Raw genomic sequence first — 144,179 nt, forward strand, 5'->3', positions numbered from 1 at the left:
AGGGTTTTTTATTCTTTTCAGCTGAGAAAAAGAGCGTTCTGCAGAGCAGTTAGTAATCATCAGTGTTAGAAAAATATGGAGTGCGATCTCTCCATTTGGAAATACACATTGTATTCCGTCTTTCAATATTGTGTTATGAAGATCAATGTGACTGAATTTCATTTTTCCTGTTTCATTAAACTTTGCGTGCACATAACAGTGGAACTGCCATACTTCTCTACAGAGATTCATGTGCAAGTCAACAGGGTATGAGTCAACTAGCTTTTGGGAACCTTGTGAATATTGTTCGTCAGATAAGTCCATATCGTTTAGAAAAGAAAATCTAATTGATACTTCTTTGTACACTTAACCTCTCCTCTTCATATGAGCTTCAAGTGTATCAATTATAGCGTAGTAAGTAGAAACGTGAAATTTGTCTCTAGGATTCAATGCGGTTTCTGTTGCACTGCTATCATTTGCTTGTTTTTTCCTGATTCGCTTGCGGGACTGGGCTTCTTTGTAGTTAGTATCAGGCAAGATATCTTTTGATATGTCTTCGAATTTTTCAAAATCATTCCTCAAAATGTGTAAGTGGTCTGCTAATGATTGACAGAGGTCTGCACATGTTTTCAAATCCAATTCTTTTTCTTGGAGAGCTTGACTTGTGTGGTAAAAAGTGTTGTAAAATTTCATTCCACATGGTCAACATGAATACAAACTCTAGTTCTTGCATCTTGTTTGCAATATTTTCTGCCACTCGTATATATCAATAATAAAACATAAATTTATTGCAATACATGACAGGATCTGATCCTCGCATTATTTCAATCTACGTTAGTAGGATGCCCCCCTGGTTTAGGTGGGGATAAATAAGAAAAAGAGAACAGAAAAATGAGGGAAGAGTGTTTAGTGGAGTGTAAGGAAGTCTTAACGAAGTTCTGATTTTCCCCATGATGACTACTTCCATGCATTTTTTGAAAGATCAATATCAACTTTTTTCCAAAAAAAACCTCTTTTTTTTTTTATGCCTCCTGCTTTGCTGGTGCCCTAAGCATGTGCTTAGTCTGCCTATTGGGTAATCTGGCCGTGCTTCAGTTCCTGTATGTACTTTAACAACTTCTGTTCTCTGTTGTTGATTAGGATATAAAGCATCCCCTTTTAATACATCCTCCCCCAAGGGATACGTTTGTCTGAACCATGTGCTGCTCAGCTTTCCCCAGCCCTTGGTTTAAAAACTCCACTGACCTTAATTTTGCATGCCAGCAATTTGGTTTAGGTGGAGCCCATCCTTCCTGTAGAGGCTCCTCTTTTCCCAATAGGTTCCCTTGTTTGTAATAAACTTAAATCCTCTCATCCATACATTGAGACTTTCATCCTCCTGCAGTTCTGCCTGTCTCACTCGCCCTGCACACAGAACTGGAAGCACTTCAGAGAATGCCATCATGGAGGTCCTGGGCTTTAATCTTTCCTAACAGTCTAAATTTGGGCTAGGACCTGTCTCCTACCTTTCATTGGTAGCTAAAATGTACCACAACCACTAGCTCCCACCCAGCACTGCACATATCTTTACAGATGTCTTCAGAGGTCTGCAACCTGTAAAGCTAGCAACCAGGAGCAGCAAACAGGTGAGTTTTGTGAAGAAGTTGAGAAGGCCAGATACTCCCACTACACAAAACATTCTCTAAACTTGGGCCAATAGCCAATCCTCCCTCCTCCCCTAAAAAAATGAACTCCCACATATGCATGCATGCACCAAGAGTAAAGAGAATGCAGGCAGAAGTCCAGCAGCAGAGTGGGGGCTATCCAGTTTATTGCACTGACTGCAGAGGATGATTACCTGCCTTGTGGGCAGGTGTCATGTGTGTGCAAGCAGCTCGTGGCCCTCAGAGACCAAGGACGGGCTCTTGAGGCCAGAGCGCCTGAACTGGAGGAACTAAGGGAGACAGAGGTACGTAGAAGAGACTTTCCAGTACACAGTAAAGTCCCAAACCCACTCTGGCAGCCTCTGTGCTGATGAGGAGGATGAAAGTCTGAGAAGAACATCAAGTTGGAGCAGAAGGAAATGATTCCCTAGTTGGGACCCTCCTTCCAGATGATGTCATGGTATCCTCACACTGAGGATACTCCTCCAGGGGAGGGGACCCCTGTAATTGGGACAGGACAATAAAATGGGGAGTGTGATGACTGGGAGAACCCCGCCCCTCCATTGGATACAAAGGTTGCAGTTACCACTGTGGCTTTTAAATCCTAACTCTTCCATCACCTAAAGCTTGATGACTAACTGTGGTGCTTTAGTGCAATTCTAATTTTCATCTCAAAAAGATATTTAAGAAATAAGTGCAAGTGCTTTTTTAAAGATGAAAATACAACATGGCTTTTTAAATGGCCTCAAATACTTAGCCACAAAAGAACTCCAACCCCCTGAATCTTTATGGCTTAAAGCTTTATTCATAGATTCCAAGGCCAGAAGAGACTGTTGGGACCATCTACTCTGACCTCCTGTATAAAACAGGCCCTAGAATGTCCCCAAAATAATTCCTAGAGCAGATCTCTGAGAAAATTGTCAGATGGCGAATCCACCACAACCTTTGGTAACCTGCTCAATGTAATTTATGACACTATAAAGGTCTAAACTGTCTTGAATCCTCTAGATAGCAATCTTTTAGGCCGTATAAGTGCTTAAACGACCAACATTGCTAAGTTTGTAAATTCTACAGAATTGGTCACTTTGAATCCTGAAGGCCAACAAGTGTTTTAAACTGTGCGTAACAATGAATATGACCTTTGTTGTAGGAGCAGCACTGATCGGTATGCTATGTATAACCTGTATGCTCCAAAGGTCTGTTACACAGTCCCCACCCTCTTGTCTCCTCTCCCTCTCTGAATACCTGTGGAGTGGCTTTCCCCCTCCCTCTCCCTCCTGGAATGTTTGTGGGATGAATGGGCTGCTTGAGCAGCTGGAAGATCAGAATAGCTCCCAGGTAGACAAGGTGTCTGGGACAGCGATCACACGCCCAATGCATGGCCACTGCATGGCCCCTGCCCGAGTTTGACCAACCAGATGTGGCCAAGTCATCTCTAGTTGTAGGCCATGAGGAGCAGGTCCTTAAAAGGGGAGGGGACCACGTGCTTGGCAGTGCACTCACAAGATTGTATCTCCCGTAAAGGCCTTCACCCGGACCTCCTGGCCAGTGGTTCACCACGTTGCACTTCATCGTGCCTCAGGAAGACTTTCCTTCATCGCACCGTCCATCACTGCGCTGTGGGACACTTACCTTGAAGGATCCTGACATCTCCAGTGCCATGGGAGTGTGAGTATGTGAATGTGAGTGTGACCCCCCCCCGCCCCTTCTTTTGAGCTTAGCTATCAGTATAATAAATGTAATACTTTCTGCCAAACTCTGGTGGGTCATTAGTCCTCCCTAAGCTTATTAACTGGCCCAATTTCAGGTAACATTACTGGTGGAGAATGCAGGCAGCTTAGTGGAGGATTTGACCCAAGAGTAGGGTCCCCCAGAGCTGATGAGAGGGCTGGGAAGCCAGTACAAATTACCGGGGCCAGGCGGTCTGGAAGGTGGCCTGGCTTCCCCGGCTTCGTTGGCTCTGTTTAGCCGGTCCGCCCTTGCTGGGGGGCCTGAAAAAAACATTTTCACCAGGCTCGAACCCACTCTCGGCAGCCCTACCCCTGGTGCCCCCCAGTTGGTCTCTTGAGCAGATCCGGCTCAAGCCTGCGTGAAAAAGTGGTAGACTAGCAACCCACTGCAGGGAGAAACGGACGCCACTGCTAAATATGCCACTGTGGGGTAAGGGGAAAAAAAGGCGAAGCAGACGGAGTGAGAAGACACCCTCACTTGGGGAGCGGTGACGCCGCCCAGGGTGTTGTTAGAATGGCTCCAAAAGAAAAGAGCAGACCCCTGGATGCCAGGGGTGGTTCCACCTGGGAGTACAATTCCTGAGCAAAAGCTCATGTTGGATAAATATGTACTTATATACGGTCCCGATGAATTGATTCTAGTCAACTGTATAATCCAGCCAATTTCTAATAAATGACCATGGACCTAGTCCTCATTGAACAGCATGTCCTTCTACATGCCAGCTTGGTTCTTAATACTTTTCTTTCAAATTGAGGGAGTCAACTGGCTGAAAGTTCTCCTTTGAGCAAAATCCTTTCTCTTTGCACAGAGACCAAGCATTGGGGAAACCTCAATCTACAATACTTTTTCCTTTTAAAGAAAGCTGTAAGCATATGAAAATGGGGTGAAACTGTCTTTTTTGGCAACTTTCCTACAGCATTTGTACTAGGTGACCCCTTATATTGCCACATGGGACTTATGTAGCCCTGTACAAACCCTTCCTCTTTTACACATCTCTGCAGTGGCTGAAGCTGCGACTGTACGCTTGTAATTAATGTCAGTGTTAAGATCTCAAAGTCTGCAGTTATGTGCATAATGCTCTTCACACAATAACTAACGCTTCAGGTCTGTAACTCAGTCACTTGTCTGACTGGCTAGAGTGATCTCGTGGCTGAAGAATGGCACACAGCATAAAGGATCCTCCATACTACTTGTAACTATACCCCTGACTTGATAGATGGCCTTGGCCAAGCCACAGCTTCTTTAGTTCCTGCTTCCTGACCCTCATAAAGGGATCGCTGTCCCTATCTTTATATGTGTTATGAATTTAATGTCTATGAGCCTCGGATTAAAGGTTCTATATCCTAAAAGCTTATTAAAATGCCATGACCTAGTAACACCAGACTAGCAGGGGAAAATAAGTTTGCACAAGTAACAGTTGTTGGTGCTGGAGAGCGCATGTCTTCACAGTACATACACGAGCCCATGTGGGAGAAGTGGACTTTGCTTCCCTGTCAGGAGCTCTTCATGCATTAATGACAAGGCTTTTGCTCAAGTACTCGGTTAAATGAGAAGTGGTGTCTTTCCGGTTCAACATTGGTCCACATAATTACACTGCCTGATTGCTTGGTTTTAGCCTAGGTTTAAAAGAATGAGGACTAGAATTGTTGGGGTGTGATGCCTCAGGCCTGACCTGCAATGGCATAGCGGCGAGTATGGATAGGGAAAACCAGCATAACATCTACCCTAACGTACATCTGACTCCTGCCAGTGCTGCAGATCTGGAAGGTGTGGCTTGCTTACTCTAAAAGTGAGCCACAAACTGTGGCACCATTGAAAAGGTGCCAGGAGATAATTACAGGAAGCTAAAACAATGACAAGATTGTGGAGACTGTCTCACTCTTTCCTTCTCCAATCCAGAAGGAGTGTATTTCTGTCCCTATTGGCCAAGCTGGAGTCCAGATGGGCAATGCTTGTTGGGAACGGTACTGTCTAGAGCATGGGATTCAGCCAGATGGCAGCATTCCTAGTAATAAAGCAACTGAACAACCTGACTCTTCCTTTGGGACCTTCTTCAGTGAGACTGGATCTGGAAAGCACGTGCCTAGGGCAGTGTTCATAGACCTGGGACCACCAGCCATTGGTAAGAAAATTGCCTCTATAGAAACTCTGCCAGGATAGTTTGATCCTCTTTATGACAGGCTGGGGGCAGGGCAGAATTGCCCTTTCTGTTCTGCCACATGTAAACAGGGTCATTCATCAGTTGGAACCACTTCTCCAGGTACAAAACAAGCTTTATAGACTCGTCACATGGCTCAAAACAGGGGCACTCAACCTCTTCCGAAGTGTGGTCCATGCGTTGGCCGAGGTTCTGATGGCTCCTGTAGTGGAGTGGTCACCTGCTTCTGTCATAAAGGGCTTAAAACAGCCCAGGAGAGGGCTGTGGCTGGAGGGAAGCAGCCTCAGCTGTGGCCATGCCCCAATCAGGGGCCAGCTGGCTCTTATAAGAGGACAGTGGGCTAGGAGCAGACAGTCACTCTCTTGCCTTTGGAGAGGGAGGGACCTGGCTGCTGGGGAGTGTACCAAGGTACCTGAGGTGGAGAAGGGCTGGGGGAAGGCCAGAGGGGCTGGGGAGCTCCGGTTTGAACCCCCCCCCCAGCTGCCAGCCTAGTCTAAGGCCAAATAGATACTGGAGTTGCAGGGGGCAGCCCAAGGTTAAGCAGAGGCAGCAGGTCCAAACCCCCCTGGCCTGTGATGAGTGGCTTATATACTGCAGTTTGCCCCAGTGAACGGGGGCTAGATGGGGACTGGGCAGTAGCCATATACTGAGGTGAAGTGGGAATAGGGGGTGGGGGTTCCCCTGGAAGCGGGGAGACCCAGAGACTGTGGGGTTACTGCCAGGGGGCAGCACCCCAGTGGAAAGGGGCACCAGGGTCTGGGAGGGACATGGGGGGCCCAGTAGTAGTGAGACACTGACCGACAGAGGGCGCTCCAGAGGCTGGAAGCTAATTCTCCGAGACACCAGCAGGAGGCGCTGCTGCGGTGAGTCCCACACCATCACACTCCCTTCCCTATTGCAACTGAGTGGACTACTTACTCTCCCACCTAGTGTAAGGCAGGTTCTTCGTGACCGTTACAGCAACTAGTTACATGGAAAACTCATAGGACAGTATCTTAAACCACAAAATCTAATGTCATAACCATGATCCGTTTAAAACACACCAAGTGTGCGGGGAGAAATGGAGTTAAGAGCAGTCTGCTTAATCCTCTTTCCCATGGCCAGCTGGTCCCATCCCACTCCTTTCTGGTTGTCTTCTCCCACTGAACATGCTTCTCTGCTGTGTTTGGTTTCTTCTCCCCAGGATGTGCTACATGGGTCCTAACTTTTTCCTCCTGACCCTGACCTGGGTAGCAATTTCCTTCTGCTGCGAGAGTTGGCAATTTCCCAGGGAAAAAAACTAGTTTAGGACAGGGGGCTAGCGAATACTGGTATAAGCCAGGAAACTGGGGAAAATAACTGCATCAGTATCCAGCAAGTATAGAACAAATCTCTTTAAACTTGGATATCTCCATTCAAAGCTGAGGAATAGGCTCTGTCTATCCAGTTGGTCTTCTGCTACAGACTGCTACAGGACCAAGTGGACCTGGACTGGTAGTCTGCAACTCTGATTACTTCTGATTTGCTTAATGCTTCACGCCTACAGTTCTGCAGTATTGGCACTTCCATACATAGGCGCCGACTTTGTGGGTGCTCTAGGGCTGGAGCACCCACAGGAAAAAAAAGTGGGTGCTCAATTCCCACTCACAGCCCTGCAGATCAGCTCCTTCCCTTCCTCCCCCAGGCTGCCAGTGAGCCCTGCTGATCAGCTCCTCCCCACCCACAGTGTCTCCAGCCCTCTGCAATCAGCTGTTCAGCGGCATGCAGGAAGTGCTGGAGGGGAGGGAGAGGAGTGGAGGTGGGAAGGGGCGGAGTGGGGGCAGGAAGGGGGAGGGGGAGGGGGAGGGATGGGAAGGAGTGGAGTGGGGGCAGGGTCTGGGGCAGAGTGGGGGTCGAGCACCCTCCGGGAAAAAAGGAAGTCAGTAGCTATGCTTTCATAAATCAAATGCTTTTGAGTTTTGTTTACGTAATGTTGAAAACTGAAATGAGTCATCATGACATGTATAACTTCCTTTAGAAAATACCTAACCAAAATGTGTAGTCATTCTGTTGTTCGATATTATAACTGCATAATATGCCCACTGCAGGTTTCCTTTTTGTTTGTACAGTCCTAAATCTAAAGATCTACTGCCTTACGTAACCACATCTTGAATATGTAACTGAAACTAATGAATGTAGCATACATTCACGAAACCGTTTTTAAAATAGAAAATGTCTTCAAGTGGGACTACCTAGCTTTTCCTAAGGCAGTAAAAACCAAGATTTTTGCCTGGTAAAAAAATACCCCTAGCAAATACCATGCCATCCCTGGCTGCTGTTGGCTGATAGGATCTAACCTCAGGGACTGCTACTAGCTGTTCTGCACAGAGGCAGCCAGGGTTCCCTTGTAAATGCTTCTATAGGCTTCCAGGCTCTTATCCAAGTTTTTCACTGCTGCAGATACCTCTGGGTAATGGCTGACAGTAAGCAGAGCCCTGCACTGTGTCCATGGGCCACAGTTCAGGATCTCTGGGTTAGAATAATTAAATTGCCTTTACAGCTTTGCAGAAGAGATTTGATCCGAGATCTATTGCTCACTGTTCCACCCTGAGCAGTTCATCATTTGCAAGGAGGATGCTGCCAACAACTATGGGAGGGACCACTCCACCATTGGGAAGGAAATCCTCCATCCCGTTAGTGAGAGCACACATAAAATGGCAAGTGGAGAACCTGATTTCTTCTACAAGTGAAGGGGGCAGGAGGAGCTGCAGTATTTCTCTCCTATCAGTCTATTATAGGGTAGTATGCCAAAGTACTATATGTTTTCCAAAGATACATGAAGTCTTTCCCTGCCTCATGGGCGGCGGGTATCAAAGGCCTGTAGGGTTGCCAACTTTGTAATCACACAAAACCGAAACCCCCTGCCCCAAGGTCCCGTCCCATCCCACCCCTTTTCCAAGGCCCCTCCCCGGATCGCTCCATTTTCTCCCCCTCCTCTCCCATTGCTCATTCTTCCCCACCCTCAGTCACTTTCACAGGGCTGAGGCAGGGTGCTGAGGCACGGAGGGTGAGGGCTCTGGCGGGAGGTGAAGGCTCTGGGCTGGGGCAGGGGGTTGAGATGCGGGGGGGTATGAACTGTGGGTGTAGGCTCTGGGTGGGGCCAGAAATGAGGGATTCAGGGTGCGGGAGAGGGTTCTGGGCTGGGACAGAGGGTTGAGGTACAGGAGGGGGTGTGGGCTCCAGCTGGGGATGTGAGCTCAGGGGTGGGGCCTGGGATGAGGGATTTGGGGTGCAGGAGGGGCCTCCCTGGCTGGGGCAGAGGGGTGGGGTGCAAGAGGCGGTGTGGGATCCTGGCGGTGCTTACCATGGTTCCCAGGAAGCAGCTGCCAGGTCCCTGCAGCCCCTAGATGCATGGGCGGCCAAGGAGACTCCACGCGCTGCCCTCGCAGCTCCCATCGGTCATGGTTCTCAGCCAATGGAGCTGCGGAGCCAGTTCTTGGGGGGAGAACCTCCCTGGCCACCAATGCGGCTAGGGGCTGCAGGGACCTGGAAGCCGCTTCCGGGAGCCACACGGAGCTAGGGCAGGCAGGGAGCTTAGCTCCGGGCCCCTACTCCACTGCCGACCGGACTTTTAAAGGCCCAGTCGGCAGTGCCAACTGGAGCCGCTAGCGTCCCCTTTCAACTGGGTGTTCCAGTTGAAAACTGGACAGCTGGCAACCTAAAGGCCAGGGCAGGCTAAGCCTCCCCTGACCCAGGCTGTGGCCCCACCCATGTTCCCTCAGGAGGCCCCACCCTCCCACTCCCTCTGCCCTGTATCCAGCTGGGGTTCAGCTCCAGCCCATGGCCAGGAGCTGGGACCCACTGCCGGCCAGGGCCACAGTCCAGCCCTGGGCATGGGGGTAGTTGGGCTGGTGGCCTGGCATGGGGGCAGTTGGGGTCTTGGGTGGAGGCACTGGGACAGCCCCTTCCCTGAAGAGCATACAGCTTAAATGCAAAAACAGATGGAAGGGATGGTGGAGGAATGAAGGTATAACTGGCACTTAAGTTTTCTTCATAAACTGTAAGCCCAGGCTTCCCTTCCTGCTCTCCTTCCATAATTCAGCCTATTTTTCCCCTTAACCTCAGAAAATCCTGGTGTCCTTATGCTCCTCCCTCCAACCCTTCCTCTACAGAGATGAGCTGTGTAATCAGAAATTAAGTAATCAAGAGGCCTATGTCATTTTAGCTTTCTGTGGATATTGTGAAATGGCTGCGTAAAACAGTGGTGGGCTTACAATTCAATTTATGTTTGGTTATGAAGCTTTCGTTTGCCCTTGGAGCGTTGTTAGTTTTAATTGGATGTTGATGTGGTGACTGGAGTGGACTATTGCAATGCCCTAAAGTACTCCAGACTCTCAGGGCTTGTCTACATCAGAAAGTTGCAGCGCTGGTGAGGGAGTTACAGCGCTGCAACTTTGAAGGTGTACACATCTGCAGGGCATCACCAGCGCTGCAACTCCCTGTTTGCAGCACTGGCCGTACTCCCGTTTTGTCTCGGGTGTAGAGGATCCAGCGCTGGTGATCCAGCGCTGGTAATCCAATGTAGACACTTACCAGCGCTTTTCTTGACCTCTGTGGAAGGAGGAAGCCTCTGGTAATCAAGCTGGTCTCCTTCCCCGGCTTGCTCTCGCGTTCCCGGAACCCCGAGCAAGCAGGTTTCCTTCCCTGCGGTTTGCAGGGTGGTTCGGGGAACGCGAGAGCAAACCGCGGCGAAGCTGGTCTCCTTTCCCGGTTTGCTCTCTCGTTCCCAGAACCCCGAGCAAGCAGGTCTCCTTCCCTGCGGTTTGCAGGGTGGTTCGGGGAACGCGAGAGCAAACCGCGGCGAAGCTGGTCTCCTTTCCCGGTTTGCTCTCTTGTTCCCGGAACCCCGAGCAAGCGGGTCTCCTTCCCTGCGGTTTGCAGGGTGGTTCGGGGAACGCGAGAGCAAACCGCGGCGAAGCTGGTCTCCTTTCCCGGTTTGCTCTCTCGTTCCCGGAACCCCGAGCAAGCAGGTCTCCTTCCCTGCGGTTTGCAGGGTGGTTCGGGGAACGCGAGAGCAAACCGCGGCGAAGCTGGTCTCCTTTCCCGGTTTGCTCTCGCGTTCCCCGAACCTCCCTTGAAGCCGCCCAACAGCGCTGCAGTGTGGCCACATCTAACACCACTTGCAGCGCTGGTTGCTGTAAGTGTGGCCACTCTGCAGCGCTGGCCCTATACAGCTGTACTAATACAGCTGTAACAACCAGCGCTGCAAAATTTTAGATGTAGACATGGCCTCAGGCCTGGTCTACACTACGCTGTTAAACCGATTTTAACAGCGTTAAATCGATTTAACGCTGCACCCGTCCACACTATACTGCTCTTTATATCGATTTAAAGGGCTCTTTAAATCGATTTCTGTACTCCTACAAGACGAGAGGAGTAACGCTAAAATCGATATTACTATATCGGATTAGGGTTAGTGTGGACGCAAATTGACATTATTGGCCTCATTATTTTACAGTAGCTACCCACAGTGCACCGCTCCAGAAATCGACGCTAGCCTCGGACCATGAATGCACACCACCAAATTAATGTGCCTAGTGTGGACGCGCACAATTGACTTTATAATATCTGTTTTATAAAATCGGTTTAAGCTAATTCGAATTTATCCTGTAGTGTAGACGTAGCCTCAGAAGTTTTACACAAACATTAGCTAGTGTGTAAATGACTGAATCTCATTTTAGCTGGTCACTGGCATAGCTATTGTGTAGCTGTCCTTGATTCAATAGGCGAGACAAACATGTCAGTGACAAAGGTGCAGGGACCACTGCATCGTGATGTTCTGCAGTCCAACTTGACTAGACTGAATCAGGCAGCAGAACAGAAACTGAGTAGCACTGGAGCTGCCGCGATGGAAAGCAAACAGAATGGAGTTGCCAAGGATAGTGACAGACTGAGGATGCTTCCCACACTGAAAGATAACAGCTGCTCAAAACTTCTCAGTAATGGCAGAAGGGAGCCCGGTGGAGAAATAAGGCATAGGGTGCAAAAGGGAATGGGTAGAAACAAGTCTGAGACATCCATACAGATATGTTGGTCTGAGCAGGGAGAGGTGGAGCTGTGAACTTCAGTACATAATTCATGGGAGTAGGTGAGAGCCCCTAGGATCTGATTGCAAAGAAGAAACAAAAGGATTTGTGGATCCCTTTGAAACACCTTCAGGCAGAAAGAGGCTCGTCAAAGGCAAAATCTTGGAATTCAGCAAAGCAGAAGACGTTGTTCACCATAATCACAGTTCCCCTCAGCTAATGGCTCATGGGGCTGACAGTTTAGGCACATCAGTTTCATAGCCAACTGCACACAAGAGAGTGGTGTGGCCAGCATCACGTCCAACTGCATTTGACTGCCCTAACCTGATGGATCAGGTACCCATCTTGCAGCTGGGTGAACTGGAGATGGTCCCTCAGAGTGCCTTAACCATGCAGCCACGGCTATTGCGGGAGCCTGGGCCCAGCTGGATCACAGGTTTGAACTGATGTACGTGAAATGGGCCTTTGTGCATTGTATGTTGGGGAAGGGGGGAGGAGGGGGAGTTCTCTGAAGCCAGGGAGGAAATGGCTGCTCTTGAGAAGGACTATGAGGAAGTTGGGTTGGATTCTGCAGATGGGGAGGAAGTAGATGATGATGAATGTTAATCCTTAACTATAAAGAAAAGGGAGAATATCAAATGTTGGCTGTATGAATGCAACCTACCGACCAACAATTAAAGTGGGAACAAAAGGCTAGATACTCCACAACCCTGCAACTTGTCATACGACAAGTCAGCACCTCAATAAAATAAGCAAAGCTGATTCTATTCCGAATCTGTCTGATCTTTTCAAACCACATCAAGACTCAAAATCTGACTATGCGGGTTTTGCAGGACACTTTCATGCTGACAATAAATCTGATCTATCTAATACGTTCTTCCTGCCTACCCTTCATTCCACCTCTGGCAGTAGCAGATGTCCGAATGACATACCATCTGGCCTTTCTGTACCCCTTGAACTTTTGCCTAGATACTCATAAAGTTATGTTTGCTTAGCCCTACGGTGAACTCTAACAAAGAAATCCTCGTACCCCATTCTTTTGCAACATAACATTTAACTTCATTCTGAAAACAGCTGCACATCTGTGGTGTGCTCTCTAGCAGCCTCTGAATAGCCTTGTCACTTACCAAAAGAACCCATGCAGTAACTTATAGCACTGAGATGCATACTGTATGTGTACCTTTCCTGGGTATCAAAGTATTGTTGAACAATTCCCAAATGGAAGTGGTGACTGTCTTACAGCAGACCACATTCATCTAGGTCTTCTAAGAGACTCTTCCATCATAGCACTGGTGAGAGCCAGAAAGCTAGTGGTGTTAAGGCTGTCAATCTTAGATGGAATTAACTTGCAATCCAGTCTTTATAATTTGTTAAACTTTTCTTTACTAATCCCAGAGTGCCCCTGTCCTCAGCTGTCCCTCTGAGGAAGGTAGTGACTGTCTCTTATCTTCTGGTTTTTTTTGCTGGCATGAAGACCAGCCCAAATAGAAGCAACTGTCCCTGCAGGGGAAATGGTGAAAGTGACAGACTAAGGGCTGTCATGCCAAGACCATAACAGGCTTCAAAATAGAACTAGATAAATTCATGGAGGATAGGTCCATCAATGGCTATTAGCCAGGATGGGCAGGGAGGGTGTCCCTAGCTCTGTTTGCCAGAAGCTGGGAATTAGCGACAGGGGATGGATCACTTGATGATTACCTGTTCTGTTCATTCCATCTGGGGCACCTGGCACTGGCCACTGTTGGAAGACAGGATACTGGGCTAGATGGACCCTTGGTCGGACTCAGTAGGGCCATTCTTATGTTCTTATGTTATTTCTTATGCACAAACTGAAAAAGTAAATTGCTTCTTTCAACCAAAATAGCAGGTGTTTGGAATAAGAGGTGACAGTGTAAGGAAGAAACATATTAAAGTCTTCTACTTAGATCATATAAAGCACTTGCTGGTACCAGAAGAATGCGAGAAAACCATGGCAGACCTGCACAGATGGCCAAACTTGACTTCTGTTGTGAGAACTGGCTAACAACAACTCTTCATCACTAACACAGAATAAACATCCATTGTCCTCATGCCCTATCTGGGGAAGCTCAGGGCAGGTCTAAAAAGCTTAAAACCCTTAAAAAGCTGCAGCGGCGCAGCTGTGCCACTCTAGCACTTTAGTGAAGATGCTACTGCACCGACAGGAGAGCTTCTCCCATCAGTGTAGTAATTAATCCATCATAGCTCTGCCATCAGCATAGCATTATCTATACCAGGAGTTAGGCTGGTATAACTGTGTTGCTCAGAACTGTGGATTTTTCAGGGCTGGTCTACACTAGGGGAGGGGATCGATCTAAGATACGCAACTTCAGCTACGTGAATAACGTGAATAACGTAGCTGAGGTCAAAGTATCTTAGATCGAATTACCTACCGTCCTCATGGCACGGGATCGACGTCCGCGGCTCCCCGTCGACTCCGCTACCGCCGTTCACATTGGTGGAGTTCTGGAGTCGACAGGAGCGCGTTTGGGGATCGATATATCGCATCTAGATGAGACGCAATATATCGATCCCTGAGAAATCGATTTCTACCCGCTGATACGGCGGGTACTGAAGACGTAGCCTCACACTGCTGAATAATGTAGTTATACAGATATACGTTTGTAGTTTAGACAGGGCTTCAGTATCCTGTAAAACTGGGTGTCAACTAATGTAGTTTATTTTAGTGACTTTGGGCATGTTTTGACTACAAAATTAAGTCAACCTGCTTTATGTCGGCATACTGCCATCACAGTATTTACATCGCTTGTGCATGTCTACAGCTTGCTCTTTGTTGGCAATGTGCATCCTCACTAGGAATGCTTGTATTGATTGTATTCTGAGTGGGGCATAGTGGAATGGCTTCTGAAAGCCAGTAACAGTCAATATAAGCATAGTGTCAAGTATCAGGGGGTAGCCGTGTTAGTCTGTATCCACAAAAACATCTGAAGAAGTGAGGTTTTTTACACACCAAAGTTTATGCCCAAATAAATCTGTTAGTCTTTAAGGCGCCACTGGACTCCTTGTTGACATAAGCATAATACAATGACACTGCGTCAACCTAAATACATTGACAGTGACTCTATGCCTCTTGTGGAGGTGGAGTTAAGTCCACGTAGCAGGGCTGTTACAGAGGAGACAGCAAAATTTTAGTGTAGACACTTCCACAGCTAGGCCGACTTAAGCCTCCTTTGTCAACCTAACTCGATAGTGTTGACCAGACTTTAGTGGATTGAATTTCACCACGATCTTTTATATTATGCTAGAAGTCCATGAAATGGTACAGATAGCCATCAGATCCCATAATATCATTGCAAAACTTTCATTTGCCTTCTAGTTGCTGTTTTTTTATTGTTTTCCCATTTCTTCCTGTTTACAGTTTTTAAGTTTCTAAGTTGCACGCTAAAAGTTTTCAGTGCTAGACGGTGTGACGTTATTGATATAGTCTGGGCCCATATAGAACATAGTTGCAACCAAGGTCCTGTAGTGGCACCAAATCTTATGTAAAGGGGGTCATATAAGGTGTCTAAAGCCTTGGCTACACTGGTGCTTTACAGTGCTGCAACTTTCTCGCTCAGGGGTGTGAAAAAAACACCCCCCTGAGCGCTGCAAGATACAGCGCTGTAAAGTGCCAGTGTAAACAGTGCCGCAGCGCTTGGAGTGCGGCTCCCAGCGCTGCAAACTAAACTCCATCAGGATGTGGAGTACGTGCAGTGCTGGGAGGGCAAGGACGCCTCTTGATGACGTCGCTTATCGATGGCAAGTGGCGTCATCGAGAGGCGTCACCGCTGCGGCATTTTGGCAGGTGCTCCACCACCGCTGTGGTCCTTCGGCTGGCGCCTGCCAGTCAAAAAGGTTGGGGACCACAGGGCTAAGGGAATTGCTTGTGTGACTTGTGGTTAGCCAGTGACTGGTTTGGTTTGCCTTAGAGGTGGAAAAACCCTGGTCTTGGGCTGTAACTGCCCTGTTTTAAGCTATTTGTCCTGAATTGGCACTCTCAGTTGGGTCTCGCCACAACCGCATTGTCACAGAGAGCAAAACTTCTGATTAAAATAGTGGAAGTTGGCAACATTGATAAATCTGCAAAAAAACTTCTTAGGTGACAGGGCCTATGCTAAAACCAAAATTTCCTTACCTGAGGGAGGAAGCAGGCCTGGTTGGGTAAAAAAATCTGTAGAGACAAAATCAGAAATGGCATTAAACGTATTTAGTATCCTGTAGACTCTAGCATTGTATGAAGTCAGTAGCTCAAATCCTCATGCACTAGATAATATCACGGCTTGCTTTTGTGCAGCTGCCTCTCCTCAATGGCTGTTTCCCCCCTATTGTTTTAATTTCCTCAGCTAACAGCTAGTTTCACCACATCAAAACTTGGAATAGCACTTATACTGCAATTACAAGCAGCTCAGATGATTTCTCCTTATGTGAGCGGGGCCTTCCAAAATCATACATGCCAGGGCTAGAGCCTAGTTTCCTTAGGGCAGCAGGGTGCAAAGAAATGAGAGCTTTTGGTATGTTTACACTGCAGCTAGGTGGAAGCCTCCTAGCCCCCAGGGACAGAAACATGCTAGCTGGGCTTGAGCTACTGTGCTAGAAGTAGCAGTGGGAGACTGATGCGCTCGAGCTTTGGGGAGCAGGAGGCTGAACAGCTGGAGCTACACCAGCCTCATTTATCAGAGGGGTAGCCGTGTTAGTCTGGATCTGCAAAAGCAGCAAAGAATCCTGTGGCACCTTATAGACTAACAGACGTTTTGGAGCATGAGCTTTCGTGGGTGAATACCCACTTCGGCGACGAAAGCTTCACCCAGGACAGCTCATGCTCCAAAACGTCGTTAGTCTATAAGGTGCTACAGGACTCTTTGCTGCTTTTACAGCCTCACTTATTTTTAGTACCCTGGCTTAAGGGCTGCTAGCACCAGTCTGCCAACCAAGCTGGCTCCCAGCTGCACGGCAGGCACATTACATGCCCCTTACCGCCCACCATGGCCCCCATACTCATGGGCTCCAAAGCAAGGGCTATTCTCAAGTCCTTGGCAGAGAGACTGCCCGGGGGGTGGAGCAGTAGGATCATGGGTACCAGCCAGCTGAGGCAATGGGGGCGGGGGGGCGGGGCAAGGAGACCTGAAGTGCCTCTTTCTGTCCCTACGTCCCCTCCCCTGTCTACAGGGTTCACAGCGCATGTGCAGCACGAAGCTGCCCTGCCCCTGATTTCAACACAAAGAGCCCCGCCCCGAAGAGAAGGGCAGCCCGGCTGGCTCCGCCCCCTCACGCTGCGGCGTTCTCAGCCGCGGCCCTAGGCCGCCCCGCCCCGCCGTCTCCTAGCAACCGGCGGCAGCGCTGATTGGCCCGGGTGCTGGCCGCCGCCATTTTCAAACCGCTGTGGGCCCGCCGCCGCCATTACCCCGTGAGCTGCAGTGGCCCGGCCCGGCTCCCCCTCCCCCTCCCCCTCCCCCTCCGCCCCCGGGGCTGCCCGGAGCCAGGCCTGGGCATGGAGAGCGGGCCCGGCCCGTGCGGGGACAAGCCCCCCAGGAGGAGACGGAGCAGGGCCAGCGCCCGGGCCAAGCGCTCCCCCGCGGCGGAGACAGAGGCGACTCCGGGCGGGATGGGATCGGCCTCGGCCGCCTCCTGCAGCCGGTAGGTGCAGCCGACCCCAGCGTCCTCCTCCCGCTCTGGGCCAGGGACCCCCCAGTCCCCGGCCCAGCGAGGGGGGACCCCCCCGGCAGGGCACGAGCCCGCCCGCCCTCCCGCTCGCTGCGGGGACGCCCAGGGTTAAAAACCTCCCGCCGCTCAAACAAACCGGGAGGCTGAAGCAGGTTTCTGGCCGCAGCCCTCCCTGCTCGCGGTCCCTGCGCCCGGGCACTGCGGGCCTTTCTCTTGCCTGTGTAGGAACGGAGCGTTTCTCCTGGTCCCCCCATGTAAGGATACGGCAAGAGGTGTAGGTGGGCCCAGGAGGAAAGGCTTAAAATGCGGATCTAGCGTTGGCTGCTGGGTTCGTGCACACGCTGGGTTTCTGTTTGTTACTATTATGTATTGTTTGTTTTGCAATGTTGCCGAGAAATCCCAGTCGTGGACCTGGACCCCCCATTGTGCTAGGTGCTGTACAAATTGAACAAAAAGATTGAAGCTGCTCTAAAGGTGGCCAGCAAGGGAAAAAAGAGACGTTTTAGCCTCCTCCTTTGTAAAAGAGGCATAAAAATACCTTAACGGCTTTCCCCCCTGCCTGTATTAGTTTAAAATAACACTACACAGTGAGGTATGTACTATTCTGCTGGGGTAACACTATAGATGGCTGGAGAACTAGAAGGATTATGCCATCTCAAACAGAAAGCAAGTGAAATCTGAGCTAGGAAGTGGTTTTTAACTGGACTTTTAACACCTCCTTTGTCTAAGTGTTTTAGTCAAATAACTCCTTTTGATATGGATTCAGTATCTCCCCCCTTCCAATTAAGAGCTGAGAAATCTCACAATAAACACTTGAAACCTGAGGCCTTGGCTACACTCACACTTTACAGCGGTGCAACTGGGGTGTGAAAAAACACCCCCCTGAGCGCTGCAAGATACAGCGCTGTAAAGCGTCAGTGTAATCGGGGCAGCAGCGCTGGGAGCGCGGCTCCCAGCGCTGCACGCTACACCCCTAAGGGATGTGGTTTACACGCAGCGCTGGGAGAGCTCTCTCCCAGCGCTGCCGCTCTGACTACACTCACGCAGCGCTTTGAAATTCCAAATGTAGCCAGACCCTGAGTCCACCAGTGAAGTCAGGACTCTTCTTTCCTTTGGGTGGTGGGAGAGATGTGACCCTTAACTTTTTAAATCAGCAGGTCCAGATAACTTGTATCCAAGAGTTTTTTAAAAGAGCTGGTTGACTATTATATTGGTTTTCGATAAGTTTTGGAGCACTAGGGAAGTTCCAGAAGATACAAGAAAGCTAATGTGCCAGCTTTTAGAAAGACTGAGCAGGGATACTTGGCTAATTATAGGCCTGCCAGCTTGACATTCTCCATGGGTAAGATAAATAGAGCAGCTGATACGGGACCTGATTAATAAAGAATTAAAGGAGGGTAATGTCATTCATGAAAATCAACATGGGGTTATGGAAAATAGATTCTGTCAAACCAACCTGATATCTTGGGATAGCTCAGTGCTTTGAGCATTGTCCTGTTAAACCCAGGATTGTGAGCTCAATGCTTGAGGGAGCCATTTAGGGATCTGGGGCAAAAATCTGTCTGGGGATTGGTCCTGCTTTGAGCAGGGGGTTGGACTAGATGGCGGCCTGAGGTCCCTTCCAACTCTGATATTCTATGAGACAGAACACCCATCTTTTTATGAGATTACAAGTTTGGTTGATAAAGGTAATAGTGCGGTTAATATCATACTTGGACTTCTGGAAGGCATTTGACTTGGTACTGCATCGCATTTTGATTAAAAAATTAGAATGATATAAAACTAATTAGAGACAAGACGGGTCAGGCAATATCTTTTATTGAACCAACTTCTATTGGTGAGAGAGCCACGTTTTTGAGCTACACCATGCTCTTCCTCAGGTCTGGGAAAGGTATTCTGAATATTATAGCTAAATACAAGGTCAAACAGATATAGTTTAGTATAAGTAGTTATATTCTATCTAACTGCTTGACCTTGTATTTAGCTGTAATACTCAGAATGCCTTTCCCAGACCTGAGGAAGAGCGCTGTGTAGCTTGTCTCTCTCACCAACAGAAGTTGGTCCAGTAAAAGATATTATCCCACCCACCTTGTGTCTCTAAAGTCCTGGGACAGACATAGCTACAACCGCACTGTGTACATAAAACAAAGATGGCACGCAGCAAAGGGATTAAAAACTGGTTTACTTAGGTCTCGGAATGTAACTGTAAATGGAGAATCATCATCAAGCAGGTATGTTTCCAGTGGGGTCCTGCAGGGATCTGTTCTTGGCCCTATGCTATTTAACATTTTTATCAATGACCTGGAAGAAAATATAAAATCATCACTGATTAAAATTTGCAGATGACACACAAATTGGGGGAGTGGTAAATAATTAACAGGACAGGTTACTGATTCAGAGCTATCCGGATCACTTGGTAAGCTGGGTGCAAGCAAACAATTTTTTTTTAAAAATATGGGTAAATGTATATATCTGGGAACAAATAATGTAGGTCATATTTACAGGATGGAGGACTGTATCCTGGGAAGCAGTTACTCTGGAAAAAGATGTTGTGGTCATAGTGGATGATCAGCTGAACATGAGCGCCTGGTGTGATGCTGGGAAAGATTATTTTCTCTCTGTTTTGGCACTGGTGTAATGGCTGCTGGAATACTGTGTCCAGTCCTGATGCTTACAATTCCAGATGCATGTTGATTAATTGGAGAGAGTTCAGAGAAGAGCCAGGAGAATGATTAAAGGATTAGACAATGTGCCTTAATGATAATCTGAGTAGACGAGCAACTTGACTCTAACAAAGAGATGGTTAAGGGGTCACTTGATTACAGGGCTTGTCTACACTGAAAACTTACATTGGCATAACTATGCCAACCTAAACCCCAGTGTACACAGAGCTAAGTCAACGGAATAATTCGTCCATTGAGCTCGCTATAGCCTCTCAGGGAGGTGGATTAACAGGAGACCCTTTCCTGTCACTGTAGTGTCTACACTGAAGTGCAACAGTGGCACAGCTGCAGCATTGCAACTGAATTCTGGAAGCTGAAGCTAGACAAATTTCAGACTGGAAATAAGGTACAAATTTTTAATAGTGAGAGTAACTAATGGAAGGATTAACCAAGGATCACAGAGGATTCTCAATCACTTTTAAATTGGGATTGGATATTTTTCTAAAAGATCTGCTCTAGGAATTTATTTTGAGGAAGTTCTGTGGCCTGTGTTATAGAGGAAGTCAGTCTAAATGATCACAATAATCCCTTCTGCCTTTGGAATCTAGGAATCTGACATTACAGCTAAGAGTTGTATTTAATGTCTTGTTTCATCCATCATTCAACATATGTTTGTTTATTGGTGATGTTGACTTGTCTGTTTTATAATCTACAAAGTTTTTTTCTTTGTGTGTGATTATGCTATTCTAGAGACTTGTTAAACTTTGTAGTTGTTTATATCCTGTCCGCCATAAAAATATTTGGGAATGTTTACAAAAAATAAATAAATGCTATCTCTTGCCAACCATTTGTAACAAATCAGACCACTTATTACCGGTGACCCTTTTTTTCTGTGATTAAAAAACAAAATTCTCTGATTAAAAAACAAAACCCTTCAATTTGCATTTTTCTGCAATTAAAATGACATGCTATATAGGAGGGCCACATAAACCGAAGCACAACCTTGTGTGGGCCAAACAGATTCTGCCTTCGGAGCTCGGCGGCTGGAGAATGGCAGCTGTTGGCCAGGCACCCAGCTCTGAAGAAAGGAAAGGTGGCAATACCCAGTGCTTTATTTGTGCCAGGGCTGTTTGCCGGCACCTCTGGGCTTGATGTGTCAGTTATGAAACAGCACCTTTCACTACAAATTAAGCACTGGCAATACCATATTCTGCCACCCTTATTTCTGCACTGTTGCAGGTTGTGGCACTGCCTTCAGAGCTGGGTCTCGGCAGGAGCTATCGCTCTCCACTCTGTCTTCAGAGCTGGGGAGATGGAGTAAAAACTAAAGATTCTCTATAAAAATGCAAATTGTGTGTTTTTTCTCTAGCAAATGGATTTCTAGGATCCCTGGTTATTACCACTCTCCTCCAGCTACTAACTCAACTTTCCTGGGGTTTGTGTCCAGCATTCACGCTGGCTGCAGCAGCATTAGATCTGGCTCACAACTGCCTATGCCCTGGCCTCCAAGGTCAGTTTATTTCAATGGTAAATATATCTTCACCTCAATGAATGTCAAAAAACAAAACAAAACCAAAAAATCTCAAAGCTATGAAAAGTCAAGACAAATATTCAATCTGGCTTTCTCTTCTTACTACTTAGGAAATAATTTCTACAACTATACTAGCTTATGTGGAATGTGCATAATTCTAGTATTGTGTTCTGGGAGCAGTTATGGCAGTATATTTAATGTGTACACTTTAAGTTACTGAACAGTGTCAAAGGCCCACAGAGCACGAGAAAGGTGTTTCTTTAATTGGCCAGCCTAAATCTAAATAGATAAAATATTGTTTAGAATTATTTTAAAATGACTGGCTTTAGTAAAACATCCTCCACTCTAGATGGCACAACTGCTTATGCAAACATTTTAAAGTTAATGTTAAAAACCTTTTCTTACAATAAGCTGGTATGGGTCAAATTGTAGCATAGATGGGGATGACAGTGCTGAAGTCTTTAGGTTGCTGTATAAGCTGATGAAATGCTTACTACTTATTTGTATTATCATAGTGCCTAGCAGCTGTATTCATGGACCAGGATCTCATTGTGCTAGTGTCAAGGCTGAATCCTCACTCTGTCATGCCGAGTGCAGAAGTGGGGGCTCGCAAGGATTCTAAAAATAAATACTTGCCACTCCAGGCTTGTATTAAGATCCCAAGGTTACAGCTTTTCTCTGACATTGGCTTGGTAAATGCTGCCACCACCCAAATGCAAAAAAAAAAAACCAACAAAAAACAAACCATTGGACACAGGAAGGAGCACTTGGGATTCTTCTTTGTGAGGTACCTCAAGCCCTTTTATGCCCCTCCCTCCCCACTCCAGGGAAGAGCTGAGAAAGAAAACAAAGGAAATTAGCTGTTGCCACCAGCTAATCAAACAGCACATGCACAAACCTCTTAGAACACCAAAACTCCAATCCTGTTAAAAAAGGTAAATTTTATTCAAAACAAAAAAAGAAAATACATCTGGAACTTAGGCTTTTGCTAGAGCAATTCCAAAAATCGAGCACCCAAAATAGCTTTCTTGGGGGTTCAGCTTAAAGGTTACAAGCAAACAAAAGCATCTGGGGTTAGCACAGAGGAGTCTACAAGCTAATAAGAAATAACCATAATCATGTCTTTTTAGACATTCCCTAATTTTACTTGCATATCCGAGGCTCCAGATAAATAGATTTGATAATCTATAATAATACCTGGCTTAAAGCTGTTTACAGCATTACTGCTTCATGTCCCTGCAGCCCAGAGAACAACAGACAAAGGGAAAATTTCTTCCACAATTTGAAAAAGTTCTACCTTCCCATTGAGTCTTTTGGTCAGGTTCCCACTCCTTTTCTTTTACCTGTGTGCTTGTTAACCCTTTACAGGTAAAGCAAGCAGAGAACAGACCAAGAGGGATTTTACAGCTAGATGGCTGGCTTTGTGCCCTCCCCACCCCCCTTCATATATCACAGCTAGTTACTGTACAAACAAAATGACAGTCCCTGCCCCAAACCGCTTACAATCAAAGACAAGAGACAACAGACGGATATGGCCAGACCGATAAGGGAGCACAAGGAAATAATGCGACTATTTTGTGGACAGGCTGCATCGTCTTGTTTTAGGCTCCAATCCTGCATTTTGATCCATGCAGGTGGAGTCCTGTGCACAGGCAGACCCCAAAGGAAGTTCCATGTAGGGACAGAGTTCCAGCTGCAAGGTTGCGCCGCGTTTGGCAAGTTTATGTGCTAAGTAAACTCACACTTGATGCTTTATGGTGAAAGATAAATGAATCATTAAGAAACCTGAAAAAGGTATCAGTTAACATTTCAAATGTCGTCTCGTTCATGGTCAGCCATTTGCTGCAATGCTGAGACCTGAATTACATAGCACTTCTATTGTAGCAGTGCCCAGAAGCCCCAGTCGGAATCAGGCCACCATTGTGCTGGGTGCTGTACAAGTACATAGGCATTTCTTGTGTAAGATGACAAGACACATGCAATGGTAGAGAAGAGAAAAAATAGTCAAAACACATGCAATTTTATATATAGATACATTATTATAAATAAAGAGCAAATTGTCCTCAGTTGTTACCTGACTGACCGACATTAACTGGATGGCTTCTTATAGGCATCATTGTTAAGAAGTCAGCCTTGAGGAGGATTAGAAAGAAAACTGTAGTGACAAATGAAGTGCCCTCCCTGAATTGATCCGTGAAGACAAGACAATGTGGAGAAGAAACAGTAGTTTGTCAGCTTCTTAAGGCTGGCATCACTGATGTGAGTGGGACATGACATGAGGCGAGTGCTCAAGTAAGGTGATGTGGAGCTATGAAGGAACTTGAAGGTGAGGACATGAAGCTGAATTTTGATGTGGTAAAACAGGAGGAGTCACAAGAATGATTCAAAGTAGTGTGTGTTAGATGTGGTCAGAGCAGCAGGCAAAAAAAAAAAAATCTTAGCAGCTGCATTCTGCATGGACTGGGGAAGGATGATGTGGCTGCTAGGAAGGCCAGAGATGAAGTTACTGTAATCATGATTGAAGATAAGGGCCTGGCTGTCTGCACAGAAAAAAAAGGATGAATTTTCAGGAGAGATCTGAATGGAAGAATGGCCTTCCTGAACTAGTATGTGAAGTCACTGCCTTTTTTCTCTTTTAAATCCCTCCCAAATACCTTCTTCTGCAATAAACTCTCCATTTCACTCTTATGTTTATTCATTCTTTCCATTTATCTCACACTTGTGATTCATCATTAGTTTAGCAGCCAAGTAATCTGGTGGTGATGCCATTGTCTGCCTTTTTTCGTTTTCTTCTCTTCTTTCTTTTTCTTCTTTTTTTTCTTCTTCCTTTTTTCTTTTTTTCTGGTTGTCTGAAATGAGTGTTTAAGCTCCTTGGGATAGATATTTCCTTATGTTGGGAGCTGCTACTACCCACTTGTTGGTTGGTAAAATAATGAGAAACAGTGCAAGGTTTTACTGACTTAGATAAAAAGGAAAAACAAACTTGGTTGTAACATTAACAAATAACATAATCCGTATTTGAAGTGCAGCTTTCCAAAAATCTAGACACATCTTAAAAACTTCTGTTACAGTCGCACTTTACTATATTATTTTAAGAGAACATTTAACAAGAATAGTAAATGTGAAATCCTAATTGTTTTTAATTATTTCAGAGTCTGTTACTGCACCTGAGTAGTCTTGTCAATTTTGTGATATTTACAATCTTTTTGTCGTCTTTCCCTGTTACTGTTAGACCCACCCTTTTTGGCCTCCTTCCATTTTCTCCTTTGGTTTCCTCTTCCTTTTCCCTGTTTTGTTTTTGTTTTTGTTTTTCCCCCTGCTTCTCATGCACACTGGAAAACAATCCCAACTATCCATACAAAATGGTGGGGTCTAAATTAGCTGTTACCACTCCAGAAAGAGATCTTGGAGTCATAGTGGCTAGTTCCCTGTGAACATCCTCTAAATGTACAGTGGCAGTCAAAAAAGCTAACAATATTAGGAAAGGGATAGATAAGACAGCAAATATAATGCCACTACATGCCGTTCTGGTTGTCCCATCTCTAAAAAGATATTAGAATAGGCAGAAGTACAGAGAGAGGCAACAAATGATTAGGGGAATGGAACAGCTTTCATACAAGGAGAGCTTAAAAAGACTGGAATATTCAGTTCAGAAAAAGATGACTGGGGGGGGATATGATAATTTGTAAAAGCATTTATGGTATGGAGAAAGTGGATAGGGAAGTGTGTAATGTGAAGGGGTAAATAACTAGGGCTCACCTGATGAAATTAATAGGCAGTAGGTTTAAAACCAAGAAAAGTAATTCACATAACCTGTTGCCAAGGCAGTTGTGAAGACCAAATTTACAATTGGGTTAAAAAATAATTAGATGAGTTTATGATGAATAGGTCAATCAATGGCTATGAGCGATTGTCAAGAATGCAATCGTATGATTTGGATGTCCCTAAACCAGGGGTTCTCAAAGTGGGGGTTGGGATCCCTCAGGGGGTTGCAAGGTTCTTACATGGAGGGGGGTCACGAGCTGTCAGCCTCCACTCCAAACCCTACCTGGCATCCAGCATTTATAATGGTATTAAATATTTTCAAAAGTGTTTTTAATTTATTGGGGTGGGGGGCACTCAGAGGCTTGCTGTATGAAAGGGGTCACCAGTACAAAAGTTTGAGTACCACTGTCCTAAACCTTTAGCTGCCAGACATTGGGACTGGGCAACAAGAGATGGATCATTAGAAATTGCCTGTTCTATTCATTTCTTTTGAAGCCTCTGGCACTCTGTCAGAAAACAGAATACTGGGCTAGATGAACCATTGGTCAGACTGAGAATGCCTGTTCTTATGTTCTGTTGTCCACATACAGTTGCATAATCTGTTGTTCATGCTACAGTTAATAATATTCTCAGGGCAAGCATGTTACTGATGGCTTGCAAAATATTCTATTACTGGTTTATAATTGTGTTAAACTCAGGGTGGATAAAAATGTTATCATTGCTGAAGCTAGACAATCTTAGTCCCATGAATTAAAGGATAAGCATAGGATGTTTCCCAAATGTCAGTCTACCCAGTTAAACACAGAATTCCTCCTGTAAAAGAATTAAATATCCAGGCACCTCTTTCACTTACCTCAGAGGACGCTCCACATGCTCACAGGCAATTCCTAAAGGCAAGGACTTTCCAGTCCTAGGCCTGGTCTACACTACGCCTTTAAACTGATTTTAGCAGCATTAAACCGATTTAATGCTGTACCCGTCCACACTACGAGGCCCTTTATATTGATATAAAGGGCTCTTTAAATCGGTTTCTGTACTCCTCCCCAATGAGAGGAGTAGTGCTAAAATCGGTATTACCATATTGGATTAGTGTTAGTGTGGCCGCAAATCGACGGTATTGGCCTCCAGGCGGTATCCCACAGTGCACCACTGTGACCGCTCTGGACAGCAATCTGAACTCGGATGCAGTGGCCAGGTAAACAGGAAAAGCCCCGCAAAATTTTGATTTTCATTTCCTGTTTGCCCAGCGTGGAGCTCTGATCAGCACAGGTGGCAATGCAGTCCCAAATCCAAAAAGAGCTCCAGCATGGACCGTACGGGAGATACTGGATCTGATTGTTGTATGGGGAAACAAATCTGTTCTATCAGAGCTCCGTTACAGAAGACGAAATGCCAAAGCGTTTGGGGAAAAAAAATCTACAGACTACACAGCGCTGCGTGACAAGCGTAACGGGAAGCCAGAGACTCAAATGGACGCTCATGAAGGGAGGGAGGGGGTACTGAGGACTCCAGCTATCCCACAGTCCCCAGCAGTCTCCGAAATGTATTTGCATTCTTGGCTGAGCTCCCAATGCCTGTAGGTTCAAACACATTGTCCGGTGTGGTTCACGGAATAGCTTGTCAATTTACCTTCCCCCCCCCACGTGAAAGAAAAAGGAAAGAAATTGTTTCTTGACTTCTTTCAGTGTCACCCTATGTCTACTGAATGCTGCTGGTAGACGTGATGCTGCAGCAGTGAAGAGTAGTATCTGCTCCTCTCCCCTCCCTGGTGGCAGACAGTACAATATGACTGATATCCGTCGTCACCATCAGCCCATGAGTGCTCCTGGCTTGCCTCAGGTGAGGTCGATCGGGGGCGCCTGGGTAAAAATAGGAATGATTCCTGGTCATTCCCAGTAGATGGGACAGAACGGCTGGTAACTGTCCTCATCATAGCAACTGGGGGCTGAGCTCCATCAGTCTCCTCCCTTTCCTGTGTAAAGAGAAGATTCTGTCCTGCCTGGACTACCATAGCAGCGGGATGCTGGGCTCCTCTCCTCTGCACAGCTTAATGTCCTGCCTGGATTATCATAGCACCGGGAGGCTGCCTCCCCCTCACTTTATCTCACTAACAAGTTACTGTTTCTTATTCCTGCATTCTTTATAACTTCATGACACAAATGGGGGGGACACTGCCACGGTAGCCCAGGAAGGTTGGGGGAGGAGGGAAGCAACGGGTGGGATTGTTGCAGGGGCACCCCCTGTGAATGGCATATAGCTCATCATTTCTGTGGGATCTGACACAGAGCAGCTGTGCTCTCTGATACACTGGTTCTCTAGTACACTTGCCCCATATTGTAGGCAGGACTGACTCTATTTTTAGAAACCATAAAGGAGGGATTGACTCGGGGAGTTATTCCCAGTTTTGCCTTTGCGCCCCCGGCCGATCTCAGCCAGGGGCACCCATGATAGCAGCAGACAGTACAGAAGGACAGATAACAATCATCTCATTGCCAATTTGCACTGGCAGCAGACGGTACAGAACGACTGGTAACTGTCTCTGCTATCATGCAAAAGCAAATGAATGCTGCTGTGTAGCGCTGGAGTATCGCCTCTGTCCTCGGCATCCAGTACACATACGGTTACTAAAAAAAAAAAAAAAAAAAAAAAAAAGCTGAACAGGCTCCATGGCTGCTGTGCTATGGCGTCTGCCAGGGCAATCCAGGGAAAAAGGGCGCGAAATGATTGTCTGCCATTGCTTTCCCGGAGGAAGGAATGACTGGCAACATTTACCCAGAACCACCCGTGACAATGATTTTTGCCCCATCAGCCACTGGGCTCTCAACCCAGAATTCTAAGGGGCAGGGGAGACTGCGGGAACTATGGGATAGCTATTGAATAGCTACCCACAGTACAACGCTCCGGAAATCGACGCTGGCCTCGGACCATGGACGCACACCGCCGAATTAATGTGCTTAGTGTGGCCGCGTGCACTTGACTTTATACAATCTGTTTTATAAAACCAGTTTATGTAAAATCGGAATAATCCCGTAGTGTAGACTTACCCCTAGATAGCTCTTGCAGAATTTTGCTGCTGAGTTAAATCCCAGATGCTTAGACAAGACTGGTTGAGCCCAAAGCAAATATGAAGATTAGAAGTGATGGGTATAAGCAATCCTGAGACTTCTAGTGAGCCACAGGGTCATGTGCTGATACTGAGGCGGCCTCCCTCTTCCTCCTGGTTTCCACTTTATAGAAGTGTTACAACTATTAAAAATTACTACTTCAACCTCCCAATCATCTCTGAGTGTAATCCTCTCCCTGACCCCCTTCATGTAAAATACATCAGAATTTTTATTTTTTTAAATCTGTTTAAAATTAATTTAAAGGTTGACAACTTATGGTCAGCCCTAACTGTACTATAATCTATAAATCATTTATGTATAAAATGTACTAGCCCAACGAGCCCTCAAATTGTAATGTTAAAGGCTGCTGCTTTTCTAATTATATACAGCACAGGAAAGACAAAAATCTTCAACTTTTGAGGTTGTGACTTTTATAGAACTGGAGTTAATAACATGTACTGCATTAGGTATCTATAGTTAGTAGAACCGCAGTTTTAAACACTACTTACAAGTTGAGTTATATGGAATATTTTTCGTCAGCCAGGGGAAGGAGTCACACAATGAAAGTGACATCGATGAAAACATGTTGATATCCCTTCATATTCCCATGCCTTCAGCGCTTTGGAAATCACTTTGGAATGGTTTGAAGGACAAGAAGAAATCGGTGCGGTGCACCATACTACAGCTTAATGCACTGTACCGACTGTACTTTAGAGAAGTTTCGTTTTATTCACTTTTATTCATTTTATTCACTAATCACCAATTAGCTGGTGTAAAATAGGGGTTCTATTGTGTTATTTTCTTTCTTTACATTGGATACTGGTATTTGTATTTTTCCAAATACCTTTCTTCTGTTTCTGTTGTGCAGAAAAGCTTTTGCCTTGATTACTTTTGGTTTCAGTTTGTCTAGCAGAATTCTTCATTTGGACTAGTTTTATTCAAAGTTGAAAAACTGATTTGAGAGTTGAGAATGCAGGAAAACTTGTTTTCCTTTTCCAATAAAAGAATAAATTCTACTAATTCTAAAAACTTGAAGGACATTGGGCCAGATTTTCAAACATATTTATGCACCTAAAAATGCGATAAATGCTTAGTGGGATTTTCAAGATATCTTGGTAGGTATGGCACCTAACTCTCCTTGGTTTCAATGGGAGTTAGGCACCTAACCTTTTTATGCACTCTTGAAAATCCCAGTAGGAACCTATCTGCATCTTTAGGGATCTAACTATCTGAAAATCTGTTCCATGGCAATCAGAAACAATCTGTCACCTGTAGTAAATGAGTTAATACTTGTCTGATCCATTTTAAATGCAAAACTTGCCTTGATAATCTTCAGAACATTTTAAAGTAGCTTCATTTAATAAAAATTTTAAATGTGGTTTTGTACATATTTAATTGAATTCCAGTTTCCTTCTAAATGCACCCTGAAACAAATCCTGAGTAAAAAAGACAACCATTACCTTGCAGTAAAAAAAATTCACTATATTCTAACATAGAAAATGTAAAAATTAAGACTCTGAATAAATGTATGTTAAGCTATATAATCGTTTAAATATATAGATATGCTGTGTCCGCCTAGTCAGCAAAAAGTATATTTAGTGTAAAGGCTATATTTGATTGCAAATCAACTTGTGAATTAACTTTTTTCTTTGAAAATAACTGAAAAATACAAATGCAAAACAAGATTGAAATCAGTGATTTAAATCAGTTTCCTGCTGGTTCATTTAAATCATGATTTAAATCTTATTTAAATTACTTTGATTTAATTCACTGCACCCTACTGTAACTCCCACTAAAGTTGATGGGAATTATGCCTGCTGACTGAGGATAGAACTTGGCCCCAAAACTATAAATTTTGGATGGACATAAAACCACTCAACTCTTACCATTACAAATGTTACAATTGTCAATTTCATAGTACAGCAGCCATTATCGTGGTCATTTGATAGGGTTGTAAATATAAAAGTTTCTTGTTTTGACCTTACATACAGCAGTGACTTGCTTTAAATCAAGACATTACTAATACTTTAAAAATAAAATAAAAAAAAATCAAGGGATGTAATTCTGACCCCCTACTGAAGTCAATAGCAAAATCGTCAATGCCTTCAATTAAATCAAAATGTTTCTGCATGTTGAAGTGAATGTAAAATTCATTAAAGGTATCAGTCTATTTGACAGCCCTGGAAACTGACTGACTTGAGGAAGTCATTGTTGAAAGTGTCAAGAGTTTAGTCCCCTTTAGGAATTCCAGTAGGCAGCGGCAGAAGTTTATTGCTTGAGGTTAAGTTAATTCTGTTCTTGGACCTCGCTTATCAGTTGGCTAATGTTACTTGTTGCCTCTTTTTTTCCCCCTTCATTCCCTTTCCTAATGGATTGTCCACTGTATTCTATACTTCCAGTCTTGCATCAGCTTGAACTCTACACTTCCCTGCTCTATGTGAAGGGCAGTAAATGTGCAGATTGGGGTAAGTGGCAAGCCACTGCATTGTGGAAAGTTTGGAGGAAAACATAGGATCTGCATTGTGGAAAGTTCAGAAATGGAAAGTAGTGACAAGACTGCAATGAGACTAATATGTGGAAGAAAAGACTTTCTAGAAGGAACTTGATAGAGATGCACTACCATTATGAAGTAAAGCGCTTGGAGGAATAAAATTTGAAACTTAACAAAGAGTGGTACAGATAAAGGTACAATGACAAAGCAACTGAAGATAAGTTTAATTCCACTCCCAGCCTCTGTCTCCCCAGCTGTTTTAATGAGGAAGGAAACCTCTCACCCACACTGTAAATACACATTGATGGAAGATTTCTTCCTGTGAAGACTAATGGAAATTAAGTACACCTCTACCCTGATATAACGCTGTCCTCGGGAGCCAAAAAATCTTACTGTGTTATAGGTGAAGCTGCATTATATCGAACTTGCTTTGATCGGCCAGAGCGCGCAGCCCCGCTCCCCCGGAGTTCTGCTTTACCGCGTTATATCTGAATTTGTGTTATATTGGGTCGTGCTTTATCGGGGTAGAGATGTTCCTAAATCCCTTGTATGTTGATTCAGTTGCTTTGTCTCTTCAGATTTTTGAACTCCCAAAAAGCAGTTAAAATTCATAGATAGCTTAATATAGGACAAACTACATGTTTATCTAGATTTCCCAAATGTGCCTTCAGTTTCAATTATTATTCGGACTATGACGGGAATTGTGTCCATGGTTGATGTGAGAGTAGGACTGGGCCTTAATGTTTTTAGATTGTAGTGCATGCAGATTGAAACAAACTACATCTTGCAAAAACTGCGCTGAGGAGCTGTCCTGGATCCACCATTCCCATGCTCTTGAACAGTTCCTGGGAGGACTCCTCGGTGTGTCAGAGCCCTTGTGTGTTACACTCTTTCACTAGTGTTTCACTGCCTCCTGAGACTGAACCCTGGAGCCATCAGCATCCCTACTTCATTGGGAGCTCCCTTCAGCAAGTCCACCTGAGTTGGACACCTGAGACACTTGTACATCCAAAGGGAACAATGTTACTGCCCCCCTTAAACTGGAGCGACACTTAGTGTTGTAAAAACAGTAGGGTTAATTAGAAGTCTGAAACATTACTGTAGAAAGTCCTTAGTTAACACAGAGAGCAACAAACTACAGCATAGTCCATCTTGGTCGGTCCAGAGCACAGAGCCCTCTGACCCTACTTTTGTCCCAGTTGAGGCAAGTAGCCCTGCTTCCAGCAGGCCACACTTAACAACCCTACCTAGCCCCATCCTCAGTCCTTTGTTCTTGTTCCTGGGCAGCCATTGTCAGCTGTCCCTCCTCCTCAGCCCTTTTTCTCCAGCTGGTCAAACAGAGCTGGCTTCTGCTGGAGGGATGGGCCATCCATAGTAGTCATCAGTTGCTAGGTACCAAATGTTTGGGCACTTAGAGTGGCCATTGTCTTCTCAGACTCTCCATGGGCAAGGGACCTCAGGTACCAGAGAAATTAGGCATCAGCCACACGTCTATCTCTAGGTCTCCACAAAAAGTAAACAATCTTTTTCCCACCATCTAGTTAACCATGCAGCTAGGGGAAGCTAAGGCACACACAGTATTCATACAAAATATTACAGAAAATCTCTTCTCCCCCACCCCCTTCACAGAAGCATCCACACAACTCCATAACCCCCAACTTCTAATTTTGACATTGTATTCTGGTAACTGATGAACATATGAACAGATTTCAATCATGTGAGAGTTTGATAAAGGTCTCTGGGTTACTATGGAAACTTGCAGCTTGATACTTCCACCTTAGATCAAAGGAGCTTTAAGAACCTCAAAAACTGAGATGCCAACTCAATATAGTAATTTCACTGGCCACTGAAAGTAGCCCTCTAATAGGAAGCATACTGGTATGGCTATTTTGCACTGTTGCACATTGCTAAGCATAGGTTATTAAAAATATTGCATTTGGCTGAAACTGAAAGGGAATTTAGGTGAATTATGGATTGTTCACCATGGATTTGGCTAGAATACTGGTATTGACTGTCTCTATTCTTGCAAAAAGTGTTATGGAAACTTTAACTGTGAGTGATAAGAACCCTTTGCTTTACACTTCATCTGAAAGACCACCACCTAGCAGACCAATGCCATGTGTATCATGGTGAGGGAATGTCTCTTTACTAACTGATAAGTCTCAAAATGTAATTGTAAACCAGGAATTGCCATCAAGTGGGTGTGTTTCCACTTGGTTCCTTCAGAGAGCGGTTGTTGGCCATACGCTATTTAATGTTTTTATCAGTGATGTGCACCAAAACATATAATCATTGATAAAGTTTGCAAGTGAAACAAAATTGAGGGAATGGTAAATAATCAGGAGCTGGGGTTGGAGCAGAGTGAGACTGGGTAGCACTCCTGCCCCCAATGGGGGCTGGCCTGACCCGGCCCCACCACTCCCCCCGAATGTTCCTCTACACTCCCCTTGGGGTTTGGGGGGCCACTGGAGTAAGCAGTGGTGAAAGGTACCTCTTCCATACCAAGGCACATTTTCATATTGCTTCATAAATATATCTAATCAAATAGAGAATAATGGTAAAAAGAGGAGGAATGTGGCTTCCTCTCAAACAGTCATTTAAATGGTCACTTGGGTTTCTAGGGAAATTGTACCTTAATTTCCTAGCCACATAACTTCTCTGTTTCCCTGTGAATGAACCCCTGCACATCTACCAATGTGATATATGCCATCATGTGCCAGCAATGCCCCTCTGCCATGTACATTGGCCAAACTGAACAGTCTCTACGCAAAAGAATAAATGGACACAAATTAGACATCAAGAATTGTAACATTCAGAAACCAGTTGGAGAACACTTCCACCTCCCTGGTCTCTCAATTACAGACCTAAAAGTTGCAATACTCCAACAAAAAACCCTTCAAAAACAGACTCCAACGAGAAACTGCAGAATTGGAATTAATTTGCAAACTGGACACCATTAAATGAGGCTTGAATGAAGAGTGTGAGTGGATGGGTCACTACGCCAAGTAAAAATTATTTCCCCATGCTAATTTTCCCCCTACTGTTACTCACACCTTCTTGTCAACTGTTGGAAATGGGCCATCTTGATTATCACTCCAAACATTTTTTTTTCCTCCTTCTGCTAATAGCCCACCTTAATTGATTAGTCTCATTATAGTTAGTATGGCAACATCCATTTTTTCATGTTCTCTGTGTATATATATCTTTCTACTGTATTTTCCACTGCATGCATTCAATGAAGTGAGTTTTAGCCCACAAAAGCTTACGCCCAAATAAATTTGTTAGTCTCTAAGGTGCCACAAATACTCCTCATTCTCTTTGCTGCTACAGACTAACATGGCTACCACTCTGAAACCTGAGGTAGTTTTAGGATTTCAGAAAATGATCTAAACATAATCCCTTCCCCACACACTAAAAATGTGTGTGTAACGAGAACATGTGCTCTTAGAGTAAGTATAGGGCATTTCAGAAAATGACAAGTGTGATGTTCCTAAAAAGTGAATGGAGCTAGTTAAAACTATGCAACGGGGAAGACTGTCCCATGGAAACTAAATTAAGTTTATTCATGGGCCACATCAGTAGAGCCCTGTGCAGGTACAAAATTTGTATCTGCACCCGATCCGCAAAAATGGTCTGTGGATATCTGCTTTATATCTGCATCTGCAGATATCCACAGATTTGCAGGGCTGTACGCATCATAGAATATTAGGGTTGGAAGAGACCTCAGGAGGTCATCTAGTCCAATCCCCTGCTCAAAGCAGGACCAACACCAAATGAATCATTCCTGCCATGGCTTTGTCAAGCCAGGCCTTAAAAACCTCTAAGGGTGGAGATTCCAGCACCTCCCTAGGTAACCCATTCCAGTCCTTCACCATTCTCATAGACTCTAGGACTGGAAGGGACCTCGAGAGGTCATCGAGTCCAGTCCCTTGCCCTCATGGCAGGACCAAATACTGTCTAGACCATCCCTAATAGATATTTATCTAACCTACTCTTAAATATCTCCAGAGATGGAGATTCCACAACTTCCCTAGGCAATCTATTCCAGTGTTTAACTACCCTGACAGTTAGGAACCTTTTCCTGATGTCCAACCTGAATCTCCCTTGCTGCAGTTTAAGTCCATTGCTTCTTGTTCTATCATTGGAGGCTAAGGTGAACAAACTCCCTCCTCCTGATGACACCCTTTTAGATACCTGAAAACTGCTATCATGTCCCTTCTCAGTCTTCTCTTTTCCAAACTAAACAAACCCATTCCTTCAGCCTTCCTTCAAAGGTCATGTTCTCAAGACCCTTAATCATTCTTGTTGCTCTTCTCTGGACCCTCTCCAATTTTTCCACATCTTTCTTGAAATGCGGTGCCCAGAACTGGACACAGTACTCCAGTTGAGGCCTAACCAGCGCAGAGTAAAGGGGAAGAATGACTTCTTGTGTCTTGTTTACAACACATCTGTTAATGCATCCCAGAATCACGTTTGCTTTTTTTGCAACAGTATCACACTGTTGACTCATATTTAGCTTGTGGTCTACTATGACCCCTAGATCTCTTTCTGCCATACTCCTTCCTAGACAGTCTCTTCCCATTCTGTATGTGTGAAACTGATTGTTCCCTCCTAAGTGGAGCACTTTGCATTTATCTTTATTGAACTTCATCCTGTTTACCTCAGACCATTTCTCCAATTTGTCCAGATCATTTTGAATTTTGACCCTGTCCTCCAAAGCAGTTGCAATCCCTCCCAGTTTGGTATCGTCCGCAAACTTAATAAGCGTACTTTCTATGCAAACATCTAAATCGTTGATGAAGATATTGAACAGAACCAGTCCCAGAACAGACCCCTGCGGAACTGCACTTGTTATCCCTTTCCAGCAGGATTGGGAGCCATTAATAACTACTCTCTGAGTACGGTTATCCAGCCAGTTATGCACCCACCTTATAGTAGCCCCATCTAAATTGTACTTTCCTAGTTTATCTATAAGAATATCATGTGAGACCGTATCAAATGCCTTACTAAAGTCTAGGTATATCACATCCACCGCTTCTCCCTTATCCACAAGGCTCGTTATCCTATCAAAGAACTATCAGATAAGTTTAACATGATTTGTTCTTTACAAATCCATGCTGGCTATTCCCTATCACCTTACCACCTTCCAAGTGTTTGCAGATGATTTCTTTAATTACCTGCTCCATTATCTTCCCTGGCACAGAAGTTAAACTAACTGGTCTGTAGTTTCCTGGGTTGTTTTTATTTCCCTTTTTATAGATGGGCACTATATTTGCCCCCTTCCAGTCTTCTGGCATCTCCCCCGTCTCCCATGATTTCCCAAAGATAATAGCTAGAGGCTCAGATACCTCCTCTGTTAACTCCTTGAGTATTCTAGGATGCATTTCATCAGGCTCTGGTGACTTTTCTAAGTGATTTTTTACTTGCTCTTTTTTTATTTTATCTTCTAATCCTACCCTCTTCCCGTAAGCATTCACTATACTAGACATTCCTTCAGATTTCTCAGTGAAGACCGAAACAAAGAAGTTATTAAGCATCTCTGCCATTTCCAAGTCTCCCGTTACTGTTTCCCCCTCCTCACTGAGCAGTGGGCCTACCCTGTCCTAGGTCTTCCTCTTGCTTCTAATGTATTGATAAAAAGTCGTCTTGTTTCCCTTTATTCCCATAGCTAGTTTTGAGCTCATTTTGTGCCTTTGCCTTTCTAATCTTGCCTCTGCATTCCTGTGTTATTTGTCTATATTCGTCCTTTGTGATCTGACCTAGTTTCCATTTTTTATATGATGCCTTTTTATTTTGTAGATCACGCAGGATCTCGTGGTTAAGCCAAGGTGGTCTTTTGCCACATTTTCTATCTTTCCTAATCATCGGAATAGCTTGCTTTTGGGCCCTTAATAGCGTCCCTATGAAAAACTGCCAACTCTCCTCAGTTGTTTTTCCCCTCAATCTTGATTCCCATGGGACCTTACCTATCAGCTCTCTGAGCTTACCAAAATCCGCCTTCCTGAAATCCATCGTCTCTATTTTGCTGTACTCCCTTCTACCCTTCCTTAGAATTGCAAACTCTATGATTTCATGATCACTTTCACCCAAGCTTCCTTCTACTTTCAAATTCTCAACGAGTTCCTCCCTATTTGTTAAAATCAAGTCTAGAACAGCTTCCCCCCAGTAGCTTTTTCAACTTTCTGAAATAAAAAGTTGTCTGCAATGCAGTCCAGGAACTTATTGGATAGTCTGTGCCCTGCGGTGTTATTTTCCCAACATATATCTGGATAGTTGAAGTCCCCCATCGCCACCAAATCTTGGGCTTTGGATGATTTTGTTAGTTGTTTGAAAAAAGCCTCGTCCACCTCTTCCACCTGATTAGGTGGCCTGTAGTAGACTCCCAGCACGACATCACTCGTGTTTTTTACCCCTTTTAGCCTAACCCAGAGACTCTCAACACTTCCATCTCCTATGTCCATCTCCACCTCAGTCCAAGTGTGTATATTTTTAATATATAAGGCAACACCTCCTCCCTTTTCCCCCTGTCTATCCTTCCTGAGCAAACTATACCCATCCACACCAACATTCCAGTCGTGTGTATTATCCCACCAAGTTTCAGTTATGCCAACAATGTCATAGTTGTATTTATTTATTAGCACTTCCAGTTCTTCCTGCTTATTACCCATACTTCTTGCATTTGTATATAGGCATCTAAGATACTGGTTTGATCTTGCCTCCCAGCTTTGCCCTGACCCTCCTTTCTCTCTGCCATTATAGCCTGTGCTCCTTCCTGTTTCCAAGCCATCTCCCAGGTCTTGTTCCCCACTTACCTGTGGGCTTTGCTCACCTGTCCCCGTCGAACCTAGTTTAAAGCCCTCCTTACTAGGTTAGCCAGTCTGTGCGCAAATAAGGCCTTTCCCCTTCTCGAAAGGTGAACGCCATCTGTGCCTAGCAGTCCTTCCTCGAATAGCATCCCGTGGTCGAGGAAGCCAAAGCCCTCCTGGTGACACCATCTTCGCAGCCAGACATTCACCTCCACGATGCATCTGTCTCTGCCTGGGCCCCTACCTTCGACAGGAAGAATCGAAGAGAATACCACCTGCGCTCCAAACTCCTTAACCCGTACTCCCAGAGCCCTGTAGTCACTCTTGATCTGCTCAGTGTCACACCTCGCAGTATCATTTGTGCCCACATGGATGAGTAGCATGGGGTAGTAGTCAGAAGGCCGGATAATCCTCGACAATGCCTCTGTAACATCTCGGATACGGGCCCCTGGCAGGCAGCATACCTCCCGGGATGAACGGTCAGGGCGACAGATGGGTGTCTCCGTCCCCCTCAGCAGAGAGTCTCCAACCACCACTACCCTACGTTTCTTATTATCAGTGGTGGCAGCAGACCTCCCAGCCTTAGGGGAACGAGACTTCCCTTTAACTGTTGGGGGTGATTCCTTCTCTCCTGTATCAAGAAGAGCATAATGGTTATCTATTACCACAGCAGGAGGGTTTGCAGCAGGGGTGGAGCACTGCCTGCTGCCAGAAGTGACCAGCTGCCAGTGTCCACCCTGAGCCATCTCCTCCTCCACCGGTGTGTCAGTAGTCCTGTGAACTGGGACAGCTACGTCAGCTGTCTCCACATGGATACTGTCCAGGAATTGCTCATGGATACGGATGTCCCTCAGCCTAGCCACCTCCTCCTGTAACTCTCCTACCTGCTGCCTGAGAGATTCCACCAGTAGGCACCTTTCACATTGGATGCCACCCCCAGCCTGGATATCAGTAAGTGGAAATTGCAAGTTACAGTCTTTGCAAGCCCACACCAGAATCTGGGTAAAAGCATCCATGCTTTGGTGCTCTGTCTGGCTACAGGCGCAGGTTCTCCTAATATCCAACCTAGATCTCCCCCACTGCAACTTGAGACCACTGCTTGTTCTGTCATCTGCCATCTCCCCCATCAATCCTTATGTGAAATAAAATGGTTTCATCTCTGTTCAGTGGGAAAAGGTCCACAGAATAAAAATCATTATTGCAGTTGTCACCAGCTGGTGGTGGTGGTGACAGTCTCAGTAAAGAAGACAAATCTTGAGTGGGCCTGGAGACTGATCTCTCCTTTCCCCTTTAAAAGTAGAAGAGACAGCTTGTAGAGATGTTGCCTTTTCCCTTTTTAACAAGTACCTCGTGGAGTACGGAAAATAGTTTCCCTTGGCATTAGTCAGAAACTTTAATTGAAAAGTTAGAAATACCAGTTAATTATCTTTGATGAACCAAAAGATGGCAAAAGTATAAAACATCTGAAATTTCATCTCCCTCCAACTCCCTTCAATTTGCAGTTCTTGTTTCTCTTTTGGAAAGTTGTTTTTCCTGTCACAGCTATAAACAGTTATGCAGAAACTTTTAAAAAAGCAAATACAGTATCCAAACACATTCTCAGTGCATTAGAACATCAGACAAAAGCTGCTTGTACTCAGGCACTGGTGGAACATCTAATGGAGCAAATTATGGACACGGCAGCCCGCTTCTGAGAGCCGGGTTGCTGAGTCTGTAATATTTTAACCTTAAGAACTGTTATCCAAAAGCCTTCAGTTGTTCTTAACTGTTGAAGTGGAGTGTAGGATGAGAGGCTGAGTACTCAGGTAGTGGAGTTTTAAACCATTCAGGGCTTTAAAGATTGACATAAACTGATTGAATTGTACCTGAAAATGAACAACACTTGGGATCAAATATGGTTTCCTGAACTCTCAGCCACCTGCCCTTGCTCAGGAAGTGGACAGTTGTATTTTGTACCAGTTGTAACTTCCTGGCTGACTTCAACAGCAACCCTAAGTGGAACACTTTGCAGTACTCTAGCCAAGAGGTAAGAGGCACAGATCATTAATTCAATGGCCAGAGTGGATGCAGTCTTCTAATTTAGTCATAGACGTGCACTGTGGGCCAATGCTACTACTTGAGAATCCAGTAGTCCAGAGTCTGGTGAAAAGAAGACATACACCCTTAGGGCTTGTCTACATCAGAAAGTTGCAGCGCTGGTGAGGGAGTTACAGCGCTGCAACTTAGGAGGTGTACACATCTGCAGGGCACCACCAGCGCTGCAACTCCCTGTTTGCAGCGCTGGCCGTACTCCCGTTTTGTCTCGGGTGTAGAGGATCCAGCGCTGGTAATCAAGTATAGACACTTACCAGCGCTTTTCTTGACCTCCGTGGAATAAGCAGGTATCCCAGCATACCTGAGGAAGCCTCTGGTAATCAAGCTGGTCTCCTTCCCCGGCTTGCTCTCGCGTTCCCCGAACCCCCGAGCAAGCAGGTCTCCTTCCCTGCGGTTTGCAGGGTGGTTCGGGGAACGCGAGAGCAAACCGCGGCGAAGCTGGTCTCCTTTCCCGGTTTGCTCTCGCGTTCCCCGAACCCCCCTTGAAGCCGCCCAACAGCGCTGCAGTGTGGCCACATCTAACACCACTTGCAGCGCTGGTTGCTGTAAGTGTGGCCACCCTGCAGCGCTGGCCCTATACAGCTGTACTAATACAGCTGTAACAACCAGCGCTGCAAAATTTTAGATGTAGACATGGCCTCAAATGGACAGAGGCAGTGTCTGCCATCACTTAAATGCTTCCTACCACGAACAAGCATAATCTCCGTTTTATCTGGATTGAGTCACAAACAATTCACCTTTCTTCCAGGCCCTTATCATGGTCAGGCAGTGGGAAAGTAAGGAGATTGTAGAATCTAGGTGAATGTACAGCTGAATATCATCTGCATTCTGATATTGCCATGCAATATATCTCAACCTTCCCTAACGGCCTGAGGTGCAAATTGAGCTGGAGGAGTGGGATCACAAATATGAGGACTCTTGGGCTGTCCCTACCATATACACAATCTGTTCACAATGGATTTGGGTTTCTCTCTTTCCTTCCCCATCATTTCTGAACCCCTTGCTGGAACCTCAGAGACTGCCAACTTATTACTACTCTTAGTGCTATACTTCCTGCATTACAGTAGCATCTGCCAGTCCTCTCAACCATGAATGTGATGGGGCTGAAATGCCAAAATATCTGAATTGGGAGTTAAACATTTACAAAAACCATCCCTACTGAAAAGACATATGTTTGAATAAGTACATTCTGTGTTCTGTCATGCTACAGCTCTGATTATATTTGTAAACAGAAAACAATACAACTAAAACGGGAGGGGAGACTATTGGCGTGACTAGAATATAGGGAATCTCAGAATATGCAATTTGGGTCTTTTTGTTAAGACTCACATTTTTAAAGTTACTTTAGGAAAGGTGCTTGCTGTGAATTTTTAGAAACTGTGTAAGGGAGAGACTGCAATTAAATTTTCTTCCTTTGGGTGTCAGTATAAGATAGCGATGTTGATATTTTAGGGTAGAGTTAAAAAAAAGTAGAAACTTAAGTGTTTTGTTTCGCATGTTTGCTTGTACTTTGAGCTCAGTATTTATATTAAAAATTCAGTAGTTGGATGACATGTAGATTTCATTTTATTTTACTAATAAGGGGTAGTGTGTAACTAGTTTTTCCCAATGTAAAAACAAAAATAGCTTCTTGAACATAGTAGGGTGATATTTCCCTCTTCCCATTGTATGATTATTCGTTTCAGGAGAGTCCTCTCTTCTGATCAGTCTCCTTTTAACCCACACAAGCTAAATCTGGTTAAAGGTGATTTGCAAAGGAAACCTGAAAATTGAGCCAAACGTAAAAATATATGCTAACCACCCTAGACACTTTTGTGGCGGGAGGCTGGGAGAGGTATGTAGCCAGGCATGGGGTAATAATCATCACATAAGTCTAAACTTTAACATGAAAAGCTGTACATTCTGCTGGATGGTACCAGGTTTGCTGCAGATACTCCAGAATGTATCATTGTGGTTGTGCCATTGAAGAGAGTACAAAACTCCACTGTTGCAACAACCAGCAGATAAGGTTACAATCGAGTTGAATTGTTTTTGCAAACGTGATAGTCTTTGTGGGTTTGTTTGTTTTTTTGTAATAGCAGCCACTTTTTGGTCAGGGCACTGAGTGCATGTTACTGTGTTTTCTTAGTTTACATCTGAGAGTCCCAAAATGTGAGATTTTCATAAACGCCTAAGTGACTTTCAGTGGGTATTGTGTTCCTGAGGGCTTGTCTACATCAGAAAGTTGCAGCGCTGGTGAGGGAGTTACAGCGCTGCAACTTTGAAGGTGTACACATCTGCAGGGCACCACCAGCGCTGCAACTCCCTGTTTGCAGCGCTGGCCGTACTCCCGTTTTGTCTCGGGTGTAGAGGATCCAGCGCTGGTGATCCAGCGCTGGTAATCCAATGTAGACACTTACCAGCGCTTTTCTTGACCTCGTGGAAGGAGGAAGCCTCTGGTAATCAAGCTGGTCTCCTTTCCCGGTTTGCTCTCTCGTTCCCGGAGCCCCGAGCAAGCAGGTCTCCTTCCCTGCGGTTTGCTGGGTGGCTCCGGGAACGCGAGAGCAAACCGCGGCGAAGCGGGTCTCCTTTCCCGGTTTGCTCTCTAGTTCCCGGAGCCCCGAGCAAGCAGGTCTCCTTCCCTGCGGTTTGCTGGGTGGCTCCGGGAACGCGAGAGCAAACCGCGGCGAAGCGGGTCTCCTTTCCCGGTTTGCTCTCTAGTTCCCGGAGCCCCGAGCAAGCAGGTCTCCTTCCCTGCGGTTTGCTGGGTGGCTCCGGGAACGCGAGAGCAAACCGCGGCGAAGCGGGTCTCCTTTCCCGGTTTGCTCTCTCGTTCCCGGAGCCCAGAGCAAGCAGGTCTCCTTCCCTGCGGTTTGCTGGGTGGCTCCGGGAACGCGAGAGCAAACCGCGGCGAAGCGGGTCTCCTTTCCCGGTTTGCTCTCTCGTTCCCGGAGCCCAGAGCAAGCAGGTCTCCTTCCCTGCGGTTTGCTGGGTGGCTCCGGGAACGAGAGAGCAAACCGCGGCGAAGCTGGTCTCCTTTACCGGTTTGCTCTCGCGTTCCCGGAACCCCCCTTGAAGCCGCCCAACAGCGCTGCAGTGTGGCCACATCTAACACCACTTGCAGCGCTGGTTGCTGTAAGTGTGGCCACTCTGCAGCGCTGGCCCTATACAGCTGTACTAATACAGCTGTAACAACCAGCGCTGCAAAACTTTAGATGTAGACATGGCCTGAGTCACTGAGTGGCCAGAGAGGTTGAAAATTGCCACCTTGAATTGAAAACCTCTCTGGCCACTCAGTAACAGACCTGAAGATGACAAGTTTGCAACAGAAAGACTTCAAAAACAGACTCGAAGGAGAAACTGCTGAGCTTGAATTGATTTGCAAATTAGATACCATTAACTCTGGCTTGAATAGAGACTGGGAATGGCTGAGTCATTACACTACTTGAGTCTATTTCCTTATGATAACTATCCTTAACCTCTTGTCAACTATCTGTAATTGACCATCTTGATTATCACTGCAAAAGCTTTTTTCCTACTGATAATAGGTCATCTTAATTAATTAGCCTCTTAGAGCTGGTATGGCATCTTCTCTGGGTGTGTGTGTGTGTGTGTGTATATATATATATATATATATATATATATATAGCTTTAAGAAGCTAATTAATTAAGATGACCTATTTTCAGTAGGAAAAAAGCTTTTGTAGTGATAATCAAGATGGTCAATTACATATATATACTCATATTATATGTTCCATTCTATGCATCCGATGAAGTGGGCTGTAGCCCACGAAAGCTTATGCTCGAATAAATTTGTTAGTCTCTAAGGTGCCACAAGTTCTCCTGTTCTTTTTATGTATTTTATTATCACACAATACTGCAAAATGTGTTCTGTTCCGGTATTATATTTGGGAGTACTAAAAACTGCATTTTTCTAAAACTGTAGCTTTATTAGAAGCGAAGCTGGGTGAAGTAATATCTTTTATTGGTTCAACGTCTGTTGGTGAAAGAGACCAGCTTTTGAGCTGCACAGAGCTTTATGTATGTAGCATTTTGTATTATTATTTAAGCTTTGACCTAATTTGTAGTGCATTTCCAGTACAAGTTGTAAAAGAATCTCAGTGCAGTGCTCTTCCCTCAGTTTATTCAGATTTTGCCTTTAATGTGATTACTGCATAGAAATGTGTTTACAAGCATATTGTATATTGCATTTTGTATGATCATGCATCGTAAGACTCTATTGCAATACTAATACATATGCACTAGGGGGCAGAGTTGAGGTTGCAGTGGGGCCTAGGTGCAATTTCATCCCTGTAGATAATTGTTTGTGATAGTGTTTAGATTAGAAGACACAGTGAAATCCTACACACCAGAAATATTCTCTCAAGCTTGAATAACCTCTAGTAGAACAAAACAAGGTGAATTTTTCAAAATGACTTTCTATGCTCACAACTAGTGGACTCTCTCTTGTTTCCCTAAGTCAGGTTCTTTTATTAGTGGGATGGTGGTGTTTCATGCAATGCTAAAAACACCCCAAAAACAACTCTACACTTTTTATTCAAAATAACTGAAAATATCTGTGAAGTTTTTTACCTTCTCTGTGATTCTAGTGGAATGTCAGTTTCCAAATCTCACTATTTTATCTATCTATATATATACACACACACACATAGAGCTGGAAGAGAAGGGTCACCAAGTCCAGCCCCTTGCCTTCACTCGCAGGACTAAGTACTGATTTTTGCCCCAGATCCCTAAGTGTCCCCCTGAGGATTGAATTTATAACCCTGGGTTTAGCAGGCTAATACTCAAACCACTGAGCTAGCCCTCCTCCCTCAGTTACTTCTGTTACACTTATAAAACTCTTACCTATCTCTCCTTTAAAAATTGGAAGTCAAATCCTACTGAGGAAAATAGGAACATAATGTTGGCAAATTAAGTGCAAAAAAACCAAACAATGTGAAGAGCAACTAGCAAAAGACACTAAAAGCAATAAATAAATAAATACACCAGAGCAGGAAGCCTGTCAGTGGGGTCACTGGATGATTAAGGTGCTAAAGGAGCACTCAAGGAAGACTAGGCTGGATTATGCAATTGCATAGAAGCTAAATGAATTCTTTGCAGGGTGTTTACTGCAGAGGCTATGAGGGAGATTCCCACACTAGTGCCTTTCTTTTCAGGTGACACATGTAGGGAACTGTTCCAAATCAAGGTGTCAGTAGAGGACATTTTGGAACAAATTGATAAAGTAAATAGTTATAAGTATTCACCCAAGAGTTCTGGAGAAACTCAAATGTGAAATTGCAGAACTACTAACTGTGGAAATGTACCTTATCTCTTAAATCAGGCTCTATACCAGATGACTGGAGGGTAGCTAATGTAACACTGATTTTTAAAAGAGGATCCAGAGGCAATTCTGTTAATTACAGGCCTGTAAGATTAACTTCAGTATCGGGCAAGCTGTTTGGAATTATAGTAAGTAACAGAATTATCAGATATATAGATGAACACAATACGTTCAGAAGAGTCAATGTGGCTTTTGTAAAGGGAAATCGTGCCTCACCAATCTATTAGAATTATTTGAGGGGGTCAACAAACATATGGACAAGGCTGAGCCCAGTGGATAGAGTTAGTGTACTTAGATTTTCAGAAAGCCTTTGCCAAGGTGTTGGAATTATTATATATGCAGAATATTATCATGACATTAATTTACCCATAAATTCCTTTATTAACTCCAAAGTCCAAATTATATTTATACAATTGCTTTAAACATGCCTAAAAAGCCTAAATAATAAGCAATTCATGGGGATTATAAGATGGGCAGGACATGGCGGGGGAGAGTACATTACAACCATCCCCAACCACTAAGCAGAGGATGGTTGTAAACATGCCTAAAAAGCCTAAACAAGCAATTTACTACATCCAAACAGTAACAAAACATTTATGAGCATTTGATAGATACTTGCAAACAGGATAAATCCACCAGGGGTGCTTAGACCCATATTAGTCAGCTCCAGTGTGGTCAGGCAGGTATTAGCAATGAACCCTTTAAGCATTTACTTCTTTATATCCTTTAACAAACAGATGATGTCATTGCCAGTTACTATCTTCAGCTAAAACCCAATTTGAGACAGTTCACCCTCATTTCCAGTCTTAATCCAGATAAGATTTATAACCTCCTTTCTCCCCAGGCCTTTCTTCCCTATCTCTTCCCCTCCTTACTGACCAACTGTTTTTCCTTTGCACCTGGATTCACATAGGCCGAGGCCCTATTCTTTGAAATAACCCTGTGGGTGTGGGATGATCCATGTTGGCTCTTTTTAAAGCAGATCTTCTGTCTTATTTAAAAACATCTGCAGTCACCCCTATCAGTCAGAGGCCTTCTTTTTAGAAATGTCACTTATTTCATTAGTCATTCTTTGAACCAGACATCCTCCCTACTTCATTCCTTCTGGCCTTATAACTTTTTCTTTTCAAGGCCTTTCTTTTACATGCTAGTTAGGACCTTTCTTTACATCACACATTTCTTTAATCAAACAAGCTAACTTCCCTTATCTAATTCTGGGCAAGAAAATGGCAGATGAAATTCAGTGTTGATCAGTGCAAATTTATGCGTGTTGAAGACATAATCCCCAATTATACATACAAAATGACAGGATCTAAATTAGCTATTACCACTCAACAAAGAGATCTTGGAGTCACTGTGGATAGATCTCTGAAAACATCTGCTCAATGTCCAGTGGCTGTCAAAAAAGCTAACAATGTTAGGAACCATTAAGAAAGGGATAGTTAATAAGACAATGCCACTATATAAATCCATGGTTCTCCCACACCTTGAATACTGTGTGCAGTTCTGGTTGCCCCATTTCAAAAAAGATATATTAGAATTGTATAAAGTACAGAGAAGGGCAACAAAAATGATTAAGGGTATGGAAGCTGTTCCATACCCTTAATCATATGAGGAGAAATTAAAAAGACTTGGAGTGTTCAGCTTGGAAAAGAGAATACTGAGAGGTGATAGATAGAAGTGTATGTGACGGTGTGGAGAAAGTGAATAAGGAAGTGTTGTTATTTATCACTTCACATAACTCAACAACCCAGGGTCACTCAATGAAATTAATAGGTAGCAGATACAGAACAAACATGAGGAAGCACTTCTTCATGCAATGAACAGTCAGCTTGTAGAACTTGTTGCCAGGGGACATTGTGAAGGTCAAAAGTATAACTGGGTTCGAAAAAGAATTAGATAAGTTCTTGAAATATAGATCCATTAATGGCTATTAGCCAAGATAGTCAGGGACAAGGGCAGCCCCATGCTCTCGGTGTCTCTAAACCTCCAACTGCTGGAAACTGGGACTTGACAATGGGATGGATCACTACATAAATTGCCCTCTTCTGTTCAGTCCCTCTGAAACATCTGGTGGCCGCTGTCAGAGAAGACAGGAGACTGGGCTAGATGGACCATTGGTCTGACTCAGTATGGCAATTCTTATAATCTCTCTTGTCCAATCCCTCCTCATTTCCCATCATGATTACTGCAGCCACCTCTCTTCTAGCCTCCCAAACATCCATGTTGTCTTCTTTTTCTACAAAATGATCTTGGCAGCTGTCTCTTACTTGCTTATTGTCGCAGTCTCTGACTCCCCATTTTATCTTATTGTTCAAGATTCTTGTCCTAATCTTTCAGCCCCTTCACTATTCTGCTTCTTCCTATTTTTGTTGTTAGTAAAATCTTCGTTATGATCAAGTGTAGCAATGACAACTGAGAGTGCCCACGCCAAGTTTGGACTGGAATAGTAGATGAATGGACTGAGTGTTGAGGAGAACTGGAAACATCTAGGCATGTACAAGGAGGAAAACTATTTTGGGAGTGAAGGGCAGCATGAAGACACAGTCACAAGTGAAATGAGGAGACTCCAGTCTTGTCTAAGCACAAAAGTTGCATCAGTTGCACAAAAATCTGTCTTAAACCAGCTGAATAAAAACAGTGCAAACCCTGCCTATGGACACACACAGGATTGCTACTGGCTTAATGATCTGTCAACAGTGACTATCTGGCAGCATCAGTTGTTTAATTGTTGACATGCAGAACTGCCTAGAAAACCAGCAGTGAGAGGAGGGTGCCTGCTTACCTTGCATTTGGTAAGAAAATAATTTGAAAGGGGCTGCCCTAATAGAAAGTAAACATAATACAATAGAAATAATTTAAATCATAAGGCCAAGGTATATCTTTAATTCATCAGATTTTTAAAATGTGAGGTCACTGAGTGCGGCCATGCCACCCACACTCTAAAGTCTGTGTTTATCTTAACATTTTTTTCTTACATTGTATAGACATTACGCTTAACAGCCCCACCCAAAAAGTAGTTTTCTGCCCAACCTCCAAACCTCAGGCATGTATTCTCCTTGGCCTTCCATAGTATCTTCTGATTTTCAGTCTCCTTGCTTTCCTTCTGCTCTGTTTAGTTTATGTGCCCCTCGTATTTTTCTACCATGCTTTCCTTAATCCATCTGCTCAAATGAAATCCCAGTTCTTCTGTGCACAAGTCCCATTCTCTCCAGCCTCCAAAGCAATCTGGATGCTCTTTTTCCAGCCTCTCACAGGATCAGAAGGTGAATTTTTCTTTCCCAGCAGGATGAGGAGGAGGGCTGGCGTTGCACAGCAGCAACCTGTGTGCCTCGTAATTAAGAAGGGATGATGACATGACCCTTCACCTCCCCCTCCAGCTGAATGCCATTGTGTACACAGAATCAATGACCAATCAGTGCAAACAAATATTATCTGGATTGCTTTAGATCCAAGCAATTTTCTGTTTGTTTTTATACTATGTTCTTGCTATCGTTCTGTAACAAAGGGTAATGAGGGTTGTCTTAATAGGCAGCAAGTTTAAAACAAATAAAAGGAAGTTCTTCACGCAGCGCACAGTCAACTTGTGGAACTCCTTACTTGAGGAGGTTGTGAAGGCTAGGACTATAACAGCGTTTAAAAGAGAACTGGATAAATTCATAGTGGTAAAGTCCATAAATGGCTGTTAGCCAGGATGGGTAAGAAATGGTGTCCCTAGCCTTTGTTTGTCAGAGGATGGAGATGGATGGCAGGAGAGAGACCACTTGATCATTACCTGTTAGGTTCACTCCCTCTGGAGCACCTGGCATTGGCCACTGTTGGTAGACAGGATACTGGGCTAGATGGACCTTTGCTCTGACCTGGTATGGCCGTTCTTATGTTTCTTATGTTAAATACGAAAGTTATTCCATTTTAACTATACCAGTACAGTTAAAGCTGTGCAACCTCCTTAGTGTGGACGCAGTTATACTGGTATACAGGTGCCTTATATTGGTATAGTTTATTCCTGTACAACAAAGGGAATACACTATACTGAATAAGATACCTTACATCAGTTTAATTGCATTCACACTGGGGTTGTACTACTAACGTTTTTTTTATACTCATACCACTAACAGAAATAGTTATACCTGTGCAAAATCTATGTAGACCAGGCCTTAAATAAGAGAGATTCTGCACCAACCAACTTTAAAAGTGTATCTTTTGTCAACTGGTCTCTTGTGATGGCTTCTAATGTTTTTTGGATCAAAATTTGTTCCCACAAGAACTCTCAATAGCTATCTAGCGTTGAATCTAAACATTCGCAGCTGGCATAGCACTTGGGAGTGGAAATCTTTCTCTCATGCGTACGTGGCACATTGAATTATTTGGTCCTTGTTACTCTTCCATGAGAGCATTCAATATAGGTTTTTGAGGCTTAATTGGAGAAAGTGATATTAAAGTACAACTAATGTCGGCTAGTTCTGGAATATGCTTTTTGCTCTCTGACTGGAAACTTTCTACTAGTTTGAAGTTCATTTGAAACACTGAATGAGTTTTATGCTACAAACTTTTGTTGATGCAAATTATGTTGGCACCCAGCTGTCAAAGTCTGTATTTTGATTGTGCACACTTGGCTGTTTGCATTGGTGCTGTGCATACTCACCAGGAATGCTTGTGTCAATACAAAGTGCAGTGCACCACCGGTTGGTATCCCAGTGTGCCATACTCCGCTGTCTGGCGTGATGCCTTTTGGAAACTTTTTGCAATTCTTAGGGGTAGAAATTAGTTGTCCAGGGATCTCTGGGAGCTAGGGTTTAAGTTCCCAGAATGCAACTTTTTCCATTCCATAGTGCCATCCATATTCTATAATTGTCATGCCTTTTTAAAAAAAAACCCTACAAACCCATGTAGCACTTCTGTCAGAGATGGCAAGCAGAGAGAAAAATGATGCCCACAGAATTCTACATTAGTCTCACAAATGTAAATACAGTATGCATAATTCTCCAGTATTTGCATAGCTGCAGGAAGAACTGCAGCAATGGGGGATGTGACAATTTCTTTGAGGACAGATTGTTAAGAGATCTGGTGGAAAATCAACTCAGGGTTGATGGTGGCATTTGCAGAGCAGCTGCAGATGATGGGCACATGTCATAATGCAAGTTTGGGACAACGAGCAGTGGCTGCAGAACTTTTGGGTGCAGAAGGCCATGTTCATCAATCTATGTGCCGAGCTTGCTCTAGCCCTCGAGCCCAGAGACACCAGAATGAAAGATGAGATGAGATTGCACTTTGGAAGTCTGTCATGCCAGATTGCTACTGGTCAGTGGGAAATCATTTTGGAGTTAGAAAATCCGCAGTGGGGGCTGGTGTCATGCAAGTGTGTAGGGCATTAACAGTCCTGCGTAGCTGGAGATGACTCTCGCCAATGTGCAAGATGTTCTGGATGGATTTTCAGCAGTGGGTTCCATTGCGGCTGCAGATGGCACAGACATCCTTATTTTGGAATCGGCGCACCTTGCCACAGAGTACATCAACAGAAGGGGCTGCATAGCTATGATTATGCAAGCGCTGGTGGATCAAAGGGATGTTTCACTGGGTATGTGTTCACTACTCGCCGGATCGGTGGGTAGCGATCGATCCGGTGGGGGTTGATTTATTGTGTCTAGTCTAGACGCGATAAATCGACCCCCGAGCACGCTCCTATCAATTCCTGTACTCCAGCTCAGCGAGAGGCACAGGCAGAGTCGACGAGGGAGTGTCAGCAGTCGACTCACCGCGGTGAAGATATCAGTGTGGGCTGCTCAGAGAAGGTGTGTGACGCTCACATCTTTAAGAACACAGGACTGTTCTGAGAGTTGGAAGCAGGGACATTCTTTCCTGAAAGGCTGCTTGATTTAGGGGCTGAGTGCACATAAAACCACCTCCGTCAGGAGTAACACTTGTCAGAAATTATCCTGCAACAGATAAGAGTGCATGTGTTAGGGCTGACAAGTGAAATATTCTCTGTCATCAGCTGTGCTTCTACTCTCACAGGTCTACCCCTGTCGTCTAATCCCCACCACCAATTAAGCATTAAAAAACAAGAGGAAACTACTGCACAAATAACTTCGTTACACATCCAACGTGCCTGGCACATGGTTAAACACTCAAGTCCAGAGATGCCAGGTGTATATGGAATCTTAATTCTTCTTCCATATGCATCATACACTTATAATTTCTCAATTACAAAACAATATCTACAGCTTGAGAACTAGAGCTCTCCTCCTATGGATCTTTACTCACCTCTCTCCTTGAAGACCTAAAGAGGATATCCAGGAGCAAAGATCTGCTATTGCTCATCTTCCAAGATATGTATGGACTGAGGCAAGGTCTAATACACAGCCAAGGAAATGACTGGGCCCTGGCATGGGATGCCACCAATGTGTAGATGATGATCAGTGCTGATGACCTGAGGAGGCACTATGCCAAACAAGCTGGCTTATGCCCCTGCTTTGAGGTTCAGAGGGGAAGGAAAACGTGCTCCTTTTTCTGTAGACAGCAGCTCTCTTTCCCATGCTGAGGGGAAGAAAAGGAGAAGACCCTCTTGAAGCTCCAGATGGGTTTTAGGGGTGTCTCTCTGGTTGCTGGTGTGGTAAGACCTGGAATTCACAGATTATCCATGGCATCTATGCAGCCTCTGTTTCTGTACAACCATAGACTCTCTAGAATGTTTGTCTCAGAAAATGAAGAAGAAAATCTGAGCTCTCCTGCCAGAGAAGAAGTGGGAGATTTGCTCCTTTGGTTTTGAAGGAGCTCCAGAACACTATCCTTACAACCCATTCACTCATCAAATATATTTTTGCAAGAGCAGAGTGCGCTACAAAACATGCCGGATGAGGTGCTGCAACAACTGTAAGCCAAAGAAACTGCCCTTTTGCACCAAACACAGTAGGTCACTCACAGCTTTGGCGCAACCAGAATAGTTTAAGGGATTTGGGGGAGGTGGGGTGGATTGCTGAAACTGCTACTGGAAACTCATTATCATCTTTTTCCTTTTGTAGAGCGGCTAGAAGCCATATCCTAGCAACAATTGTTAGGGAGTATAGCATTTACTAAATCTTGGCCTGAAATAGATATTCCATTGGGGAGGGAAGCCTGAAGGGAAACTGGAAGGAAGATCCTTGGACCATAGCGGAAGTCTGCAGTGAAAAGATATAAGAGAATCTAAGGGCTTGTCATCCTTATGGGCTAAATCGGAGCCGCTGCGATCAATGCAGCAGTGTCACTTCATCGGGTCTGTTGAAGTTGCGACAAATCATGGAAGACCAGTCTCCCACCGACATAGCAAGGTGTAAACACCACTGTAAATTGATCTAAGCTATATCGACTTTAATTATGTAACGTAACTAGCATAACTTAAATTGACTTACCTCATTAGTGTAGACGAGGCCTTAGTGATGAAATTGTGGTCGGTGTATGGGGATTGCCATATTTATTGGGAAAAGATGGCCAAGTCATAGCTATGTGGAGGTCAACTTTACAATTATCCAAGGATAGCAGTGTCTGGTTAATCTACTTTGGCCTTATCTGCTGATGTGGTCAACAGTGATAGCTAACCTCTTCAGACACGTGGCCATAATGTTCCACCGAAGCAAAAAAGCAAATTTTAAAAGAGAAAACCACAGTTCCCTCTCAGCCTACACCCTCTTTGTGGGTTAGACATGCTCAAGGTGGTAAAGGAAGCTTTCTTAAGAAACAGAATTTGTTCCAATATAAATGAACAATGTAATGGCTATTTCAGGTGTCTGAAAAGTACAAGAAGTTCTGAGATCAGCAGTAGCAGCACAGGGTTCTATCCAAGTAGGAGTTGGATTTAGGTTTTTTTTATGTTCTGTGTTTAACCACATCACCCAGCAGACATTTTTTTTCCATGGCTTTGCTATTTGAAAGCTCAGGCTACTACTAGAATTACTAATTGCACTAAAGTTGCAAAGGGTGATGCTTTTGCTGATGCTAACAGAAAGTTGGGGAGTAGCTCTACCAAAACGGATTGCCAGAAAGTAGAGCATCATTTTGGGCTTTCTATATAATCAAGGCAAAGTGTCCCTAGTACTACTTTGTGCTACTATAAATGGTATCATTTATGACAGAGAATGAATTAGACTCAATGTAGAATTTACCAGTGCAATTTCTCTATGAGCAGATCTTCCACCTCCCTTTTTTCTCTCCAGGATTTCAAGTGCTTCTGTCAACTAGTTCTCCTAAGGTAAAGTTTTATTTTTCTAGGTGTCGTCTTAAATATGGGAAGCAGGGACAAGTGCTGCCCCAAGAAGCTTAGTCTCCATTTTTACACTGCTTAGCACGTAGGCGTTCCTGATTGGGGTCACTGGTTATTGCTGAAATAGACATTTTTTAAATGGTGAGAAATCAAAGGGGGTTCTTTTTGTTAGATTTTAAATTAAGTTTCAAAGGCATATGTATAAAGTCTTTTCTTGTGCCTTTGGAGATCTCAAATGAAATATTCACTAGGATAATCTATCTGTTTCAAAATGCTTGTAGTCCTGTATTATATACATAATCAAATAGCATTTAACTGATGTGAATGGTTTGTATTTAAAACTAAGAGCAAGCTGCGGTGAAAACAAAAAAAGGTTTGGAGTGAGAGGGGAAGGAAATAGATTCATAGACTCTAGGACTGGAAGGGACCTCGAGAGGTCATCGAGTCCAGTCCCCTGCCCTCATGGCAGGACCAAATATTGTCTAGACCATCCCTAATAGACATTTATCTAACCTACTCTTAAATATCTCCAGAGATGGAGATTTAAATAAAGAATTGCTGCCCAGTCCAAAGAATTTATTTTGGATCTTTAGTTGGACTTAAGATTAAGGGAACTGCCAGATCAAAGTGTTTCTGCAGTTTCCTGGATAAGCCATGAAATATAAGTACAAAGAATGAGTGCAGACTGACTAAATGATGCTGACTAAGTGGTACAGACTTAAAGTAAACCAAAAAAAAACACGGAGGAAGAAAGCTACATTAAATATGAGTTGGAAAGAAGTTGCAATAGCCAGGATAGGTACAGGCTCCCCTGTGCTATATACTTAAGGTTGGAAGGATTTGATTTTTATTGGTTAAAGTCAATATCACCATACACAGCCAAACAAACACAAATATTTCCATCAATAATAATAGAAATTTACAGATTGACAAAGAAAAATCACCTTGACAGCTTATGAGATATTGTCGTTAAATAATTATTCTCTAACACTCCCATAATTTCCTGTAACTGTGAACATTTAAATTGATGATCAGAAAAAATACATCAATATTATCTGTCAAAATTGTTAGGTTTTTAAGTTGAATTCTGCCAAGCCTACATACACTGTAGTCCAACAAATCCAAATCCAAGATGGGATGCCCATCTTGTACACCTTTTGGATTTTTACATATGCTATTCTCATAGACGCATAGACTCTAGGACCGGAAGGGACCTCGAGAGGTCATCGAGTCCAGTCCCCTGCCCTCATGGCAGGACCAAATACTGTCTACACCATCCCTAATAGACATTTATCTAACCTACTCTTAAATACCTCCAGAGATGGAGATTCCACAACTTCCCTAGGCAATCTATTCCAGTGTTTAACTACCCTGACAGTTAGGAACTTTTTCCTAATGTCCAACCTAAATCTCCCTTGCTGCAGTTTAAGCCCATTGCTTCTTGTTCTATCATTGGAGGCTAAGGTGAACAAGTTTTCTCCCTCCTCCTGATGACAGCCTTTTAGATACCTGAAAACTGCTATCAGGTCCCCTCTCAGTCTTCTCTTTTCCAAACTAAACAAACCCAATTCCTTCAGCCTTCCTTTATAGGTCATGTTCTCAAGACCTGTAATCATTCTTGTTGCTCTTCTCTGGACCCTCTCCAATTTCTCCACATCTTTCTTGAAATGCGGTGCCCAGAACTGGACACAATATTCCAGTTGAGGCCTAACCAGCGCAGAGTAAAGCGGAAGAATGACTTCTCGTGTCTTGTTTACAACACACCTGTTAATGCATCCCAGAATCACGTTTGCTTTTTTTGCAACAGTATCACACTGTTGACTCATATTAAGCTTGTGGTCTACTATGACCCTTAGATCTCTTTCTACCATACTCCTTCCTAGACAGTCTCTTCCCATTCTGTATGTGTGAAACTGATTGTTCCTTCCTAAGTGGAGCACTTTGCATTTATCTTTATTGAACTTCATCCTGTTTACCTCAGACCATTTCTCCAATTTGTCCAGATCATTTTGAATTTTGACTCTGTCCTCCAAAGCAGTTGCAATCCCTCCCAGCTTGGTATCGTCTGCAAACTTAATAAGCGTACTTTCTATGCCAACATCTAAATCGTTGATGAAGATATTGAACAGAGCCGGTCCCAAAACAGACCCCTGCGGAACCCTACTTGTTATACTTTTCCAGCAGGATTGGGAGCCATTAATAACTACTCTCTGAGTATGGTTATCCAGCCAGTTATGCATCCACCTTATAGTAGCCCCATCTAAATTGTACTTTCCTAGTTTATCTATAAGAATATCATGCGAGACCGTATCAAATGCCTTACTAAAGTCTAGGTATATCACATCTACCGCTTCTCCCTTATCCACAAGGCTCGTTATCCTATCAAAGAATGCTATCAGATTAGTTTGACACGATTTGTTCTTTACAAATCCATGCTGGCTATTCCCTATCACCTTACCACCTTCCAAGTGTTTGCAGATGATTTCTTTGATTACCTGCTCCATTATCTTCCCTGGCACAGAAGTTAAACTAACTGGTCTGTAGTTTCCTGGGTTTTTTATTTCCCTTTTTATAGATGGGCACTATATTTGCCCCCTTCCAGTCTTCTGGAATCTCCCCCGTCTCCCATGATTTCCCAAAGATAATAGCTAGAGGCTCAGATACCTCCTCTATTAACTCCTTGAGTATTCTAGGATGCATTTCATCAGGCCCTGGTGACTTGCAGGCATCTAACTTTCCTAAGTGATTTTTTACTTGCTCTTTTTTTATTTTATCTTCTAAACCTACCCTCTTCCCGTAAGCATTCACTATACTAGACATTCCTTCAGATTTCTCAATGAAGACCGAAACAAAGAAGTCATTAAGCATCTCTGCCATTTCCAAGTCTCCCGTTACTGTTTCCCCCTCTTCACTGAGCAGTGGGCCTACCCTGTCCTTGGTCTTCCTCTTGCTTCTAATGTATTGATAAAAAGTCTTCTTGTTTCCCTTTATTCCCATAGCTAGTTTAAGCTCATTTTGTGCCTTTGCCTTTCTAATCTTGCCTCTGCATTCCTGTGTTGTTTGCCTATATTCGTCCTTTGTGATCTGACCTAGTTTCCATTTTTTATATGATGTCTTTTTATTTTGTAGGTCACGCAAGATCTCGTGGTTAAGCCAAGGTGGTCTTTTGCCACATTTTCTATCTTTCCTAACCATCGGAATAGCTTGCTTTTGGGCCCTTAATAGCGTCCCTTTGAAAAACTGCCAACTTTCCTCAGTTGTTTTTCCCCTCAGTCTTGATTCCCATGGGACCTTACCTATCAGCTCTCTGAGCTTACCAAAATCTGCCTTCCTGAAATCCGTTGTCTCTATTTTGCTGTACTCCCTTCTACCCTTCCTTAGAATTGCAAACTCTATGATTTCATGATCACTTTCACCCAAGCTTCCTTCTACTTTCAAATTCTCAACGAGTTCCTCCCTATTTGTTAAAATCAAGTCTAGAACAGCTTCCCCCCAGTAGCTTTTTCAACTTTCTGAAATAAAAAGTTGTCTGCAATGCAGTCCAGGAACTTATTGGATAGTCTGTGCCCTGCGGTGTTATTTTCCCAACATATATCTGGATAGTTGAAGTCCCCCATCGCCACCAAATCTTGGGCTTTGGATGATTTTGTTAGTTGTTTGAAAAAAGCCTCGTCCACCTCTTCCACCTGATTAGGTGGCCTGTAGTAGACTCCCAGCACGACATCACCTGTGTTTTTTACCCCTTTTAGCCTAACCCAGAGACTCTCAACACTTCCATCTCTACCTCAGTCCAAGTGTGTACATTTTTAATATATAAGGCAACACCTCCTCCCTTTTTCCCCTGTCTATCCTTCCTGAGCAAACTATACCCATCCACACCAACATTCCAGTTGTGTGTATTATCCCACCAAGTTTCAGTAATGCCAACAATGTCATAGTTGTATTTATTTATTAGCACTTCCAGTTCTTCCTGCTTATTACCCATACTTCTTGCATTTGTATATAGGCATCTAAGATACTGGTGTGATCTTGCCTTCCAGCTTTGCCCTGACCCTCCTTTCTCTCTGCCATTATAGCCCATGCTCCCTCTTGTTTCCAACCCATCTCCCAGGTCTTGTTCCCCACTTACCTGTGGGGTTTGCTCACCTGTCCCTGTCGGTTTAAACCTAGGTTTAAAGCCCTCCTTACTAGGTTCGCCAGTCTGTGCGCAAATAAGGCCTTTCCCCTCCTCCAACAGGATTAAAGGCACGGAGACCTGACACTCACACCATTCTATATGCAGTCTGTTTTGCCCCACCCTGCCCCCAACAAGACTTGAAACAATGAAACAAAGATGACCTTCTTTTCAGACAGTCAGAAAATCAGTATAAACATGCAAAAGTAACCATTATGAAAATAATTTGACCGAAACATTTGGTTTTCTAAGATCCTCCTAAATGATTACAGAAAGTATACAGCAGATGTACCCATCTGTAATGTCCATGTAGCTGGCAGGCTTACAGAAATGGCTGCATGTTGCTGAGGACTATTCTTTACCACTTTTGTAGTGGAATTTTGAAGGACATCACTGTCATAAACAGATAGCTAAGGGTTAATGTCTCTTTCACCTGAAGCACCTGACCAGAGGACCAATCAGGAAACCGGATTTTTTTCAACTCTGGGTGGAGGGAAGTTTGTGTCTTAGTCTTTTGTCTGTCTGCCTGCTTTCTCTGAGCTTTGGAAAAGTAGTTTCTGCTTTCTAATCTTCTGTTTCTAAGTGTAAGGACAAAGAGATCAGATAGTAAGTTATATGGTTTCTTTTCTTTGGTATTTGCATGAATATAAGTGCTGGAGTGCTTTGATTTGTATTCTTTTTGAATAAGGCTGTTTATTCAATATTCTTTTAAGCAATTGACCCTGTATTTTGTCACCTTAATACAGAGAGACCATTTGTATGTATTTTTTCTTTCTTTTTATATAAAGCTTTCTTTCTGAGACCTGTTGGAGTTTTCTTTTCTGGGAAATTTCAGGGAAATTGAGTCTGTACTCACCAGGGAATTGGTGAGAGGAAGAAATCAGGGGGAGATCTGTGTGTGTTGGATTTGCTAGCCTGATTTTGCATTCCCTCTGGGTGAAGAGGAAAGTGCTTTTGTTTCCAGGACTGGGAACGGAGAGGGGGAGTCACTCTGTTTGGATTCACAGAGCTTGTGTCTGTGTATCTCTCCAGGAGCACCTGGAGGGGGGAAGGGAAAAAGGATTATTTCCCTTTGTTGTGAGACTCAAGGGATTTGGGTCTTGGGGTCCCCAGGGAAGGTTTTTCAGGGGGACCAGAGTGCCCCAAAACACTCTAATTTTTTGGGTGGTGGCAGCAAGTACCAGGTCCAAGCTGGTAACTAAGCTTGGAGGTTTTCATGCTAACCCCCATATTTTGGACGCTAAGGTCCAAATCTGGGACTAAAGTTATGACAATCACCTCAGTTCTGAGATGAGATCGTTGGCCTAGATCAGAGGTAGCCAACCTGTGGCTCTGGAGCCACCTGTGGCTCTTCAGAAGTTAATATGCGGCTCCTTGTATAGGCACCGACTCCAGGATTGGAGCTACGGGCGCCAATATTCCAATGTGCTGGGGGGTGCTCTCTGCCCAACCCCTGGCTCTGCCACAGGCCCTGCCCCCACTCCGCCCCTTCCTGCCCCCTCCCCTGAGCCTGCCGTGCCCTCACTCCTCCCCCGTCCCCCCAGAGCCTCCTGCACACCACAAAACAGCTGATCAGGAGGGAAGGGGAGGTGCTGATAGGCGAGGCTGCTGGTAGGTGGGAGATGCTGGGAGTGGGGCTGGGGGGAGCTGCTGGGGGGCTGCTAACATATTACTGTGGCTCTTTGGCAAAGTACATTGGTAAATTCTGGCTCCGTCTCAGGCTCAGGTTGGCCACCCCTGGCCTAGATAGTTTTTGCTGTTGTCTGGGCTCAAATTCTGAGGGCAAATTCTATGTTCTCATAGCTCCTGTTGCTTTCAGTAGAAGCCACTTTTGTGTATATCAGAAGGTCCTAATGTTTACTCCAGGAAGACATGGAACAGTGACAGTACTTCCTTAGACATGTAATCTGTCACTCTTGATTGTTTCACATTAGAACCAATCTACTAGGCTTTTTTATCTTTAGTGATATGTAAATTGTAAATTGCCCAAACTTCCCCCAGGAGGGTTATTGGGGCCACTTGTCTCCTCCCTGCTACGTTGCCAGACCTAGTTTGGTCCCTTTTACCTGCTTAAATATGGGTGTCTGATTTTGTGAGTCCTTTGCAGATTACCATTCAGGTACAATGCTTAAGCCTCATTTTCATTTTTGGATTGCATTTTGGCAATTAAGCTGCATGACATGGAGATCAGGACTTTTGTAGGCAACACAATTTTTAATACAGAATCATATGTTTTTAAGCACTGTGGAAAAGATAAGCATGGCAAGACTGATGAAATTATTTTTGGCTGGTTTTGGTAAGCACCTAATTTCCTTAAGCAGAGACAGCACACCGAAGCAGATTTCTCTATACTTTTGGGACAGTCTCAGTATCCTTTCACTAGTTTGGAGAGCTCTGCCTCCAGAGTATAGTTGCAGCTCTTTCATCTGGAAAATGTTTAACTTGTTCACCTAACCTCCCCTGTTCTCCCTCCAAAGTTCATCTGAAACAAGGGGAAAAACGTTCTTTTAAAACAAAATGCTCCCTGCTATAGCCTACTAGTGGTCACTTTCTATTGTTCTTACAAGCACCTTCAAGCCCCTCAGTTAACTTGGAGAAAACACCTGGTGCGTGTTGCTTGTATGCCTGTCTTTCCTCAAGCTGTATCCGCTCAGTCTATCTTGAAGGGAGGGATCCTGGGAAGAACAATACGAGATAATTATCTATTAAGAATAGTCTCCTTTCAGGAATCAGAATGAATAACTAACCACAGGTACTAGTCATTCACTTCTGGGTTTCTTAGGGGGAGGGGTTACTTTTTTGCAACACCAAGTTGTTCAGGAGAATTGGTCTCTAAGGGTCTGTCTGCACTGCCGCTGGAGGTGAGCCTCCCAGCCTGGGTAGAGAAACTCCCACGCTAGCTTGGCTTCCACTAGTGTGCTAAAAATGGGCCAGACACCCAAGCTCAGATGCAGGGGGGTCAGATGGGCGTGAGAGCCTGAGCTGCCACCCAAACCACAACATCCACACTACTATTTTTAGTGTGCTAGCTCAAGCCGAGCTAGTCCATGTCTGTCGACCCAGCCTGGGCGGCTCGTTCCCAGCTGCAGTATAGATGTACCTTAAGAGCTTGTCTGTTTGGGGATGTTATATCAGATTAGTTTGTTCACTCTAAGTGCAGCAATTTACCTATATCAAACTGAAGTGCTCCCACCCTGCTTTATGGTATCTTCCTGGTTAAGCCTTGCATCCATGCACCTCTGCGCTTGTTCAAATTAACAGTGCAGCATTCTGGGCCGATATCCTATGGTGCAATGTGCTACTGTACAACTCTGTGCTCTGATTTTTCTTGCCATGCGTTGTGGGGTGCCTATCAAAAACTACAGGAAATCTGGGGCTTGGGGTCAAACTAACAAACTCCCATGATTCCTCTCCTGGCATCCCAAAATTCATCTATATTTTGCCAGTGCCATTTTTGAACTGCTCTCTGGCCGCATGGAGAATGCATTGCTGAGCGCCACAATCATGATCATGAACAGGATGACATATCTGTGTTGACAGTCACCTAGGCCAGGGGTCGGCAATCTTTCAGAAGTGCTGTGCTGAGTCTTCATTTATTCATTCTAATTTAAGGTTTCCCGTGCCAGTAATACATTTTAGCGTTTTTAGAAGGTCTCTTTCTATAAGTCTATAATATATAACTAAACTGTTGTATGTAAAGTAAAGAAGATTTTTAAAATGTTTAAGAAGCTTCATTTAAAATTAAATTAAAATGCAGAGCCCCCCGAACTGGTGGCCAGGATCCGGGCAGTGTGAGCGCCACCGAAAATCAGCTTGCATGCTGCCTTCGGCATGCATGCCATAGGTTGCCTAAGCCTGGTCTAGGCAGATGAATTTGGCTCTGTGGCTCCATACGGCTTTGGATGCCTTATGCCGCAGCAATACAGCTGCAGGAGGAGGAGAAGCAGATAGATGAAATCAAGCAGTTACTTCTGCAGGGTGTTTATCTGGAGCAGCTTTACTCAGTGGATTGCCCTTTGGGCTCAGTTGACTAAAGCCACTTTCCTAGAAATCTGCACAGTTCGCCTTTGAGCTGCAGCATTAGGACAAGAGGCCTCCTCAGCATGGAGAAGCATGTGGCTATCGCTGTCTGGAAGCTTGCCACATCCCGTTGCTACCGGTCAGTAGCTAACCAGTTGGCTGTTGGTAGATCAACCACTGGGGCTGTTGTCATGGATGTTTGTAAGGCTATGAGAAGCGTGGTGCTGTGCCATGTCATAAAGCTAAACAATGCACAGGAGGTTATTGATGACTTAGCACAGATACGCTTCCCACACTGTATAGGGCTATTGATGGGACATATGCCTATTCTTTGCCCCCTGCACCAACCCAAAGACTTCATCAACAGGGAGGGGTATTTTTGTCAGGTACTGCAAGACCTGGTTGATCACTATAGCAAGTTCACTATTATTAACATGGGGTGGTCTGGAAAGGTCCGTGGTGCCAGGGTCTTTAATAACTCAGGCCTGTTTTCTGGAATGACCAAGGGAATTTTTGCACACCCCACCCCCGCAGACTCTGTGGACGTTAATGGATCAGTGGGAGCAGGAGGTGGTGAGGCTTTCTGAACATTATGGATGGGTGTTGGATGGAGGTGGCCGTGATATAGATACACATCACAGGCCACCTCCATCCAGATATATAGATATAGATTAGATATACAACTCTACCTCGATATAACGCTGTCCTCGGGAGCCAAAAAATCTTACTGCGTTATAGGTGAAACCCTATTATATCGAACTTGCTTTGATCTACTGAATTATGCAGCCCGCCCCCCCGCCCCCGAGCACTGCTTTACCGTGTTATATCCAAATTTGTGTTATACTGGGGTAGAGGTGGATAGATAGGTAGGAGGTGAGTCCCTTCTGGCCTTAAACTCTGACAGCCAGAGAGGGTGCCTCTGAGAAATTTCCCAAAAGGTTGGGGAAACAGGGTCAGTGATGCATTTTTTTTCTCTTACTTTGAGGCCAGGGTGCAGTTGTGGGTAATGAAGGTGGCATAATCAAGGCAATAACTGAAATGCTGTGCATTGATTTTATTTGGAGTTGATGCTATGGGGGTAGGGTTAAGCTGTACCTCCATGAAACTCTTCAGCAGAGTTGTATCAAAATATATAATGTTAACAAATGTAGCGCCCCCTCTCCATCTGGTTGCCTTCTTTAATGCCAATCTGCTTACAGGTTTTGATGGACAAGCCTACAGCCCAAAGGACTCACAAATGGGAGGAAGGTGGTAAGTCCTTCCACAGGGTTTAATATGCAGCAGGTTATAAAATCCCCAAACCCTTACTCCCTGGCTTGAGGACACAGTTCAGGGAGTAGGGGGTCCCCAAAACAATTTCCCAGACTGACTAACTAAAAGATGGTGCACTCACGAACTCCATGAATGATCCTCAGGTTCAGAGATGACTCTGGACTCCTCAGTCACTGCAGAGGGGCTGATCTCTGTTGGCAGGGATCCTCTTCAGGCAGGAGTCAGGCTGCTTCAGTCCCAGGATTTCCCCTCACCACAAAGGGGTGCAGGGCTCAAGGTGCAGGTTACACAACCATACTAAAATCCAAACTGTAGTCTCCTAGCCCAGCATCCAGACACACTCCCAGCAGGCAGCAGCCCTGGACTAGCAGCCAGAGCAGAGCTGACCAAGTGGTGATTGGTCTCACCTACGGAGCTGGAGGGTAGCTCAGCCTGGCTGGGGAGGCTTCCCAGGAAAACTCTACAAACTGGGAGTCCTCGGTGGAGAAGGAAAACCCAGCTGAGGGATCTTGCTTTTAGGTCCCTAGAGGCCAGTTCTCAAGGGGAACCCTGCATGCAGGCCTGGGACTCACCAGCTCCCCACACAGCCAGTCCTGCCCTGGCCCTGACCCTGGCTGGCTCCAGACTGACTCAGAAATGGCTTCTCCCCTTTCCTGAACTCACTGGGAAGGGCCTCTCACTCCCTATTGGTGCTGGGCAAATTCTGAGTATGCTTTGGCTCCCCCTCCCTACCAGGGACAGTGTGCCTCTCGCTGAGCTGCCAGCAGACAGAGCCCCAGGAATCAAGGTAAACTCTTTCAGGGTTACACAAACAGGGAAAAAAATTCACTACTTTAAGGTTTTTGCTTGTTTTTGTTTTTTGTTTAGTTTTTTAAATTCAAGACCAATGGAACTGTGACATGGCCAAGTGACGGAGTGCTCACAAATTCTGTAGATGATGCGCTTCGAGGTGTTCTTCATCTCCAGAATGGTTGATTGTTGTGGGAAAGACCAGTAATTAGGATGGTGGTTCCAATATGATGTGTTTTCCATAATTTGCAGGACAATGCAAGGCTGGGGTGCAGTGCTTGACCTTTGTAACAAAGATGCTCCATCACAGCTGTTTGCCTCTGCATCATGTCTCTTTCCAGGGCCATGTGCTCCATTTCAGTCCTGTGAATGCTGCAGGACGCCATCACTCCACATATCTGTCTTTGTGGCCCTCTGTTGGGATGCTGTCACTGTTTCCTCCAAAATATCCTCTCTTGTCTTCCCCAACCCCGCTATTGGAAATTTGTCAGTCTCTCAGGAGTGATAGCTCTCCTTTACGCATAGGCCATGGCACTGTAGGTGCTAAGGGAAATCGAAATCTGTAATAGATTGGGTTAAACATTTCAGTCCAGTAAACTGGAATTTTCTGATGAAACTGTTTTGTCCAACATTTTGAAACTAGCTTTAGTCACAAGCTCACAAAGAAAACACAGCGCAGTAAAATCTTCCCTATTAGCTGATTCAACTGGCTATGTCAGAAAGAGGGAGCGACCCTTTGTTTTGGACTGGTAGTTTGAGATGCAGAAACTAAACTTTGGGCAAAAGTGCCTCTTAATACGATGTCCAGAATAAACTAAATGTTGCTGGAAATGTACGTTGAATCCACCAGACAGTGAAATTTGGAACACAACTTGTTGGGTCAGCACAGTGCCAGTACTGTAGAATGACTTAGATCAGGGATCTCAAATTCAGATCACCACGAGAGCCACATGAGGGCTAGTACATTGGCCCGAGGGCTGCTTTACTGACACCTTTTCATATAAAGGTACAAAAGCCCGCTGCCCCTGCCCCCGCCCCCACTCCACCCCTTCCATGAAGCCTCGTCCCTGCCCCGCCTCTTCCCAGCCCTTGCCCGCCCCATTCCAAACCCTTCCCCAAAGTCCCCACCTCAACTCTGCCTCCTCCTCGCCCCCACTCCACCCCTTCCCCAAATTCCCGCCCCGCCCCTCCTCTTCTCTGACTCCTCCCCTAAGAGCGTGGCTCCCCGCTCCTTCCCCCTCCCTCCTGGAAAGCATTAAGCGCCTCCAAACAGCTGTTTGGTGGCGGGAAGAGCCTGGAGGTAAGCAGAGGAGCAGGGACTCGGCGCACTGGGGGGCTCAGGGGGGCGGCGGGTGGGGGGAGCTTGGTGAGCCACAGCAAATAACTCCATTGCATGTTTGAGACCCCTGACTTAGATGGATACAGTGGTGGTGTGGCCGTATCGGTCCCAGGATATTTTTATTTAACATTATTCTGAAAATATTGCTTTTTGACAGTCTTGCTTTGTTGATGAGGATGACTTATTGTAAGAGCAAGCCTCAGTTGCAAGTTTATGCAAAGGCTGATGGCCTCATTTTCAAGATGGAGAGGACCTGCAGCTTCCATTGATTTCGTCTCCACTTGGATTGGAAAATGAGGCCAGATATTTTTACTTCTCTATGTCAGGATTGGTGTGGGATGTTTAGTTTCCTAAACTTGTATAGTTAGGAAAGTTATCACTTAGTATAGCTGATTGGTTCAGATTTTTGACCTGTTTAGTCATGCTGACTCATATTGTTTCATTGTGCTCCCTTGTCTATAGCCATCTGTTGTTTCTCATCTTTTACTTTGAGAGTAACCTCCTTGGGGCAAGAACCGTATTTGTTCTGTTTTTATACAGCACCTATCATAATGGGGATCTGGTCCTTGAGGAGGGCACGTGGGCACTATGGTAATATAATTAATAATAAATAGATGGCAAATGGGGGTGAGGTTGAGGTCCAAGAGGTGCTCCTCTTGCCTCAGACAAAATGTCTGTGTGGACAATTGCTCATAAGGATTGGAGTATTCACCCACTGCAGTAGCGTAGCTGGTTGGATTCAGTTGAAGCAGCTGCTTCTGCTCTGGCCAGCCACGCTGCCCGCTGCACGGCCAGAGGAGCCGCGGGGTGCCAGGCTGGCTCGGAAGCCGCGCCTGCCGGCCACGCTGCCCGCTGCACGGCCAGAGGAGCCGCGGGGCACCAGTCTGGCTCGGAAGCCGTGCCTGCCGGCCACGCTGCCCGCTGCACGGCCAGAGGAGCCCCAGGGTGCCAGGCTGGCTCGGAAGCCGTGCCTGCCGGCCACGCTGCCCGCTGCACAGCCAGAGGAGCTGCGGGGCAGCAGGCCGGTGCAGGAGCAAAAGTGAGAGGGGGAAGGGGGGTCCAGTCTGGGGATGTGGGGGTCCAGTCTGGGGACGTGGCCGGGGTGGGGGGGCAAGGGGGCGCGGCCAGAGGGGGAGCCAAGGGGAGGCGCCTTTTTTGTGTTTTTTGCTCCCCTTACCCTGAAAACCTGGCTACACCACTGACCCACTGGCTCTGTGGCCTGTAATCCTTTAATACAGAAGCCCATCAGAAGAGAAGTCTGAGACCTAGTATACGCTACAGGTTACTTCAGTATAATTTATGTCGCTCAGGGTTGTGAATAATCCACACTCCTGAGCGATGTAAATTATACCAACCTAAGCGCCGCTGTAGACAGAGCTATGTCAGCTGGAGAGACATAGCTATTGCTTCTCTTAGATCATCTCCATCACAATCGCTGCTGGATGCAGCTGATCCACAGTAAGTGCTGTAATGTAGGTATAGCTTGAGGCTCATGGTTTTCTTCATAAGGAGAGGATTTGACATATGAGTCGAATTCTTAAAGTCCTGGCAGGGTCTTCTATGGTTAAGTTAAGAAGCAGCAACCTTCTGATCTGTCAGGCAACAGTCAAGATTGTTTGGGCATCCTCTCAAATCGTAGCCTCTCTCCAGGTTACAGTTGTGCCTCTGAGGGACAATTCAGAAACAGAAGATTGAATCTCAGATGGTATCCTCCTGGTATTGGTTATTTTTTTTAGCATGGTCTGTCCCCTTGGGATGGTTCTGTTCCAGGCCAGGTTCCATCCATTTGGAATGAGGTTCTTCATGTTGGACTTTGGCTATTGTAAGTTGGTTACCCTGGGCTGAAAAAATCCACAGGAAATGTGTTTTGTCGCAGAGGTTACAAGTATTTAGAGCTGATTTGGGACCCTTGTTCAGATTTGACAGGGTTAGCATGGGATGTTGTTACACCACAGGATTTTAAAACAACTAAAAAGGGAAAGGGGGAATGAATTATAGCTACTTTATTTACTTTTATACATTCTCAACTCACAGATATCCTCTGCGACGAGGCAGCTCTTTCACATTTCTAACTCCTGGGCCCCAGTGGGACTTCACTCTGGTGAGTAAAGCATACACTGTATTTGTATGTCAAAAGCTTGTCAATAAATAAGGTTCCTTCTTCCTGCATAAGGAAGAAAGAAACATATTGTTCTCTTTCTGGTTAGGCAAATATGAACACTTCCTCACTGAGACATTCTGAGACTCTTGAGTAGCTAGAGAATCGTACATAATAGAGCTGATCTGCCTTGTTGGCCTTAACTTGATTGTATGCTTGTGGCTCTGAGTGTCAAGATGGTACTTGCCATTGTTTTTATTTAGGCTACAGCTTTTGCTGACTTAGCAGGGTAAATGTGACTGAGCTGGTACTTGAAACAGGATTTAGAACAGGACTACAGAAGTAACATTTTGTAATACTGAAAAGCTGTAGCTTATTTATGGGTATAATAACTGAAGCATCCATAAGCCTTACTGTGGTAACGCTTGTCCTGTATTCTTCCTATTGTCCTCTTTGGCTTGCTTTTCATTGGTCACTCCTCAGGGCATAGGCATTGACGTTTCATGTATGTTTATGAGGTTGTGTGAATAATAATGTAGTGAAGTGTGGGAAATAAAATCCTGACTTTAAAAAAAAAACTTTCTAAGGTTTTATCTGATGGTTACAGATTAACTTAATATCCATTTTTGAATCGCAGTGATTAGCCCTACAAATTATATCCTCTCAAATGAACCTGCCCCAGGGTCACAGATTGAAAGCATTTGAAGCAATGAACTTATTTATCTCCATTTTCTATGTATGGTTTTTTCTGCTTTTTCATTTTGGCTGTTTGTATACTAATGTTTTATTCTCTAACTCTAAATTAGATTTAGTGTTACTAGATTGCATGCCCCATCCAGGGCTGGCTATAGCCATTTTTCTGCCCCAAGCACGGCGGCACGCTGTGGGGGGCGCTCTGCCGCTCGCCGGTCCCGTGGCTCCGGTGGACCTCCCGTAGGCGTCCCTGCGGAGGGTTCACTGTTCCTGCGGCTCCGGTGGACCTCCCGCAGGCGTGCCCGCAGAAGCTCCATCGGAGCCGTGGGACCAGCAGACCCTCCGCAGGCACGCCTGCGGGAGGTCCACCGGAGCCACCTGCCGCCCTCCCGGCAACTGGCAGAGCGTCCCCCGCGGCATGCCGCCCCAAGCACGCGCTTGGCGTGCTGGGGCCCAGAGCCAGCCTTGGCCCCACCAATGGAAACTGCAAAAATCAAGGAGACTGGTGTTGAATGAGTTAACTGTTTATTGCCATGAGTTCCCACTATCAATCTCAATTACCTGCTCTTAATCTCAGTGCACATAGTTTCTCCTTCATCCTGAAGAGCCAATGGGCACCCTAGAACTTCAGCTCTGGTCTGGAGGCAACTTCTCTTTCTGACAAGCCGCTTGTGGCTTGCTAGAGACAAGTTCTGGATGGACCTGAGGAAATATTTCAGACTAGGACTTTCCTCCACAGAATTATCAACTGTAAGGAGGGTTCTTATATATAGAGGATGTCCCAATTTTACTTAAATGAGCTTGGATAGGTGACAAAAACTGCTAAAAGAGGGTATGGATAATGGAGGATGAATCCCTGAGTCCTGTTGCCCATGAGTCCCCACCCTTGCTGCAGAGTCTAGGGCCACATCTACAGTTGGAAGGCTTTGCCAGTATAGTTATACCAGCATACCGTATCCACAAAAGTCCATCTAGTGTGGATGCAGTTATACTCGCAAAACTAATTTTGTCACTAGAGCTTATTCCAGCCAAGGCCCCTCCTTCCCCAAGTGAAATAAGCTATGCTGGTGTAATTGCATCTACACAAGGGTATTTTACTGGCATACCTATATTGATCACCACATGACACCTCATCGCACCCTTGAGTGACATAGTTATGCTTTTGAAGTTTATAGTGTAGACCTGGCCTAGTTCTCTGGTTCCAATGGGGAACAGAGCCTCCTAACTCAAACTCCTCCCCTACTTGCATGCCTGCATTAGCCCTCCTCTTTCAAACTTTTCAATGCCTGTACACAATCAGTGCCCAGAGGTCTGTGGATAAGTCCCATTGAAAGTTGGATTGAACCTTGACATTGATGTGAGACCTGCTCATTGGAAACCTTCGCATGTTCTCGTGTTTGAAACCAATACTGACCATATAGTTTGTAGAGAGGCAAGGTAGGTGAGGTAAAAGATAAAATACATTACCTCGCCCACCTTGTCTCTGTCATGTCCTAGCCCTGTTGGTCCCAGGATAACACTGCTAACAACATATTGTTTTTGTTATAAGAGACATTTGTCTGAAAACAAGGTCTTTGATCTTTGGGGAGTAAGTTTCGGTCCTGATGCACATTCCTCACCTGAAGTTCTATTCCTGTTCTAGGAATCCCAGGTTGACAATAAGCAGCAGAAAGTTCTTTGTTCTTTAGGTATTTGCCAGCTATTTTCATGCAAGTGTTCCTGGTAATACAGAATGAGTGGGGGGAAATGGGATGACTAGAATTGTTTGCAGATTTTTGTTTGCTTTTCTATGACATATTACTGGATCTTTACATTCCACCCCTAAGGGTTATATAATGCTAATACTAATGGCATTCTTTTGTGTCTGTCTTTATGCTGTTTTGCTTACTTGTTTTGGAAAGACATTTCCCTCCAAGAGTTTCATTTAAAAAATGTTCATACTTTTTTCATTACCTTTGTGGTTGCCTGAATAATACTTCCTGACTTTTTTATAGTCTAATACCTTTCATAGAAATATATTTTCCACATGACCTGAGTTTCTCAAGAGGGTTTACATATCATGTCTTTGATTGTGACTATTGCTAGCCAGACACATAATGTCATAAAGCAGTATTTATCATGGTTTTCCTTCTGCTATGCTGGTTAAGCCTTCTGGTTTGAGCAGTTTGAACAGGTGGGTTTTTTGGAATCTGTTTCTGTCTTGGCACCCTGTGAGAATTATACAGCCGGCTCTGTTCTGAAACTATGTTGGGCAGGGGGAATGGGGAACTGGGCAATGCAGTACTTATTACCCAAGTCTAGCCAGTTTAAAAACAAAACCTTGGCTTTGCTTCAGAGCCTGGGGTTGGGTCCAGAGCTGTGTGTTGAAGACATTAGTATACTTGACTTGCATAAAGCGGGGAGGGGGAATCTTGAAACTAAAAAGATGTGGTATCTTGTATTGTTGCAAGTTCTAGTCAAAAATCTATTTTGAACTTTTTATTGAACTTAACCTAAAAAACAAATACAAACCTGCACACATTATCAAGCCTGCCAAAAATCTCTTCTGAAATAATGGCATTGAGTTCCATATAAGCCTCACAAATGAAATGCTGTATGTATATATTTTATACGAAACTTTTCCTCAATCAGCAAGTGGACCTCAGTCACCCTACTGGGGAGTTTGTGTGTTGTCTTTTAGAACTAAAATATTCAGACAATAAAATGACTGAAAACCGTGGAAATTCTAACTTCTGTTTGGTACTCTGGTTAGATTAAACTGCTGAGGAAGGAAAATACTAATGTGAGCTAATGGATTTCTGTACTTTTGTAATTAATATTTAAACATAAATTTGTCTAATATGTACTGGTAAGAAGACTTATTGGGATGGAAAAGAGTTGCCCAGTGGTATAAATGAAAACATTGTAAAATAAAGTGTGGAGTTCTTGGAATCCAGAAGGGGAACTAGAAGATACCCTTATACCCCAAGCTGTACTCCCACCAACATTGCTGGGATTTTCAAGGCTGCCTTAGGCTCCTCTGCGGAGCTCATCCATGCAGGTGAGGGTACATCTTGGGGAATAATGGTATCGTCTAAGTCCCGTTCGGGGTTCTAGAACCCCAACTCCCATTGACTTTCAGTGGGAGCTGGCACCTAACTCCCTTAAACCTCTTTCAAAATCTCAGCTTTATTAACTGCTGAGCTTGGAAACCATAAAAATTATCTCATTTAATTAAGTAAATACCTGAATCCATTCACAGAGCTAACTGCCACATGAATGCACTTCAGTCTCCATTGCTTTAGTTTTTCCTTGTTGTCTTTTGGTTCTTTCTTCACAGCTATAATTATGGGGAGCATAAAGAAACAAGTAAACTTATAAATGTGTGATTTGTGGATGCAATAAAGTGACAAGACTAAATGATTTTTGCCATTGCAAAATTACTCGTGCAATTATTTTCACCCACAGTTCTGCAGGTGCAGTAAGGAGGGCATCTTTAGGTTGACTTCAAAATCAGGCTGTGTGTGTGTGTGTGTGTGTGTGTGTGTGTGTGTGTGTGTGTGTGTGTGTGTATATATATATATATATATTATATAAAATAAAAAAATATAGGGAGTCATGCTTTCTACAGTATAATCAAATGGTTAGATATGATTGGTTTCTTTTATTACAGAAAAGGAAGCGGCGAGAGAAAGATGATGATGTTGTCAGTCTCTGCAGCCTTGATTTTAAGGTAAGTCAAGTAATGTGGTGTTCAACGTATTGTTCTATCAGGTTCAAATGTCCTGCTATTGTAGTTTATTTAGCCCCCAGAACTTCCCCAATGTTTAATGTCTGGTGAAAGAAACCCAAGGAAGCGTATGAACACGTTCAAGTGATGGGCACTCGAGATGTAAAATAACAGTGGTAAAAATGACACTTCAAATTCTGCTTTAATTCATATTTCACTTAGAGCTTGGCTACACTGGAGAGTTGCAACACTGGTGGTGGCTTTACAGCACTGCAGCTCACTCACCATCCACACTTGCAAGGCACATACAGCGCTGTATCTCCCTGGCTACAGCACTGGTTGTACTCCACCTCGACCTGGGGAATAACGACTATAGCGCTGCTGATGCAGCACTGCTCCACCAGTGTGGCCACCAAAAGCGCTGTTATTGGCCTCCAGAATTATTCGGAGGTATCCCAGAATGCCTGTTCAGCCACTCTGCTCATCAGTTCGAACTCTACAGCCCTGGCCTCAGGTGACCAAGTGTCAGACCCACCCTTTTAATGCCCCTAGAATTTAAAAAGTCCCCTTCCTGTTTGCTCAGCCAGGTGTGGAGTGCAATCAGTGAATCTTTCCAGGTGACCATGGCTCCACGTGGCAAACGAGCCCCAGCATGGAGCAATGGTGAGTTGCTGGACCTCATCAGTGTTTGGGGGGAGGAAGCTGTGCAGTCCCAGCTGCGCTGCAGCCGTAGGAATTACAATACCTTTGGGCAGATATCAAGGGCCATACTGGAAAGGGGCCATGACCGGGACATGCTGCAGTGCAGGGTTAAAGCTGAAGGAGCTGCAGAGTGCCTACTGCAAAGCCTGCGAGGGAAGCTGCCGCTCCGGCACTGCCCCCACGACCTGCTGTTTTTACAAAGAGCTGGACGCAATACTTGGGGGTGATCCCACCTCCACTCTGAGGACCACGATGGACACTTCAGAGCAGGGGGAGGAGGAGGAGGAGGAGGAGAAGGAAAGTGAGAGTGAGGGTACTGGGGTGGGGGAAGACACCCCGGAGTCCCAGGAGGCGTGCAGCCAGGAGCTCTTCTCAAGTCAGGAGGAAGGCAGCCAGTCGCAGCAGCCGGTACTTGGTGGAGGACAAACAGAGGAGTGGGTTCCCGGTAAGCGGCTTATATTTTCAGGACTGAAATTTTTCAGGAGAGGAGGGAGGGTTAGGGCTGCATGCATGCGTGCCTAGATGCGGAACAGCACATTGATGTGGTCTATCACGTCGCGGTAATCGGCCTCGGTAATCTCTTCAAAAGTTTCAGCCAGAGCGTGGGCAATGTGCTTGCGCAGGTTTCTTGGGAGAGCCACTGTGGTCCTTGTCCCAGTCAGGCTAACGCATCCGCGCCACTGTGCCGCGAGGGGTGGGAGGACCATTGCAAGACACAGGCAAGCTGCACAGGGGCCAGGGTGGAATCTGCATTGCAGTAAAAGACCCTCCCATGCTTCCTAGGTGACCCGCAGCAGCGAGATATCTTCCAGGATAAAATCCTGTGGAAAATGTTGGGGTAGTGTTCAGTGTAGGTGTCCCCTGCAGCTGTTTTCTTTTCCCAACGCACAGAAAGCCCGAGGACAGTACATCCCTGAAACAATCAGTCCCACTTACTCACCATTTCGGGGCTCCCGTGGGTTATGTGTGCTCTCTTTGGGATGGGAATATTATGCTATTGTGAAGACTGTTACCCTCCTTAACTGCGGGGGAATAACTGTCTGGTATAAACAATGCTGCCTCTATTAAGTGTTGCATTTTTGCCTTTACAGATGCAACCTTGAGATCTCAGCTGCCTGTGTTATCAACGGCTGAAAGACTGCAAAACCTCCGGAAGAAGCTGCGAAAAAGCAAAGAAGACATGCTGCAAGCAGTTATGCAGCACTCTGTCACAGAGAATCAAAAAGTGCAGGACTGGAGGGAAAGGGAAAGCAGGATCCGCCAGAGAAATGCAGCGGACAGGAAGAAAAGCACAAAGCAGCTGATAAGCCTCCAGGAGTGCCAAGCAGACTCTATCCAGGCGCTCGTAGCCATGCAGGCGGGAGCACTACCGCCCCCGCCCCCCTGCCCCCGCCACTCTTGTCCCAAAGCTCTTTGCCTTGTGTCCCCATGTCAGCTCAAAACCCCCTTCCCCAGCATCCAGGTTCTTACCGCCACCACCAGCTGCCTCCAACACCTGTACGTTCACCAAGCAGCCCTGAGAACTATGACCTTTACCCTCTGCATTCAACCCCCTCACCATGCAGTATAGCCATCCTGAAGTGCAGCAGTCATTGTACAGCACTCCAGACGGGACATATTCAAACCTGTGACTGTACAGTTCCCCACCCCACCCCCCTGCCCTTTTAGGTTCTCAAAAACTTGTGTGTCTGTCAACAAAGTTATTTTCTTTTCAATAAATGGATTTTTTGGCTTCGAAAACCGTCTTTATTGTTGCAGAAAGTCAAAGATACCTTAGCCCAGGAAAGAAACAGGCACTGCAAATCAGCTTAGGAAAAACAGATTCCTACTAACATTGTAACCACTGCACTTCACTCCCGTGCAAGGCACCAAACATTACTGTTGGTTTTCAGCCTCAAATTCCTCCCTCAAGGCATCCATAATCGTTGCAGCCCTGTGCTGGGCCTCTCTAGTAGCCCTGTTCTCTGACAGTGCAAATTCAACCTCCAGGCGTTGAAACTCAGAGGTCCATGCCTGATTGAATCTTTCACCCTTCCCTTCACAAATATTATGGAGGGTACAGCATGGAGATATAACTGCGGGGATGCTGCTTTCCCCCAAGTCTAGCTTCCCATACAGAGATCGCCAGCACCCCTTTAAACGGCCAAAAGCACACTCCACAGTCATTCGGCACCGGCTCAGCCTATAGTTGAACCGGTCCTTGCTCCTGTCAAGGTTCCCTGTGTACGGTTTCATGAGCCACGGCATTAATGGGTAAGCGGGGTCTCCAAGGATCACAATGGGCATTTTGATGTCCCCTACTGTGATCTTCCGGTCTGGGAAAAAAGTCCCTGCCTGCAGCTTCCTGAACAGGCTAGTGTTCCAAAAGATGAGTGCATCATGCATCTTTCCGGGCCAGCCTGTGTTAATGTCAGTGAAACGCCCACGGTGATCCACTAGCGCCTGCAGAATCATGGAGAAATACCCCTTCCGATTAACATACTCGGATGCTAGGTGGGGTGGTGCCGGAATAGGAATATGCATCCCATCTATCACCCCTCCACAGTTAGGGAAACCCATTTGTGCAAAGCCATCCAGAATGTCTGCACATTCCCCAGAGTCAGGGTTCTTCTTATCAGGATGTGATTAATGGCCCTGCAAACTCACATCAACATGATTCCAACGGTCAACTTTCCCACTCCAAACTGGTTCCCGACCGATCAGTAGCTGTCTGGTGTTGCCAGCTTCCAGACTGTAATAGCCACCCGCTTCTCCACCGACAGAGCAGCTCTCAATCTTGTGTCCTTACGCCGCAGGGTGGGGGTGAGCTCAGCACACAGTCCCATGGAAGTGGCTTTTCTCATCCAAAAGTTCTGCAGCCACTGCTCGTCATCCCAGACTTGCAGGACGATGTGATCCCACCACTCAGTGCTTGTTTCCCGAGCCCAAAAGCGGCGTTCCACGGTGCTGAGCATTTCCATGAATGCCACAAGCAAGTTCGTGTCGTACACGACTCGCTATCATCGTCGGACTCCTCATCACTTTGGATCCTAAGGAATAGCTCAACTGCCAAACGTGATGTGCTGGCGAGACTCATCAGCATATTCCTCAGCAGTTTGGGCTCCATTTCCCACAGAAATTGCGCTGCATAGAAACCGTTGAGAGAGTCAAGATGGCGCCAAACGTGGATGGAAAAACAGGGACTGCTGGGATGTGAAGTGATGCATCACGGGACGATGGGACAGGAAGCAAAATGACCCACACCCTCTGCCCCCTTCCCACAACCCACGGTGCCAGAATGGGACGAGGTGCTCTGTGGGATAGCTGCCCATAATGCACCACTCCCAACAGCGCTGCAAATGTGGCCACACTGCAGCGCTGGTAGCTGTCAGTGTGGCCACACTGCAGCGCTTTCCCTACACAGCTGTACGAAGACAGCTTTAATTCCCAGCGCTGCACACCTGCAAGTGTAGCCAAACCCTTAAGCACACACTATTGCACTTCAAGCAAACTGGACTTTATGATGTGTGTAACTCTTTCATATAGAAACAATGTGTTTATGGTTAAAATGTGACATAAGTAAATGTTCTGGGTGTTTAGAGTCAGAAAGCTGCTTCCAGGGAAACAATCCAAGCCAATTCTTTGGAAAGGGAAGATTGCTTGTTGTAGTTTAGCTGTTCTGACTATCTGACTGTAAGCGAATTCTCAGAGTAGGGGGAGAAAGAGGGATGAAATATTTCTTCTGGGAAGTAATAATTTTTGAGTTCATAGCTAATTAGTCTTTATGGCTTTTTAATTTTGATTTCTAGTTTTTTGGTGGGGGCTTGTTTGTTCAACCGATACTCACCCCTCTATATCCTTTGTTGCCATGATTATTTTTGTGATTGTGCACTATTTTGTTAACTTTCCTATGCTGTGGTTGCGTGTCAGTCACAGCTTGCTGCTTTCCGTGAGTGATCACTTCTATGCGGAAAAAGGCCTCTTCCACAGTGGATCCACTGCTCTGGACAAGCCTCTCCCTATATTTTTCTGGTATTTCAGTACATGTTCCTTCAGTTCAGGGCAAGAAAGAATATCAGATAGGGCTGTTATATCACAATAATATCATCCACACATTGGTTGAATGGGGGAGGGGGGTTCAGTACCAAATTGATGTCATTTTGTGGGCTTGTCTATGCTATGGGGACTACAGCACCATAGCTATTCTGCACTAACCCCATAGGGTAGATGGTAGATACAGCAATGATCTTTCACTGTAGGTAATCCACCTCTCCAAGCATTGGTAGCTAGGTCAAAAGGAGCATTCCATCAACCTAGCTGTGTCTACACCAGGCATTAGGTCGGCATAGCTACATCACTCAGGAGTGTTTTTCACACTTCTGAGTAACAAAACTATATCAACCTACATTTTAAGTGTAAGCCAGGCCTGTGACTCCTCAGATTTTCTAGGAGTGGTATGTTCAGTAAACGTGCCAGCGGAAGGAACTTAAAAAAAAAAAAGAAAGAAAAGCCTCCATTCTGCTGGATTGGACAGAAATACCCACGAATTATGACTCACATCCACAGCGGTGGGTCACTGGGAGGGTGAGGGGGGGAATTGAAAATTATAGGTAATTTATTTGCCTTATAATAGTTTTAATAGAGACTTCGGCAGGAAGGGAAAAGTCCCAGAGCACAAATAGTTAAAAGCTCATACTGTGTCTTTTGTTTAACTTGACCCTTTTACCTTGTTGTTTTTAAATGGTTAAGCTATCTGTGACACCCTTACTTGATAGTTCTGGAGTCGCACCTACAAAATACACTCAGACACTTTTTTAAAACTTTATTTATAGCTCTGATACTAGTCACTGTACAGCTTGTCCATAAGTTGTGTGTATTTAATGTATGTACGTGCCTTTTAACACAATTGGCAAGGTTTAGAAAATCCTTAAAGCCATCAGAGTCAAAGCTTTAAGGCAGTGGTTCCCAATCTAGGGACGCCGCTTGTTCATGGAAAGCTCCTGGCAAGCTGGGTTAGTTTGTTTACCTGCCGCGTCTGTAGGTTCAGCCGATCACAGCTCCCAGTGGCCGCAGTTCGCCATTCTCGGCCAACGGGAGCTGCAGGAAGTGGCAACCAGCACATCCCTCAGCCCGCAGCAAGTTTAAACTGTTTACGAATGTTGTACTTCTCCCACTTTTGGGGCACACCAGAAACCCTTTGGTGGCCTCTGCCCTTTCCTAGACTCTTTAGTGAGTGTAGCAACCATAGATACTGTGTTTTGTCATGCATTTTAACTGTTCCAGTTACTTTTTCTGAAGTAAATCCTCAGCTCGCACAGCACACTGCATTGTCTCTGTACTGTTCTGTAAAGGGTGGAATGATTCATTTAGAGAGCACCTAGGCTGTGGGTTCTGAAAGCATGTACTCTGATGTTTATTAGCAACCAGATTATGATCTTTCTGTATCTGACAGGGAGTAGACCAAGACTGATGGTATATCTTGCCAGAAGCAAGATGAAGCAATGCTGAGTAACATTCATGAATCAAGTCTTGCCGGGCCTCCAGTTCTTTAGTGAACATGGGTTGCTAATGTTTGGGAAAATAGAATTCTCTTTAGGTGCTTGGGTAGGTGAAGGTACAGCTCTGGAAAAGAGAATTGTGCAAAGGAGATACAAATGAGCCTTATATTCCTCTCCAACCCTTACTTTTATGGGACCATCTCGTATGAGTAAATGTTACTCAGTATGAGGAAGGGCAGAGCTTTGTCCACACTAGCTCTAGAGGTGCGTCAGTGTTGTCGACAGAGGGAAATTATTGCCAAGAAACTCTAGTGTAGACAGTCACGGTCTTTGAAGAAAACAGGGTGGACAAGACCTGAATTTCTAATGTAGAAAACAAGCTGAAAAACAAAAACCCTTCTTGGGCCACATTCTTCTTATTCTCCAGCACTTGGAATCTTTAAGTCATTGCTGGATGTTTTTGTAAAAAATATGCTGTAGTTCAATCATAAATTAATTAATTGGGCTTAATGCAGGAATTACTGGGTGAAATTCTCTGGCCTATATTATGTAGCAGATCAGACTAAATGATCACAGTGGTCCCTTCTGGCCTTAGAATTTATAAATCCATGTGTCATAATGATGTACAAAAGGAGCATAAATCTGATTCTTCCCCCCTCCCTCTCGCTCTCCACCCTCGCCAGCTGCAGATGCGTTTTAAAAGAAAACCATATCAACTTTTGTCAGGTGTGGTAATGTAAATTCATACAACAACTTGCCCATTCATGAGTTGAAAAAATGTATTTGGAAATAAACGTTAAAACCAGCATTTCTGAGATTGGCTGCCAGTCAGTACCACACCTCCCTAGAACATTTGAGACATGAGCAGTACAGGGAGCTTAAAGCAATTGTGTAAACACATTTCTCACTTGTGGTAATACTTTGCTGTTGAGACAAATTTTATATTTCATAAATGTCACAGGCTTCTACAGTAAAGTTCTTCTAACGTTGCATCCATATTAGCAGGATGGAAACTGATTTATGATTTCATATCCTGGGATCACATACATCTAGAGTCACAAATATAAATATTGTGGTAACTGTCTGCCAACAGAGGTCTCAAATGCTAATTTTAATTAAAAATTGAAGGACAGAAAAAAATCTGGTCTAGTTCACTTCTGTTGTGTGGAATATTTGTAATTGTTTGTTTTTATTCAATTCCATTATAATTATAGAGCCTTCTCATCATACCAATAAAATTCAGTATTTCAGACTGCATGTAAACACTTCATGTGACCCAGTAATGTTTCATGTCCTACTTTTGTCTGTTTTCAAGTAAACTACTCTGAATTTTTGACATAGACTATAAATATCTGCAATGGAATGTTAAACACAGATCATAGTCAGTAAACAATTCGACTATACAGATGATGGTGCTGATTTTGTTCAAGTTACAAAAATACAAAGAAGCATGAGATTGCCTGAATGTTATCATGAGTTCGTATTTATTCAAGTATGTGCGTGTTACGCATGACAGTACAACTGTACCCCGATATAACATGAATTCAGATATAACATGGTAAAGCAGCGCTCCAGGGCGGCGGGGCTGCACACTCCGGTGGATCAAAGCAAGTTCGATATAACGTGGTTTCACCTATAACACAGATTTTTTTTGGCTCCCAAGAACAGCATTATATCAGAGTAGGGGGTGTGTATATGAGACATTAAAAATAGCTAATTAAAACCAGTATTTCTTCTTCGAGTGCTTGCTCGTGTCCATTCAACTTAGGTGTGTGTGTTCGCCAGATGCACCAGTGCTGAAAGTTTTTACCTCCGCAGTATCCATATGGGAGTGGCTGTGGTGCCCCCTGGAATGGAGTGCGCATGCCGCAGTATATAGGGTGCTGCCGGTTCCCCTCACCCTCGGTTCCTTCTTGCCACCAGTGATGGTGCTGGAACTGTGGCTGCTTCAGCTAGTACTGTGGCTGCTTGTTCGTACAAACTAGTTATCTCTTGTATTATAGTGTATATAGTTTCTTAGTGTTTATAAATCCCTTAGCTATAGTTAGAGACTTTGTAGGTCCCAAACGGGACTTTGCCTCAAGATGGGGCATGCTCCGGTCCCCAGGTTTTAAGCCCTATGATTGCTGCAAGAGGCCCATACCCATTAGTGATCCACACAGCAGTTGTCTGCATTGCTTCGGTGAAGGACACATTAGTAAGAAGTGCAAAATTTGCAAATCTTTCAAGCCAAGGACTAAGAAGGAGTGCAGTATTCATTTAAGAGTGCTCTTTATGGAGTCGACCCTCACCCCAGCACTGGAGCAACGCTCCAGCTCAGCACCGAGTACCATGAACTACCGAGTAGGATGACCTACCGTGACCCATATCGTCCCATCGGGACCATCCATTGGCCGGCACCAGTCCCCATCCGTGGCTCCGACCAAGAAGCCTAAAAAGGTGGGGTGAGGCCGGTCTCCAACCTCCCACAAGAGAAAGGATAATACTGGGTGTTAGCAAGGTCCCATGCCTGGCAATTCTTCATCCACGTCAGGATCTCGAGCCCAAGCTCTGGTGGAGCGGTGTAGTCCAGGCCGCTCTCTGCCTCCCACCTCAGATAGCGACAGAGGCCTCCTCGGATAGCGACAGGTCCTTCAGGTGGTGCAGGAGATCATGTCCCTCCTGGTCCCACCCACACTGGCTCCTATGGTTCCCCAGTTACACTTTGGTCCCCACCTCAGTGGCACCGTTCCCCGTCATGGGGAACCTCCCACCAGCGCTCGCCCTCCCATAGCCGCCACGTATCTGACCATGAAAGGCAGACGCAACACACTCCCATTCGGTCCCCATACCTTGGGCACAGGCAGAGAGCCTCAAGGTGCAGCTAGCTGGCCACCGGGCACAGAGCTTAGGAGGCATGTGCCCCCCACCTCTCCCAGCAGAAGTTCTGGTCCCAGCAGCCAGTATCTCCGAAACCACAGTACTTGTCCAGGGGCCCGTCGAGGGATCGACGTTACCATTCCTTGGACTGTCACCGATCCCCGAGGAGGGCATCACCGTGTGCAGGTTCTTCCTGGCACCGGGCCCATTCTGACTACCGGTCCCACTTCTCATCCCAGTACCGCTCGTCAACTGTGAGACGTAGCTAGCTGGCTCCAAGCCATCGTGGATCTATCGAGCGCTACTGGACTCCAGCCATAGTGACTGGCACCAGTCAGGTCAGAGCCACCAATCTGCTGTCCTGGTCTCCTCTGAGCGACCACTCAGGATCCAGCCCTGGTTTGGAGCGAGGTTCCCTGACGGCAGGAGAAGCTCCGATACCGGTGGTACCGGCTATATTGTTGGTACTGAAACTAGCTCAATGGCCTCAAGCACAGTGGCTGGCGCCGTGGTATCCATGGAACCCGTGGGGGTTCACCCAGCCCTCCCAGGCCACCTGCTTGGTGTCTGGAGCCTTGGAGAGACCAGCTGCCTCTCTCCCACCCTCCTCCTCCTAAAAGCCTTGGGTTTGAGGACCCCAACAGGTTCAAGAGGTAGCAGGGGAACAAGCCACTGGACCACCAATGTTTGTGCAGGACCCTACGGCACCGACATCTTCCTCGTCATCACCAGACAAGGCTATAATGGGGCCCCCTTCCCTGGTTCCTCCAGATGACGCTAAAGCGCCAAGGAACAATTGAAGAGGGTCTCTGCCAACCTAGGTCTTCACGTGAAGGAGCTAGAGTAGCCTTCAGACTCTCTGCAATGTCCTCTGCTCCACAGCATTGACCAGAGTGGCTCTGTCCCTTCATGATGGGGTCTCTAAGTTCACTAATGCCCTGTGGCAAACTCCCTCCTTCCGGTCACCCATCTCCAAGAGGGCTGAGCGCAAGTACTTTGTGCCATCCAAAGGCCACGAGAACCTGTACACCTACCCTGCTCCAAACTCCCTAGTGATAGAAGTGGTTAACCACAGGGAGCGACATGGTCAGCCCGGGCTATATCTAAGAACAAAGACTCCAAGAGACTAGACTTGTTTGGGCGTAAGATTTATTCATCCTCTAGTCTCCAGTTCAGGGTTGCCAACCATCAAGCCGTCATGGGACACTATGATTTTAACATGTGGCAAGCCATGGCCAAGTTTGAGGCTCTCTTCCTGAGGCTTCTAGGAAAGAGTTCTGGGCTATTATAGAGGAGGGCACGACTGTGGTCATGGCGACTCTCCAAGCGGCGGCGGATATGGTGGACACTGCCACCAGAACCATGGCCTTGGCAGTCACCATGTGCCGGACATCCTGGCTGCTCCTCTCTGGCTTGTCCACAGAGGCTCAGCAGTCAATGTAAGACCTCCCCTTCAATGGGCAAGTCCTGTCTGCGGAATAGATGGACAATAAGCTCCATGGCCTAAAGGACTCCCGCACGACCCTTAAAATGCTGGCCCTGTATGTTCCCGGCCCTGCCCGCAAGCGGTTTAAACCACAGTAGCCTCAGGGCCAAGGGAGCCACCCTTGCTAGGAACCTCCATAAAAAATCCAGAGGCTGCAAGAGGTGTCCTAGCCAACAGCCTTCGCAGGCCTCTGTCAAACTCAACCCGCAATAAGCGGGCAGGCAAGCGCTCATTTTGAGGGTATGCCCGAGGGTGACCTACTGGACTGTTCCCTGGATCCTCCCTCCCTCATATTTGCCAAACGCCTTTCTCCTTTCCTCCCTGCGTGGGCATCTAGAACATCGGTTCGATGGGTCCTCAATACGGCGGCGTGGGGTTACACCCTTTAGTTACTTTCTACTTCTCCTTCCTATCTCCCCCCGTCCCTCTTCAGGGACCCTTCTCACGAGAGTCTCCTCGCGCAGGAGGTAGATGGGTTACTGCAGCTAGATGCAGTGGAGGTCAGTCCTCCAGAGTACAGGAACAAGGGGTTCTGTACCTGTTACTTTTTAAACCCAAAGGTCAAGGGCAGTCTGCAACCTATTCTGGATTTATGAGACTTGAACTGCTTCCTAGCAAAGCTGAAGTTCTGAATGGCCTCCAACATCCCCTCCCTGGATCCAGGAGACTGGTACACTGTCCTTGATCTGAAAGATGCGTACTTTCATGTCACCATCTTTGAGGGACACAGACACTTCCTCTGGTTTATGGTGGGTCCCAACCGCTGTCAGTTTGCGGTCCTCTCATTTGGCCTAGTGACAGCAAGGCAGGTATTTACCAAGTGCATGTTGGTGATGGCTGCTTACCTCAGACGTTGGGGTATCCAGATCTACCCATACCTCGAAGAACGGCTAGTCAAGGGCAGCTCCAGGTCCAAAGGCATGTCGCAATGCTTTTAGCCACTTGTCGTTGCCTTGTCCTGTTGGTAAATGACAAAAATACCACATTAGTTCCTGTACAGAGGATAGAGTTCATCGGAGTGGTGCTCGACTCAACTTGTGCCAGGATGTTCCTGCTGTTGGAGAGATTCGGGGCACTGATGGACCTCATTGCAGAAGTCTCCGTGTTTCCCCTGACCATGGCCAGGGTTTGCCTGTGCCTACTAGGTCACATGGCAGCATGTACATATGTGCTGTGCCACACCAGGCTCTGGATATGACCCTACAGCAATGGCTGGCAACGGTCTATTCCCAGTCCAGGGAGCACCTGGAAAAGGTTGTTACCATCCCCACAACTATACTTATCTCGCTGCGGTGATGGACCGACCTGGAGAAAGTCCTGGAAGGAGTTCCCTTTGTCAGCACTCCTCATTCAGTCGAGTTGGTTTTGGATGCCTAGGACTCAGCTTTGGGGGGGCACCTCAGCACCTTCCCAGTCCCAAGGTATGTGGTCCCCAGAGGAAACGATGCTACACATAAACGTCAAAGAGCTCAGGGCGGTCCGCAGGGCGTGCGCGGTCTTCCTACCTCACCTGTCGGGCAAAGTGGTCGGAGTCCTGACAGACAACACACCTTTGATGTTCTACATCAACAGACAAGGGAGAGCACTATCCTCAGCCCTCTGCCAAGAGGCACTCCGTCTTTGGGACTTCTGCATCTACCATGGAATCCACCTAGACGCCTGTCACCTTCCGGGTGCCAAGAACATGCTAGCAGATCACCTAAGCAGGGACTTCTCCTCTCACCACAAGTGGGTGGTCCACCCGCAGGTAGCCGGCATGATCTTCCAGTGGTGTGGAACTGCCCAAGTGGATTTGTTCGCCACCAGGCAGAACAGGAGGTGCCACAGGTTTTGCTACAGACGGGGTCTGGGCAAGGGCTCCCTCTCCGGTGCCTTCCTCCTGACATGGGCAGGAAACCTGGTGTACATGTTCCCTCCGACTCCACTCATCAGCAAAGTCCTAGCGAAAATCAAGAGAGAAAAGGCTCAGGTTATCATGATTGCCCCAGCAAGGCCTTGCGAGCACTGGTTTGGGATGCTATCGAGCCTGTCGGTGATCCCTCCATGGCTCCTGCGAAACCGACCGGACCTGCTGTCATAGAATCACGGTCGAATTTTGCACCTCAACCTCGCATCTCTCCACTTTATAGCGTGGATGTTGCATGGCTGAACCTGGAGGAATGAGCCTGTTTGGAAGGGGTCCAGAAAGCCCTCGACCATAAGAACATAAGAACGGCCATACCAGGTCAGACCAAAAGTCCATCTAGCCCAGTATCTATCTACCAACAGTGGCCAGTGCCAGGTGCCCCAGCGAGAGTGAACCTAACAGGCAATGATCAAGTGATCACTCTCCTGCCATCCATCTCCACCCTCTGACAAACAGAGTCTAGGGACACCATTCCTTACCCATCCTGGCTAATAGCCATTAATGGACTTAACCACCATGAATTTATCCAGTTCTCTTTTAAACGCTGTTATAGTCCTAGCCTTCACAACCTCTTCAGGTAAGGAGTTCCACAAGTTGACTGTGTGCTGCGTGAAGAACTTCCTTTTATTTGTTTTAAACCTGCTGCCTATTAATTTCATTTGATGACCCCTAATTCTTGTATTATGGGAATAAGTAAATAACTTTTTCTTATCCACTATCATATACCTCTATCATATCCCCCCTTAGTCTCCTCTTTTCCAAGCTGAAGAGTCCTAGCCTCTTCAATCTTTTCTCATATGGGACCCTCTCCAAACTCCTAATCAATTTAGTTGCCCTTTTCTGAACCTTTTCTAGTGCCAGTATATCTTTTTTGAGATGAGGAGACCACATCTGTACACAGTATTCGAGATGTGGACGTACCATGGATTTATATAAGGGCAATAATATATTCTCAGTCTTATTCTCTATCCCCTTTTTAATGATTCCTAACATCCTGTTTGCTTTTTTGACCACCTCTGCACACTGTGTGGACATCTTCAGAGAACTGTCCACGATGACTCCAAGATCTTTTTCCTGACTCATTGTACTAAATTTGCCCCCAACATATTGTATGACCAGAGAGACTTACCTGGAAAATTGGAGGAGGTTCTCTTGCTGGGCAGCCGAACAGGGCATCTCCCCTTCACATTCTTTGGTGCAGTCCATCCTAGACTACCTGCTTCATTTGAGGAACCAGGGCCTGGCACACTCCTCTATCAGGGTGCATCTGGCGGCCATTGCCACCCTTCATCTGCCCATTCACAGGCAGACGGTGTTCTCCCATGACATGATGGTCAGGTTCCTCAGAGGTCTCGAGAGACTTTTTCCTCACGTTCAGTCCCTGGTCCCTCAGTGGGATCTCACCTTGGCTCTGTCCATGCTCACAGCCCACCCTTTGAGCCTTTGGCCTCATGCTCCCTGTCTGACCTATCGTGGAAGGTAGCTTTCCTGGTAGCAGTGACGTCGGCGAGGCGAGTCTCCGAGCTGTGAGTCCTGACCTCAGAACTGCCATGCACAGTCTCCTATAAGGACACAGTCCAGCTCCGGCCCCACCCAGACTTCCTTTCCAAGGTGGTGTCGTGTCTACTTTCCACATGAGCCAGGACATCTTCCTTCAGGTCTTCTGCTCTAAGCCCCATGAGACTAGTGAAGAGAGGCGCCTTCATGCTTTGGACGTAAGAAGGGCCCTGGCTTTCTACCTAGATTGGACAAAGCCTTTCCGTAAGTAGACTTGGCTTTTCATCTCTACAGCTGATTGGATAAAGGGCCTCTTGGTGTCCATGCAGAGGATTTTTAATTGGATCACCTCTTGCATTCAGACCTGCTACGAGTTGGTGAGAGTCCCTTTGCTGCCAATTGTCAGAGCCCACTCAACCAGAGCGCAGGCATCTTCGGAGGCCTTCCTGGCACATTTCCCAATCCAGGACATCTGTCAAGTTGTGACATGGTCCTCGGTGCACATATTCATGGCCCACTATGCCAGCACTCAGCAGGCCAGGGATGACACTGAGTTCGGCAGAGCGGTGTTGCAGTCTACACATCCATGAATGCCTACCCACCTCCAAGGGGTACTGCTTGGGAGTCACCTAAGTTGAATGGACATAAGCAAGCACTCAAAGAAGAAAAGGCAGTTACCTTTTCTGTAACTGGTGTTCCTTGAGATGTGTTGCTCATGTCCATTCCACAACCTGCTCTCCTTCCCCGCTGTCGGAGTTTCTGGCAAGAAGAAACCCAGGGTGGGGGGAACCAGTGGCGCCCTAAATAGTACGGCATGTGTGCGCCACTCCAGAAGACATTAGAGCCGATCCCCTATGGGTACTGCTGAGGGAAAAACTTATGGCACCAGTGCAAGTGGCAAGCACACACACCCAAGTTGAATGGACATGAGCAACACATCTCGAAGAACATCAGTTACAGAAAAGGTAACTGTCAATTTAGTTGGGTTTCAGCATCTAAGAATCTGAAATTAAGCTGAAAGTTATTTTTGTTGTTGTGGACTTTACATTTTGAAAATGAATAGAATGTTTATTCTGCAAAAGGTTATGTATACTTCAGTGTTCCAGGAAACTTTTATGCCAAACATGATGAAATGCCACAGGTTCTTTCTTTGAAGAAATTGGATCCAGTTGTCAGTTAAGTAACAGAGTGATTCATGGCTCCAACAGCATAAAGGGACCTATAAAAGCTGAAAAATCTGGCCAATGAATCCCTAGTCTTAGGGGATCCCTTTATTGCACCCGCTCTACTCACCTCCTCTCACAGCCACTGGTAATAGATGGAACTGAGACTTATGCTCTTTGACTCTTCTCAACTGCCAGAAAGGCCTTTTGGGGTTGCTGAATGTAAGTTAAAACAGCTTTGATTTATGCTACACAGTCTTCTGACCAGACCCAGAACATAGGGATGTATAAAGGTGGCATTAATAATAATCGTGCCTAGCTTTTAATCTGTTGTTTTCAAAGCACTTAATCATTTTAATATTTAGCCTCACAGCACCCTTATGAAGCAAGAAGTGCTGTTAACCCCCTTCTACAGAAATGCTAAGTGACTTGTCCGAGGTCACCCAGGAAATTTGTGGCAAAGTAGGGACTTGAACCCATAGCTCTCAGGTCCTAGTCTAGTGTCTTAACAATTGGCTTATTCTTCCCCCTAGTCTTACAGTTAGGGTAGCTTGGCTGGAACTGATAATTAAGCCCACTAGGATTTATTTTAATCATATACACTACTTCAAATGTTCTGTGGGGCATTTGAATACTTAAACTGTAAAAAAAAAAAAAAAAATCCATCTATTAGCAACATAAACTGGAATTATACAGCATATTTTCTCTTCTCAATGGTGTGTCTAGATAATTTGTCAACCTTAAATTTACTTACACTAAGTTAGTGAATGTTGGGTAGGAACATAGGCCCATGTAATGCTGTTTTTACCGTGTTACCGTATGCGTCTCTGCTCAAATGATGAGTGCCCGGAGTTTGCCCAAGTGTTGTCGCTGCTGAGAAATATCAAAACAGGTTTTTGTATATAGGAGGCATTCAGAAATCAGCCCATCCATTACAATGGTAAATCAGAGTTGCATGCGGTTAAACTTGTGGTTTTAAAATATCAGCATTCCCCACAGAAGATCCTTAACAATGCATTGTTATAAATGAACCATATATGCCTAGAATGTTTCCTATTAATGTGCGTCATATAAGAAGGCAGGCAATGTGCCATGATAGATTTTCCATATGTGTCACAGTAAGATCTTAACATTTCCCTAATGTAACTTACACATAATACATCAGCCTTGAGTTGCATCACCCCAGATCAGACCTAGATACAAGGTGTCATGTAGAAAGGCATGCAATTGAACAGGGATCTTCCTGCAGATGAGTCACATGCTTCCGTAAGATGTGGCACCAGATTCTTTCCCTTAGGGCTCTGTAATAAGAAATTATATTTAGCACTTGAATAACAATTCATGCAATACTTTCTAAAGTGCTTTCAAGATGCAGAACATTGTGTTCTAAGCTACTGATTAATAATTTAAATACCAGTGTTCATGTGTGAGAGTCCACATAATGCTTCCTCCTGTTTGACAGTCCATATCAGAACCTTTCCTTCGTTAACTCTGTGCAGTTCTTAAACATTTAAATTGATAAATAGTAGATTCCAGCAGGGAGAAGCTACTATTGGAATTCCTCAGGAAGTGGTATCAGGACCAATAGTATTCAATGTCCACCACCTCCAATTCCTGACTATATTTAATCATTAAAACTTTCTGGCTACACAAAACTACTTGGACAAGGGAGAAATTGGGAATTATGAGAAGCTTCAAAAGAGCTAATCAAACTGGATAACTGATCAAAGATGTCTACTTCCTGCCCAGCAGCATAGCATGCTTCATTAGCAGTTTGGTTTTATAAAAATGGCAGAGTACATATCTGAATGCACTAAATGGAAATAAACTACTGAAAAGGGACATTCCCATATAAAAGACTTAGATTGCATCTGAGATTGTAAAAGTCCTCTGGATCCACCAGACCTACTCATCTTGGTCCCTTCTGGCTTTAGAATCTGTAATCTGACTCTTTAGCGAGTACAAGAATCCTTCAGTGGAGAATAGCATCTATTCTGCTCCTGCATAAAAATAAAGCAGAGTGAAATAGGCAAGGATCTTCTGTTGAGGGGAGGAGACCTTTGTAGGGGAGCAACAAAGTGGAGAGTGATGGAGGGAGTAGAAAAGAGGGAGGGAGAGAGATTCCTGATGTACAGCCTCAGGGTTGGAGGTGCAAGGGGGTAAATTGTGAGAGAGATCTGGACAAAAAGTGGAAGGAGAGAGTGTGACAAATAATGGGGGGTTGGCAGAAGAGAAATTCACAACAATCTCTGAGGAGGGCCAATTTGTTTTCTTGCAATCCAATTGTTAACTGGATTAGTAGTTGAAAACAGCCAGTAATAATCACCCCTGAACTTGCCTTGCTTACCCTACCCAGTTTTAGAGAAAAGAATTCTAGTGTGGGGAGAGACAGTGACACTATGGCAACTCTTCCCAGAGAGAAAGGAAAATGCTTGCTTTATGTTCTGTATATTCAACTTGTGGAATTCACTGCTGCTTGACATCAGGGTGACAGTGTAAGCAGGCTTTTAAGCAAGTGATCATAAAATCATCTAGACTAACATTTATCTTAACTGGCACAGCTGCAATGTTAGCTGGGTGGATAACCCAACCTTCCCTTTTGGGATGTAGTCTGTTTGCCTGTGGGAGATTTACCCCAGCCTCTTCTCCTTTATTTAGTGCAAGAATAGTTAGCTCTGCTTTTCTAATGCCTGCTAACGTTTAAATAGGGCCACGCCTTTCAACTCCATTGAAATGCATTGGATTAGGACTCAGGGCTTTTTAGGTGGAAGGGACAAAGTAGCAAGCAGAGTCCCTCCAAATGGAGGCATTTGGCATGCATCCGTTTTTATTTTCATTTTCTACTAACTCCTGAAGTATTATGTCCTGGCTGGTATCAGAGGCAGGATCTCAGATTAGATTGACTTGGCATAGCAATGACTAGCTTAATTTTAGAAAAGTGTTGAAAATACTGGTCCAGCTGGCTTATAGCTTGGATGTAGGAATTACACTGCTCCAGCTGAGAATTTGTCTCTTAAGCAAAGCATACCTATTTAGTAAAACTTCTTACACTACTTAATGTCGGAGGGGGAAGAAACCAGCTTTTCAACTCGGTGTAGAAAAGTCCTCCCGCAGTGTGTAAACTGAGAGGCGGAGGTGTGTCATTAACTGTCAGTTAACGAATGATACACGACTCCATGGGAGCACGCCCATGAAACATATGTTCCTGCCCCTCCCGCTGAGGTCTGCGGGCTTTGAACTCCCAGCTCACAAGGCAGGCAGGGCTATCACATGGAAACATGAGCGAGAGCCTCCCGAAGGTTTCTGGTAGCTACGGAGAGGAGTTTGTAGTGAAGTAGCAGTGGAGGCACTTCTGACCTGGATTAAAACTAAAGCTTCTGCAGGCAGGAGACAGCATGGTGGCTTATGATGAAGTTGGAGGTCTCCTTCCTATTAAAAGGACGATTCGAGTCCTAGATGCTCAGAATCAGTCTTTCAGAGAACAGGAGGTAAGTTTAAAGCTGGCATTGCTGCTTGGATACTTTTATCCTTGTGTAATTTCTGGTGAGCTGCTCCAAATTCTAACAGCTTTCCGTTGACTTTTTTGGCTCTTATCAGCTGTTACAAATGTATTTTGTGTTAAAAGATTATGGCAAAACTGCGCTAGCATTTATCCTGCTTATTATGCTAACTCCAAGGGGGCAACTGAGAACAGGACCCCATTGTGCTAGGCACTGCACACCACATACCCTTGAAGACCTAAGGCGCTGCAAATAGTAATGACTAACCAGAGTGGACAGTAAGGCGCTGCAAATAGTAATGACTAACCAGAGTGGACAGTAGATCTGTCCACTCTGGTTAGTTAGACTCTGACTTCCAAACAGAAGTAGACTTTCTTCAGTTAAAACAGCGGACTTTGGAACTTGCGTGCCTGATACAGATAGAACACTTGTTTATTTTCTGCTGTAGGTAGATTAATTTTTAATTTGTATTAGACTTCTGCTTTAACAACAGTTTTCACAGGACTATGTTCAGAAACACTTCCTCTGTAGTTGAGGTAGATCGAGAAAACAGAAAATTGCAGTGAAGAGGTCTGAACTTTCTTTGTATTCTGCCAAGTTTGTATTTTATACGCTTCCTCTAACAGGAAGCAGTTTAAACCCATGGTTTATCTGTCTTGGACCCTCTGCTTAGTCTGGACTTTGTTTTAATTTTGACCTCAAGGAATTATATGGATAGAATTACTTGGTGGCAATGAAATATCTTTTTCTTTTTGCTGGGATACAACTAAAGAGACAGGATCCAGAGTTTTTACATATTTATATTTTTGTTAGAGAGTAGAAAGGTTAAAGCATTCTTTTAAAATTTTTAATAATTCTGTTTTAGCTAAAAGCTGGCATTGTGTGGTATTTCTTCTCAATTTTTATAGTAAGTTTTAAGTATTTTTGAAGTGTTTAATGCTATCATGAGAGCATAAAAGTAAAAACTTATGATCAGTGGTGTTTCATGTTTTTGTTTTTCTGCCAATGATTGGTTACACTGTTTCTTTTTCCATATCTTGAAAATTAGTTTTATTTTGTTTTTCATTGTGTTTGTTTTTAGAATAGTATTAATATAAAAATCTTAAAGATTTAGGACAATCTTGTAGAAACCCATAAACTTAAATCTGATGGGTAAAACTTTCAAAAGCACTTCAGTGACTTAGGAACTTAAGTGATTTAGAAGTACCCAAGTCTCTCTTTAAAATGAGACTTAGGCATCTAAGTCACTTAGACACTTTTTGAAGTTTTATCCTAAATATGTAAAGGCCTGATCCTGTAACACTGTATGCCTCTGAGTAACGTTGCTCATGTGAGTAGTCCCCTTGGAGTCACTGGGACTAATTGTATGAGTAAAGTCAAGTATATGCTCGTAGGATCAGGCCCTAAAGTGGGCTCATTCTCTCCATGAACCTTTTTCTAAAACCATCCTATTTAATGACTCACGCATTATTTTTTATTGGCTGCTTTGCAGATGTTTTTTTATTAAGGTGTTTACTATGTGTGTAAACAAGGTTATTTTTTTTAAAAGCTTTGCAACCTTAATGTTGTGTAAGTCAGTCCCATTGCATTCCTGGAGGATTATTGCATACCTCGTGTGTTGACACAAGGCACAAGTCCAGTAATCCAGTAGAAATGTACTGCCTACGGTATCATCTTGTTAAAAGATGTATATTATAAAAAAGTCAATTCTGCAGTAAAAGTGTATTTGACACAAGACACCCTATTAAAGTTCTTTGAGCGTCAGTTTCTAAAACAGTTATCCTGCTTTAAGTCGGGAAACATAAATGCAACCTCAGCTAAGGAGTCACTACTGTCGTTTCATAATATATAAGAAAAAATAGATGCGAAGAGAGTTGTGAAATAAACAAGGTAAAAACAGTTTAAGGAATAAATCTGTATCCTTGTATGGATTTATGTGTTGTAGGATACTATGAAAGTTCGGCTGTGTATTGGACATGAAATAGTTATTTTTGGTTGGGGTGTCAGTACTCAGTTGCTGTCACCAGCCAGGGAAGTCCTTTATCCACCAAAGAGGTACAGCACAATGCTTCCCCCTCTACCCTTATCACTTTCTTCACTGCAAGGAAGTGAGAAGGTGGTTTAATTTATGTGTCAGTTCAATCCTTGGCCTCTGCTGAAACTCAGTTTGAGATGTGGACAGCTATCTGCTAAGAACTGGGCTGAGCACAAGCAGACTCATTTCACATAAATCTTTAAATAATTCTCAGATAGCAATTACTTCTGACAGAGACCATATTTGAACTAGTGAGTTCAGTCCCTTTTGAATCTCACTGGTAACATTTGGCAGTAATTTGTGCTGTGAATATTTTTCAGTTTGTCACCAACTTTTCCTATGTTTGTATGCCCTTGTATGTAGAATGTATAACTACACTTGATGACGTAGTAAATGATCCTTGTAAAAACAGTAAGAATTACTGTGGAGGAAATACTGTACACAGTGCAGGCTCTTAAGTCCTTTTGCACTCGAAAAACAGAAACCACTTTAGACTGAATCAGCTACAAAATGTGGCTTTTTAAAATGTGACAAATTTGTACCTGTGAAGGATAAGGACTTGGAAACTTCTAATTGTTCTCTGCCTCTTCTGCCTTCTGAATGGAATGCGAAAGCATTGCTTTCAACCTCAAATCTTTGCCTGCAATGTCTAGCCCAGATACTTTTTTTAAAACAAAAAAAAGGCCTTGAAAAACTGGTTTTTCAAATGGAAAGAGACATGCTGTTAGCTATTGCGGCACTGACACTTAACTAAAACACAAGAAAGTTTAATAAATGTTAATCTTTTCTTAAAACTGTAGATTTCCATAAGTAGAGCTTCCCAACGTCGGACTATTTATTGTTTCCAAATGCAGTACTTTTAAATACTGGGCCAATATCATCCCTAATATAAGTTCAATTGAAACTAATGAAGTTTACCTCAGGGATGAACTTGGCCTAATGTGGAGTTAAACCCAAAGCTGAAATACAGATGTGAGATCATAGCAAAATGCAGTATTTATCTTTTGAGGAAGGAAAACAGGTTTTTGTGGTGTATGGTGGTTTCTGTTTGGGGCAATCTTTCTCTCTCCATGTAGTCAAGCCTCTCTGGCTTTGAATTCCTTGGTGGAGGGCATGTTTATCTAGAAAGCTTTCTGATTGTGCTAATTTCTTACTGGTGGTGGTTTGTGCAAAATTCTTTCTTCCTTAATGCACAAGAGTACTTTGGGGTGCATGGCTTTATTCTTGGTTTAGGAAGAGAAGTACTTTTGCTGTTTTCACTTCACCCTAGTGTTGGCATGTCTGTTTGTATCAACTTATCTGTTCTGAAGAGTGGTAATTTATAAATCCATTCAAACAGGGAGCCCCTTTGTACTGTCTTAGCAAATGGAAAGGAATGCCTTCTGCCAGACCTTGTGCATATGCATGTGTCACTTCAGTCTTGCACAGATGTGCTGCAAAGGCATTCACATGTGTGCATTAGTGCATATAATGTGTCATTGTATCTCAGATCTAGAAAGTCTGTTCCTTTGACCCTTTATCAGAGTGAGTTGAGAAATATTATACACACATCCCATCTGAAGCACTGAGATTTCTTACACTATTCACTTTCGGTGTCACATTCTTCCTTCTCTTCTCATTTGTATTTCTATTCTTGGTAGATCTGCATATTTGGTTATTGTCTGTATAAATTCTGCTTATGTTCCTCACTAACTCAAGCCTTTCTTAGTTTCTGTTCCCTCATTCTGGTACTTTGATATAAAGTTAAATAGAACTGTAGAATCCATCCCAATCCTCCCTTCAGAGACTTTTATAATTCATTAAGGTGCCCTCTCTTCCAAAGAATACGGGCCAGACCTTTCTAAAAGTTTGAATAATCTCTTTGCTGATGGACTCTGTATTTAGTACTGTTAAATTGGTCTTCCATTGCAAATGATGGTCACTGGGACCAGTATGTTCAGCATAAATGAAATGGATAACCAACTTCCTAGTCTTAATGTCATTTTGTTTGCAGCTAGGGTGACCAGATAGCAAGTGTGAAAAATCGGGACAGGGATGGGGGGTGATAGGTGCCTGTATAAGACAAAGCCCTGAATATCGGGACTGTCCCTATAAAATCAGGCCATCTGGTTCACCCTATTTGCAGCTCTTTTCTGACACCTATAATATCTTAGTTGTTTTAAGATTGTTAGAATGGGGCCTCAGTTATCTTATACTATGCTGAAATTCTTTTCATCCTATAGCTGATGCTCCTGTTCTTACTGAAATTTAAGTGCTGCTTTTTCCCCCTACAGCTCTAAAGACTTCATTTATATCTTCCCCTAACTCATCTCTTGCTTAATATTATATATGGGAAGATATGGTTGCTATTCATAGTGTGGCCTCAGTCTGATCTCTTTTACCCAGGTTTTACCCCAGTGTAACGCCTCTGCCTTCAGTGGCACTCTTTCAAATCGAATTCCAGTGCCGCATGTTCCTTTTCTCCTTCTTTGGGTTTGTCCCTACCCTTACTGCACACAAGTAAAGAACGTCTATGGCTTTTGGTACTTTCTTTGCAATCTGAGACAGGAAATGGAGACTGTAGGGCCCCCCATCTCAGTCACTTATGTAATCTTTTCATGCTCCACCTTTTTTTTTCCTACTTACTAGGGATGAATCCACCATAATTAACCAAAAGTGGCTGATAAGACCTTGATAACACAGTTAATTAGGTTAACTCATTACATTTGTTGTCTAAACCTTCTTTTAAAGTAAACATAACAATAGTAAACTTTAACTGAAGTATCACTGTGATCAGGCAGTCAATTTCAGCAGTGCCATTCACTATAGATAACTTGCAATTATTTTTATGTATGCAATACCAGAATACTTTGCCTGGTCTTGCAATTTTTCTTCTAGCATCAAACTTTCATTCCGTCCTTGCCTTACCTGCCATTGTGCACATCTTTCCTTCAGGACAGTTCCTCTATATCAGGAATTGTACTGTTGTCATTACCCTCGCTTGATTATTTCATTAAAATCATATCTGATGTTAAGAGCCTACAGGCTGCAATGAGATGATGACTTTCCATCTGTGGAGGTGCTTCCACTGGAATGGATTTTTTTAATACTTATTGACGACACTCGTTGCACAAATCAGTGTTATGCAAAATCAACAACTTTGCTTTTCAGAGTTAAATGATATGAAAGAGAACCTGTTATCATTTTAGAAAAATATCTCCTAGGCTGAAGGCTTTACATTTAATCAGCTGACTTCTCCCGCCATGTTTACCTGTATGTCACTGGAATGTTCAGCATGTTCTGCCGTTTGTTATATTAGCTACATAAAACTGCCTTGCGCTCTGGCTGTTCTTTATGCCTCCTGCCTTCAGAATAAAATAAAAGAATGGAAAACATGTTCTCCTTGGGAGAAAACACACAGTTCTAACACTAAAAGGGCAGATCCTCATCTGATGTAAATTTTGCCATAGCTCAATCAGTGGGGTAGTGACAGGTCACACCAGCTGAGGTGTATGTATCTCTAACTGTTCACAAGAAAAGTGAAGCCACACTGAGCCTTACCTATTTACTGTTCAAAACTAATTTTGAACATCCTGATTATAATGGATTCCTTTACCCCGGCCTCTTGCAACACTGGACAACTTGTTTGCAACTTGAGTGTGACGTCCATGTTTAAATATTGACAGTTTCAGGTTTGACTTTAAGAGGGACGACTGCGTCAAAGCACTGTGCTTTTCTCTGTTTTGAAACCTGTAAATCTGTTTGTGCCTTAAACAAGTCTGGGCAGCACTGATATGTCAAGGCTAAGTAAACCGCAGTTAGTACAGTTTGTTCTTTTCTTGTTTATAACTTACAGGAGCCAAGTAATAAGAGGATTCGGCCTCTAGCTCGGGTCACATCCTTGGCGAACTTGATCTCCCCTGTAAGAAATGGTGCAGTCCGGCGTTTTGGTCAGACAATACAGGTAAAGAATATATGAATATGGAAGCAATATGCCCTGTGGAACTGATGCCATAATTTCAAGGCATCTCTTGGGAAACTGACCCATACCAAATCAGTGCACAGAAAGGAGCTGCAAGTTCCTAAACCACCCCGGCTCATGGTGAAAGAAGCTCCCCTGAATGTACACCTGATAAGTAACTCTTCAGTGCGATGAGGTCCCTAAATGCAGATCAAATCTGATGTGCTCCAGGAATGACCTCTTCTATGCTCCTGAGCCGCTCAAGCACATCGAGAGGGGTGAAGAGTTAAAACAGTCAATACATTGCTGCTTCTGTTGGTTTTATTGAAGTAGTATAAAATGTCCAGGTTGCTTGCAGTTTAGCAAAGGGGAAGGAATAAACCAGCTTAAAAGGAGGGAGTCCACTGATGCACAAATCAGTGCATATTCTAGTAATGTACATGGTATGTATTGTATTGTGTGTGTAAATACAGTTACACTAGACTAGATGTAGAACCCAGACGCAGAGACATTGCGGATCACTAGAGCAATGCTCAATTAGCTTGTTAGCGTCACCAGCACCCAGAGGTGGAATTAGTCTTAATTTATGCGCTTCCTTGTGCCTTGTAACTAGATTTCAGTCTCCGTTTTTTTCCTCCTCCAGAAGTGTTTCTGGTTCACAGTGTGATGAGAGGGATACGAGGAAAAAGTCTAGCAGTTGCAGATCATAGGGGTTTTATCACCAGTTATGAAATACTCCTTTTGCTTGAGGAAAAGCATCTCCTGAGTGTGTCTTCCTATTCTAGGCAGAAGAGCAAAGGGGGGATGGGAGTGGTGTATGGATGACATTAATGTACAGCTGTAAGAAATAAACTTTTCATATATTTTTTTTCTCCCTCCAATAGTCATTTGCCCTCCGTGGTGACAGCAAATCCCCCAGCTGTTCCCAGAAGTCATGTAGCAGATCTGCTGCTCCAACACCTCCTAAAAGAAGAAACAGTGTCCTTTGGTCAGAGATGTTAGATGTCAACATGAAAGAGACTCTGAGCACCAAAGAAATTAAACGCCAGGAGGTAGGCTGTCAATCAACCAGTAGGCATTTGGTGCCTTTAATTATCGTGTTTGGAAGAAGAGAAAGCAGATGGAGGAGGAGGGAGAAATTGTTGCTCATTAAAGTGATTGTATTCTGTGGTGTGCCCTGACTTAGGGGAAATGATCCACTTGTACTAACTTTCTGAAAACTAAAGATTCTATTGCTAAATTGATTAGTTACATCGGGTGCCCAACTTCAGATGCCCCATGGGAGCCCAGCTTTTCAGAAGGTGGTGCTCAACACCTCGGAAGTCATTAGTCACTTTTGAAATGTTAGACTAGAGAGTTCTTTTTTAAGGCCAGATTTCTTCCTCTAAAAGCTCTTGACAGTGGGTTAAGAGCCAAATGGTGAGGCCTTTACATACTTAGTTTTTAGGCAGCCCTCCTGTTGAGTAAGTAGAAACTGAGTAATGACTTTTGGGATTTTGACCTTCACGTTCTTTTCAGGTAAATCTCTGCTCTTCATATGCAAAAGTCATGAGTAGGCAGGTTCTAGGATTTAATTTGGCCGTTAGTTTCAGAGCTTTCACAGTTACAAGTAGTGTACCTTTCTCAGCACAAAGGAAGAGGGAGGAATTACTTTGGATTGTAACACCGAGGTGGTACACAGCTGAGCCTTGCTTGTTTCAGACAGTGCAGAGACTTTGATTTGCTACTCACACTTCATGGTTTTATCAAAAACTGAACAAAAACAGGGTATAAAGTACATAACATAACGGTGTTCACGTTCAAAAAGCAGCTAGAAGACTGAATTGCTCACTTTGTGCTCTAAAATGAGGAATAACTCAATGTCTTGCCCTCTCTTGCTCTCTCTCTCTCAGGCAATATATGAACTGTCCAGAGGAGAACAGGATTTAATTGAGGATCTTAAGCTTGCCAGAAAGGTTAGTATTTTTCTTCTTTCCTTGTGATCAGTGGTCACAGCTAAAAGCTTAGTGAGGTCATGTTCACGTGTGCAAACAATGTGGATTAGCACTAGGCTTTGAACCCACTGTGTATTGCATTAAAAATGGTGACGTGATCAGTCCTACAGTCATTGTACTGGATTGTTTCATAATAAATCTGGTGGAAAAGGATACTCGCAATAATCTAGTTCCACAAATATCTGTTGTGGGTATTCTTCCCCATAGAAAAGTCATCTTGGGAGCAGTTTAGGTGCTAGAATCTTTTCTTCACTTTTGTGGTCCTAGTACCTATATATAAGGCTCAATTGTGCACTCATCGAAGTCCGTGGGACTGTTGCTGTTAGCGTCCATGAGTGCATGGTTGCACGTGAGACATTCCTACTCTTGATAACTGTAGAGCTACAAATATTTCCCCAAATATACATTTAATAACTTTCTTTGGGGGGATCTTGACATAATTTGGCACTTTCCTTGACAGGCTTATCATGACCCCATGTTGAAACTGTCCATCATGGCGGAGGAGGAACTTACACACATATTTGGGGACTTGGATTCTTATATCCCTCTGCATGAAGGTAAGAGCAGCTACTTAATTTTTAGTGGAGTGTCTTGGACAGTGGTTAAAAAAAATCTGTATTTTCTCATTCAAATCCTAAAGACTTACTGACCCATACCCGAGACACTTGTGGCATTTCCTATTTTTGCTTCTAAATTTCAGACTTCTTGGTAAGGCTAAGAGAAGCAACAAGACCTGATGGAACAGTGGAGCAGATAGGGCCCATACTTGTGAAATGGGTGAGTATCACTTTGGTTATTTACTCTAATTAGCAGGGAAAACCAGACATAAAACTATGATGAGTTTAAATGAGGTTTGAAGTTAGAAGTTACAAAGCAACAAGCTCTTGTTGCCTTGAGTTAAAGATCTCGAGTGAAATCCCTGGCTACACTGAAATCAATGGGAGTCCTTTGACACCAGTGGCCAGAATTTCATCCCCACATTGACTTACATTTGCAGTGTCTGTATTTTGTGGCCCCTTTGTAAGTGAGGTGATTGCAGGACGCTTACCACAGTTTAACCTCAAACGTCAAAGGATTAGATGCAGAATGTGAAGCTTCCATTCCCCCCACAAATTAACTGCACATATGCAATTTAAATCTCTAATTTGTTTTAAGTTAAAACCAAATATTCTGTTAAGAGATAATCCAATTGCATAAGTGTGACATGTTCCTATGGGTCAATACTTCCCTCAAAAGAATCTAATTCATAAATGTTGCTCTGTTGTCCTTTTAGTTACCAGGACTCAATGCCTACAAAGGTTACTGCAGTAACCAATTGGCAGCCAAAGCTCTTCTGGATCAGAAGAAGCAAGACCGTAGAGTCCAGGACTTCCTTCAGCGCTGTCTTGAATCCCCTTTCAGTCGCAAGCTAGACCTCTGGAGCTTCCTAGATATTCCTCGAAGTCGGCTGGTGAAATATCCACTGCTCTTAAAAGAAATTCTTAAACATACTCCTAAAGATCATGCTGATGTCCATATTTTGGAAGAAGCAGTAAGTAATAAGGAAGCTATTACGTAACCATATAACTCTGGGGTTATAAGAAAGCTCTTAAATCTTAAATCATGGAGTGGTACGGTTTTCACAACCGGCCCAATCCTGCAAATGGAACTCCAGTGAAATTCAGTGGGTGATTTGTCCTGAGCTCCTATTGGATCAAAGCCAGTTATTATAGCAGAGCTTAAAGAATGGGTAAACTAAAGCATAAATCCCCATCCAATCAAGCTTTTAAAACATTTTGTTTTATAGATCTCTATAATCCAAGGAGTCCTGTCTGATATCAACTTGAAGAAGGGAGAATCGGAATGTCAGTATTACATCGACAAGCTGGAATATCTGGACGAGAAGCAGAAGGACCCTAGAATCGAAGCCAGCAAAGTGTTACTGTGCCATGGGGAGCTGAAGAATAAGAATGGGCATGTAAGTTTTGTCTCATTATTGGTGTTTTACGTTAATTTGAAAGCGTGAAATTGGGAGTCTTCTTCCTCCTCCTCCATCCCCACCTCTGGAGAAGGGTAGATTAAAGCTGTTTGTTAGCCGGAGCAGAGCAGAGATCCTTTAAGCCCTTAGCCCTAATTTTAGAAGGTGCTAACAAATCCAGAATACATAAAAAGAGAATGCATGCGATGTCTTGCTTTATTTTAAGTTTACAGGAAAGCTGACTGCTGCCAGGATTTCTAAGGGCCTTCAGATATTACAAAATCATTAGCATCAAACTACCAAAGAAAGCATGCTATGCATTTAGCCCTCAATCAAAAAGGATTTCCTGTCTAAACATTTACTTTGAAGGTGTCATGACATTCCCAGTGATGTAATGTGACCCTTAAGCTCTTCCAAACAAATGCTGTCTGCACAGAGCTGCTTGAGTGGAAATGAAGTGACAACAGTTTATCTTCTCCCCAAGTAATCTTAATTACAGCAGCATCTGATAGCACTGCACTAGCTTGTCAACAACACTGTATATAGCTTCACAATGAATGGTGGACATACGCAGAGAGCAGATTCAGGCCCACAGTCTTATGAAAATAATATTGTCAGACGTCATGTATTACTGTGGCGATACTATAACAGGCCATTTAATGAGGTTCATGTAGGTAGCACCGACGATAGTGTAGCCTCAAGCCAGAGTGATGTGACTATTTTGAGAATGATATGACTTAATCTAAGACTATAAATGCAAACATTCCAACAAGGCTTGTCTGGTTTTTTTCCCTCTTTTAGAAACTGTACGTCTTCCTCTTCCAAGACATCCTGGTTTTAACTCGGCCAGTCACTCGTAATGAGCGTCACTCTTACCAGGTGTACAGACAACCGATCCCAGTTCAGGAGCTGGTGCTGGAGGATCTGCAGGATGGCGATGTGAAAATGGGAGGGTCCTTCAGAGGAGCTTTTGGCAATTCAGATAAAGGTACACAACAAGCCAATTAGTCCTCATTAGTAATGCATACTTGTCAAGCCACTCAGTGTAAAGGAATTGTGTTAACACGTGGGGAGGTCTTAGTAATTGTCTGCCCTTTAAGTCCCACTCAGAGAGCAGGCAGGAAATGTGTGTGACCTGCCTTTACGCAGTCATAAGTGAATTGTGTCTGAAATGGTGAAATCAAGGGTGCAGACTAGATGCTTCGCATTCTCCGTTCAATGCACATGTTTTGAGAAATTCCTCCATAACCGTAGCTGTACAGATGTTTAGTCTCAATAGAATCCGTAAGTGTTAATTTGCAGAACTGATTTTTCTTTTCTTACGATTACCTTTAGCTAAAAATATCTTCAGAGTTCGATTCCAAGACCCTTCTTCTGGCCAGTCCCACACACTGCAGGCCAATGATATCTTCCACAAGCAGCAGTGGTTTAATTGTATCAGAACAGCCATCGCACCCTTCCAGCGGACTGCTGCTCCAGCAGACCTGAAAGAATTGCCCGAGCTCAGTGAAGAGTCTGAAGAGAACAACCCATCTGCTTCCAACGTCAAAGTCCAGAGGAGGCAGTCCTCTATGTCTGGTGTGGTTCAGATGGAACTAGATGAGAACACATCAGAGTGTGGATCCATTATGGACACGGAGGAAGCTAAGAGCATGAAAACGCACCGAACGCAATCTGGGCACAAACGAACAAGGGAGAAGCCGTTAAGCAGCAAGCGGAAAGAAACATTAGTGTAAAAGGAGCCCAGGGATTTCCTAGCAGAAGGACTGTTTATTTATAAATAATGTGTACATTTTTCTTCTTGTAACGTGAGCATAATGGGATTACTCTGCTGAAATAAATGTATTTGTTTAATGGCAGCTACTGGTATGCAGTTAACACTGTTGAGCTGGAGTCTGTTTTTTGAAGAAGATATGGCAACCTTGATTCAGATTTTTAGTGTGAAATAAACAATTCAAAAGTTCTTGTGCTTTTGACTGTTATTTAATGGCAGACTTGAAGAGCAGACTTCAGTTTTCCAAAGCAGTGTTAGGGTACCGTATTTGAAACTGGAAAACATCAAGTAATCTGTATTGGCGATTAATGTAAATCTGCTCCCTTGAGGGAAATCCAGCAAGTTTCAGGCTATGCACCAGTCACAACTTTTGGATCAATGTTGCAAAAGAACTTTTAAATTAGAACTTAAATCTGAGCAATTTTGTATCCTTATTCTTATGAGATGCATGTTTTGCAGTGTTTGATTATTTTATTTCATGCAATACAACGTTTTAAAAAACAGACCCCAGGTTCAATGAGTTTTCCATTTTACCTACTGGAACTCTTCGTCTTTGTTTGCTCACTGTACATTCCTTATTTTCATTTACATAACCTGCCAGGTATTTAATTTTTTATATTTTAAAATAGGGTTTTCTAGAATTTTTTGTTTTGCATTTTTAATTATTTCAATGTATTGTGTTTTGAGACTTTGAACTTGGCATTTTCTCTAAGTATTTGACCTTTTTTGTTCAAAAATGTCATTCTGTTTTTGGTTTTGTGTGTGTGTATATATATATTTTTTTCTATTTTTTACAGTCAATTCAAAACTTTGCAAAATGAAACCAAGCCATAGCGTTTTCAGCTGATAGGAATAAGGGAAGACAACTTACTCAATGTAGCATTTTGTGTTGATTATAAGCAAAGTAAATGGCTTGTGTGTGCTCTTGACTACTGACAGAGAACTGTGTTGATAAGAGCTGAAGGCTTTAAGAATGTCGCAGAAGGTTTGGGTGGAGAGAAGCATTGACAGTGGCAAATAGTGGAGAAGAGAAAGTTTGTTTGCTTTATGTGGCAAAATGAAATGTCTTAAGTTCATTGGAATAGGAAAGACAGTTTTGGAGGCAAACGTGAGGGTATATTGTATGTCATAGAAGAATGGAGAAGAGAGAGGATGTGATGTTATGGAGAGAAGAAATGGAAAGTGATCAAGTATTTATACATGTAATAACAACAAAGTTGACACATTTTTGGTGGCCTTAATAATCATAGGGATGAACGAAAGTAACTCAGTAAGCCTTATGCTGCAAAATGGCGTAGGAACAATTATATAAAGTGGCAACAGCTGCAATTCAAATGATAAGGTTTTTTCCTATCATTAAGACAGTAATGAAAGCACATAATAAGGATACTAAAGCATTACATGAATCAGTCTTCAAGAGTCTGTAACTCAGATATAAAGAGTTATTATGTGCAAGCTGTTGGGCTGGCAGTGGTAAAATTGGAAGAGAATGTAAATAGACACAACAAAATGAATGGTTCTCTGTAAATGTACTGTACAGTTTAAAGTGCCAAGTACAATTAAATTCCTGACAGCATCTCGCTTGTATTGTGTATGTTGATGCAAAGGGGGAAGTGGAAATATCCCTGAGTAAATCCTCCTCATCACAAATATCATGCCTCTCAAGAAGCAGTATTCTTTGGAATCATAGAATATCGGTTGGAAGGGACCTCAGGAGGTCATCTAGTCCAACCCCCTGCTCAAAGCAGGACCTATCCCCAACTAAATCATCCCAGCCAGGGCTTCGTCAAGCCTGACCTTAAAAGCTCCTAAGGAAGGAGATTCTGCCACGTCCTAGGTAACCCATTCCAGTGCTTCACCACCCTCCCAGTGAAAAAGTTTTTCCTAATATCCAACCTAAACCTCCCCCAATGCAACTTGAGACCATTACTCCTTGTTCTGTCATCTGGTACCACTGAGAACAGTCTAGATCCATCCTCCTTAGAACCCACTTTCAGGTAATTGAAAGCAGCTATCAAATCCCCCCTCACTCTTCTCTTCTGCAGACTAAACAATCCCAGTTCCCTCAGCCTCTCCTCACAAGTCATGTGCTCCAGCCCCCTAATCATTTTGTTGCCCTCCGCTGGACTCTTTCCAATTTTTCCACATTCTTCTTGTAATGTGGGGTCCAAAACTGGACACAGTACTCCAGATGAGGTCTCACCAATGTCAAATAGAGGGGGAATGATCACATCCCTCGATCTGCTGGCAATACCCCTACTTATAACGGCATTTTGGGCTGTGAGTTACTGATTCCAGGGTATGTTACTGATTTAAAAAACCCTCTCTCAAAGTGGACCTACCCAAAGCAATGGGACTACTTGTGTTCAGAAGAGCTACTCACATGATAAGGGGTTTTACAGAATGAGGTGCCATAAGAAGGGACAGGGCACACTGCTGTAAATCTGCAAACACCGATGTCATTGTCACCAATGCCTAGCGTGAGATGTGGGCTCTGCAATTCCTGGGAGTCTTTGCTGGTTGTGATCAGAGTCCTCTCTCCAGCTTGCAAAGGACTTCATGAAGTCTACTGCTGGGAAGGCTAAGAATTACCCAGTAGCTTTGCACCAATAACTTGAACACTTGGCTAGACAAAAGCCTAGTTTTTACTGCTTTGAGATTCCAAAATGGAACTCTGACAACAGCAAGCTTTCATGCATGACATATGCAGAACTCATTTTATAAAGGGGCATACAACCCAAATTGCTTCATTCAAGAAGTGTGTGTTTAATTTTCTCAACTCCTGGAATTACAGATGCAAAAATATCTATTTAAGCCAGTGATGATGGTGGTGTCAGTGCCCCGAAATAGACCCTCTATTCTTTTTTCACCCTGGCTTTTCCCTGAGATCGAATGGCTCTGTGCATCCTGGGGTTGAACTGATAGCCTAGACTGTTACAAAATATTTTAGGCTAACAAGTATAATTATGTTTTTCCTGGATGGGGTGGACCAGGCATAGTCATTTTTAAACTTGCCTCTGTTTTAGACTTGGTGAATGCCTTGTTTAGAACAGTCTGTAAAGATATACTGTACTTGGTCCACAGAGAGAGCTTGCTTTGCCAATCAGATGTTGGCGCATTTGAAAACCATCTCTGCTGACATGCTTTTTGTTAATGGGGCCAACAAAGAACAAACAATACTGTGTGACCATGGACAAAGTTCACTTAATTTCCCTTCTCTCCATTCCCCAAGTATCAGAGAGGTGGTAGCTTCCAGTTATTCCCCTGAAACCAGATTGGACCCAGACATATCAGAGAGAACTCTACAGACATTCCAGCAAGGTGTAAAAATGATCCTAATACTGCTTTCAAACTCACCCGGTAAAAATGCGGAGGAGGGGCCGGGGGAAGATCCTTACTTAGCAAAGATTTATAAATAACTCATTTAAACAACCAACCAAGAAATAGACACAATCTTCTAATGAAAGCCAAAGGGAGAGGTGGTGTGGCATTCCTGAATCTCTTGGAGCATTGAGACTGACTATCTAAGAGCAGTAATTGAGTTGCTCTACCTATGTGATCTCTGGAAAATCAGATTCAGATGGAGTAGGGCATATTTAACAAGGATTCCATTCAGAAAAGACAGTGATCATCCAATGAATAAGACAACTGATGCTATATAACCCATACAACAGATATTGGATTGGATAGTTAGGATTGGGTTAATGTTTGAGTATTGACATTGTCCTTGACCCTGTCCAGAACACAAACATAGCCTGCCTTTACCTGGTTACAGAATTCCCTTCACTTCCTGTAAAGTTCACTCCAGGCTTTTAAACACAGAGGCCTAGTCACATTAGATCATTTTTTTCCTAAAATATTCCATCATTGCAATCATTGCTGCAGATCTACTGGTGCTCTAGTCGTGTTCCCTAGCTCTGCTCTGAGCAGCACTGGAGCACATGGGGAAACCATCTACTGTCCCCGGCCATGCTGTCTGAGAGGTAGCAATTGTCAGAAATGTTAGGGGGGAAAAGTTTCATGTAGACCCAGCCAGGGTGTGAGCTCTCATAAACAGGAAAGGGGGTCTTAAGAACCAGATAGGTGTATTCGAAAACAACGGTTTGGATCCGTATGTACTACTAAGATAGATGCTCATTTTGCTCTCTTACAGATCAGAAGGGCTCACTGTCCCATTTTGAAAAAACACCACCTAGAAAAGAATCTCTTGTTTTGCAATACTTTGATAGAAGCAAAAGATTACTACCTGCAAGTATCGAAGGAAGGGTAAGCAATAGGATACATTCATGTGTGTTTGGGAGAGGGACTTAGGATCTAGTGCCTCTTTCCCCAGAACAGTGTCGGGACATTTGGCAAAGAGCTTTAGCAGACATTCCAATAATATTTTCCATGCAGCTACCTGACCTCTGAACTACATATCTGGTAGAGGAGCTGTGTGGAGTAAGACACTTTACTCGGTGTAAGGGTGCAAAATTCAAATTTCAAAATCCAAACAAGTCACAACTGGTGGTGACTAATGTGGGAGTCTTTCCCAGTGGGGTTTTCAATGGATGATCCTGTTTTCCAGGCAGTTCCTGGCCTGGAAGAAAGATCAACTTGTTAGCTGACAAAAACGAAACAACCCACAAGGTGTGGAAAAGTGAACATTTTAACTCTCCGAGAATAAAGAGCTCAGCTAGCCTAGCATGTGGCTACTCTCTGAAGAGCAGGAAAATCCTGGATAGTGACTGTCAAAACAAGTAAGAGATGGCTGCTGTCTTGAGTTAGCCACAGACAGCAAATCAGTTGGGAAGAGCGAATGAAATTTGCCTTTAAAGTGAATTTATCAATAATACCAGAGCCTCGGGGGTGAAGAAACTAGAGGAGCACCGAGCACTATCACTAAAATTACAATGTGTGTGTCTCGCTCTTTACGGTACTTTAAAAACTCAGCCACTCTTGCAGAAGTGACAGCCCTTTTCTTCTCGCGGCTGCTCCAACATGTTCAAGGAAGCAGACGCATGCACACGTTGTGCTCCCGGGGTGGGAACTTTACTTCCATTCTTAGTTGTTGCTTCTTGGTCAGTAATTAAAGTAAGTTTCTGGACACGCAGTAGAAGTATTAGACATGCATGAGGGAGATGAACTAGCCACACAGCCAGTGACTAGATGAGCAGCCCCAGCTTCTTGTTCAGGAGATGATAAAGGGCTTAGCTGTGTCATGAGGCATTGTCTAACTGGGTCTGTCGGAGCTACTCTTGCTGTCCTGTCTACATCAGTGAAATGGGATTGCTCTGACCTCGCTGCGTAGGCCCCCTCCCTACCCTAAGGTGAGACTGGTGCTGGCAGGTGTTTCCCTGAACAAGCACTCACCTTACTTTCTACTGAGCCTGCTTCTGCAAGTTCTTTATCTCGTCTCATATGACCTCTCCCACCCCGCAGGTGCCGTTGACTTCGAATGCGCTGCTGAAAACCAGGCCCTGTGTGGCGTGGGTCACATGGGACGTCTGTGATAGAGGCAGGAATGAAGTGCTGGGCTCCTGACTGCCATTCATGTGCTTTAACCACAGAGCCATCCTTCCTCTCTGCCAGCGGGAATAAAGGATACAGGATCATGTGTAGCTTCAGCCACCACCATAACCTGGGGTAAGTAGGACATGATCGGGTCAAGCCAGCGGAGCTTCTGCAAGGGAAGGTGGGTGAGGTAATAGCTTTTAGTGGACCAGAGGGACAAGCTTTTGAAGGCCACACAGGTCCTGAAGAAGCGCTCTGTGGAACTCGACTGTGTGTTTCTTTCCCAACAGACATTGGTCCAATAAAAGCTGTTACCTCATCCACCTTGTGGCTCCAACATCCTGGCAACACCACTGCAAACAATGATGGAAAATCAATATGCTTCAGCAAAGTTCTTCCATGGAATAGAGTAATAAGCAGGGTGTCCTCCTGCCTAGCTGCTACACCAAGTAAAGACAGGCTGATAGTAGGTTGCTAGTTAATAGCTGCATTAATGACTTGGATGAGGAAGTGGACGATGAGCTACTGAAGCCTACTGATGAGTTGTTCCTCTTGGTAAAAGCCACAGAAAGTTGTGAATTAATTAGATTCCTTGCAACAGTCGTTGCTGATGGCTGCCTCTTCCACCAGTGCCTGTTCTTCAGTAAAGTAACTGGTTCAGATGAGAAACAAGGCCACTGAGGGAAGAGAATTTAGCATGCCAGAAACGGTCTCATTGTAATGCTCTCCCTGTAATGTTCATCCCTTGATGAGAAGACTAATACTAACACCTAGAGCTTTCCATCCACAGCTCTCCAAGCCCTTTAGAACCCCCGTGTCCTGGCTCCCCATCCAGTGTTATGGGGCAGAGGAACTGCAAGAGCAGAGCTCGCAGAGGGAAAGACATGAAGCCAGGACACTCTCCATTTTCGTTTGAAGTGCATATAAACCCTCTACAACTGCGCAGCCAGATTCTGCCACTACAATCATTTGTATTACAGTTGCACCACCCAAAGTTAGAGCCCATCAGGTGAGGCGGGATGGGCCAGTGGACTGAACTGGAAGGCCTAGGTTCAAGTCCCTGCTCTGCCACTGACTTTCAGTGTGACCTTGGGCAAGTCACTTAGCCACTCTGTGCCTTGGCTTCCCATCTGTAAAATGGGGATAATAGCTCTGCCTCACAGGGGCATTGTGAGGATGACTCTGTTAAAGATTGGGAGGTGCTTGGACGCTATGGTGATGGGAGCCAGAGAAGTACCTCCAGGTCCATTGTGCCAGGCACTAGGCAAACACATGAAGAATTTACAGTTTATCAAGGGACAAAAGGTAGGCAGAGTGAGCATTGTCCGTAGGTTACACTTGAGACTGTGTGACTTTCCCACGCTCACAGAGGAAGCCTGAGGTAGAGCAGGGAACTAAATCTTGTTCTGCTAAATTGCAGGCCACAGCCTTAACCTCAGGACCAGCCACCCTTTTGCTAGCATGAAACTTCAACATACAATTAATCAAATGCCCCTGGGATGGCTGAACCAGGTGCACATGTTCAGCTAATGATTTCTTCTGCTTAAGCTAGAAACAATACAACCTGTGAGAGCCCGCGCGAGAATGGCGTTAATGTTGCACTGGACATGGTCGTCCTTCAGAACCCACTAGCAAAGACACTTATGCAAAAAAAGCCCAACCAAATTGAACGCTAATTTTTACTAGCACGGAGCAACCTGCAGACAGTGTGTTTAACAGCGCCAGACCCAGCTAGCTTTTCCTGCTCTCCTTCCATCCCCAAATCTTAACTGGATCATGACCAAACTTGGTCTTGTTAAAATCTCAGCTTGGACATTAAGCCCAGATGAAGTTTGTGCCTCTGTTTATTAAGCCACCAGCTGAGCAAAGTTTCAAACAAGGCTCTTTGTCTATCTCTGGTATTTGTGTACTGTGATGGATTTTGTGCTCTGACTTTCTAAAAGGCATGTTTTTCCTATAACAACAGTGCTTGGCCTATGATTAAATAGGCTCTGCATGAAATCCAGGACAGCCAAAGACTGGGATGGTTCTGAACACATGACGTGTGTAAATCGGCGCAGTGATGTATCAGTAATGCTCAGCTGGGACTGAATTTTACTGTACCCTGCTACAGGACCTAGAGAATCTCAGAACACACAACGGCTACTCAGTAGAGTTTTCGCCAACAAACAAATCTCACATCTCAGCTTCCTTACCATTCTTATTCACAGATCGGTCACCCTTTCTCCATTTTCCTCCACCTTCTGGTCCTCTTCTGACATAACCCCAGATGTCTTCTGAACACATCTGCATTTGCTTTAATGACCTAATTCGTCACGTTGGAATATCTATCAATCATCCACTTGTTCTGCCTAGATTTGATGTGGTTCTAAAGGACATGGTCTATAGTCAACCACAAGCTATTGAACTCTGTAGTCTAATGTTCACTTACTCTCCTCTTGCAAGCACATGGTGGAATTCTATGGCCTGGGTTATGCAGGAGGTCATAGAATATCAGGGTTGGAAGGGACCTCAGGAAGTCATCGAGTCCAACCCCCTGCTTAAAGCAGGACCAACCCCAATTAAATCATATGTCAGACTAATTATAATGGTCCCTACTGGCTTTAACGTCTATCAGCCAGATATTCAACTGGTCTAAACTGAGGATCATGGATCCTGAAACAATAGCAACACCTTAGAAACCCATAGATTAGCTTCCACAGAGCAAGATGTTTATCAGCTTTGCAAGAAATCGTTCTGGATAAAATCTGTATTGATTGCATTCTGTCTGTCATCTCTCTGCTGCACTGACTTTGTATGAAACTACCAGTCATGGTGCAACCATATAAATAAAGAATGAAATGTGCGCTGCTGCCCTAATTTTGAGCTGCTGACCTTTCTGCATTGGACTGAGCTGCTCTTTATTTACTTTCCCCTTGGGCGATGAGAATGTGCTCATCCGGTGCATAAACTCTTTGCTCTCTGATGAGAGTGATCTCAACTCCCTGAACCTTTTCTCATCAAAGCTGCCCTTAAGATCCCAAATTATCGCCATTATGTTTCCCTGTATCATACTCTCTGCTCCAGCAGAAAAATATCCTTTGCTGAAAAGGGGCAGAGAAGTGTATGTGATGTTTCAAATGGAGTCCAGCGAACTCTTTGTAGAGTGACTAACATCTTTTTGTCCTTTTATGGCCCTCAGCTGGTATTGCTCAGTACCTTGTTAGCCTGGTTTTACTGCAGCTGCACACTTGACTGAGAGTTGCAGGAATTTTCCATCTATTAACAACCTGGGTTTTGTTTTTTTTCCTTTGCTTTCCCGCACCTCCCCCGCATTCTCACATTTTTACATGTTTCTATGGGCTCTGTACATCCTATTTCCTAACCTAGTTCCTAGGAAGGGCTCTGCTCACTTTGCATGTGATTGCACAATATCATTCATTATCTTTATTGACACCACCGTCTTCACTGGGCCTCAAGTGAACTTCGTCCTCTGGTGTTCCCTGGTCCCAGCCGTTTTACTAATGTATTAAGACTTGGCACTTGACAAACCCTTAACTACTGAATCCTCATGACAGTCCTGGGAAGAGGTGTCTTTATCCCCATTTTACACATGGGGAAGTTGAGGCCCAACTTGGGATGAGAACTAAGGAGTTCTTGGTTGTTTTCAGTCCATGGGCATTGAGCACATTGTTGCTATGTTCGTGGCATACACACAGCAAAGTCAGATGAAAATATAAAATGCCTCTTGCTGGTTGGTGGCAACATCACACTACTTTATTTCTTAGAATTCAGAACAATGACACACAAGAACCGCAAGACAGAAAGAGACAAAGCAGGCTGCTCCCTAAAACAGACACACACAATTTACCCTCACCTTGCTAGAAGCTGGCTCTTTGCAGACTGAGTCTGACTGCAGTGCAGAAGCCCAGCTCACATGATTCCCTACAGAGTCCCCTAACTGCCAGCAGGATCAGGAAATCACAAAGTGATAGCTTGTATTGAAAACTGTGTTAAAGTTACATCACAGTTGTCTCCTTTTCAGCTGAAGTAGGGTGACCATATGTCCCGTTTTGGCCAGTACAGTCCCCTTTATCAACTCTGTCCTGGCAATCCCTACTTTTTCATCAAAACTGGGTATGTGTCCCAGCTGCAAGGGAAAGCAGAGAGCTGCAGTTGCTGCCCAAAGGTCAATTGAAGGCAGCACTGTCCGCCAGCAGCAGCAGAGAAATTTGCTGTTGGCAGGCAGCACTGCCCTCAGACCTGACCTCCCCCCGTCTCAGTGGCATGGGGTTCGGTAGGTCAGCCCGGGTGGCATGAGAAGGGGGCAGGGGGCACGTGGCGGGACGTCTCAGCTCAGGCAAGCCCTGAGCCATCCTGTTTTTACTTTAAGAAATATGGTCACTGTAACGAGGCGGTGTGGCTCCCCTCTTCATCCGGGAGGGTTGAGCCCTGTCAATCATCCATAGGGGCGGGGCTTCTAAGCGGAAGTCCCGCCCCTCAGAGGGTCAAGGAGCAACCCAGAAGGATAAAAGCCGGCCCTCAGCCCTCAGTTGGAGCCCAGCCACCGTCAGGAGCAGACCTGTCCGCAGGAGCTCCTGACTGGGAAGCCGCTGAGGCCGCAGGCCGGTGTCCGGACTGGCCGGAGCTTCCCTGCGCTCGCTATAACGAGGAGCTGCCAGAACCGCCCCGTCCCTGCTGCGGCCCCGAGGACCCCCCGGAACAGGCCTGGCCGGACTTCCCGGAGCAGCTGCCGGACCTGCCGCCCAGCCCTGGCCGTGAGGAGCCAATGTGGTGGGACGTCCCCGAAGCTGAACCCACGAACCAGGTAGGCTCGGAGGGGGATGCTGGAAGTAGCCTGGGGGCAGCCGACCCGAGTCAGGCTGCAGATCTCCCGATACCCATGGCAGTGTGTTGCGGTCAGGATCCCCACTGACCACCTGCAGCGGTGATCACCACTACTAGGGCCCCGGGCTGGAACGCAGTGGAGTGGGTGGGCCTGCGTTCCCCCTGTCACCCGTAGCCAGGTGGCAGACTCCCCCTCCCCTGGCCTGAAGAGGCCAGCTAAACTGAGATAACTGTGTAACTGGTGCCCCGCCTGAAGCAAGGGCTGGGCCCCCTTTGACTGTGCCACTGCTCGGTCCTGTCCCAAAGGGCCCAAGCAACCCGCACTCCCACCAGCCTGCCTCTGAACCAAAGGGCCGGAGCTGAGATTATTGTGTAACTGGTGCCCCACCCGAACCAAGGGCTGGGCCCCCTGTTACTGTGCCACTGCTCGGCCCTGTCCCAAAGGGCCCGAGCAACCTGCACTCCCGCCAGCCCGCCCCTGAACCAAAAGGCCGGAGCTGAGATAACTGTGTACTTGGTGCCCGCCCGAACCAAGGGCAGGGCCCCCTTTGACTGTGCCGCCACCCGGTCCTATCCACAGGGACCGAGCTACCCGGGTGGTGGGCGACAGTTCCAAGAACCGAGACCCTCAGATGACAAGTCGAGGCCGGTGTGGCTCCCCTCCTCATCCGGGAGGGTCGAGCCCCGGCGAGTCTCGCTTACAGTCACCTTAAGCTGAAGCCACCCAAAAGATGTCAGAGAGACAGAATGGGATGGAGGGAAGTGGTTTGGTGGTAGAAAGAGGAAGAGAAACGTCTGAGTCACCCATATAGAGATGACAGGTGCAGCCATCTTAGTGAGATGAGATTGTCCAGAGACACAGTGTAAAGCAAAAACTGCAATGGACAGAACCCCAAGTATCCGCTCCCGTACAGAGTGACAGAGGAAAGGAGGAGTTGAAAGAAAGTGGGAATAATTCAGAGAAGATCCCTTGCAAATGGGCTAATATGTTGGAGTGATTGATTTCCGAGGAAAAATTCAAAGACATCAATGTGAACAAATGATGACTAACACCACCACCGTTGGTTATTCGGGGTCACTTAGTCCTCCAAAAAACCAACGAGGAGTCCAGTGGCACCTTAAAGACTAACGAATTTATTTGGGCATAAGTGGGTTTTTTACCCATGAACTCTTATGCCTAAATAAAGCTGTTAGTCTTTAAGGTGCCACCGGACTCCTCATTGCTTCTGTGGATACAGACTAACACGGCCACCCCCCTGATACTTAGTCCTCCATGTTTGAAGGATTTAGAAACTAGGAGACACTTGCTGTGCCGGGCTGTGGCATATTCTCCGTGGAGAAGTGGCAGGATCTCCTACCACATGAGACATTTAAAACAAGACTAGACAAAGCAAAGGAGAGAAGACTGCGGTGCTACACGGGCAGAGGCGTTGATTAGACCGACTCCTAGGCCTTTTCTAATAGCTGTGATTCTTACCTTCCCTTTGGGATTTTGGGTCAAAGAGCCTTGAGATCTGGCCCTCTCCCGACATCCGCAGATCTCTTGCACTTGCATCTCTGAAACCCCATATTGTTACTGGTCAAGGGCCAGAAAAGGAAAAGGCAGCCTGCTCCATTTGCAAGCTAACAACACAGAAGCAGGCCCATATCCACCTCCTTCCTGCCAGGGCTGTAGTGGGGAAATGAATCTGTCTCTTGTCATGCTTCATGGGGAGGGTTGATCGGTTGTTGTGTTTAGAGCTTTTACCACTGACATTGGTAAGTTCACTACAAAATCATCTTGATTTTCTAAAGCAAAATAAGGCCAAGTAAAACAAACCCAGGCATCTTAACATGAAAGCTACCAAAGCTCCAGAGCTTTGTAATGGAATTGTCTCTGTCAGAGGGACTGAAGCAAGTCCCTTATTTTGAGCATGTTTTGCTCGGGCTTTTTCTGCAATATGGATTGTTCTGGTGCACGAGGCAATAAGAACATAAGAATGGCCGGACTGGGTCAGACCAAAGGTCCATCTAGCCCAGTGTCCTGTCTTCTGATGGTAGCCAATGCCAGCTGCCCCAGAGGGAATGAACAGAACAGGTCATCACCAAGTGATCCAATCTGGCATTTTAATTCTTGTGACTTGGTGCATCTACCTCGCGATCCCCCTCCACATCTATGTATCTATCCCCATATTACTGCATTCTTGTGCTCACAATTAATTGCAGACACAAATGATAGGATTCTGCCACCCAGCCACCTGATTTGTACAGGCAATCGGATGACATCACTAAATCACCAGCACATAAATATGGCTGCAATTAATTTTGGGCACAAAATGACACCCCCAGGTTAAAGGCTGTCTTTCACAGTAAGGCACCATGGATTCATTTGCAGGTAGGTGTAGCAATCAGATTAATTTACATGGATGTTCTCCCTTCAAGTTACCTCAGTCAGTGCTGAGATTGTGCTGTACAGCTGGAACAATTTAGGCTAATGGAAACCAGAAGACTGTTACAGCTCATGGGGCATGGAGAAAAGTAAATGTCTTTAGAGCTGATCTGGAGTCCAACGAAGTCAATGGAAAGACCTCCCTTGACTCTGTTGGGCTTTGGATCAGGCCAAGCTGCCCAAGAACTGAATGTCCACATCTTCATTTAGCAGGTAACCCTCTTGACTGGTGTTTCAGGCAACACCACCCCAACCCTGCCTTTGTTTTTCACGTTCCAACGTCCATTGCATGCCCAAGAAGCTGGCATCGTCACCCTAATCTGTCTAATCCCTCAGGCTTTAGAGAACACATTGTTATCTGATGGCAGTTGCCTGTCTCAAGGTACTTCAATCCAGCCCTCCCTACGATGTGCTCCTTGGCTGACTGCCAGGTTCTCTTTCATAATAACATCAGTTAAATCTCAGTCAATACAGAGCAGGAAAGAAAATCAAGTCATTCCACTGGCAATTATATGGCAAGTCATTGCACAAGATCAGATATAAGCATCCAGCAGCTGTCAAAGCTGGCCCCTACCTAAATATTATCTCAAGGGATGAACATTGCTTTGTTCCTTGGCAAACAGGTTCCATCGGGCTGGCAATAAATCCAGAAAAATGGCCTGTCCAATTGATAATAATAATAGCACTTTGCACGCTTGTCATTCTTTCCAGATGAGGTTCTCAGCATGCTTTGCAAACCTCACTCTGTGAGGGGAAGTAACATTCATTATCCTCAATGAAAATGAAACACGGGGGGGGGTCAAAGGCCCAGGTTTTCAAGCATGTCCATGCATTTGGGGTGCATTGGATTTGGGGTGCTTAACTGGAGATGCTGACATAGGCCTTGAGTGTCCAAACTGCTGCCTACCCCCATTTCCTGTTGATTTCAACTGGAGGTGTGGCTGCTCGGGAAATCGGGCCCCTTTCACTGTCTCAAGATGGACACCCAAAAAATTAGAGGACAATGAGGTCCAAATCCTCAAAGAGATTTAGGCACCTAACGGCCATCGGGCCTTAGTGATTTGCCCACGTTCGCACAGAAAGCCTGCAACAGACTCAGGAATAGAACCCAGGAGTCCTGCCTCTTGCTTTAGGCACAAGTCCATTCTTCTCCCTGTAAAACTACACCATGATTCAGTGACATGGTTCTCCCATCCTAGATGCTGACTTTTGTTTTTCCTGGTGGATGCTCCACCTCCACTCCAACCTGGGGCACTGCCCTCCACTCCGCCCCTCCCCTGAGGCTTCCTCACCAGTCTGCCACATGCTGCTCTCTGGCCATCTTCCTCAGAGCATCTCCCACCAGCCACTCACTGATCCACGGCCTGGCCCAGGTCCACCGAACAGCTGATCGGTGGCCAACCCCGGGAACACCCAAACAGCTGATCGTCAGCCAGCCTTAGGGCCATGGAACCACTGTGGCTGGTGGGTGCTGAGCACCCCCTGTTTTTTCCCTGTGGATGCTGGAGTCCCAGACCACTGACGGAGTGGGTGCCTATGTCTCCCATGGTTTGGCCCCTCTGCACAGAAAAGACCATAGTGCGTTAAAACTCCCTCAGGGCTCTGCTGTGTCACAGTCCAGCCCCCGGCATGGCAGTTTAGCCCATGCAGGTGGTCTGTAAGAGGCAGAGCTGAGATCAGAAGTCACTTTCTTGGGTGGCTGGATTTGGTTGCTGTCTGATTTCCCCAGTTTCCCAGCTTCCTGATTGCCCTCCCAAGCCTTGAGATGCCAGTTTCCATTCACATGCTGCCCTCACAGCCTCCACAGATGGCTGTGACTCCATTGCTCAGTGGAAGACGGCGCACCTGTAAGTCCCATGCCCATAGACACCATCTTCCCCCACTTCCCAGGGAGCCGGCAGTGGAAGTGGGGTTTAACATGGCTGTCATTCACTGCCACAGGGTCCCAAGGCTCCTGGCTGGACGCTCTGGAGAACATTGGGCTTCACCCTGGGGTTTTGCCCCTGGGACCCTTTCCACACTCCGCCAGGTCTCCAGACTTGAGAAACACGGTGGGTGGAGAGCCAGTCGGGCTCAGGGGATCCTCCCGATGAAAAGGACAATGAGGCCTAACTCTTCTGCACCCAGCCTTAGGTGTCCTCAGGGAGGAGGACTTAGCATTGTCCTGCTTCCCCTCTAGCCGCAATCTCCCCACCCCTCTTGCCAGATGCTGCTCACTGTCCCATGAGGTGATGGCACATGGGGCACTGTCCGGCGCCCTCTGAGGAACAGCTCCTGCCACCCCCACAATGTCCCACATGCTGAGCACTTGGCTCCCTTCCTACCCGCTCAGCATCTCTTGCTGGCTGCCACCTCCTGGCTTGGCCTCTCACCCTGCCACCGCGGGGGCTGCCCGGCCTCCTGCTGACTCCCAGCTTCTTGCCTCTCACCGGCTTCTGGGGCATCTGGCACATATGCAAAGGGTGGGAGCTGGGGGAGGCGGGGGAGCTGGAGGAGGCACAAGCTCAGGAACACTCCTCAGGTAACCCCTAATGGCCTGTTTTTGGCGGGCAGTGGATGCTGAAGAGACAAGATGGTGGAGAGAAAGGAAACAACATGGAGAGGCTGTTGTGGAGAGATTTATGGGGGCCTTCAGGGAGGCAGCGAGCTATGAGTGTAGACGGTGAAGATGAAGGGGTTTGAAGGAGAGGACAGAGATATGGGAAAGGGGGAACCAGTCCTGGGGGCCCTGAGGGAAAAAGAAGCAGTAGTGTTGTGGGGAGACACGGCGTCCTCTTTACAAGAGATTTCTTGGGAGCTTTGCTTGTCCTGCCCTGCACCTGGCCTGCCCCATCTCAGACTCCCTCTCTGCACCGGGCCTGTGGAGTTGTGCTCAGTATTGTGTGGGGCTTGTGAACATCCTGAGTAGGATCTCCCATCATCCTTTGTAGAAGGCCAGCACCAGATCCACAGCGTCCATGGCCTTCTCTGCCCACAGAGGGGTGGAGGGACTGGACGTGCCCCAGACATGAGGCTCCTCTACAGCCTTTGAACTGCTCACTCGTCTTTGCTCTCTCAGCCTTCACTTTGGCAAATTAGTCAAAACTCCTGGCAAGGTCATCCCTTTTCCCATCGGAGGGCACCTTCTGCCTTCCCACGCCTTCTGCATGGATATGGGGGAAGGGCGGCGTCCCACTGAATGCTTGCTTACGTTATGCAGGGTTTCCCAAAAATCCCTTGGGTCAAATTCTCTGCTAGTGTAGACTGATGGAGCTGCACCACTTTACACTAATAGAGAATTTGGCCCTTTGTTCTACTAACTTCCTGGCTGCGAAGAACTAATTTATCTGGGAGGTACTTCAGGTGCTCCAGTGAAGGGCTTTACATAAAATAGACAGGTGGATGGAAGGATGGATGGATGGATGGATCACTGAGCAGGTGGCCTCACCGTTCTTTGATTTTATACCCAGTTGTTTTCTGACAAAGACAGACAAATATTAAAGCACAACATTAAAACCATGGGTAATCCTCACTGGACCAAAAAAACAACCATGATGCCTTTGTGATAAATCCCCATGCAGATAGGTCAGGTTGCTGTTGAGTTCTTCCCACCTTGCGGGGCGGGAGCTGTATGGTACGTTAGAGACGACAAACCAGATTCAGTTCTCAGTTATATAGGAGCAAGTCGGCGAGAGCTGCACCCATATAAAGAGAGCAGAGTCCAGCACTGGCTACGGGCGTGCAAAGAGCGCCAAGTTCTGATAGGCCCGGAGCTGTTCCTAGGCCCAGTTCTCTGTAGCTTTGTTTGAAATGGTATGCCTTGGCTGCCTTCCAGGACTAAGGTAAACGTCTCTGTGCCTCGGTGGGTGGTCCTGCCTGCTGGAGAAGTGTAAAATGAAGAGAACTTGCCTTCAGAACACCAGCTCAGTGCCGGGCTTCTGTTGAATTGACCAGGCCCAGCTGGTTGTCAGGAGCTGATCTATCACAGCCTGGGGTGGACGAGATCAGGCTGAATTCTGAAAGTGAGCTCTCTTTCTCCCGCTGTGAAGCTGCATAGCAAGCAGCACATGGCAAAATGTTATACAGTAGAGGCCGTGCAGGGTGACAGCTGGGAAATCAAGCACCCAGAAGGCAGAAAACGGCAGGGAAGATGCCTGATTCAGGCTTGCATTTAACAAATAAAAATGACTGGAAAAGAGCACAGACTGTGCCGGAACGTCGGTGCGACATTGGCTTAGAGATCATGAGCCAGATTCATTCCTCCCTGTTCCTTCTGGCTCAAGGAGCACAAAGAGGCTGGAATTTGGCCCTACCTGGCTTCCTGAGAATTCCCTTGGCATGGGTGTAAAGCTCCTACACCAACTGTTCCCCACAGCACAAAGGGCATGTCAGGATCTGGGCAGAGTGAGCTTGCGCTCTGCGATTCTCAGCTGGCCTGTGGCCCCTGGGGGACCTGTGGGAGAGACTCAGTCTTCCTGGGTCTTAACTGTTGCACAGCCCTTGTTTTCTGCAAGCCTTCTGCAGAGGGGTGAATTTCCCCCACATTTGCTTTCCTGATTTGCGTGTGCAGTTGCTCTCACTGCCTGTGCAATTCCACAAGCAACTCGGGTACCCGAATTGGTTGTGCGCCAGCCTTTGTGGCATAAACACGGAGCTGTATTCCAAGATCAAAAAGGGTTGTGCTTTAAAAGAGATCTAGGAAAATCCGCTGGGGGAACAAACTATCTGTTTCCCTACACAAAGCACGGGAAACTGTCTAGCCCAGCTCAGGAAATCCTTTCAATCTGCCTGGAAAATCACAGGGCGTTTTGTTTGGGAGTTTTTTTTACGAGTCTGCTCTATCCTTGCAGCCTCCACCTAGAGCTGTCAAATAAAGACTGATCTCGGAAACAAAGCTAGGACGCCAGACCCCCCATTTAGCAGCTATAGCATTGTGCACAACAATGGGTGGAGTAATGATCTCCGTTAGGGGCCCTGCACAGCGGCAAGCTAGCTGCCCAAGGGAACCCAGGTTGCAAGCCCTGAAAATATTGTCAAAGATGCTGTGAGTGCCTGCAAGAGCCTTGGGGATTGCAGGTCTGGATTGTGGGGTTGTTTTCAAGCTCAGCAGCTGTTTGCGATAGCTGGAAGTGACGGTGCTGAGCTTGTTCCGTGGGGAAAAGATTGAGCTAAGCAATCATCTCTGCTACCCTAGTGCAGCTGGTACAAAAAGGGATTGAAACACATGACTGAAGCCTAGTGCAGGTGCATACCTGGCACCCATTATTGCAATATCCAAACACTGCCTAATCTGGAATGCATTTAGCCTCACAACCCTCCTGTGAGGCAGGGAGGTCCTATTACCCCCATTTTACAGATTGGAAACTGAGGCACAGAGCGGCTAAGTGACTTGACCACGGGCGTATAGAAGATCTGAGACTGAGCAGGAATTTGAACCTCGGTCTCCAGCATCCCTAACCACTGGATCACTCTTCTTCTCCTGAGTGATATCTCCATTGCATCTAACCCCCCCCCCTTCCCTGATCTTGCAAATCTATTTGATTCAAGCTTTTATGAGCACTAGATGTTCATGCACTACAAAGAACAGCTGACTGGAAAGCATCGTGCAAGGAATCTGATGTATGCAGCTATGGGATGCTGCTGCTTTTGTTGTCTGTGTACTATGCTGCCCAACTTCCAGGAGTCTGGATGACTTCAGGCATGGCTGCCATTTTGTGTTCAGTTCAGACATAGCCTGTCACAAAGGAGACACACACACTGTGCTCTCTTGCAAGGAGACTTTACCTCTGTTCTTTCTTGTTTGGCTGTTTTCCTTTGCTCTAAAACGAAATTCACTTTGGCTGGAACTCAGCCCACACAGAGCCATTTACCCATGCGCATGGTAAATCCTCTTAAATCCTCAATGTAGCCCATTAAATGTGGGGTATGTAACTAGGTAACAGCAACACCTTTGTTTTCCGTCTCTGACATCTTTAAATCGCTCAGGACTGTTGCCTGCAGAATCAGCTGAGCACACAGGTGTTGCACAGAACGTGCTCCCTGTTGAAGACTTTTCTCTTGATTTTCCCTGTGTGCAGTGCTTGATCTAAAATCTAAGCTCACGTCTGCAGAAAGTCGTTTTTGCCCTATTAGCATAGAGAGCAGAGCCGGCATACACACACAGCAGGCATGTGTGCAATCCTCATTTCAGTTAGTGATTTGCAGGGCCCTGATTTTCTTCTTCTCTTTTGTCTTAACGTTCCGCCAGCGAAGACTTTCTGGGCCTAGCAATCCAAGTGCCACCTTACCATGCTGGGAGCTGTCATCATCCCGAGGGGTGCTGCTGGCATGTGAAGGTACAGCAGAACACGTCACACATTCACTCACAAAACTCAGGTTTTCAGGGAGAACTTCGGTTAGTCTGGAGTTTCCAACACTTTCTTTGAGTGGCTTTTGCAGAGACTGTCTAGGTTAGGGTGACCAGAGAGCAAATGTGAAAGATCAGGACTGGGGTGGGGGGTAATAGGAGCCTGTATAAGAAAAAGACCCAAAATCGGGACTAACCCTAGTCTAGGTGCCCCGCTGCAGGTCAGCCACCTCTGGCAGCAGCGTTTGCTCCGCACACTCGTTCACTCACTGTGCCCATTCACCTTATTCTTAAAGGGGCAGCTCGCCAGCTCCCATTTCTCTTACATAACACTGCCGTTAACAAAAATATATAAAGAAGAAGAAACAAAGATTCAAAAAGATCATTAACACTGAACCCATTTTGGAAAGATCTCTTCCAGGCAGCTCCCAAATGCGGTGGTTTCATTTCTCGGCGTCCCACTGTTTCTTGAAATGGTGAGTCAGTTACAAACAGGACGTCGCTGTAATCAGTTCCTCTCGCCCGTCTCTTTCAGTGCACAAGACCAACTTTTCCTTTCAGTTCGTGCTGGATTCAGCAGCTCGCGCGTGGCGCCGACAATTGGCACGAGACTCTGATCTCGTTTTCGCTGGAGTAAATCCGGAGTGACACCATCGAGGGCGTTAAACTGCGTTCTGAACCAGTAAGAGCCAAAAGCAGCAGCAGGCCCATGATTTTGAAAATGGCTTGCAGTCATGGGCACTTTTCTGTAAAAGTTGCATCTGAAGAAGTGAGGTTTTTTACCCACAAAAGCTTAGGCCCAAATAAACCTCTTAGTCTTTAAGGTGCCACCGGACTCCTCGTTGTTTTTGTGGATACAGACTAACCCGGCTACCTCCTTTCTATAAATGTATGGCTGCTGAACAATGCCAGACAGTGCGCACTGGGGACTGAAGTGTGTAAGCTCCTTAGAGCAGGGTACATCGATGTAGCTGTTCAGATGTTTTTAACAGAGCCCCGTTGAAATCAAACTTGGGCGAGGCAAGGCAATTCCAGATGCATGCCTATGGCCTGGGATTTGCTGAGCCATGAATCACCATTAGGTGAACCCTGCGAAGATGCAGTGAGGACTAGAAAGGCAGTGAAAAGACGCAGTATTGCGCCTTTAGACCAGACCTGTTACTGTCATTAGCAGGAGGTTGAACTGAATGGCTGCAGGTTAATTGTGAGCTCGGGCAGCTCAAGTCGCCGCCCCGTCTCTCAGTTTCCCTGCCTCTATTGGACTTTAGGTCAGGCCGTCCATTAATTATTATTAGCAGGAACTGTAACTGAATGATTGTGAGATCATTAGTATTACACCCCTTCAGACAAGTCTCCGCTTGGCTTGATTGTGTTCGTCTGAAATCAGAGGGCCTAATTCTCATTCACCTTCGCACCCCTTTGCAGCTCTGCCAGGGGAAAGGGGCCCTGGACCAAACGAGAAGCTGACCCTTTGGCAGAAGAGAAATCAGGGCAGAAATTCCCAGCTGTCCATCATCACAGTGTGTGAATGTTTGAAACCAAGCCCGGGGGGGAGGTAGGATTGTCAAATCCCAACCCCTCGTGTGAATCCCTCTTGGCAGCAGTCCAGGGTTTGCACCTGAACCCCAAAGGGCTAACAGCTTCTCTCATCCAAACTGGATTTCAGTGAAACAGGCCCCATCACGCCAGTGAAGGGTCGGGATCCTTTTAAAACATTTTAAAACTTATGTCATAAAGGCCCCAAGAAGCTATCCCTTCCAGCCAGCTTATTCAACAGTTGCATGCCAGCGTGAGGAAACTACCGTGGTGTTACCGCCTGGGAGCTCTGAAATCTACCAGGACTTTCCATTATAATTTTGATTTGCGCTGCGTTAGCACCTTGGAGCCACGGTCACTGACTGGGGTCCCCTCGTGCTTGGAGCTGTACAAACCCACTCGCTCTTAGATTGGCATCACACCATTGGCAGGTGGCACGTGTTCAGAATCTGGCTGCCTACAGTCCAAAGAGCAAGACCAGTGATCACGGGGCTGAGTTGGGGAAGAACCATTGTAAAGCCTGGCGTTCTCCGGGGCTCGAGTCAATGAGCTTTCCTCCTTGCATTTGCCACCCATGGAAGATGGTTCCCTCCACCAGCTGACATCCCATGATTCCCGCTGCTTGTCCTCTCTCAACCTGCAGTGCCCAGAGTCTGCGGTGGAGGAGGAGAGAAATTGACCTCTCTTTTGGCTCAGCTGTGGCCCCTCTGTGCTTAGATCTTCAAAGGGATTGAGGCACCGCTGATTTCAATGGGACTAAAGTGTCTAAATACCATTTGAGGGGCTGCGCCTGGTGGGATGCACAGGCTGGCGTGGAGAGCTACAAGAGCTATGCAGCATACTAATAATATTACTTGGATAACACTTCTCCTCCAGAGAGCATCATAATCCCCTTTTAGAGGCAGGGAAACTGAGTCACGGCGCAGCGATGTGACTTGCCGCAGCTCACCGAGCCAATCCACAGCAGAGCTGAGAAAAGAACCCTGGTCTCTTAACTCCCAGTCCTACCACAGCAACTGCAGCTGGGAGCAACAACGCTCTGAGACCACAACTGTGCCCTAGGTAGACAACGTGCATGTATCCCTGGGTATAATCAGCAGTATGAATTACTGGCTGGCGTTACAATACAGAGCAGGCCAGAGTCTAGTGCAGACCCACAGAAATCTGAGCCTTAAGCCTGAAGGAGGAGGAAGAAGGAGGGAGCCACTGAACCCTCCTTGATTTCCCCAGTTGTGGCTCTTCAGTCTAGATCATAGTATGAAATCTTCCGATGGCACCTGGCCAACAGAGGGGCCATCTCTAAATTCTCTTTCCCTAGGATGAGACAGAGTCCTGGGGCGCTATGCAGCGAGAGAGAGAGAGAGACAGGTGGCCAGACAGAGAGACGGATCATTGAAAATATTTGGTCCCTCTCTGATATTCTCCATGCTAATATCAATATGTCCCCCCGTAGATACCTCCGCCCCTTCTATTAACCCCTTGTCCCCTGCAGACATGGCTGCCATGGCTCCAGCTTACAGCGTTGGGGGCTTGACCCTCCCAGTGACTTCACCCAGGCGTGGAAGCCTGCTCCAGGCTCTCAGGTGATGCAGAGGGTGTGGATGTTCTGATTTACAGTGAACAACGCACGTCAGGAGGCCATTCCCTGCCTGTGCCCACGCGCTGCCTGTACATGCTGAGGCAAGGCGAGCCGAGCGTGCATTGCTCCAGCGAGCAGGGAGGCTGTGTGACGCGGATACTCTGAAGGCACCAGCATGGCTGACCAGCTGACGGAGGGGCAGATCGCGGAGTTCAAAGAAGCCTTCTCGCTCTTTGACAAGGATGGGGACGGGACCATCACCACCAGCGAGCTGGGGACCGTCATGCGGTCGCTGGGGCAGAACCCCACCGAGGCCGAGCTGCAAGACATGATTGGCGAGCTGGACGCTGACGGCAGCGGCACAGTGGACTTCCCTGAATTCCTGTCCATGATGGCGAGGAAGATGAGGGACACGGACAGCGAGGAGGAGATCCGGGAAGCCTTCCGAGTGTTCGACAGGGACAAGAACGGCTACATCAGTGCGGCGGAGCTCCGGCATGTCATGACCAACCTCGGCGAGAAGCTGACGGACGAGGAGGTGGACGAGATGATCAGGGAGGCTGACAGCAACAGCGATGGGCAAGTCAACTACGAGGAGTTTGTACGGATGATGACAGAGAAGTGAAGAACTGACTTTCCTGGTACCGTGTTCACTCATACATTTGCTTCCTTTCACTGTAACCTACCTATCAGTGGTCCCTCCCCTCTTGCCCAAGGCCTATGCATGTCTCTGCTGCTCGGTTGGTTTTTTCCCCTGTATTCTATTACTTTATTCTAAAGGCTGACTGGGGCTTACCCTGCTTGTTAGCTAAGCCCTGTGGTTCATCTGAAATTTAGCATCTCTGGTTACACATCTGGTTTATGCCTCTTGCAATAATTAGGTTTCCTTCAGACTAGGCAGCATCTAGCATTGGAGCCCACATGTCCAAGGACAGTCAGCAAATGGAGCCAGATCTTTCTGGCCCTTACTCCTGTTAACATCAGTGACTATCCCAAGGAGCAGGGATTCCTTAACAGGGCTGTGGTTTTGCAGGATCACGTCCTTGGCAATTTGCACAGCCTTTCAAGCCAGATCCAGACCCTGCTTCTGCCTCTGGGTCCATGCAAGCAGAGCCTCACACTGAGGCCGGACCCTGCTGAAGTCACCACCGGTTCCATACGAGCACAAGGGTTCACTTGCATGGATATGGATGCAGGACTGGGGCTGTCTGCTCATGATTAGTTTTTAAAAAAAGGACCAAGCCACAAATCTGTGTCTTGATCTGGAGCTTCCTCCCCGCAGAATTCTGGGCCACCTGTTGCGAGGGTTGGGTTCACACCCACAGGCACTGGCCTGAGGAGAGTTTCACTGGGATCGTAGCTGGTGTCTGTCTGTCTGAGTTTGTCTTTGTGCAGCACAGAAGTGGATTCTGCTGGGCCGGGTAGAAGAGTAAAACGCGGAGAACTGATTCCATTCGCATTTGGATGCTAGACACCGGTGAACATGAGCAAAGACGAGTTTTTGGACTCCCCTAAGAGTTGCTGAGCCCCAAGCCAGCCGCCTGAATTGCAGAATGAGGACTGATTGCATGACCTTCTATGGAACTTTTCTCCGAGGAATTTGTGGCCAGCACGGGAATACACCTTAAAGAAATCTTTGTACTGCTGGCACTGCCTCTGTCTCATGCCTGCTGGTGCAAACCCTAAGGGAGGGGGAGATGATTGGCGAATGAGTTAGATGCTCATTTTCTTTCGGGGGTTATTTGCTTTTTAGGAAACAGGAAATTTGGCAGTTAAGGATGCACGCAGTAGATAGCTACATTGGCACTGTGAGTACAATTTGGGCAACGCTGCAGTTCCCTACAGATGTCGGTTGTGGCACTGCTCTGTGATCCATTCAAACGATTATCACAATACTGGGAAGCGTAAAGCTGCAATACTGCAAAACGGGCGTCTTGTTCAGCTACAGGGTTGGCCGTTCAAACTGGGGCCACTTTGCAGTTCCAGGGTGAGAACGTCACAGTGGGATTCCCTGGGCTTTGGATCTCATGATCTAGGGTGACAGTCCATGTGCAGAACGCCCCAAAAAGGCTTATAAGTCAGGTCCCACTTAAACTCACAGGCCCTGATCCTGCAAACAATTATGCACAGGCTTTACTCACAATAGGACTTTGCTAGTCAATGGGACTAGTCGTGTGATTAAAGTTAAGCCGGCGTGTAAATGTTTGCAGAGAGGGGTCGATAAGGCAAAATGGGATGTAAGCGGCACATAGGTCTCCATGGAGGCCTGGAAATTCATCCCCAGAGAACACCAGGAATGCTGCTGTACTGCTAATTACCTGCCAAACAGCACTGACGTGCTGATAGAATCCACTGTGTTCACCTTTTTCCTGTATATCGCCAGGCTTGTCCCAGAAAAATATTTCCTTCTGTGGTGTCTGTGCTGCTTCCATTTTCTGTAGCGGATCATTATCAAAAGGATCAGCTTCTGGTGCAAGCTCCCCCTCTGCTAGTCCACGTGGTGGCTTTGTTTTCAAATAAAAGGATGATTATTTGCTTCCAGAGAATTTTCAGTGCTTCCTTTTCTCCCCTCTCATCTAGAACCCAGAAAAAGCGTCGATCGCATGGTACTAAGGATGGGCTCGAGCTGCAAACTTCAAGGCTGGAGCTTGGTTACCAACAGCCCAATGTTCCAGAGTGCTTGGGGCAGGCCCTTTGGCCTGAGGGAATGTGCACAGGGCTGGGAGCCAGGAGCCAGATTCGCCTGAGCCTTGTTTATTTCTACCAGTTCAGTGTGGGTGTAAAATGCTACCAAAGCAGGATTTGCTGATGCAAATGACTACACATGGGGCAAGGCGACAGTGATTCAGATCCCAGGAGCTCGTATGCTCACCTCCTCCACACTGTCTAGCTAGATAGCAATGCATCTGCTGAACGATGCCCCATGGGCTGATTCCCCCCACCGCAAACACTGAGGGGGTTCAAAATCCATATCTGTGTTTGGCAAATGGCCCCTTTCTTCATAATGAACCAAACCAAATGCCAAAGATCCCCTAACTTCAGGGCATTTGAAATCCAGATGCAGCTCTGGAGTTGGCATCCAGGTTCCATCCCCACCTTAGAACTGGGGGTTTGGGTTGGGAGCAACCCTATATAAAACAGAAGGAGGAAGACCAGGGATGGAAGGTTTGATGAGTTCTTCACAATAGGCTGGTGCACAGTTCCAGTTAACAGGGTGGAATTCAGGGCACAGAATCATAGAAATGTGAGGTGGGAAGGGACCTTGAGAGGTCATCTAGTCCAGCCACTTGTGCTGAGGCAGGACCATGTAAACCTAGACCATCCCTGACAGGTATTTGTCCAACCAGGCTGTCCTTCAACACCTCCAATGATGGGGATTCCACAGCCTCCTTTGGACATCTGTTCCAGAACTTAACTATCCTTGCAGTTACAAAAGTTTTTCCTACTATCTAACCTAATGCTTCCTTGCTGCAGATTAAGTCCAGTTCGTCTTGGCCTACCTTGAGTGGACACGGAGAACAATTCCCCGTTATAAGAACCCTTCACGTATTTGTTATCAAGGCCTCACCTCAGTCTTTTTTCTTAGGGCTAAACATGCTCCATTTTTTTAGCCTTTCCTCACAGCTCAGGTTTGCTAAACTGTTTATCATTTTCGGCGCTCTCCCCTGGACTCTCTCCAGTTTGTTCACATTTTTCCTAAAGTGTGACACCCAGAACCAGGGGCAGCAGAGCCTTCCCAAAAGGTGGTGGGCCAGGGGCCCTGGTCCCTCCATGGCTCTTCCTCGACCCTCCTTTTCCCCGCCCCCCAAAAAGCCCCCCAGCCAAGCCAGAAGCCGGAGCCTTCCACCTTCCCGAGATGGGGGACCCAAGAACAGCCCCTGACCCATGTCCCCCTCCTCCCAGGTCCCCCGCCCAGAACAATCGGAGGGTCCGCTGCTCACGCAACTCTTATCCTGACCCGGCTCTAGCCGGGGGGTGGGGTCTTGGGGCCTTGCTGACCTGGCTGGGGTGAAGGGCCTCAGGGAAAAGAGGAGGGGCAGGGGGCAGAGCCCAGGGTGAAAAGTGGATGGGCCAGGCCCATCCACTTTAAAAAAAAAAGGGAGGGCCATGGCTTCCTGTTCCCTCTGTTCTGGCACCACTGCCCAGAACTGGACACAGTACTGCAGCTGGACCTCGCTAGAGCTGAGTAAAGGGTGACAATCACCTCCTGTGTCTTACATACAATATGCCTGTTAATACGCCCCCAAATGACACTAGTCTTTATCCAAACTGTGTCCTGTTGTTGACTCATATTCAGTCAGGGAGCCGCTATAATCCCCAGATCCTTTTCAGCAGTAGTACTGCCTAACCAGTCAGGAGCGGAGCCAGGGTTTTTGGCGCCTTAGGCAGGGGTCCGTCCGCTCTCCCAGTCCGCTGCAATTCAGCGACGGGGGGGTCCTTCCGCCCCCCGATCTTTGGGGCACTTCAGCAGCGGGTCCCGGAGCGAGTGAAGGACCTGCCGCAGAATTGCCGTCGAAGACCGGGAGCGCGGAAGGACCCCCCGCCACCGAATTGCCGCCAAGGGCCGCAAAATGCCGCCCTCCCAAATCCTGGTGCCCTAGGCCACCGCCTAGGTCACCTAAATGGAAGTGCTGGCCCTGTGGCCAGTGATTCCCTACATTGTGTTTGTGCATATGTTTTCCTTCCTAAATGTGGTACTTTGCACTAGTCGGACCAGGTCTGCAATTTGTCACGGTCATTTTGAATTCTAAGCCTGTCCTCCAAAGGGCTGGCAACCCCTCCCAGCTTGGTGTTATCCACAAATTTTGGAAGCCTACTCTCCTCTCTAGCAAACAAGTCATTAATGAAAATGTTGCATAGCTCCAGACCCTTGCAGGTATGTCCTCTGAGTGTGACAGCAAACCATTTATAACTAGTCATTGAGTATGGTCATTCAACTGGTTATGCACCCACCTTACAGCAATTTAATCTAGACCACATTTCCCTTGTTTGCTTATGTGAATTCATGTGGGATTGGGTCAAAATTTGGACTAAAATCAATATAACATCATAAAAATAGCCATACTGGGTCAGACCAAAGGTCCATCTATCCCAGTATCAGTGGCCAATGCCAGGTGCCTCAGATGGAATGAACAGAACAAGTAATCATCAAGTGATCCTTTCCCTGTCGCTCATTCCCAGCTTCTGGCAAACAGAGGCTAGGGACACCCTCCCTGCCCATCCTGGCTAATAGCCATTGATGGACCTACCCTCCATGAATTTATCTAGTTCTTTTTTGCACCCTGTTAAAGTCTTGGCCTTCACAACATCCTTTGGCAAGGAGTTCCACAGTTTGACAGTGCAGCCATCCTGTCTACTGCTCCCCCTGTCCATCCCTGAGGCCTGAAAGCTGAAACGATCCCATGGAGGGAGCAGGCAAAGGTGAGGGAACAGCCTGATGGCGATGCTGTTCTGGTGAAGACCCATTCGTGTCATTTCGCTGATGGATACCAGAAGCACTGCTTAGGAGGAAAAGGGCAGATTGCAGCTAATCCGGTTTTGTGGTTAGGACACTGGCAGGAGATGCAAATTCAAGTGCTGGCTGCTGTACACAGGGGCTCTGGAGCAATTTTGAGAGTGCGAGGACTGGAAGTCATTGAACGTAACTGTAAAGCATGCAGTTGCTATTAGTACAAGCTAGGGGGCACCACACCAAACACAGCCTTTCCAAGGGCTTGTCCAGGCTCTCTCACAGCCCAAGCGAGACTCACGGCCCTAGCCCAAACAAGCCACTTTCTAGCTGTACAAGCTGGAGGGGCCCTGCTGCACGCACAGTTCCAGTGCCGCCTGTCTAACACACTTCCTGTGAGGCTTTGCACCGGCCATTGAGGGGCAGCTTTTCAAGTTCTCATGGTTGCGCTTGGAGCCCATTTTTCCAAAGAGCTCAGCTCCCAGCATGCTGGCTGAACACTTTTGAAAACCTGGTCCTCACTCGTTCTGTGCCTCGGTTTCCCCCTCCGAAAGGGAAGGCTAATTATAGCAGACAGCCTCACCAGCAGGGTTAGGGCAACTTCATTCTTGTTTCCAAAGCATGCTGACACCTTCAGCGGAAATAAACTATTGTTCTAATTATTATTACCACTCCCCACAGACTAACAAGGGCAAACACTAGTCAGTAGCGGATCTGGGAGAGGAATTGATCGTGAGAACAATTCCTTCTCAAGATGTTCCAAGCAGCTCATCTTCTCCTGTCCTCCCTGCTTGTGGAAGACAAAATAAAACCAATACTGATCATTTCAATTAATACGGCCCCCAGGCACCCTGCAGAACTAACTGGAAAAAGACAACCATGCACAAAGGCTTCACCCTTTTAACAGCCCCGAGAGGGAGCCAGTGACTTCAAACAACATGAAACTGGCAAACAACAAAAGCAAAATGTAGCAGCATGCCTGGCTGTGTGGCGAATCCCTGGTACCCTATGCAGCTGGATGTGGGAGACAGAGGCAGAGTGGAACGGTGCCAGATGTCCATGTGGGTCCAGGTGCTGAGGCAGAACTGAGCAGCACGGGATGGCTGGGAAGGAATGCAGTGGGAGGCAGGCTTTACAATTCCTCCAGGATGAAATTTTGCCCCTGCAAAGGGCCGGCGCAGAGTCTATGCATTGTGGGACTTAAGAACTGAGCTAGCCTTGTAGTGGGCCACTGGGCCAGTTCACCTTAAAGCCTAAGGAGGGATATGATAGAGGTCTATAAAATCCTGAGTGGTGTGGAGAATAATACAAGAACTAGGGGCCACCAAATGAAATTATGGGCAGCAGGTTTAAAACAAATCAAAGGAAGTTCTTCTTCACGCAGCACACAGTCAACTTGTGGAACTCCTTGCCTGAGGAGGTTGTGAAGGCTGGACTATACCGACGTTTAAAAGAGAACTGGATCAATTCATGGAGGTTAAGTCCATTAATGGCTATTAGCCAGGCTGGGTAAGGAATGGTGTCCCTAATCTCTGTTTGTCAGAGGGTGGAGATGGGTGGCAGGAGAGAGATCACTTATGTCTGTCCGGCTTCTTTTAAAGTCCTTAAAATGATTCCCATTGACTTCACTGGGAGCTGGAGCAGCAGGGTTCTCCCCTGGCTTGGGAAGGCAGCAGACCATAGAATATAAACTAAGGGGTCTTCTGTATGGACTGACAGTCAGCGTGCAGCACGCTGGAGTGTAAATTCACAGCGCACCAGCCTGCTGCGCTCTAACTGACCGCCTGATCGGGAGTAGTCCCAAAAGACAAAATGTCCATGGCACGTCACAGTCAGTGCTAGCAAGGATTTTTCAAGGATCTCATGAAATCAGCCTCAGACCCAGGAAGGTCTTGGTGGAAAATACATTACCAATGTAATTAAGATCCTGATGAGAGAATGCTGGGAAATGCAACAGACCAAGGGCTGGCATCCAAAATGTCTTGCACAGAGGACTCAGATGGAGACCCTCCACTGCACAGAGCCTTTGCCGGCCAGTGGCATGGGAGTGAGGTGCACCCTGTGGGAATGTCAGTGTAGAGACACCTCCAAGCCTGGGTATGGATCTGTTCTTCAGTGCTGGCCAAGAGGACACGTTGGCTTTGGTGCTGCCTGGTCCGTTGTGCAGAAAGGCCTGAGTAGCACAGCTCAGACGGGGAGCTGGCACACGGGTAAGGAGAAAAGGGAGCACAGTTTTCTCAAAAAACCCAGTCAGCTGCTATTCACCGTGTCCTGGGCTTGTACAACACCTAGTGCAGTAAGGCTGCCGTGTGCTACCACAACACGAATAGGAACTAATAATAATAATCACTAGAGGGTCGCATGCTTTGTTGCTTCTGCTGGCCAAGCCCATTGCACACACCAGGAGCTGTTTGCCTCTCTGCATTCCCCACCCCCTGGGTGCTCCCTCTCATTCCTCTCTATTTTTGGGACTTCCTGCAGCCCCTCTACCCCTGTTCCTCAGACCTCTCCCACCCCATTCTGCCTCTGTGTGCTCTCATTCTCCCCTTTCTGGCTATGCTCCCCATGAGGTCTTCCTGTCATGCCTCCACATTTCCCCCTGCCACCCTGTATCAGGGCCCACTCTTATCTCCCCTCTGCAGGAGTTCTGTATGACACACACACAGCAATTCCCTGCCATGCTAGGCCCCCGTTACCCTCCCAATCCCCCTTCCCCCTATGCCAGGGTCCCTTACTCTGCTCTTTTCCCATGCCAGGGGTTCTGTGTGCACACCTCTTGTGTTCTTTCTTTCCTTTCAGGATGCCAACGTTTGACTCTCCAGTGGGTGTATGGGCAGAGCTGAGATGGGATGTTGCTGGGTAGAAAGGTGTTAATGGCCACCATTAACTAGCTCTTTGATCTAGACAATGACAGAGGTGGCTGAAGCTGCTGGCTCTGCTAACCAGATCCTGGGGGCTCCATGTGTCCCCCATTTCTCCCTTCCTGCTTTCCCCCGACGTTCACCCAAATCCAAAAGGTTCCTCCCGCCGATGGCTAGGACAGTCCTTGAAATTTTGCAATTGATTGGAGGCATTGTTCAAAAGGTGTCATGTCCGATGGTCCAGACAGACAGTGAAATGCCATGGGGCGAAAGTCAGGGGAACTGACCCGAATAGCTAGGGAGGAATAAACTGGCCACACTGGGAGCTATCTGGGAACAGCTCTGTCGAGCTACATTCACACCTTGCCTTATTCTGGATAACCTCTCCCTGTAGACAAACCCTTAGACATCACAAGCTTGGCCAACAATAACAAAGACTCTCTCAGTACAGCTTTGTTCCCTTACAGGGATCTGCCTTCATGGCTTGACTGTCCACTCCCTGGCCTGACTGCCCCCATGCCCACCAGCTGCTTGGTGTAGCAGACAGCGGTGCCTGACTGCCTCGTGAAGCCGGTGCTTGTCCAAGGCAATCGGCCTTGCAATGGCATGTCCCACGGTACTCTGAGTGCTCCAGCCCCAGTGAGAATAACCCTCTGCTCCCTCTCAAAGCAAAGAGATGGTGTAACACACAAACCTCCTGAGTGTGGTGCTATGTCCCCTCCACGGCCACCCAGAGGATTCAGGGGGCCTGGGGTCTTCGCACGCTGAATTGCTGCCAAAGACCCAGCACTTCGGCGGGAGTCCCGGAGCTGAAGGACCCCCTGCCACGGTTTCGGGGCACTTCGGCGGTGGGTCCCGGGGCAGAAGGATCCCCCCAATGCCGAATTGCCGCCAAAGACCTGGCACGAAAGAAGCTCTGGGGGCCCACGCCCCGTGAGAGTTTTCTGGGGCCCCCGGAGCGAGTGAAGGACCTTGCTCCAGGGGCCCCGAAAAACTCTTGTGGGGACCCCTGCGGGGCCTGGAGCCTGGGGCAAAGTTCCCCACTCGCCCCCCCCTTGGGCAGCCCTGGTCCCCTCTAGTGGCACCGAGACCACATTGAGATGAAGGAGTCTGCTACAGCCTTAGCTAAGGGCCAGGTGGCTCATGCATTTAGCTCCAGAGGTTCCCAGGTTCAGTCCCACCGGCCGACGACTGGGGTCTGTCAACGTTACATTTGCAAGGGTGTATGTGGTGTCAATGAAAGCTGAGCTGACCAGGCTGGAATACAGACAGAGGGAAATCTGGATCCTGTTCAGGCCCTGTCCTGCCTTCCAACAGCCACTGAGTGTGTAGGGGGCAGAGCTTTACTGTAAGCGATGGCTAAGGAGAAAGGCCTGAGCCATTTTTGACCGTTGGCGTTGTGAGCACTAGTCTTTGCCTTTCTCTCATGCACGCACACGTCCTGTTCCAGCTTTCTTGGTTCCTGCCTGGACAGGATCCGGCACTTACATAATGAAGAGGGTGTGAATGGTCTCATTTCTCTCCATGATTCAATGTGCACCAGTGAAAAGTGTGAACCGTGAATTGCGCTCTCTCTCTCCAAGCCATTGTTTCATCCCTGGGCAAGGGAGTCACAGGAGACTTCCCCACAGCTGACCAAGGAGCAGATCACAGAGTTTGAAGAAGGCTTCTCACTCTTTGACAAGGATTGGGAAGGGACCATCACCGCCGGTGAGCTGGGAGCATCATGCTGTCACTGGGGCAGAACTCCACTGAGGCCAAGCTGCAAGACATGATCGGCGAGTTGGACATCGATGGCAGTGGCACAATTGACTTCCCCGAATTCCTGTCCATGATGGTGAGGAAAATGAGGGACATGGACAGTGAGGAGGAGATCCGGGAAGCCTTCCGTGTGTTTAACGAGGACAGAAATGGCTACATCAGTGTGGCGGAGCTCTGGCAAATCATAACCAACCTCGGTGAGAAGCTGACGGACAAGGAGGTGGATGAGATGATCAAGGAGGCCAATGCAGATCGTGACGGGCGTGTCAACTACGAGGTGTTTGTGAGGATGATGGCCTCAATGTGAAGATGTTTCCTACTGAACATGTTCAATTTCTGGTGCAGGAATCATAGCTTGGCTTCTAGCTTGCCCGCAGATGCCAAAGGACTGTGGATGCACAGACACTTGAACTCCAGCATATATATTTCCTCTGTGTGTGGGAGGCCGTCTAAATCCAAAGGAGGCACAATCAAGGTGGAGGGAGCCCAGGCTCTAGTCCTAACTCTGCCATTAGTTAACTGGGTAGCCTTTGAGTTTCTTCACCTCTCCATGGTGCTTTGTTTTCGCCCCTTGTAGAAAGAGGAGATTACTGTGTACCCACCTCTGTTAGGTGGCTGTGAGAACCTGAAATGGAAGATCTATATGTGCAATTATTATAGGCCTTTTCCTCCCTTTGTCTTACAATCCATGCCTTTGCAGACATTGCTTGTGTTTTATGCTGACTCCTGTCTCTAAAGTTAACTGGGTGGGGGGGCGCAGTCTGGTTCAGGCCTAGCCACACGTACAGCTAACTCAACGGTGGATTTCAGCTCCATCAAAGGCAGTTGTCTGAGAGAACTCAACAGGCACCCAGATACCATGGTGATGAGTGCAGCAGAGTAATCCGAATGGCATCGTGAGATTAGCAGGTGCATGAATGCCAGGCAGAGTGTGTCCCATCTCTGCATTTTGGCTGGCTGGCAAAGCTATTGCTTGTAAGTGGGGGGGGGGGAGAGATAGACTTCAAATGTTGGCTTTGGTAATAGCTGGAGATCCCTCCTGAGACTATTTCCTGGCAGAAAGTCTCAACCAGGGTTTGAGCTTTCATGGGAACTCTCTCTGGGGTCAGATACGTCCCCTAAAGAAAGCTATGAAAGGGGTGTGAGCCTTTCCTCTGATTCCTGATGCGGCGTGAATCTCTAGGGAGCGGGAATGGAGGAGGAATATGGCAAAGATTCAGGATTTAGGGCTGGTCTACACGCGGGGGGGGGGAGGTCGATATAAGATAAGCAACTTCAGCTACGAGAATAGCATAGCTGACGTATCTTATTTCGACTCACCTCCCGTCCTCACGGTGCAGGATCGACGGCTGCAGCTCCCCCCATCCACTCTGCTACCGCCACGTGCACTGGTGGAGTTCTGGAGTCGACGGGAGCACGTTCGGGGATCAATATATCACGTCTAGACGAGACACGATATATCAATCCACGATAAATCGATCGCTACCCGCCGATCCGGCGGGTAGTCTGGATGTACCCTTAGTTCTCATGGACACTACTTTAAATCCAGAGTTGCTCCATTAAACTCACTCCGGTATGACAGTAGAAGAAAGCTCACAGAATGACTCTCCCTTGCCCCTTTTTTTCCCCTTCTTGTTTTGTTTGATCACTTTGGGTCAAATTTTGCTCTTAGTTATATCAATTAAAACCCAGACAAATTCCACTGACACAAATAAATTTACACTGGTGTAGCTGAGAGTGGAACTGGGCCTTTTATGGGGCATGGAAAGTTTTTTACACACAGCATGGGCAAAACATGCAGATAAATCAATCTCTGGTACATATACGGGTACAAGATAGTCCTTTACTTCAGGATCTTTGCAGCTGGCTCCATTCTGCTGACTTGGCAGGCCATGTTCCCATAAATATTGCGCAACAATGCAAAAGTTAAAGTCAGACATTTACCAAACAGGTGTAATCCTCCTCCCCAACCTTGGTACAATTTTTAAATCTCCTACCAGAAAACATTTCCTTCTGTTGCTCCTGAGCCACTGACAAATCAGCAGAGATGTTTAGCATCAAAGGAATCTGCTTAGGGCACAGTTGGCCTCAAATTCATTCCAAATTATAGCCTCATTTCAATAAATAATTCTTTTCCCTTCTCTCCTGCAACCCCCTTTTAATCGTCTGTTTTATTCCCCACCTGCTTGCAATCAGAAAATGACATGAAAGGAAAGGCTGAAAGCAAGGGCTGGCTGGAAACTAGGGTTTGAGAGCAAAGACACGGGTCAAGATGTCCAAAACCGGGTAAAGTTAACTGCTTGAATCCTCATTTAGGTGTCTAAATGAGCATTTTCGAAAACCAGGCCACTTATTTAGCCGCCTAGATGTGGAAGTAAATGGGAGTTAGGTGCCTAAATATCTTTGAGGATCCGGGCCTTGGAACCTAACTTTAGGCAGCCATTTTGGAAAATCTTGGTCACAGTCCTGCATGCTGGTTCCATTGCACTCGGGGTTGACAGCGTAGGAGAATTTACCCCAATGAAACCAGCCTAAGCAGAGTATGATCTGAGCAAGAGGAAATAAGCACAAGTGTGGGGCCAGGCAGTACAAAGGAAGAAAAGGGTTGTCCTAAGGCATGGGGAGAATCACGCAGCAGCCTTTAACCAGTGTTTGTCAGAGGGAATGGGAAGGAACCGATTTTAGGCCTATAAATGTTTAAATGGATGCGATGTTGCCAACTCTCACAATGTTATCACAAGGCTCACCCAGTTTGGTGGAAGCAGCAAAGAATCCTGTGGCACCTTATAGACTAACAGACGTTTTGGAGCATGAGCTTTCGTGGGTATCCATGCATCTGATGAAGTGGGTATTCACCCGTGAAAGCTCATGCTCCAAAACGTCTGTTAGTCTATAAGGTGCCACAGGACTCTTTGCTGCTTTTACAGATCCAGACTAACACGGCTACCCCTATGATACTTGACACCAGTTTGGTGGATTTCTTAAAGCCCCAGCTCCTGGAGTCATGTGACTACATGACAATCCCTGCATTCTGTTTTTATATATATATTCTAGCCCTTTTGGTTGCAGAGAAAATCTTGAAAATGTGACCCGAGTGACCCTCAAAGCTTCCGGAAACAGAAGGCAAATAACAAGAACGCCACATTTATTGTCAACTCTCATGACTTTTAAGCCAATCGCTTGAGTATGGGGGCATGACTCATGATTTTTGAACACCTTAGATAGATAGATAGATAGATAGATAGTACAATTTTTGTTTCAAGACCCAAAACAATGCAAATCTCACTTGGTATGGGCTTTGGTTACAAACTGGAATCTCAAGCCAGGTTCACTTGTGCAATAACCCTGGCCCCATTTTCAAGCCAACTCGAGTTAATTGTTTCACTGAAAGTAGGTGACACACCTAGGCACTCTGGAGTGACGTCTCCTGGAATTTGGGAGGATTGCTGAAATGCAGGGAGCGGCTGCTGTTGTTTTAATCTCAATCGCCTGTGTGAACTCCAGGATTTGCCAGCGCTCCCAGGTTCGTCTCTCTCCATCTCAGTTGCTATTCTGAAAATAGACTCATCGCCCATCCTCCACACCCCCCTCCCCAAAACCATCAGCCATAAACTGCATTGGGATGAGGTTTTGAAATCTCTCCCCCCTCCCCACGCATTCACAAACACTCTCCCCCGGTTTTAAGCACCCCTGGGATCTGCTAGGATTATACGGAGGAAGTTCACATTTTCTGGCTTCTGCGTATCTATTTTCAGCATAAAACAAACACAGTCAGCGCCTGTTTTCCCACCAGCATTCCACTGCCCGAGCACAAGCCTCCAAGCCTTGTGTCCCAGACTGGAAGGAAACACCATCAGGGAGTGAGTGAAGCGATAGGGAAATCTGAAAGAGCTCCTAAGGCGAACCAAACAGCCCTTGAAATATCAGGCCTGAGCGTCTAGCCCTGCGGCACAAAGAACAGTTAGGAGTTACATTGATCAGCACCTTTCATCTCGGCAGGGCTGAACATTTTGCAAACGTTGGGCCCGATGCACACACAACATGCTCTGTGCTGTCAGGGGCAGCCAGCCGTGGATACCTTCTGGGGGCGGGGCGGGGATGGGGGAGGGCTGTGATCTTCTTCCAGGTGTGCTTTGCACTGCCACAGCCTGTGACATGCAGCAGATCCCAGGGGCTGAGTCAAGCCCATTCATCAAGACTGCCAGCCCCCTTTCTTCTCCAAGAGGCATGTGACATTATATCCAGTAAACAACAGGCCTGAAAGGAAAGGAATGTGGCAGCCAAGAGAAACCATGGCCCGCTCACAGACACCGGGTTGGTTCTGATTTCGCTGGCAGCGCCAGTGGAAATCAGTTGGAGCTCCGCTGCATTCCATGCTTTTACCCTGGTGTCTAAGGGACGGAGGTGAGAGTTGGAAGCGGCAGGGCCCATTTTTAAAGCAGTGCTGGGGCTGGGGTGAAAAGTCCCAGAGGAAGGAGAAGCCATGCAAAGCTTTTGATGCAGGTCTATAGACAAGGAGGCAAACAGCCCAGCTGCGACTGCTGCTATCAGGGGAGCTGCGCCAGCGGTGAATTTCGCCCCTGGATGAAGCAGCATGCAGATGTGTCTCTGGCTGGAGAAGGGAGAATGCACTAGCTGGGCCAGGAAACAGAAGGCTGGAGTCTCAGGGTATGTCTGCTTTGGAAGGTGTGATTCCCAGCTTGCATAGAGGTATTGCCATTAGCTCCACCCAAGCCAGCAGGCTAAAAATAGCAGTGGAGCCAGGGTAGCAGGGGCGGTAGCTCCAGCAGGCTGCCTGACGAGGTACCCAGGGGATCGGGGCGGGTTTATACTCAGGTAGGGTTACCAGATGGCCGGTGGCTCCCAGACATGACTGCTTTGGCAGTTGTCTGCTCTCCGGCTGGGAGGATTTTTGAAATGAGTCAAAGTCTGGGGCAGGGTTGCAGAGCAGATGTTGCAGTTCAGAAAGAGCCCTGACTGGGCCGCTTCCTGATTGGTCCCTGCCCTGCATCTGATTGGTCGATTCCCCTGCAGCCCCAGCTCCCACACCAGGGAGAAGGCCCCTCAGGGAGGTGCTGGTCAGGGCTGGTGCTGGGTCCCGGGCATGGGCGGCACGTGAAGCGCCAGCTAGGGGAGGCTAGCTCCCAGCCCCGCCCCTTCCTCACCCCACCCCCTGCCGGAGCCCAGAGCCCCCCCCATCGCAGCCACTGGCCCCTGTCCCAGGCTAGCGCCCCTGGACCCGGAGCCCCGGGATGGCAGACGGCACGGCCACTGCGCAGGGGGAGCCACAGAGCAGGAAGCAGGGGGACGGCCTGGAGGCGGAACATGGACGGGGCCACGCCTGGCTGTTTGGGGAGGCACAGCCTCCCCCAGCCTATGATACCCACAGTCCATGGTCCTGGGCTTGTGTCAGCTGCCCTGCCACCATGACAGAAAGTGACACTGCCCCCTACACCTCCGGGGAGTACTCCCTACAGCACCTCCCAAATATCCCTCCCAGTACACATGCACACACACCATCCCGCATCCCCCAGGTACCCCTCCCAGTACACACACAACCCCCTCCAGCAGCCCCATGTATCTGCTCCTGTACCCCCTCAGTACACACACACACCCCGGGTACACCTCCCAGTACACACACAACCCCCTCCAGCAACCCCATGTATCTGCTCCGGTACCCCCTCAGTACACACCCATCCCAGGTACACCTCCCAGTACACACACACACACATCCCTTCTGCACCCCCGAAATACCCACTCCAGCACCCCTGACTGTGTGCCCTCCAGCTGTCCCCTCCCCTCCGAGTGTCCTCTTTTGGCACCTGAAATATGGTAACTGTACATGCGGGTGACTAACCCGATCTGCTGCCCATGCTATTCTGGCTCCACTGCTCTTTTTCGCCTGCCAGCTCAGGCGGACCGAGCACCTACCTGGGACTGACACCTTCCGTCATGCTGCTCCTTAGTCTGGGACAGGAACAGGGGTGCTGCAGCTTGGGGTGCTGGGGTGGCCTGAAGCAATTTCCAGCGTATGCAGGGTTTGGGTTTTGCTCAATGGCTAACAGCACCCCTCACTATACAAATTGTTCACTAGACAGGGACAGTGTGGAGTAGGGGGCTTGAAGAAACCTTTGTGTTCCCCATATTCTGGAACTGTACAGGGGGCTGCCCAGCCTTTGGTCTATTTTAGAGCAGCCTCAGAGCTGCTCTGACTTGTGCTCTATATGGCCTCCTATGGGTCCTGGGAAGCAGCGGGTAGCCATAGTGCAAAGCACTCCAGCCACCTCCCTGAAGCACCCCTGACCTGCCCCCTACACGAGGGGCTTGGGGAAACAGGACAGTGCAGAGTTACTGTACTGGCTCTACCAGCCAGGAAGGCTCATTTTAAGGCCACTTTGTGCTTAAGGATCTTAACGTAACAGACTCAGACCCAGCTTGTATGTAGACTCTAAAAGGAGGCCATTTCTGTAGCATGCCCACCTAGCAGGAAATCACCTCCCTATGTCCGGCAGTGCCTCTCCCAGGTCAGCTGGAGTGGATTGCCCATGATCCGGAGCTAGGCCTGCCACCACCACAGTGTTCCCAGGACAGGCCCCGGCCCACTGGCCTGAGGGTAACAGCCAGGCTGTGTTCGTCTCCTCATTCTGCATCTTACGTCCCGGGACGTGGGGGCTTTGCAGCTCTGAGCCAGCCCTGGTTTGAATTAACGACGCCAGCGGCTGTTGCCGGCTCATGTTACCGTGTGCGGCATGAGCTGGGACTGTGCTCAGCCGTGCAAATCCTTCGAAATCTGAGCCCTCAGCAGCCTGAAGGCGAGTCAGGGGGGAGGGAGAGCAGGAAATGGGGTGCGGGGAAAGCCACGGCAGGAGTCCCCTTGTTTTAAACTCCTGGCTCCCGCCGATGAAATCCCCCTCTGATTTATGGCCTGTGACAAAGCTTGGGAGGGGAAAGGGAGTTACCCCAGGGATGACTTTGGCCCATCTGGCTCCGACCTCCCAGCTCCGGCCTCCTGCGGGACCGGCTGCAGCTGCCGGCGCCAGGTAGGTGTGGTGCCGGGCCCCTGAAGGTGTTCAGCAGGGTGGGGGCCTCCTGATCTCTGTCTGGGCGCCAGCCCCGGGCTTCTCCTCGTGCCAGCATTTCGTGCTGGGGCAAGAAAGAAAAATAAGCGGAGCCACTTTGCAGCATGTCAGTTGGAGTCTGGGAAGCTGCCCAGGGCAGGCAGAGACCTCGCTGCTTTTCCTTTTATCTCCTGCTTCCTTCGGCTAAAGGCCAGCTGAATTCTGCACTGGCCACAGCTTCCTGGATAACCCTCAGGGATCCCTTGATCTATTGCCCACTGACGATGCTATCTAGGCCAGGTGCATGCAGCTCTCTGGCCTGCAGGCCTGAACGGCCGTGGCCAGGTATAGATTAGCAAGGAGACATGCTGAGTGGCACTAAAGTACTTCCTTAGAGTCCAGGAACTGCAATAGAGCAACGGGGCCTGGAGAGAAAGGTCCCCTTTCGCCATGAACGGGACACCTCTGCCCATTCTGCCAGTGCCTTCCCCCTCTGCCAAAATGCATCCCCTCCCCTCTCATCCGGGTTGATTTCAATGGAAGTTAGAAGCCTGAATACCTTTGAGGATCCAGGTCTAGGCTCTCTGTGCCTCCGCTTCCCATCCATGCTGTGGGGATAACAGCCCGTCCCTGCCTCTCCGAGGGGGGCGGGTGGTGATAAAGACATGAATGATTATGAGGTGGTCACTACAGGAGACAGATAAGTCTCATAGACTTGAAGGCCAGAAAGGACCACCACGATCTCTGAGTCTGACCTACTGCCCATCGCAGGCCACAGAACCTCGCCCACCCAGTCCTGTAACAGACCCTTAACCTCCTGCTGCATCCCTGAACTCCTCAGATCTTGAGTGAAAGACTTCAAGTTAGAGAGAATCCACCATTTATTCTCATTCAAACCCGCAACTGGCCCTCAATCTAGAGAGAGAGCTAGGAATGGACCCACTGAAGGACCGTTCCATCCCCCCGGCAAGGTCCCCTCGGGACGTCAGTGGAGCAATGCTGACGTACATGACGTGGGGATGTTGATCATCAGGGAGAGTTATGGTTAACAGTCCATAGGTATTTTGGGAGAAGAATTATTTAGTGTGGCCCAAGGACGGGGCAACTCAAGATAAATGGGACGAAAGTGAACATGGGAAATTGTAGACAAAATATCAGGGAATATTTTTGACAATGAGATCTACTGTACTAGACTGGGAGATCTGCAGTATTAGACCAGTGAAAATGGTAGAAGCCTCATCTCTTAAGTCATTTAAAACTTGATTGTACAGAGAGCTGGGGAATATACTAAGGGAACAATCTACTAATGGCGTAAAGTGGGGGGGGAGAACAGAGTGGGTGATTTAACGGGTCTTTTTCGTCTTTCATTTCTGGTTGCATGTAAGTTATTTTCTAACTGGAGAGATACTGTTGCCACACTAGTATCTACTGTCTGAGCCGTGCTCTTGAGCTGAAATTCACCCAGGTGCAAGGAGCCAGCACCCACCGCTAAGCACTATGGACCAGTAGGATTTGAGTGGGTCTCAGTGGTGTAGAGGACTTTTGCTGGCACTCTGCAGAAGGATGAATTTTATCCTTGCTTATTTGTATGCACCTACAGCTAGAAAATAAAGACAGGATTTGCCTGTGTGAACTAAGCCAGAGGGTCATGCACGACTATTGTCTTTAGGAGCCATAAAAGCCTCAAATTTAGACCTTCCATAAATATAATTATTAATGGGACATTTTTGCTGCGAAACTGCACCTTTTATTTTTAGGCGTGACCTTTTATCCCTCGCTCTTTCTATTCCTGGGTAGTTTAATTACCAGAGTTTTCTGACCTGGCTTATTTTGAATTGTTTTTCTTCTCGACGGCCTTTAATGCTTCCCAGCAACTCGTGCTGACTGCGAGCAAAAGTGGGCCAAGTACAGAAATGGCAGAGCCACTCCAAGGAGCTCTCAGGGTTATTTTTGGTGGCACCAGCCCAGGCGAGGAGCTTTACTTGTGCTCTCTGCGCTGGCCACGCTAAACCAGCAAGGAGCCGAAAAGGGAAACAGCTTGTTTGCTTGATCTGGGGAGCGCTTTGTGTTTTCAAAGAGCCGTATTGGAGCGATCAGCCCTGCCAGGGGCAGGGTCAGCTCTAGGATTTTTGCTGCCCCAAGCAAAAAAAACTTTGGCCGCTCCTCCCCTTTTTTTTCATGCCCCCTGCCCCCAGCCCCACCCCAACTCCACCCTTCCCAAACCCCTTCCCCAAATCCCCAGCCCCGCCTCCTCCCCTGGGCGTGCTGCATTTCCCCCCCCCATTACTTCCTGGAGGCCCCTCCATGATCTCCCGCCCTAGCTCACCTCCACTCCGCCTGCTCACCCAGGTGCGCCACTGCTCCTCTTCTCCTCCCTCTCAGGCGAGGGAGGGTGGAAGTGTTTCAAGCGCAGCACGCCTGGGAGGGAGCAGGGAGAAGCGGAGCGGCAGCGGCAAGCTCAGGGGAGCAGGCGGAGCGCAGGCGATGGGGGCACTTTTTCCCCATGCCCTGGAGTCAGCGCCAGAATGCCACCCCAAGCACCTGCTTGTTTTGCTAGTGCCTGGAGCCGGCCCTGGCCAGGGGACTCACACCCTGATTCTATCTGCCATGGGTATTCACTTCTCCCAGTTGTGCTCCTCTGCAATACCAGCTTAATGCCTCAGAAAGCCACTCCCCACGCTACATCCCTGCCTTCAGAATCCGTACTTAGCCCCAGATTTCCCACTCTGCCTGTCGTCTTATATTTAAACTGTAAGCTCTGTGGGGCAGAGGACCAGCCATTCATTCCGTGTTTGCGCAGCACTTAGCACAGCAGGTCCCAGGCCATGACTGAATGAAGAAGAATATTCAGAGTGAGATTCCTCACTCTCCGTTCTCACCAGGCCTATTGACAGTTCAATCAGTTAACACTACCCCAGGCCATCTGCAGCTTGCTGGAGCCAGCAGGAAGCATGGGCCAGTGGACCCTACCTCACCACAGACACCACCCATGACACTCCTGATTGGAGGAGATGTCTGGCCTCTCCGATTGGCTCGGATACACTATTTAAGCCTGAAGAAGGCACAGGAAGTTCTCTGAGCAGCTAGGTAGATGTCTGCTACATTAGACTCTCCCTTCTTAGAATATCAGGGTTGGAAGGGACCCTCTGCTCAAAGCAGGACCAATCCCAGATAGATTTTTGCCCCAGATCCCTAAGTGGCCCCCTCAAAGATTGAACTTACCGTCCT

At 46.2% G+C, this 144,179-nt stretch overlaps 2 protein-coding genes and 1 pseudogene across 3 annotated transcripts; all 3 read left to right on the forward strand.

Annotated features, from left to right (window-relative positions):
* Positions 1-5,047: 5,047 nt before the first annotated feature.
* Positions 5,048-12,161, forward strand: LOC115645314 (annotated as a pseudogene).
* Positions 12,162-17,126: 4,965 nt separating this feature from the next.
* NET1 (neuroepithelial cell transforming 1) lies at positions 17,127-103,210 on the forward strand. 2 transcript variants are annotated; one of them, XM_030576853.1, is made up of 12 exons: positions 17,127-17,207; positions 66,879-66,945; positions 71,288-71,347; positions 95,805-95,912; positions 96,794-96,961; positions 97,802-97,864; positions 98,364-98,460; positions 98,604-98,680; positions 99,177-99,434; positions 99,690-99,860; positions 100,662-100,848; positions 101,196-103,210. In XM_030576853.1, the coding sequence occupies exons 1-12, from the start codon at positions 17,176-17,178 to the stop codon at positions 101,594-101,596; spliced, it is 1,689 nt and encodes a 562-aa protein (XP_030432713.1). In that variant the 5' UTR covers positions 17,127-17,175; the 3' UTR covers positions 101,597-103,210. The 2 variants fall into 2 exon arrangements, with proteins under 2 accessions (XP_030432713.1, XP_030432806.1); XM_030576946.1 differs by lacking the exons at positions 17,127-17,207; positions 66,879-66,945; positions 71,288-71,347 and adding an exon at positions 89,654-89,922.
* A 20,787-nt stretch (positions 103,211-123,997) lies between these two features.
* CALML3 (calmodulin like 3) lies at positions 123,998-134,200 on the forward strand. Its single transcript, XM_030577081.1, is given in 3 exon segments — positions 123,998-124,423; positions 133,683-133,851; positions 133,854-134,200. Coding segments are annotated over 3 exon segments (942 nt in total).
* The last annotated feature ends 9,979 nt before the right edge of the window (positions 134,201-144,179 follow it).

This window comes from Gopherus evgoodei, chromosome 1, assembly GCF_007399415.2.
Source record: "Gopherus evgoodei ecotype Sinaloan lineage chromosome 1, rGopEvg1_v1.p, whole genome shotgun sequence".
Lineage (NCBI taxonomy): Eukaryota > Metazoa > Chordata > Testudines > Testudinidae > Gopherus > Gopherus evgoodei.

Bases quoted from the DNA above. Each gene is read 5' to 3' on its own strand.
- NET1 (XM_030576853.1), top strand. From the start codon at position 17,176: ATGGGATCGGCCTCGGCCGCCTCCTGCAGCCG. The intron at 95,913-96,793 runs GTAAAGAATATA...TCCCTCCAATAG, and splicing joins GTTTTGGTCAGACAATACAG to TCATTTGCCCTCCGTGGTGA. The intron at 98,681-99,176 runs GTGAGTATCACT...TTGTCCTTTTAG, and splicing joins GGCCCATACTTGTGAAATGG to TTACCAGGACTCAATGCCTA.